The following is a 122,763-nucleotide window of genomic DNA, read 5'->3' as shown; positions in this document are numbered from 1 at the left end:
TAACCTAAATGAAGAGCGATTTGAGGTAACTGGAGCTGGTCGTCGTGAGTTAATAATTTAAGAGCATAAACTACATTTTGTTCACATGTAGAAGTGAGGGCGTCTTTTTATCAATTAACATGCACTTAGAGTCGTGATATTTTGTATTTGTACTCTTGAATGTTACGCTGTATGATACCTACTTTTTTTGCCTGGGGGGGTTAAATCGTCGTGGGAAAGGAGGGGGACATTTGTCTGAGCAATTACGTGCCCTGTCAGAGCTAAGAAGCTCGACATAAGAAACATGCCCGAACATAAGGCCTCTTTTTTTCGTGATTACTTCAAACTGCGGCAAGCAGCTGGGACATGTGGTAATATTGTGAAACGGGGCTACACAGCGGATGCAATGAACTAGTTAACAGAAAAAAAATGTTAAAAATGACATGTGTCCAGCCAAATAAGAATGGCTTAATATGGTGCTGATGGGGAATGTGGCTGGCTAGCTAAATGTACCTACTGTTGTCACGCACTTTTCTGAAATGATACATTTGATTACTGCACCATTTGTATTAGATAGTCAGTCAAGCATGTTTTAAGCAAGTAAAATTATTAATTGGGTCCACATTGTTTAATCTTTCGCCCCCTCTCTGTGTGCATGTGTCTGAGCACCCTCAGTGACAAAGTTAAACTAGAGCTGTGCGTTCTTCTTACCAGAGTTTTGTTATTGCTGAGTGACAGCCGTAATAACTAGCTAGTGATAGTCATACCAGTGGCATAACTTAACTTTCATGGTAGGATAATGTCAACAGAACAGTTTTTATATATTGCCATGCTTATTTTTCCTTTTTTTTCTCCCCCTCCACAGATCAGCATGGTGTTGGTGAACTGTTAAACAAGTTATGTCACAATTGGGTTTTGCATAGCTTTTTTTTAATTCCAAAAAGCTATATTTTTGGCAGGGGTCTTTCCCTTTCAGGATGATCCGATATTTATGTAGATAAGATACAAGAACGATAAGTGTTCATACAGGGGGGAATTATTCAATTTGGTTACAGTGCCTTCAGAAACATCTATTTTCAGTTCTCTCCAGAGATGGGTTCCATTCCGGGCTCTGGCTGGGCCACTCAAGGACATTGAGACTTGTCTCGATGCCACTCCTGCATTGTCTTGGCTGTGTGCTTAGGGTCATTGTTCTGTTGGAAGGGGAACCTTTGCCCCAGTCTGAGGTCAAGGAGCTCTGTACTTCGCTCAGTTCATCTTTGTCTCCATCCTGACTAGTCACTGAAAAACATCCCCACAGCATGATCCTGCCACCACCGTGCTTCACCGTAGGGATGGTGCCAGGTTTGCTCCAGAGGTGATGCTTGGCATTCAGGTCAAAAAGTTGGTTTCATAAGACCAGAGAATCTTGTTTCTCATGGTCAATCTTTAGGTGCCTTTCCGCAAACTCCAAGCGGGCTGTCATGTGCCTTTTACTGAGTGGGCCACTCTACCATAAAGGCCTGATTGGTGGAGTGCTGCAGAGATGGTTGTCCTTCTGGAAGGTTCTCCCATCTCCACAGAGGAACTCTAGAGCTCTGTCAGTGACCATCCGGTTCTTGGTCACCAGAGCCTTGGTTTTTCCTGCTGTGTAACTTTCCAAATCATGTCCAATTAATTTAATTTACCACTGGTGGACTCCAATCCAGTTGTAGGAACATCAAGGAGGATCATTGGAAACAGGTTGCACCAGAGCTCAATTTCGAGTCTCATAGCAAAGGGTCTGAATACTTATGTAAATAAAGTATGCTCTTTATTTTTTATGGAATTTGCAAAAATGTCTAAACCCATTTTCGCTTTGTCATTATATGTGTAGATTGAAGACTTATTTAATACATTTTAGAAGAATAAGGCTAACGTAACAATGTGGTAAAACGTCAAGGGGTCTGAATCCTTTCTGAAATGCACTGTATGTACCCAGGAAACAGCCACCTTACCTTATGTCCAGGGCCAGCTCCTTGTTGATCTCTTGGTAAGCCAGTCTAAGCGGACTATTATTTGCTCAGATGATGACGAAACATAAATATGTAGAAAAGGGCATGCCCAAACAAAACCAACAGCTATTCCAGCTGGGACTGATGATCACCCTAATAGGCTGTAGCTGATGTGCTTATAAAGGCTAAGCTCAGCACCTAGATCCAGTTGCTGCCATCTGGGGATAGAGTGTGGAAGTGTATCCTGGATAGTGTCTTAACACGAACATCAAAAACTCATATTCACCACTATCTACTTTCTTGAATTTTCCTAACTTTTATATTTTTCCCCCCTATTTCTTTTCCATAAAACGTCCTTAACTGAAGAGACAAGATATGGACACTATAAGCACTAGTGATGTTACTTTTGATATTGGAGCTCCAAGGCATGCATCAAAACATTGAAGTAGTGTGGCGATGCGTGTATCACTTTATCAGAAGTATGTCTTTATTTTATATATATTTTTAAATGTAACCTTTGCAAGTCAATTAAGAACATATTCTTATTTACAATGACGGCCTACATCGGCCAAACCCGGACAACGCTGGGCCAATTGTGAGCCGCCCTATGGGACTCCCAATCACGCCCGGTTGTGATACAGCCTGGATTCGAACAAGGGTGTCTGTAGTGACACCTCTAGCACTGCGATACAGTGCCTTAGACCACTGCGCCACTCGGGAGCCCTCAATGATGTCCGAAGCTTTGTTTGATCACGTGCTTTTACAAATTGTGCGAGATCCCACTGGTTATGGTGCTTTCTTCGATTCCAAGCTGCTTTCAAACACCGACCTCTACTGGACACCGTACTTACAAATATGTGACTCACCACATGGATTCGGTCTTACGTAGCGAAATTAGAATTTCATTTTTTTACATTGGATAAAAGTAGAGACTCAGAGCTACAAAAGGGTATATCATACACTGCATTTGAGGTACAATTGGAACGTTATTCTGCTTTGAAAGTTGATAAACTTGTAAAATCACTTTTGAGAAAATGGCAATTTAGTGTTTTGGTGAGAGAGCACTTTTTTGTCTACACCCGTTCAACATTGTTCACACCCTCTTAAGCTTTAGCACCACCCATCTCCTTGCATTCAGAGCACACACTTGACTCTGGCCGATGATTTGTTTACCTCTGAATAACATGAAAACAGCTCTGCTGGCAACAATTTCATTATGCTTTTTTGCAGACTTTTACTGACACCGGCCATATTCAACGGGTGTTGTACACTTTAGCTTAAGACATGTAGCTAGCTACCTAGATAAACAATTAACCTAGCTAGGTAAACAACATGTAAGATCGCACACATCACGTCACGCCACCTAACGTTAGCTAGGGAGCCAGCCAGCTAACGCTAGCTAACAGTACACTTTAGCTTGACATGAAACCACTTTCTAAATAATGCCATATATTCCGTTTTTTTTTAAATGGTCAACTTCAAGGCAAAAAAGGGAAGAATGATGTAAGATGCAAACCTGGTATTCCAACTGATTATAGGCTACTAAAGCCAACAACTTACCGCTGCGCCATGGAGTTTTGCTGAAAAAGTGGAGAGAAAAAAATGTCTTATCTGATCAATTATTGCTTACCAGCAGATAATGAAGCTCTGAGTAATGAACCGTTTTTTGGCAGAATTTGGTGACAGCACTGAAGCCCTCAGAAAGCCTTGGTTTCCAATCACTAATAAACACTAGCGCTGCAGTTACACAACCTGACTACAGAAACACTCAACTCTGAGATAAAGCCATTCTGAAAAACCAAAACCATCAAATTCTACACTCAGGTAATTTGTTCCTGCCAAAAGTCTCTGACTTGAACAAACCAAGGGACAACCTGTAACCCCTCTGATTCTAAACAAAGAGCCTGACTTCCTTCACTAGGCCCATGGTCACAAGCAACAGGCTCCATCTGATATGTAAGCAACAATGTGAGACTTGGAGCAACCACCACCAGGGACAAGTGAATATCGACCACAACTTCAGCACACTCACTTGGAACACAATCCATGTTCCACTAACACCTCTTTGTTTCAGCCCTAAGCAGTCACTGGAGGGGCACAGTTAGCCATAGCTGCTTCACTTTGACTTTCAGAGAACCTAATGAGACCCATCTCACTTCCCCTGAGCCTCAGTGTTAATCACACCAGCATTACCAACAGGGAAAACACTAACCATACGCTCCTTAACTCTTAACCTCTCTAGGCTAGGGGGTGGTATTTTCACATCCGGATGAAAAGAGTGCCCAAAGTAAACTGCTATTCAGGCCCAGAAGCTAGGATATGCATATTATTGGTAGATTTGGATAGAAAACACTGTAGTTTCTAAAACTGTTTGAATGATGTCTGTGAGTATAACAGAACTTATTTGGCAGGCGAAACCCCGAGGACAAACCAACCAGGATTTTCTTTTTTTTGAGGTCACTCTCTTTTCAATGGCTTTTCAATGGGAATCTAGAATTCTAAGGCAGTTGCTTACAGTTCCTATCACTTCCACTGGATGTCAACAGTCTTTAGAAATTGGTTGATGTTTTTTTCTTTGAGAAATTAAGAAGTATACATAGACTTTTGATTGTCTTTATTAAGACATCCTCTAAATCAAATTTCAGCCATCCTGAACTGCCTGCCTGCCCTCCCGACCCCCACCAATCTTGTCAATAACTCAACTCACCCAACACAATTTCCTTCCCAGTTCACACCTTTAAAAAAGTCAATCCCAATGGAAAGGTTTGGAAACAAAAACAAAATCCCACTGACCTGTTCACTGGATGTGCTACCTTGTCCCAGTCCTGCTGTTTTGGACCCTCTCTACCGCACCTGCTGTCTCTAATGCTGAATGATCGGCTATGAAAAGCCAACTGACATTTACTCCTAAGGTGCTGACCTGCTGCACCCTCTACAACCACTGTGATTATTATTATCTGACCCTGCAGGTTACCTATGAACGTTTGAACATCTTGGTCCCATGTTCTGTTATAGTCTCCACCCGGCACAGCCAGAAGAGGACTGGCCACCCCTCCGAGCCTGGTTCCTCTCTAGGTTTCTTCCTAGGTTCTGGCCTTTCTAGGGAGTTTTTCCTAGCCACCGTACTTCTATATCTGCATTGCTTGCCGTTTGGGGTTTTAGGCTGGGTTTCTGTACAGCACTTTGTGACATCGGCTGATGTAAAAAGGGCTTTATGAATAAATTTGATTGATTTGATTGACTTACACCTCAAATATACATTAACATACAGAAACAGCAAATCCTCCATATAATTAATCTCATAGGACTAATAGTACTGTAGAGCTGTTTTAACTTGCACACAATACAGCTGGGTTGCCCCATACTGTCTCTAGGTGTCCACCACCCTGCAGCACCCCACTCAGCTTTAGGATCTTAATGAAGCATTTATTATTGGTTTCGGTGTGTTAGGCCAAGGCCAGAGTGACAACCCACAGGAGAGAAGACCCCCAGGGCCAGGACTGAGTAGCCAGGGACTCCCTAAATGGGTATCTCCCTTGACGTGGGCATGTTTTCAATACACTCCTTTCTTTAGTTGTACTGTATTCCATATAAGGCATCCATACCTTATGAAAGTTGCAGAGTACACCTTTAATCTTGTAATAAATCAAATCTAGTGATACATAACATATAAATTAGCATTTTGCTACACCCACAATAACATCTGCTAAATATGTGTATGCAACCAATAACATTTGATTTGATTTATCTGAAACAAGTTAATTTGATGGAAACACATTTGTATGAAAGTCTGTCGCCAACTGGATGGAAACCTAGCTACTGATGTATAAAAAAAACTGTTTGTTTAGATGCACCATGATGGATAAAATGTATAGTACACCGGATGTATAGCCTACACTGGACAGAACACCTATAATTACCAAATCTAAATCAGTCATTTACTCTTCATAGCTCGGTTTTTGTAACAAGTAAAGGGGTAGGCAAATCAGAGGTACAAATGGCAACAATTGGAAAATGCAACAATGTTTTGACAATGACAAAATAATAGAATTGAGGGTCAAGGACCGGAATGTTCGGTAGTGGAAAGACGTAGGAAGAAGAAAGATCATGATACAGAAAGTGTCTAGTAAAGAAAGTCAAAGTAGGAAGCAAGAGTATTTGGAGTGGAAAGTGGTGATAGTGTTGGATGAGACCACACCCTATCCGACTAACTAATGCAGTAGAGAAAGAGGTAGGTGAAGTGAAATGGTAGAGTGTTAATATTGTGTGGTAGCCAGGCTCAGCAAGATAAGATTTCTAAAAATGGAAAAGCTTAATGGGAAGACGATTAAAAGCCATGTCCCCGGTGCTTATGCTAGATTGAGGGGAGTCATCACTGGGGTCCCGATATCTATGTCCACAGATGATATTAAAGAAAATGTGATGGGAGGGAGAGTGAGTGATTGAGGCCAAAAGGTTGATCAAAAAGAGGTAAAGAGGGTTAAACAAGTGAAAGCTTATCAGTGATGCAGAAGTTTGAGAAAGTCTTGCCAGGAAAAGTTTGGGATTTATTTGGTTTTGAATTTTATTTTCATGGAAGTACAGAAATTGGCTGATCATGATTGATCGTACATTCCAGCACAGTAGGTGGCGGCATGCACTTTAAACGTTTGTTTGCAGACCGCCATGATATCATAGAAGAAGACGTAAACGTAGATGTTTAAGTGAACACGTGTGGGGGAAAGGAAGGGATCCACGCTTGCGGAGTTGTCACACGTAAGTAGGTAAAGTTCTTGTTATTTACATTATCCGATATGTCGAAAAGATCTGGTGACTATTTAAACGTAGGTATATAGCTATAGTTTGTATGGGTACTAGCCAGTGATACTGGATTTTCTTAAAACGTTAGTTAGCAAACGTTACTCAATTTGAGGCAACTTCCAGCTAGCCCCTCGGCTAGCTAGCTAAACGAATGTATCGCTTCGTAATATATTGCAAGGAAACATGGTAGTTGTCATGTTTGTATGTGCCATTGTAGTGATACAGCCATCGAAAGCCACAATCTTATAAGAATATAATTTGTCAGTCTGGGCTAACTGATGCCTAGCTCGCTTGGCTAGTACTAATAGCTAGGCTTGACTAGCAGTAACTTGTTAAGTGCGTAATCTTCACATCCATTGTATTTTGTTTAAGAAACGTACTGCCTCAACTGTAAAACTTCAACATGGCTGTCAGGGCATCTTTCGAGAAGAACAACGAAATAGGCTGCTTCGCCAAATTAACAAACACATACTGCCTAGTTGCAATTGGCGGGTCAGAGAACTTCTACAGGTAAGATCTCTTATCGAGACGAGCATCTACGTGCGGTCGACCATGAACGTTAGCTACGTTGGTATCCCGTCGCGGAACGCTATATTTCAGTACCCCGTTACCAGGCCTTTAACGTTTTTGCAACGAAAACTAGTTTTATATTGGACCGATTTAGATAGGCCCCTCTCGGTTTGGTTCTTAGACAGATTCAGTTACAAGATGTAGTGAATAAGTGTTTCCGAAAAAAGCTTCCTGTCACCGAATCCGAAACGCTTTACCTCCCAATACGGGTTGTAAAATGTGTGAACCACTACAAATAAACGTTTATATCTACATTTTCCAAAGCTCACTCCCTAGTAGATACTCTCGGTGGTAGTTGCCAAGCGGGATTACCGCGTGATCCGAGATGGTGATGGAGTTCGTTGAGCTCTGGAAAAGTTGTATTTCAATGTTTGTTCATTTTAGTGGTTAACACATTTAACCTCTACTGACTGGGAAAGCATTCCGGATTATGCACATGGTTTTCACGGGAAACGATTTTTTGAAACAGGTAAACCAGTGGGCTGGTGTGTGTTTTGTGGGGTATTTTATATAACCTTTATTTAAATGGGGGATATAGCGTTCAGCGACGGGAAACTAATAATGGTCTACCAGGCATTGAGGCTAATCGAGACTACATTTTGAGCATATTTATGACAAGTAAAATGGAGGACTGGAGTTATGTAATGCCACAAGTGTTCCTGGTGTGATTGTATGACACTAACAAAGTGGGGACTGTACTGGCAACTAGAGGGCTGCTGATGTCAGATCCCAGGTGCTATTGTCTACCATTGCGCCCTTGAGTAAGGCACTTAAACCCCATAAATAGCTGCACTGTGTCTAACCCATTATTCTTCTCACTGTCTGTCTAATTGGGGACTGAGAACAGAGCATATGAGTCATTTCCATTAATGGACAAGTAAAGTTGTATTGAAAGCTTACATACAGTAATGTCAGCCTTCTCTGGGGAGTGTTTTAAATATTTTAAATCAGCATTGTTGTCATGGTAACATGCAATTTATGATTAGTGTCTTCGAAGGCGAGTTGTCCGAAACCATCCCGGTTGTACATGCCTCAATAGCAGGATGTCGGATAATTGGAAGAATGTGTGTGGGTGAGTATGGCTCTGTAATTGATCAACATTGTACGTCAAACAGCTATCCTCTGCAAGTGCACAAAGAAACTTCATCGGTTCAACAGGAGAATGGAATACTTAATTCACGTGTGTGTTCCAAATATCTGGAACGGTCGCCCAAGCGTGAGGGTTTTTTTTCTGCTTGTGATGACAATGCACTCAACTGTTCCAAAATGTGATTGTTAACGCAGTAGGACAGTTTACCTGTGCTGCCCTCAAAACAAGGCACACTGCCTGCTAATTATCTATAGGCTGTTTCAATTTCAAATATTTTAACTTTGAGTTGAGGTGTGTTCTGCCTCATTAATTCACATAAGAAGTAGCCCACTGTTGCGGACAACTTGTTTGAGACTTTAATTCTCTTTGACAAGAGCCCATGCACTTACCCAGTGTTTCCCTGGATCAAGTGTGAAGACATTGCACATCTCTAGTCAGAACAGGCCTTCCAAACTTTCCCCCCTGCTGCATGGTTTTCTTTACAAATAACGAATGGTTATGCTTGTGTTCCTATCAAAGTGCCTTATTTTCAGTATATCGTGTTGTCTTATCTACTGTCGTATACCGTATGTATGGACCATAATGTATTTAATGTTTACCAGTAAGTACTGGTGACAAATCATGCATTCCAATTCTTGTATAGATTGTAATAGTGTGTGATACTTTTTAGAAGGCTGTACTGACTATGACAAACTAAGCTGTGTGGCGCATGTTTGACATCATACAATGCGTTCTGGTTGTCACGTAAGCATCTGTCAGACCAAATGAGCTTAAGGGATAGTTCACTTGACTGACTTATTCAAGACAACTGGGAACATTGAAAAATATGAGGCTTGTATTTGGGGTGATGATCTGTGGGGTGGTTTGAAAAATTAAGAGCCTCACACTCTAGGTGCTCAGATGTAATAATTTAATAATAATGTTTCGACAGACAAGCGGTCTTCATATAGCTTGTCTGACTTAACTTTGGTTATTAGGTTAAGTTATTGCATCTGAGCTCTGAGTGTGTGGTTCAGTGTGAGTGGATGATGAATTTCACATTTTTTTTTACAATAAAAGGTGAAATTGAGGAATAAAGTTGAGGACCTCAGAACATTGTTTAGATGCTTTTCAGGTGTGAATGTTGCTTCATACGTTCCAATCACATATTTGCGATGGTACGCTGCAGGGACCACTTAACAATGATCACAAATATGTGACCGTATGCGTCAAAGCGTTAATTATGCTTTATTTAATAGATTAATACTGTACTTGATATTTTATAAATGATTTAGGTAAATGACTTGTGATAAATTAATGTACAGCTAATGACTACTTTTACCTTGTAACTTTGCTCACCAGGGAATCGTCATGGGCTTCTGGTGCCCAACAACACCACGGACCAAGAGCTGCAGCACATTAGGAATTGTCTCCCAGACGCAGTGAAGATCCAGAGGGTAGAGGAGAGGCTCTCAGCACTGGGGAATGTCATTGCCTGTAATGACTATGTGGCTCTGGTGCATCCTGATCTGGACAGGGTGAGGGGCAACAATGAGACTGTCTAAATATTGTTTTGGGCTAATAAAAGTTATGAGTGGATAAACAGTATGACTAGCTGCTATATACCTTATATTTCCCTTGTTTGTATTTGATTACAATGAGCACTCCACTTTCAAAAGCAAATATAGCAGGTTAAATTTATACAAAAAAATGTATAGTGTAAATGTTACATTTTGAGTTTTAGCAGAACAACCATTCATTGGAGAATACTGCAAACGTTGCCTTATCCAGCCACATTTAAAACCTTAACATTAGAGTCCTTAATCATTTTCATGATTACTCAAACCGAAATGATTTCAAATGCCCATCCCTAGGACATTGTCTGATGTAGGGGATGTTAACGCATTTCCCATCTTGGTTTAGGAGACAGAGGAGATCCTGGCAGACAGTCTGAAGGTGGAGGTGTTTCGTCAGACAGTAGCAGAGCAAGTTCTAGTGGGGAGCTACTGTGCCTTCAGCAATCAGGGGGGACTGGTACACCCCAAGACCTCCATAGAAGACCAGGATGAGCTCTCCTCCCTACTCCAAGTGCCTCTGGTGGTTAGTGTTCATGGTGCTGCTTAAGCTCATTTCTACTTAGTCTCTATCCCATAATATTTAAGTAGATCTAAATACATCTGATACATATAAGCAAGGTAGTAATACAGCTACCTTGCCCCCTGATTGGTTATTCTCAGATCTACTGAAGTGCACGGGGGGGGGGGGCGGCACATTGCATCAAGTTGGTGATAAGTGCTTGAGTAATTCCCAACTCTCCGTACTCCACAGGCAGGAACGGTGAACCGTGGTAGCGAGGTCATCGCTGCGGGGATGGTGGTAAACGACTGGTGTGCCTTCACTGGGCTGGACACCACCAGCACAGAGCTGTCTGTCATCGAGAGTGTGTTCAGATTGAGTGAGTCTCAGCCTAGCGCCATCGCTACCACAATGAGAGACTCTCTAATTGACAGGTGAGTGATCACTTCTGACATCATGGAACTCAGTTATTATAGGCTCCGTCCAGGAGGTGCCTTCTCCAGGTAAATAAAATAATTTATCAGATGACAAGAGGTGCAAAGCTATTGGCTGACAGCCACAGTAGATGAGCTTGCAAGGTGTTTTTTGAAAAAACGATGCATGGCCATTTGTTTATCAATAGAAAAAAATGTAGCCAGCTACATTTCCTCATGTTTTGCTTAAATTAATCTTAAATTTTAACTGAGAAAAAAGCTACATCAGTCATAGCACTGGCTGCTGATAGAATTTCTGTTTGTCAATTCTCATCAAAGTGGAGAAGCACAAAATTAGTCTGAATTAGTCTAACTGGATGAATAAGGTGGTGGGGGTATCGTACGGTTTGTGCAGTGTTTGAGAAGTTAAGGCCCTTTGAAGGAGTTCTGCACAGCTGCCACTTGATTTCCTTGCCTTTTTTCTCCATTCTCTGCCGTCTGCTCCTTCCTCCTCTCAGAGCATACAGGCCTGTTGCCCGAGCGTTGTACACATGCTGCTTCAGAGCAGACAAGCACGTCAACTCTTGTTCCATTCGCTTGTAAATGATCTAAACTCAACAAAAGTTACATTTGGTAGCTCCTACATAGGCAATCCAGCTCAGTTGTATATCTTAGCAATTCATTTATTTTCATTTGTGCTCATTAGTATATTTAGCTAGCAGCCTCACTGGAAATTTGCTTTTAATTGTGCTAATTTTATTAGCATTCTGGTAAGGTGCCCAATGGTCTTCACATTTTGGCGCCCCCTTGTATACTAAACTGGTAATCCCATAAATGGGAGGACGGTATGAAAATCTGGAAACTGCCCAACCCTATGAAATACTGTTGAGTGATTTTATGGAAGACTAATAGACCCAAATTGAGTAAACATTGGCAGTTTATTACATCACTTTTTTCACATGGTCTTGAGCCTAAAGTTTGGGAACCCCTGTCCTACAGAAGTTACGGGCAATGACATAGCAAATCACCTTTGTAAACCCTTTCTTTTGGGGTGGTTATTTTTTTAATGCGCAGAAAAATCTAAAGCCATTTTGCTCAACATTACTGTATTTATAGTTAACTTGATCCTGTTGAAAAACTTTTTTTACAACACATTAAGATGTTCATGGAGATTTACTGGAGCCTTTGACATACAATACTTGTGGGCCCATTTTATAATATTTCATTTTATTTTCCAGCCTCGCATAAGATGCCATTCTACCTTGAAAGGAGGTACAAACTGCTGCAGAATGCAAGAAGCTGGACATTTCTCCCGATATGGTTAAACCTTCAATGTTTATTGGAATTTTGTATGGTATATCAATGCTAGACTTCATAATTCCTTAAATCTACTTATGTTCTGGCAATATTAAATCAAGAGTTTACTGTAAACAGTGACCATGTTAGTTTTAATGTTCCGTATGTGAAGCAGGATATGTACATTACAGTAAAGCCACGCATGGCAAACTGTTGATGTGGGGATTTTTGGAATGTACAATAAATGGATTACCCTTTAACACGTTGCATTTGTCACAATCTGTTTCTAATCATCAAATTGTTCGTACCTACTTTGTATATACGTGACACCTGTAAACCAAATTGCATTCATGGCTCAAGGAATCTTTATTGGCAAAAGGTTTATTTGTAGGGATGCTGCTTGAATTTATACACAATTGATGCTTTTACCCACAGTTTCAAACCATTAACATTTTAAACTTCACGTTATCTATTGTGTAAAGTCAAAACATGTTAGGTATGTAGTGCGTCAAAGCCCTTCATTTCAAAAGTCAATTTACCAAAGGCATAAGGAGACTGTCATTGTTAAATTCAACGCTTAGTCTTGTATAAATTTGTGCTTAGCTTGTTTCCACTCCTAAATTACTAGCCTTTATTACAATTTAACTAGGCAAGTCTTATTTACACCGCCCTATGGGACTCCCAATCATGGCCGAATGTGATACTGGCTGTTATGAATGTTCATCTTGCCCATGGAACCAGTCAGCTACCCTAGACTTGTGATTCAAAAGGTGACACACTACTGAATAAGCCTTCATCAATTATTTTTGATTAAAACAGTACTTTTACAATAGAGGGAAGAACCTAAAAACAGCCATTGCTCGATTAGCCTATGGTAGCATTCCTTGTGTAGTTTGCCAACGGTGCAATTTAATTAAATGTCCATAAGCTGTATCAAGAGGAACACTCAAGATCACTATTGTTTTAGGCAAGAACTATGTGAGTAAAAATTTAATATTTAGCTTGTCCTTATTGATTTCTATTAACCTTTAATTAGGCAAGTCTAAAAAAAACTCTACATGTCACAGGTTGGCATTTGAGATGACTCTTACTGGATGCAGTGGTCACTAGCTGGCACAGCCACCACGCCGCTAACCTTTAAGACAAAAGCTGTTTTCAATCATTTTGACTCTGCAGCTGGCCCATCTAGCGATAACTGCTCAGTTCTGACTTCAGGGCAAAACTCATGACTAATGTGAAACTGCTCCAGAGATAAAATAGGGGCCAAGATACTAAAGAAAAAAATAATCCTAATGTACCTCCAATTTTACTAAGTTTTAATTAGGAGGGGAAGGGTGATGTTGCACATGCATTCCTATTTATTAGTGTCATGAAAAGATGCAGTTATGGTGTTTGTTTTAATGACCCTTAAGTGGAACTCAAACCATCCATGGAGAGGGGCAAAAGAGAACACATAGCTGGGCAAGACCTACCTCTACCCAACCTCACCTCCCTCTTGCTCACCCCTTCCTCTGCCGAGACTTCCCTCTCTCCCTAGCAGCCGAAGGTCTCCTGAGAGGCGTAGACCAGTAGAGAAAGCCATCCTCGTCGCACTCCTGCACGTAGATCTCAGATGAGTGTGGAGACACTCACCATGCTGTGCTGGTTGACCAGGAGGAAGGTGGCCTGTGTGAAGTTGAGCTGTGCCTGTATGGGTATACAGGGGGGGGTCAGGGCTGGTCACTACACCATATTTGCATTCATTAGGGCACAATAGTAAAACATTTTAACTGAAAATTAACAATGTTCAGGTAGTCCACCCAGTGCCTGAATATGACTCATCTTTTAAATTTAACCAACTGGAGGTGTTGCAGGGTTTTGGGTTTTGTATTCTGAAGCAAGCATAAAGCAGACATACACTGAACAAAAATATAAAACTCAACACCTAAAGTGCTGGTCCCATGTTTCATATGCACAAAAAGCTTCTCTCATTTGGCTCCCAAGTGGATGTGTTTGTCTGGAAGCAAGATGGCGTCAGTGATGTGGCTGGTTTTCTTTTTGTAGTCGGTGATTGTAGATAGACCCTGCCACATATGTCTGAGCCGTTGAACTGCGCTCTATACTAACATTTCGCTCGTTTGATTGCCTTGGAGGGAATAACTACACTTTGTATTCTGCCATATTCCCAGTCAACTTTACATGGTTAAATGCGTTGGTTTGCGCATTCAGTTTTGCGCAAATGCCGCCATCTATCCATGGGTTCTGGTTAGGATAGGTTTTAATAGTCACAGTGGGTACACCATCTTCTATGCATTTCCATAAACTCAGTCACCGAATCGGCGTATAAAATGAATATTATTCCGAGGCTACCCGGAACATGTCTCAGTCCTCATGATCAAAACAATGTTGAAGCATGGATTCCGATAGGTCAGACCAGCGTTGAAATGTCCTTGTCACGGGTACTACCTGTTTGAGTTTCTGCCTATAGGAAGGGAGGAGTAAAATGGAGTCATGGTTGGATTTGCCAAAGGGAGGGCGGGGGAGGACCTTGTATGCGTCGCAGAAGTTAGAGTAGCAGTGATCCAGCGTTTTGCCAGCACGAGTACTACAATCAATATGCTGATAGAATTTAGGTAGCCTTTTTCTCAAATTTGCCATGTTGTTATTCTTTGCTAGTTAGCAAATTATTTGCCCAGTTATTCTTTGCTAGTTAGCAAATTATTTGCCCAGTTATGAGTATAGGTCAGGAATAGGGAGTTACTGCTTCCTACAAGAGCACAAAACGTGTAGGCTCGAAGTCTCTTCAGGTTCACAGCCCCCCGTGACGTGTTTGGGATTCCCCTTCTGTCTGTGCTTTTACACCTGCTACATTTTAGGCTAGATACATTCCTCGCCTATGCTGTCAGTGTGTACACAACACATGAGATGAATATGGCAAATTCGTGTAATTATGCCTTATCTCCCTTGAAGAACTAGTCAAATGATTTACTCAGACAGCATGCTTACCCAGGCTAGCTAAATAGAATATATATATTTTTGTACCTTTATTTAACTAGGCAAGTCAGTTAAGAACAAATTCTTATTTACAATGACGGCCTACCAAAACACAAAAGGCCTCCTGCAGGGACAGGAGCTGGGATTAAAAACGGTGGAAAAAATGTAATATAGGACAACAAAAAAACACATCACGACGAGACACCACAACACTACATAAAAGATAGACTAAGACAACATAGCATGGCAGCAACACAGGATGACAAGACAGTATGGGGAGCACAGAGATAACATTGTCTGGGTGGCTGCTACAGCCTGACTAGAGATGAGATGACTTTAAGGAATGAAAAATCAAATCTAAGTAATATACACTTTTGAAATAGTATAATTTCATAGTAATTTCATATTTGTCTACCCAATGTGGGCCTGACAAGAGACAAATGGGATATTTTCAATGTTTTTGCAATTTATTGTTCACTCTTCTGGGCTTTAAAATGCGCACAAATCATATTAAAATGCCATTATTTCAATATATATACATTTTTCTTTTACCGAAACGACCTAAAAAATCCCTACTCGCTCAGCACTAGCTTTTACTTTTATAGGCCTGATTGTAAATGACATATCCTATCAGCAGTCCCTACTGGATTTCGACATTTTTTGTGATTTCTGCGGCCAAAAATGCTCCCCCCGTTAATTTCATAAAGCAATCAAAAGTAAAGTTCTCGGTTTTAAGACTATTTTAAACAGAATACAAAAAAAACATTAGAAACATCTAAAAGTGCTCAATGTTGTTTATTTTCCATAACAGAAAACTGTCATAATCCACTCAAGACCTCTCCATTCAGGCTTGGGGCTTGCTATCAACACGAGATGCAGCTCTCGCAAAAAAAAATCTGAAAGGGTCTTTGGGTATTGTGGTTATGTACTATTCCAATTCTAAAAAAAATAAATCCTGTGCTTTCGTGATCCGTATTAAATTGTAGAGTTTAAAAGGCAAAGTTGCACTCAGTGCTTTGAGCAGCGCTCTCCATAGGGTGGTCGGCACTCTGCTCTAAGGCCAAGGTTACCTTTCAGTTCAGGAATACCTAGGATAGGATAAAGTAATCCTTCTCACCCCCCTTAAAAGATTTAGATGCACTATTGTAAAGTGGCTGTTCCACTGGATGTCTTAAGGTGAACGCACCAATTTGTAAGTCGCTCTGGATAAGAGCGTCTGCTAAATGACTTAAATGTAAATGTTAGCCGAGTAAAAGTTTGAGTAAAAAAAACGCCACTCACCTTGATTCTTTCAGCGCTTGCCAGTCTTCCCTGCTACCACTTCAGTCATGGTGATTTTCCGCTGCTGTGGGAACTGTTCAGACATTTTCATATGATTTGCTGATTCGAAGGGACTGTTGATTGTCGACTTTCTCTAGTTTCGAAAAACATTTGGAAATTGTTTCGCAGTCGTTAGCCGTCATTTTTGTTGACAAATTTGTGATTTCTGTTCATTGTACTGCCTGTCCAGCCATCAACTATCACCCATCTTCGCACGTGAATACACTGACAGGGCAGGCGGGAAACACTTTGTTGACGTGAGGTTAGATTGGGCCATTTTCCACGGTAACAGTGCAGTAATTGGTCAAAATTACGAACCCGCTTTTGATTGGACCCTTTTATTCGCTAAACGTGCAGCGATTAGTCAAAATTGCGAGCTCTCGCATAATATGCGCTGATTGGTTGATTTTTGCATTTAATTATGCAATTGCGGAAGTTCTTAGTGTATGAGAAATACAATTATTTAGTGGACTGCAGGAATGTGTACTCCCAATAATTAAAGGCCTCTAGACTAAGAAGTCCTGTGATATGCATGGAGGAGAACGAAGAAATCCTGGGTGATGGAAAAGTACATCTTTGTGGAAGGGAGGGGGTGAGAGCTTAGGATATAAGTGGACACTGCATTGATTTATTCAGCTGTACATCTTTGCTGAATAAACATTTGAAATGTCACCGAGTTTAGGCTCTTTTGTATGATAAATGTTTATTGTATAGATCTTATCCTTACAAGGTACCAACATGAAATGATGAAGCAGATGATGCTCAATGTTTACAAAGAATATTGTTAAAACCTATTGGATTCAAAAAATAAATAAGTGAAAGTTTCAAATGGTTTAAGGACTTTGCCCCAAAATTACAGTCAACGATCCTTCAATAAGGTTATGTGCCAATAAAGAGTGTTTCAGACAGGGGAGATGGAATTGCAATGATCAAACATGAACATACATATATCAACCCACCCATTATGATATGAATCAAGCTCCCAAAAGCTTATTGTACAACTTAGCATTTTGCTAAAACAATAGAATAAACATTTGGCCATTAAATAGAAAAAACTAATACAGCAAAGAGATGGTGTAGGTGATCCTCTCAGTCTGAAGGGTTCTGAATGACAATGAGGAAATAGTCTTTATCTGTAGGGGAAAGCAAAAGGAGTATTATTCTAAACAAATATACACTGAACAAAAATAGAAAACGCAACATGCAACAATTTCAAAGATTTTACTGACTTAAAGTTCATATAAGTAAATAAGTCAGGCCCTAATCTATGGATTTCACATGACTGAACACAGATATGGAGCAACTTCGCACAGCCGTTGAGTGGGACAACATTCCACAGGCCACAATCAAATGCTTGATCAACTCCTTGCGAAGGAGATGTGTCGCACTGCATGAGGCAAATGGTGGTCACACCAGACACTTACTGGTTTTCTGATCCATGCAACTACCTTTTTTTAAAGTTACTGTATTCTGTTACTGTAGTTACTGTATTCTGTGACCAACATACTATCTGTATTCCCATATATTTCAATTGACTGATTTCCCTATATAATCTGTAATTCAGAAAAATCTTTGATATGGTTGCATGTTGTGTTAATTATTATTTTATATCAACCCTTTTTTTTCAATTTTGATATTGACACTGCACTGTTGAGGAAGAGCTTGCAAGTAAGAATGTCACTGTACTGTTTACACCTGCTGTATCCTGTGCACGTGACAAATAAAAGTTTATTTGAAAACCCTAATCTTAACTTTCTACAGATTCTAATCATGCATGTAGTGTCAGTGTCCTCTACAACAAATTACTACTACTGCAACATTGCATTTGACAAAATTCAACATCCAAGCGAAATGTGGGGGTAATGCAACTACAGGGGACACCGATGTGCAAAAGCCATGCTATGTGACAATCATTGTAAGTTACCTGGAGCAATCATAATCTCATTCTTCTTGGAGCGGACCCTGAGGAAGGTGAGGTCATTCTGGGGGTCAATGTCCCTAACTGTGCTACGTGCCTTCATCACTAACTGGTGAATGAGTCCAGCATACTGCACTGTGCTGGAGTTGTCAAGGGTGGTCTTGATAGGGATGCCTGGAGAATGTCAGAGGGGAATGCAGAGGGAACCATTGTGCATTGAGTCTGTGGGAGATCATTGCGGTCTTAAATATATTTGAAAGAAACTTAATTGTGCCATGATTTACCATAATAAAGGATATTGTTAATGGAATAGCTAACCAGTTTAAACTATGGTAATCATTGCATTAGGCTTACCTTCAGCATTGACAATTATGATTCCTTGCACCCCTTTTTGACCCTGAATTCGCTTGAGGGTTTCCTCTACTTCAGCCTAAAAGACAGCAGTTATTTTAAATATAATTTTAAAAAAATCACACTTCCCTTAAGTTAAAAGCATTTATCATCAAGATTGCAACAAGACAGGAAGGAAGAGAAGAAAGAAAGAAAGAAAAAAAGAAAAAAAACTGTAGCTAGCTAGCCAGTGACTAGTTGGCTAATGTTAGCAGAACAACAACTTCAAAGTGACAAAGTATTAGACTGGAGTGGTTTCTAAGCAGTTAATCTACTGTTTGTAGGGTTAGTTAGCTAAGTTAAAATGATTTCCCTTCATGAAATCGAACCAAACCAGAATGTTATTAGCCAACTTGGCTAGCCAGCGGCCTGCAAAATTTCCTTTCAACAATAATAATAACACATTTGTTGGGTGCTTATAATTGTCCTATGAAGTAAGGTCCAGCCAACCTTCTTACACAGGATGCAGTGATGAGTATTAAAACTGTCACCTATAATAAAGCAAAGGACCCAATGGTAGAAGGCATCCAAAGGTTTAAGAGTAGTGGCTGCTGCATTCAGGTAAATTGTGTCACCATATGGCCAAAAACTAGCAGGAAAGTTGACTGTGCAATCTGATTCCTGCTGTTCGTGGAGGCAATAATAAAAAATAAGCCCACTTTAAATCTTTGCTTTTTAAGTAGCTCATCAGTATGTTTTTAAACATTATTTATCAATCAAAATGCCCAGATATGTATACCTGGGAACCTACTCGACGAGAGAACCATTCAATGAGTGAATATGTAGCCTATCTGAGACATTTTGCCGTGAATTAAAGAACATATTTACGTTTGAATTCAACAAGGTCTTTCTGTAATGTAACAAAATCAGATTGCAGCTAACATAGCTTGGTCAACAGTCCTTGCAATGGCATATATAACCGTATCGTCAGCATACAGATGAATATTACAGGATTTAATACACACATACTAGAGGTCGACCGATTATGATTTTTCAACGCCGATACAGATTGGAGGACCAAAAAAAGCCGATACCGATTAAATCGGACGATTTTATATATTTGTAATAATGACAATTACAACAATACTAAATTAACACTTATTTTAACTTAATAGAATACATAAATAAAATCAATTTAGTCTCGAATAATGAAATTAATGTTCAATTTGGTTTAAATAATGCAAAAACACTGCGTTGGAGAAGTAAAAGTGCCATATGTGCCATGTAAAAAAGTTTACGTTTAAGTTCCTTACTCAGAACATATGAAAGCTGGTGGTTCCTTTAATTAACATCTTCAATATTCCCAGTTAAGAAGTTTTAGGTTGTAGTTATAGGAATTATAGGACTATTTCTCTCTATACCATTTGTATTTCATTTACCTTTGACTATTGGATGTTCTTATAGGCACTATAGTATTACCAGCCTAATCTCAGGAGTTGATAGGCTTGAAGTCATAAACAGCACTGTGCTTCAAGCATTGCGAAGAGCTGCTGGCAAACGCAGGAAAGTGCTGTTTGAATGAATGCTTACGAGCCTGCTGCTGCCTACCACCGCTCAGACTGCTCTATCACAGACAATTATAATATAATAAACACAGAGAAATACGAGCCTTACACAGAACCCAAACCGGCTGCGTGCGTGCTCCATCATGCATACATTTATTTTGTCCCCCCACACCAAATGTGATCACGACACGCAGGTTAAAATATCAAAACAAACTCTGAACCAATTATATTAATTTGGGGACAGGTCGAAAAGCATTAAACATTTATGGCAATTTAGCTAGCTAGCTAATTTATCCTATTTAGCTAGCTTGCTGTCGCTAGCTAATTTTTCCTGGGATATAAACATTGAGTTGTTATTTTTTACCTGAAATGCACAAGGTCCTCTACTCCGCCAATTAATCCACGCATGAAAACGGTCAACCAAATCGTTTCTAGTCATCCCTCTTCCTTCCAGGCCTTTTCTTCTCGACTTTATGTTGCGATTGGCAACTTTCATAAATTAGGTGCATTACCGCCACTGACATCGTTCGTCTTTCAGTCACTCACGTGGGTATAACCAATGAGGAGATGGCACATGGGTACCTGCTTCTATAAACCAATGAGGAGATGGGAGAGGCAGGACTTGATTTCTAAATTCATTTTGCAACGCTCGTGCATGCGACGCAAGCGGTGTAGTCAGCCTGTTAGGAGATACATAATATGGTCAAATCCGGAAACAAAACATTTATTCTTTCAGTGAAATACGGAACTGTTCCGTATTTTATAGAAAGGGTGGCATCCCTAAGTTTAAATATTGCTGTTACAATGCACAACCTTCAATGTCATGTCACAATTATGTAAAATTCTGGCAAATTAATTACGGTCTTTGTTAGAAAGAAATGTTCTTCACACAGTTCGCAACGAGCCAGGTGGTCCAAACTGCTGCATATACCCTGACTCTGCTTGCACAGAACGCAAGAGAAGTGACAATTTCCCTGGTTAATATTGCCTGCTAACATTAGTGTATTGATTTTAAGGAAGGCATTGATGTTTATGGTTAGGTACATTGGTGCAACGACAGTGCTTTTTTTTTCACTAATGCGCTTGTTAAATCATCGCGCGTAGGCTGTGATTCGATGATAAATTAACTGGCACCGCATTGATTATATTCAACGCAGGACAAGCTAGTTAAACTATTAATATCAACCATGTGTAGTTAACTAGTGATTATGTTAAGATAGTTGCTAACTAGCATTAAACTTACATTGGCTCCTTGCTGCACTCGCGTAACAGGTGGTCAGCCTACCACACAGTCTCCTCGTGGAGTGCAATGTAATCGGCGTCCAAAAACACAGATGAACAATTGTTATGAAAACAGACCTAATTAATTGGCCATGCCGATTAATCGGTCGACCTCTAATACCAGTATTGATGCGTGGACCAGTTTGGGTTTTGACTTTACCTTCTATAACAGCATTTGAATGTTTGGTTTGTTAAATGTGATACGCCGTGTTTAATGTCCATTTTTATAGTTTACTTCGCTACTTTTTTATCCTTTATTTAACTAGGCAAGTCAGTTAAGAACAAATTCTTATTCTCAATGACGGCCTAGGAACAGTGGGTTAACTGCCTGTTCAGGGGCAGAACGACAGATTTGTACCTTGTCAGTTCGGGGGTTTGAACTTGCAACCTTCCGGTTACTAGTCCACCGCTAACCACTAGGCTACCCTTGCCGCCCCAACACTTGAGTCATCTCTCTCCGCTCTCTCTCTCTCTCTCCATGCAGCTTTACATCATCTGGGCCGACAGTCAAAGGCACTTGCTTGCTCAACTTTTGAGGAAGTATGTCTGGAGTAAAAAGGGCTCTATAAATACATTTGATTGATTGGAGTAAGTTCCTGTCATTCTGGACCCTATTGTCCTCACTCAATTGTGACAGACTGAGGCAACCTTTTCACCCAGTTGTCTCCCCTCACACACACACATACATACATAGGGTCATGTGTTTTGCAGATACTTGCATGGGGTAGCTTGACTACATAAATTAGAGGTCGATCGATTAATAGGAATGGCCGATTAATTAGGCCCAATTTTAAGTTTTCAGAACAATTGGTAATCGGCATTTTTGGACACCGATTATGGCCGATTACATTGCACTCCACGAGGAGACTGCTTGGCAGGCTGACTACCTGTTATGCGAGTGCAGCCAAGGTAAAGTGCTAGCTAGCATTAAACTTATCTTATAAAAAACAATCTTAACTATACATGGTCGATGATATTACTAGTGTATCTAGCTTGTCCTGCGTTGCATATAATTGATTCTGGTGCCTTTTAATTTATCATTGAATCACAGCCTACTTCGCCAAACGGGTGATTTAACAAGCGCATTCACGAAAAAAGCACTGTCGTTGCACCAATGTGTACCTAATCATAAACATCAAAGCCTTTCTTAAAATCAATACACAAGTATATATTTTTAAACCTGCATATTTAGTTAATATTGCCTGCTAACATGAATTTATTTTCACTAGGGAAATTGTGTCACTTATCTTGCGTTCATTGCACACAGAGTCAGGGTACATGCAACAGTTTGGGCCGCCTGGCTCGTTGCGAACTAATTTGCTAGAATTTTACATAATTATGACATAACATTAAAGGTTGTGCAATGGAACAGCAATATTTAGAATTAGGGTTGCCACCTGTTAGATAACATACAGAACGGTTCCGTATTTCACTGAAAGAATAAAACGTTTTGTTTTCGAAATTATAGTTTCCAGACTATATTAATTGACCTAAGGCTCGTATTTCTGTGTTATTATATAATAATTAGGTCTATGATTTGATAGCACCGCTCAGTCAGACTGCTCTAGGCAGCAGCAGGCTCGTAAGCATTCGTTCAAAAACCACTTTCCTGAATTTGCCAGCAGCTCTTCGCTGTGCTTCAAGCATTGAACTGTTTATGACTTCAAGCCTATCAACTCCCGAGATCGAGATTAGGCTGGCAAAACTAAAGTACCCATTAAAAACATCCAATAGTCAAAGATATGAAATACAAATGGTAGAGAGAGAAACAGTCCTATAATAACTACAACCTAAAACGTCTTACCTAGGAATATTGAAGACCCGTGTTAAAAGGAACCACCAGCTTTTCGCGATTACTTCAAAACTACGGCAGGCAGCTGAGACATATGGTAATATAATGGAACTGGGCTCCATGACGGATGCAATGAACTACTTATTAGAAAAAAATGTAGTTCATGTCATATGTCCAGCCTACGGAGGTGACAAACACTGCAGCTATGTAACAAGCCCTCTACAGCAACAAAGGTATTGAGATGAGGGAATATTATGGGTGTGTTCGTAAATTCAAGCTGTCGTGCCAGAGTGCGCTCTGAATGATCGTAAATTCAGAGCGTTGTCAGATTGGGAATTTGAAGAGAGGCCAAATCACGACGTCAGTTTTCAAATAAAAAAGTCGGAGCTATTGAAAAATACGAGTTTCCGACTTGGAATTCCGAAATTGTTGACCGTTCAAAACCTTCTCCCATTCGGAGTTAATTTTGCACAAGTTCCTAGTTGTTTTGAACGCGGCATTTGCCTTCTGCTATTCTCCGAAAATAATTTTTGACACCAGCGTCGAAGCCAAGCTAACTAGCTATGGCAACGCCCAGCATCATGTAGCCTATATAGCTAGCTAAATACTTAGCGTTATAAGATATGAACTATAAAAAGCATGTGAATGTCAAGGTATTCACATAATATACAATGCACTTGCCATTTTGGGGGCGAGGTTGTAACTTGCGTCCAAGAAATGTAGCTATTTAGCCAGAATTCAGCTAACTGCCAAACGGTAGAGGTTCGTGTCGTCAGACAACTCCACAACCGTTCATGCGCACTTTTCTACTGTTGTTTAGTTTTTTGTCACTAGGCATCCAACGTTATGGTGCAGCATTACCGCCACCTATTGCACTGGAGTGTGGGCCGCAGACAGGGTGGAAGTAAATCCCAGTACATGCCAGGCCCGTTTTTCTTAAAAATATACATTATTTGAGACTGTATCTAGTGTCCTACTCAGTATGCTCTTTCAACTCAATTCCTGTATCCCCTTCTCCCTCATACTGGATATGTCTCTCTCTTTCCCTATGATACTGCCCACCCTGTATCAGCACATGCACTGTCTCTCTTTCCTGGAAGTAATCAACCTTTCTGTTGGATGATTTCCTATCACATTTAATGTCTTATTCAACTGTCTGTGTCCCACCCTTATCCTTGTAAAGATGGCCTCCGCTCTTATATCTCTTCCTTCCATCCTCCCCGACTTTACTCTGTACTTCAAAAAGACACCTTACTTAATGTCTCTGTTCCCACTGCTCTTGCCATCTCTGCACCACCATTGTCCATATCATTTCCTTAGCCTACGCCTTGCTCATTGGCACATCCACCTCTCTCCTAAGGGCCTGTTTAGCTAGCATATCTACTCCTCCCCAACCCCACGGGCTGGGACCCAAGCAAAACTTATCTGGACATCTGTTTCACCTGGGCATGAATTTGGAGTACCTCATATAGCATGTACTGTCTTCTCCATGAACTAAAATATTTCAGACTCATCCATACAGCACATGAATCAGAACACACAACAACCCTGTCCGGCTTAATTTCGTTCACCCACTGCAAGGCCAACAGTACTACCATCAGCTACACTACATGACCAAAAGTATGTGTATGTGGACATCTGCTCGTCGAACACCTTATTCCAAAATCATGGGCATTAATATGGATTTCATCCCCCCTTTGTGGCCATAACAGCCTCCACTATTCTGGGAAGGCTTTCCACTAGATGTTGGAACATTGCTGCGGGAACTTGCTTCCATTCAGCCACGAGCATTAGTGAGGTTGGGCACTGATTAGGCCTGGCTCGCAGTTGGTGTTCCAATTCATCCCAAAGGTGTTCAGTTCTGTTGAGGTCAGGGCTCTGTGCAGGCCAGTCAAGTTTTTCCACACCGATCTCGACAAACCATTTGTGTATGGACCTCGCTTTGTCCACGGGGCATTGTTATGCTGAAACAGGAAAGGGCCTTCCTCAAACTGTTGCCACAAAGTTAGAAGCACCGAATAGTCTAAAATGTAATTGTATACTGTAGCATTAAGATTTCCATTCACTGGCCTAGTCCGAACCATGAAAAACAACCCCAGACCATTAATTCCTCCTCCACCAAACGTTACAGTTGTCACTATGCATTCGGTCAGGTAGCCTTCTCCTGGCATCCACCAAACCCAGATTTGTCACTCCAGAGAATGCGTTTCCACTGCTCCAGCGTCCAACAGTGGAGGCAATAGCATACATCATAGTATCATCTGCATATAGATGAAGTTTAGAATTTTTAACAGATTGACCAATGGTGTTTATATAAATAGTGAAGAGAACAGGTTCCACCTTTATGCACTTTAAGAAATTCAGACTTAACCCCATCAATCATGATGACCTTTGTTCCGTCACTAAGATAATCATGAAACCATTAACAGGTGTCAGAGATCAGGCCTATCGGGGACAACTTATTCAATAAAATAGCATGATCAACAGTATCAAATGCTTTTGACAACTCCATAAACAAAGCAGCACATTTCATTTGATTGTCTAAAGCATGAACAATTAAAGTGGTTGCTGTAATAGTGCTATGCCCAGGCCTAAACCCTGATTGGTTTACATTCAAAATACATTTCTCAGATTTAAAAAAAGCAAAGTAGTACATTTAGCAAGGATTCAAGAATCTTAGCTAGACAAGTAAGCCTTGAAATGGGGCAATAATTATTAAGATCACAACTATCCTCGCCCTTATGGAGTGGCAGCAGAAGACCTGATTTCCATACTTTTTGAATATTTCCTGATAACTATGTTAAATAAAGAATGCGGGTTGTTGAGCCAACAATGCTGGGGACTGCACACTTAAGCAGATCAGGATCCAATTGGTCGGCCCCTGTGGATTTCTTGTTGTCTATTGCTAGCAAAGAATCCAGGACTTCTTTTTCTTTAAATAGACTAAATGAAAAGTTTGGAATATAATTTCTCTGATCATTCAGCAAGTTTCCCCTATCAGTATCCAGCCCAGTATCATTGTGAATAGGCTTAGAAGTTATTTCTCAGAGATAGCCAGTTGAAATAAAATGGTGATTAAATGCATCAATGATGGCATTGTCTTAGGTAATGAGGCCAGTGTCTGAATTAGTTTGTTGTGGCAAAGAGGAGGAAGTAGAACTCTTCAGGGATATGACAGTTTTCCAGAATTTAGCCGGGTTCACATTACAATCAGAAGGAGTGCTTACATACAGTGCATTCGGAAAGTATTTAGACCCCTTCCCTTTTTCCAAATTTTGTTACATTACAGCCGTATTCTAAAATGTATTAAATAAAAAATAATTCCACATCAATGTACATACGATACCCAATAATGACTAAGCAAAAACAGTTTTTTGGATTTTTTTGTAAAAATCTATGTATTACATTTTTCTTTGGCATGAACACAATAAGATGTTTTCATCTTATTGTCAACAAATCACTTCAAAAAAGTAGGCTACCTGTGCATGTTCGTCCACTCCTAAATAATTCCAGCATCAAAAACGGTGATTGTGATTGGGTCTACATTCTTGTAGGCTGAATTAATTTACGTGTATTGCTGACAAAAGGACCTTTTTTGTAGAAAGAAAAGTTGGGACACCTGAAAAGGGGCTGAAAAACGGGACTGTACCGGGATGAGAAGCGCAGCCACTATTCCGCAACAAAGCCTCCTTCACTCACGCCGCCAAACTTACCCTAGTAAAACTGACTATCCTACCGATCCTCGACTTTGGCGATGTCATCTACAAAATTGCTTCCAACACTCTACTCAGCAAACTGGATGCAGTTTATCACAGTGCCATCCGTTTTGTCACTAAAGCACCTTATACCACCCACCACTGCGACTTGTATGCTCTAGTCGGCTGGCCCTCGCTACATATTCGTCGCCAGACCCACTGGCTCCAGGTCATCTACAAGTCCATGCTAGGTAAAGCCCCGCCTTATCTCAGTTCACTGGTCACGATGGCAACACCCATCCGTAGCACGCGCTCCAGCAGGTGTATCTCACTGATCATCCCTAAAGCCAACACCTCATTTGGCCGCCTTTCGTTCCAGTACTCTGCTGCCTGTGACTGGAACGAATTGCAAAAATCGCTGAAGTTGGAGACTTTTATCTCCCTCACCAACTTCAAACATCTGCTATCTGAGCAGCTAACCGATCGCTGCAGCTGTACATAGTCTATTGGTAAATAGCCCACCCATTTTCACCTACCTCATCCCCATACTGTTTTATTTATTTACTTTTCTGCTCTTTTGCACACCAATATCTCTACCTGTACATGACCATCTGATCATTTATCACTCCAGTGTTAATCTGCAAAATTGTAATTATTCGCCTACCTCATGCCTTTTGCACACATTGTATATAGACTCCTCCTTTTTTTTCTACTGTGTTATTGACTTGTTAATTGTTTACTCCATGTGTAACTCTGTGTTGTCTGTTCACACTGCTATGCTTTATCTTGGCCAGGTCGCAGTTGCAAATGAGAACTTGTTCTCAACTAGCCTACCTGGTTAAATAAAGGTGAAATTAAAAAATTTAATTAAAAAAAACACGGCTGCTAGAATCTTGACTAGAACCCAAAAATTTGATCATATTATTCCAGTGCTAGCCTGGAAGGCTATGGATGATTTCAAGGTTTTACTGCTAACAAAGTATTACATGGGCTTCCTCCTACTTATCTTTTCGGATTTGGTCCTGCCGTACATATCTACATGTACGCTACGGTCACAAGACGCAGGCCTCCTTATTGTCCCTAGCATTTCTAAGCAAACAGCTGGAGGCAGGGCTTTCTCCTGTAGAGGTAAATTTTTATGGAATGGTCTGCCTATCTATGTGAGAGACGCAAACTCGGTCTCAAAATTGAAGTCTTTATTGAAGACTCATCTCTTCAGTAGGTCCTATGTCTGAGTGTAGTCTGGCCCAGGGGTGTGAAGGTGAACTGAAAGGCACTGGAGCGACGAACCGCCCTTGCTGTCTCTGCCTGGGCGGTTCCCCTCTCTCCACTCGGATTCTCTGCCTCTAACCCTATTACAGGGGCTGAGTCATTGGCTTACTGGTGCTCTTCCATGCCGTCCCTAGGAGGGGTTGAGTCACTGATGTGATCTTCCTGTCTGGGTTGGTGCCCCCCTCGGGTTTGTGCCGTGGGGGAGATCTTCGTGGGCTATACTCGGCTTTGTCTTAGGGTAGTAAGTAAGTTGGTGGTTGAAGATATTCCTCTAGTGGAGTGGGGGCTGTGCTTTGGCAAAGTGGGTGGGGTTATATCCTGCCTGGTTGGCCCTGTCTGAGGGTATAGTCACAATGTCTCCTGACCTCTCCTGTCTCAGCCTCCAGTAATTATGCTGCAATATTTTATGTGTCGAGTGGCTAGGGTCAGTCTGTTATATCTGGAGTATTTTTCCTGTCTTACCTGGTGTCCTGTGTGAATTTAAGTATGCTCCCTCTAATTTTCTTTCTCTTTCTCCCTCTCTTCTCTCAGAGGACCTGAGTCTTAGGACCATGCCTCAGGACTACCTGGCCTGATGACTCATTGTTGTCCCCAGTCCACCTGGTCGTGCTGCTGCTCCAGTTTCAACTGTTCTGCCTGCAGCTATGGAACCCTGACCTGTTCACCGCACCTGCTGTCTCTAACTCTGAATGATTGGCTATGAAAAGCCAACTGACATTTACTCCTGAGGTGCTGACCTGTTGCACCCTCTACAACCACTGTGATTATTATTATTTGACCCTGCTGGTCATCTATGAACGTTTGAACATCTTGGCCATGTACTGTTATAATCTCCACCCGGCACAGCCAGAAGAGGACTGACCACCCTTTAGAGCCTGGTTGCTCTCTAGGTTTCTTCCTAGGTTCCTGTATCCTAGATTTCCTAGCCACCATGCTTCTACATCTGCATTGCTTGCTGTTTGGGGTTTTAGGCTGGGTTTCTGTATAGCACGTTGTGACATCGACTGATGTAAAATTGGCTTTATAAATATATTTGATTGATAAAAAAAAGTTCTGCATGGCCAGCTGAAGGGTCTGTAAGAGAGGAAGATATAAAAGCCTTAGAGAAACACAACGCAGATACAAAAAGGCTCCACATCTCTGGACTACTTATTAGTAGATACATTCTGTGCAAAATGTGAACAAAATAAACGCCAGCGTAGGGAAGATAAACTGAGACAGGAACTAAACCCAGAGAAAAAGAAAGACGCTGAGCCAAAAATGTGTCAGGCTGTCAGCCTCCCCCCCACACAGCACCCCTGGGAATTCTCTCCCAGCAACAGAGGATCTTATTGCAAGCCAGAGATCTCATTCCAATAGGAATCCGTTTCTACATCAAGCTCAGCTCCAGACCCATGAGGCAGTAGGAGGAGAGGAAATCCAATCAGTCTACCCAAACCTAGATCTACTGAAAGATTCCCAGCCAAACTATGAGGACATTCAGAACTCATATGAACAACTCAAAGAACAACTCAAAGAACATCTGGAAGAAGTTAAAACACAAATAGGTAGCACTAAAAACACACCTAGACCATATAATACTAGATCTAGCCAATCCTCAGACAAGGAAAAACTGTCTCAACACCCACAGCGAATAGTGCCAGTTGTCACAGCTGTCCGGCAAGCAGATGGAACTTATATAGACAAAGATACTCATGAGAGAGACGTTATCACCGTCCTAACTGAAGTATTGAATAATGGTCACAACGCCTCCGAAAAGAAGTTACAGCTGTGCCATAAAACCGTCTCATACCTCGGACACCACATCTCGCTGGGTGAGAGGCGACTCACACCTGAGAGAGCTAGAGCATAGTAGAGATTGTAGAGGGAAAGAAGTGTTAGAGTGGACGAGAGATGTAAGTGATGGTGATTGAGGGGTTTCTTGTTGGAAAGTGATGGAAGAGTCGGAGTTGAAGTAAACAGATATATAGACGAGTGAAAGTGAGAAAGAAATTAAATGGAAAGTTAAATATAATGTTAAAATGGAATGTACCATTTATTTATTTAATTTTACTTTTAGGACTGATTAATGTTTTGCATAGTGAAAACTAAGAATGTTTATTTCATTTTCCAGTAGAGGATGGGGTGTCACCTGCCAAGTATTCTGATGAGTTGATCAATGATTCTGTATCTCTACCTTTGAAATACTTCCTGAGGATGGTGCCTTTGGAGAGCGGATAGTGACATTCTGCAGTTCTATAAAGTATAAAGGTACCTGGATCCGGCTGTTAAGGGAGCTCCCGATTAAGTACAGCCTGGCCATTTGTTAGTTTTTGCCCCTATGTTTTACCACACACACACACAACCCAACCATTAGGAATATTTGTTAATAATTGTCACGTTCTGACCATCGTTCGTGTGTGTTTTCCTTGTTTTAGTGTTGGTCAGGACGTGAGCTGGGTGGGCATTCTATGTTGTGTGTCTGTTTTGTCTATTTCTATGTTTTGCCTGATATGGTTCTCAATCAGAGGCAGGTGTTAGTCATTGTCTCTGATTGGGAACCATATTTAGGCAGCCTGTTTTGTGGGTGATTGTTCCTGTCTTTGTGTTTGTGGCACCAGATAGAACTGTTTCGGTTTTTTCACGTTTCTTGTTTTGTAGATTGTTGTATTTAACCTAACTAACCACGCTGAATTTTGGTCCGCCTCTCTTTCCCCAGAAGAAAACCGTTACAATAATGTTATACGGTTCCTGATTTATTGGGTGTGGTTTACTATTATTTGGGGGGGGGGGGTTAGTATGTTCTTCACGGGTGAGAAAGGATGCACCTTAAAGGGCACACAAATTAAATGTTCTGAAGTACAATATCTATCTACAGAATTTTGGGTGCATACCGTGCATGTCAGTTCTCCTGATGAAAAAGGTACTGAAAAACAATGTAAACCTGGTACAGAAAATGTTTTAAATGTTTTAAAACAATGAGTCTGAAGCAAAGGGAAAGAAGTATTGTTGTTTTTGTATGTTTGTATTTGCTTCCTCATTTTTTAATTGTGTTTTTACCCTTTATAATTGATCAATAGTTCTACGGGCAAGAAGGAGACAGAGCGCTGCCCCTGAATTGTTAAGAAAGTACAACAGAAGGGGCGGGTAAGCTACTGACACAAAACAAGCGCATGAGTGATGTGAAAGAAACCTGTCTCTAGTCTATTCCTTAAATCCCCGTATGGGTTACAATAATGTCCTTTTGAATTTATCAGGGGTTGTAAATTCTACTTTGTTTGTTATTGTGATTGGGGTTTTATTTTAATTTGTCATTTTATTCGATTTTTCTTTCCGAAGAAATATTGAGTTTCACTGCCAAGGGGGGAGATGTAGGGGAGTGGTAGAGAAAAACGACTCCTACACATTCCTGTGCCCTCATTCATATTTTGTGGAGAGGTGTCATATGATTTCACACTGGAAATGTCATCCTGCAGGTGGTTTCTGAAACAAATTACTTTTTTTTGTTGTAGGAATCTCTTGAGCTCAGTGGTTAGGGAGGGTTTCCTCCCAAGATTGAAAGAGAAGGCATTGTTGTGTACTCCAGCCGATAACAAGCTACTCTGGATTAGTGGCTACTGGTTGATTACTGTAACCAATTATTGCAAGTTCATACTCTGTTGGATACATATGGGTAGGGTTTTACTGAAGAAGGTACAACCTTTGAACGATTAGCTACCAGTAATGTTGGGTTATCTTGGACGCATGTATCACAGTGTGAGTCATATGTCCAAAGGAGGAATGGTCAGTACAAGTCAAAAATGTACTATCTCAGCATAAGGTGTGCACAATGTTTAATTGCCAACAACATAATGTAGCAAAACAAATAACCACTTAAATATTCCGATTGATTTTGTACGTACAGTCTCCTACGTGCCAGAAAAGAAAATACATATTAGTTGTAGTAGACACCTATTCTAAATGGGTGGAACCGTTTCCCTCTAGCAATGAGGAACCAAAGAGCTTGGGAATTGTTCAAAGTGAAGTGGGTTTATGCTCTTCCCCTTGTGCTGTGGTCTATGCGATCCACACCAAAGGAAAAGACTGGACTAAGCCCCCACGAGATTCTCATTGGAAGACCTATGAGAACACCTGCATCTCCACCTCCCTCACACATTGAGTTACACTGGGTGGATGAGAACATGATGAAATACTGCAAAGCACTAACTGACTGTATTCGAGCTGTCCACTCACAGGTATTAGCAGCCCAGACCCCTCCAGGAGACCAGCCACACCATTCCTTGGAACCTGTTGATTGGGTCTTGATCAAGCAGCATGTTTGAGACAGGGCCTTGGATCCCAGGTGGTAGGGATTGTTACAGATCCTGCTGACCACCCAGACTGCAGTGAAGTGCCAAAATGCTTGGATCAATTCCTCCCAATGCAAGAGAGTCCCAGAGCCGTAGGAACCAGAGACGACTGCTGCTGGAAAGTGGCAAAGGCACTGCAGTAATTTTGGGCCTGGAATCATGCCTGCCCCTGTTTATATTACTAGTGTCCAGCGAAGCAGGGCCGGGAGGGGCTGGAACTGTAGTCTTAGCCACTCCGCCGGGAAATCGTGTGCTCCCCAGGGAAGGGAGCTCAGGAGAAGGCGATTATGTACCCATCCCCACAGCTACACATTAATTTAGTGACTCCCTTAGCCCAACCCCAATTGCAAAACCTTTCCCAACCTCATCCCACACTTACACTGATACTCCTTTTTCTCCACCCATCCAAAACAGTTCACAAGAGAGACAGAGCAAGCACCGCAGAAGAAGAGACCTGGATGTCCCTTTCTTTAAAATAATCTGTAAATCAGTCATCCTGTTGGGCATGAACACACATTAATTTCACTACAAAAGGCGGAATATCTTTAAGTGTTGTATCTTTTGTCAACGTAGATTATTTGGATGTTCCTAAATGCTCCATAAATGCTTATGGTGTAGAAAGAGGTTTTCCAAGTGATTGTGCCCTTTGTCAAAGGAATGATTGTCCCCTTTGCAAAGGTAAACTCTGTACTACCTTATATCCTTGTTTATTATTTTCATTGTTAGTAATGCAAGATTCTGAAGCCTCTCTGTTTAGGCACTAAGAACATAACTTTTCTCTTTGATTGATTTGTATTTGTATTTATATTTATTATAGATCCCCGTTAGCTGCCACGGCAGCAGCTACTCTTCCTGAGGTCCGGCAAAATGAAGGCAGTTACACAATTTAAAAAAATATTACAATACATTCATTAGAGAATTCATAACACACTAAGTGTGTGCCCTCAGGCCCATACTCCACTACAACATATCTACAACGCAAAATCCATGTGTACGTGTGTGCATAGTGCGTATGTTATTGTGGGTGTTTGTATGCATGTGGCTGTGCCTATGTTTATGTTACTTCACAGTCCCCGCTGTTCCAGAAGGTGTACTTTTACCTGCTTTTTAAATCTGATTCTACTGCTTGCATCAGTTACCTGATTTGGAATAGAGTTCCATGTAGTCATGGCTCTATGTAGTACTGTGCGCCTCCCATAGTCTGTTCAGGACTTGGGGACTGTAAAGAGAACCTCCTGTGGCATGTCTTGTGGGGTATGCGTGGGTGTCTGAGATGTGTGCTAGTCGTTTGAACAGACAGCTCGGTGCTTTCAATCATGTCAATACCTCTCACAAATACAAGCAGTGATGATGTCAGTCTCTCCTCTACTTTGAGTCAGGAGAGATTGACATGCATATTATTAATGTTTGCTCTCTGTGTACATCCAAGGGCCAGCCGTGCTGCCCTGTTCTAAGCCAATTGCAATTTTCCTAAGTCCCTCTTTGTGGCAACTGACCACAAGACTGAACAGTAGTCCAGGTGTGACAAAACTAGAGCCTGTAGGACCTGCCTTGTTGATAGTGTTATTAAGAAGGTAGACTAGTGCTTTATTATTGATAGTCTTCTCCCCATCTTAGCTACTGTTGTATCAATATGCTTTGACCAGTGACAGTTTACAATCCAGGGTAACTCCAAGCAGTTTAGTCACAACTTGTCAATTTCCACATTATTTATTGCAAGATTTAGTTGAGGTTTAGGATTTAGTGAACCATGTGTCCCAAATACAATGCTTTCAGTTTTTGAAATATTTAGGACCAACTTATTCCTTGCTACGCATTCTGAAACTAACTGCAGCTCTTTGTTAAGTGTTGCAGTTATTTCAGTTAGTAAAGATTGAAAAAAGTAAGGGGGCTAGTCAGCTGCCCTGGGGAATTCCTGGTTCTACCTAGATTTTGTTGGAGAGGCTTCCATTAAAGAACACCCTCTGTGTTCTGTTAGACAGGTAACTATTTTTCCACAATATAGCAAGGGGTGTAAAGCCATAACACATACGTTTTTCCAGCAGCAGACTATGATCGATAATGTCAAAAGCTGCACTAAAGTCTAACAAAACAGCCACCCAATCCTTTTATCATCAATTTCTCTCAGCCAATCATCAGTCATTTGAATGTCCTTCCATATAAGCGTTCTGAAAGTCCGTTGTCAATTTGTTTACTGTAAAATAGCCTTGTATCTGGTCAAACCATTTTTTCCAAAACTTTACTAAGGGTTGGTAAGAGGTTGATTGCTTGGCTATTCTTAGGTAGCGGAATGACTAGTAGACTAAAATTGAAGATATGGCAAATAGGAGTGGCAATATTGTCTGCTATTATCCTCAGTAAGTTTCCATCCAAGTTGTCATATCCTACTGTCTTGTCATTGTTGATAGACAACAATACTTTTCTCACCTCTTCCACACTCACTTTACAGAATTCAAAATTACAATTCTTGTCTGTCATAATTTGATCAGATATACTTGGATGTGTAGTGTAAGTGTTTGTTGCTGGCATGTCATGCCAAAGTTTGCTAATCTTGCCAATTAAAAAAGTAGTTGGCAATATCAGTCGGTTTGGTAATGAATGAGTCATCAAAATCAATGAAAGATGGAGTTGAGTTTGCCTTTTCTCCCAAAATGTCATTGAAGGTGCTCCAAAGCTTTTTACTATCATTCTTTATGTAATTTGTTTCATAGTATAGTTTCTTCTTTTTATTCAGTTTAGTCATTGTTAGAGGAAATTATAAGTTGAGATGATTAATTATGTATACATTATTGATTAGAACCATTTATTCTAATACTATTATGTTATGATATGAAAAGTATGAGTTTTTGGTTGAGCTGTTACTGAAAATGTAAGCAGAACGAATTAATTGTCTGTGCCTCCTGGGAAGTTAAAGGAGGAGGAATAAGAGTTTTTCAAGCAGATAAGAATGTTTTGGTTGGATTCCATTAGTGGAGAGAAGTATATCTTTTAGACAGGTTGGAATATAGTTTATGAGGGGAGTAAAAAAATCTATAGGACTGAATACTACGCCATTGTAAGGCTGGGAGAGGGTGTGAAACTGATGACGTCATTTTATGTTCTCTTTCTTTAAAATGTAATGTTCTTTGTATTTTGGGTGAGTACTCTCTTGTAATAAACGCTGTTACTTTTGGCTTTTAAGACTGGTCTCATTCTACTTCATGCATAATTAATGAACTTACAATTCATTAATGAATTAGAAATGAGTGCGAATTGGTTTTGGCAATTAAAGCATAAAGGAATTTAGAATTCCTCTATCAGTCATATGATTTCTCAGTTTGCAGTACGTTTGCCAATCGGTTGTGCAGCCAGACTTATTTTCCATTCATTTGCCTCATCCCTCTCAACCATACAATTTTCAATTCCTCACAATCCACTGGGATTTATCAGTTTTTACAGTAATTTTCTTAATGGTTGCATACTTATTAGTAACTGTGATAAGCAATTTATTTTGTAAATGTGTCAAGTGCAGCATCTGTTTGCTCCTCATTACACACCACAGACCAACACATATTTACATCAACAACATAGGAATCACTACAAAACGTATTGTATGATCTCTTATACTCTATGTTAGGCCCAGCCTTTGGATGTTCGTTTTTCTTAGATATGCCTGCTATATTGTGATCACGACATCCGATGGATTTGGATACTGCGTTCAAGCACATTTCTTCAGCATTAGTAAAGATGTGATCAATACATGTTGATGATTTCATTCCTGTGCTGTTTGTAACTACCCTGGTAGGTTGACTGATAACCTGAACCAGTTTGCAGGCACTGGTTACAGTTTGAAGCTTTTTCTTGAAAGGGCAGCTTGATGAATGCCAATGAATATTTAAATCACCCAGAAAATATACATCTCAGTTGATATCACATACATTATCAAGCATTTCACACATGTTATCCAGATACTGACTGTTAGCACTTGGTGGTCTATAGCAGCTTCCCACAAGAATGGGCTTTAGATGAGGCAGATGAACCTGTAGCCATATTACTTCAACAGTATTTAACATTAGATTGTCTCTAAGCTTTACAGCAATGTGGTTCTGAATATAAACAACATTGCTGGTGTAGTTGTGCTTATGGAAGTCTCCATGGCACAAAAGGAAAATTCATTAAGATGAATGACAATTGTGTTAGACAACTGTACTGTGTGCTTTAAAGCTATTGTCCAAGTTAAAGGGGAGTATGAAACGAGGCAATCCCACATGTGTTATACATTGAAGGGGGGGGGGTTCTTCCAGTACATAGTAGTTAAGCTTACCAAGAAAAATCAGTTAGAGAGGAGTGTGCTGATCTGATGTTCCTTGCCTATATAAGCTAAAATGTATTTGTGTCTAAGAGAGTCCAATGTTGGCTGCGTCCAGAAAAGTTCTCCCCTGCGCAGGTCACTATTGAATAAAGTCATATTACTTCAACAATATTTCACATGAGATCCTCTCGAAGATTTACTGGAATACGTGTCATGCCCTGACCTTAGTTTTCTTAGTTTTCTTTATTATTTTGGTTAGGTCAGGGTGTGATGAAGGTGGTTTGTTAAGTTTTTGTATTGTCTAGGGTTTTTTGTGTGTCTAGGGGTTTTGGTATAGGTGTTTATATGTCTATGGTTTCCTAGATTGGTTCTCAATCAGAGGCAGCCATTTATCGTTGTCTCTGATTGGGGACCATATTTAGGTAGCCATATTTCTTGGGTAGTTTGTGGGTTGTTATTCTATGTTTAGTTGCCTGTTTGCACTAGTCATATAGCGTCACGTTTTTTTGTATTTTTTTTGTATAGTTTTGGTCAGTGTTCGTTCTTTCATTAAAAGAGTTATGTACGCTTACCACGCTGCGCCTTGGTCTCCTCCATACAACGAACGTGACAATATGGCTCTGAATATAGACCGCAACACCACCTCCTTTGCTATTTCAGTCTCTTCTCTAGATGTTATAGCCATATTGATACCACTATATCATCAAAGGAATTATCTAAGTGAGTTTCAGAGATAATCAGTATATGAATGTCGTCTGTTACTAGCAAGTTATCGATTTCATGAACCTTGTTTCTTGGGATACATATGTTAGTGTGGGCTATTTTTTTGCACTTTTCTGGGATGCTTGATTGTTTTGATTGTTTTACTGAGCGGCTTATCAGAAATAGACATGACAGTGATATTTATGTTTGAGCTGATATTGCCGGGTGAGCTGCACACAGCGAACTTCCTACCAGGACACTGCCTCAGTGCTAACAGTATAACTCTGGTTCATATACACACTAGCTATAGGATCGACAGAGGCATCCAGGGACTTAGAGAGGGACCTAAAATTAGGTTACTTACATTATGACTTCCAACACTCCGGGGACAATGTACATTTGCTGCAGCACTATGACAACTCAATGACACAATGGTAGGGATTATCTGAGAGGGCTTGGGTCATTGATAAGTCATTGCCTGTTAGAGGAATTCAAAATTCCTCTGTATTTTTCCCAATCAGAATTAAATACTCTGTCAATGCATTCTAAAGGGATTATAAGACCCAATATTTTTATAAGAATGTAAGGGAGATATGAGTCTCCAGCTTCAGTGATTTTTGCAGTTTGTTCCAGTCATTGGCAGCAGAGAACTGGAAGGAAAGGAATTGGCCAAAGGAGGAATTGGCTTTGGGGGGGGGTGACCAGTGAAATATACCTGCTGGAGCGTGTGCTATGGATGGGTGCTGCTATGGTGACCAGTGAGCTGAGATAAGGCGGGGCTTTAACTAGCAAAGACTTATAGATGACCTGGAGCCAGTGGGTTTGGTGATGAATATGAAGCGAGGGCCAGCCAACGAGAGCATACAGGTCACAGAGGTGGGTAGTGTATGGGGCTTTGGTGACAAAACGGATGGCACTGTGATAGACTACATTCAATTTGCTGAGTAGAGTGTTGGAGGCTATTTTGTAAATGACATCACCAAAGTCTAGGATAGTCAGTTTTACGAGGGTATGTTTGGCAGTATGAGTGAAGGATGCTTGGTTGTAGAATCGGCTTCCTTTTTCACATTTAATTTTGGATTGGAGATGCTTAATGTGAGTCTGGAAGGAGAGTTTACGTCTAACCAGACACCCCCACTCCAATTTGCATACCGCCCCAACAGATCCACAGATGATGGAATCTCTATTGCACTCCACACCACCCTTTCCCACCAGGACAAAAGGAACATTATGTGAGTATGTTATTCATTGACTACAGCTCAGCGTTCAACACCATAGGGCCCTCAAAGCTCATCAATAAGCTAAGGACCCTGGGACTAAACACCTCCCTCTGCAACTGTATCCTGGACTTCCTGATAGGCCGCCCCCAGGTGGTAAGGGTAGGCAACAACATCTGCCACGCTGATCTTCAAGATGGGGGCCCTTCAGGGTGCGTGCTTAGTCCCCTCCTGTACTCCCTGTTCACTCACGACTGCGTGGCCAAGCACTACTCCAACACCATCATTAAGTTTGCTGACGACACAACAGCGGTAGACCTGATCACCAACAATGACGAGACAGCCTATAGGGCGGAGGTCAGAGACCTGGCCGTGTAGTGCCAGGACAACAACCTCTCCCTCAATCTGATCAAGGCAAAGGAGATGATTGTGTCCACATCACCAACAAACTAACATGGTCCAAGCACACCAAGACCGTCGTGAAGAGGGCATGACACAACCTATTGCCCCTCAGCAAACTGAAAAGATTTGGTATGGGTCCTCAGAACCTCAAAAGGTTCTACAGCTGCAAAATCGAGAGCAGCCTGACTGATTGCATCACTGCCTGGTATGGCAACTGCTCGGCCTCCGACCGCAAGGCACTACAGAGGGTAGTGCCTACTGCCCAGTACATCACTGTGGCCAAGCACCTCTATATCAGGCAGTGTCAGACGAAGGCCCTAAAAATTGTCAAAGACTCCAGACACCCTAGTCATAGACTGTTCTCTCTGCTACCACACGGCAAGTGGTACCGGAGCGCCAAGTCTAGGTCCAAGAGGCTTCTAAAACAGCTTCTACCCCCAAGCCATAAGACTCCTGAACATCTAATCAAATGGTTTCCCAGACTATTTGCATTGCCCACCCCACCCCCTTTTTACGCCACTGCTAGTCTCTGTTATTATCTATGCATAGTCACTTTAATAACTCTACCTACATGTACATATTACCTCCATCATAAAGTTATGAGAAAGCACACGTCATCAGACATAATTTTCATCAGTGAGTAACAGGAACAGGACAAAAAACAGGACATGATTTCCCAAAAATGTAATACAAACCTGTGTACCCCAAACTGTATAGCATGGTACTTCATTACAGAGAAGATCTACTGGTCAGACATGGCCTGGTGTACTTCTCTATGCAGTTACATTAACCCAACAGTCCTTTTATCTTCCCATTTAGCATCAAGCTAATTCATTTTGGGTAACCCATGCACTCAGAACAGACTGCATGGCTTGTAACGACCCCATTCCATTTAACTGAATGTTATCTGGGCACCGCACAAGCCAGACACAGGAAGGAAGCCAAGCAAAGAGATAACCTAATTGTGCCTATGTCCTTTGCATGCTGGTTTATAGCTCAATATTTCCAGTAACCTGATGGGCCCATCCTACAGTATGGCCGTGTGACCTCAGAACCATATGGAGAAGGCATGTCAAGAATGTATTGCACTTTGACTGACAACTGAATAGGTTAGGAAATTACCTCAGGCTCTACGGTTCTAAATTCTGAAACCAAACTGGGGCAGATATATCCAAAGAAAGTTCAATGATATTGTAGTGAACAGAGGGAGTGGGAAGCAAACCCGGGTTTCTGGTGGGAAAGGCAAACCCCCTACACATTGTGCCAATAGGGTTAACACAATTGATGGGAATTGTAACGTGACTCTTACAGCGAGAAGCGCTTCACTGCCCCCTCCACATGCTTTAACTGACCTCAGCCCCTCACACATCAAAGCGTTCCGATGGCCTCACAGCCACCATTCCACTTTTAACACCAATGAAGCAAACGGGCTCCCGAGTGGTGCAGTGGTCTAAGGCACTGCATCTCAGGCTGTATCACAACCGGCCGGGTTAGGGTTTGGTTGTGGTAGGCCGTCATATTAAATAAGAATTAGTTCTTAACTAACTTGCCTAGTTAAATAAAGGTTACATTTAAAAATATATATATATGGCAGTGGTGGAAAAATAACCCAATTGTCATATGAGTAAAGGTAAAGATACCTTAATAGAAAATGACTCAAGTAAAAGTGAAAGTCACCAAGTACAATTCTACTTGAGTAAAAGTCTAAAAGTATTTGGTTTTAAATATACTTAAGTATCAAAAGTAAAAGTATGAATCACTTCAAATTGCTTATATTAAGAAAACCAGACAGCAGAATTGTATTTTACATTTTTTATGTAAGGATAGCCAGGGTCACACTACAACATGCAGACATAATTTACTAGCGAAACATGTATGTTTAGTGAGTGCCAGATCAGCGACAGTAGGGATGACCAGGGATGTTCTCTTGATATTTGCGTGAAATTGGACCATTTTCCTGTCCTGCTAAGCATTCAAAATGTAACAAGTACTTTTGGGTGTCAGGGAAAATGTATGGAGTAAAAAAGTACCTAATTTTATTTTGGAATGTAGTGAAGTAAAAGTAAGTTGTCAAAAATATAAATAGTAAAGTGCAGATACCTTCAAAAACTACTTAATTGGTACTTTTAAGTATTTTACACCACTGGCAAATGGAGAGAGCAGGAAGAAAACCCTTGTCTCTGGATTGAAAGACAAATGCCCTATGTTTCACACCAATAGTGTTAACCACTTGGTCGGAATGGTAATGAGGCTCATGTAGCGAGGATCGCTAAAATATACTGTATGTTGTGGAGGTCCTTCACTGTGCGGACTAAATTCTTTTTAAAATGAATTATTAACATTTTCTGTAGATGGTTAAATGACAAGTTTGGTGTTTTTATATTTCTTATTTTACCTTGAAATTAGTCTACAGACCTCAATAAACTGTAACCCACTGTTTGAATTTGTTCCAATAGCCACTGCTAACTTTAGCCAAGTATCTATTCTCCATGATGATTCATCCACGAGTTGAGTGGAGACTAGAGTTTTTGGAGTGAACCTCCAACTCCTTTGAGTTGCTGTGCAGTTGATACTTCTTAAACACTTACCGTGTTCCTATGCTTGTCCTCTGTAGCTGCGTGACTTTCTTTGTTAGCTGAAATCCAAACTTTTTAATAAAATATTAATCAAATACAGCCACCGACTGTTTCCTCATTGCTGTTGCCTTAAAGGGGAACAGCACCTGCTGATTTGGCCTGATTTTTTGGCTTGCTCCTCAAGAAATGCTGTCGGCTATGACCGAAGCCAAATGTGAGTTGGCTTTGGGGTGTGGTTTGATGTGGGTGTGTCCTTGCCACCACCAAGACACACCCATCTGTCAGAACCTTGTCCACAGCTGTTTCCCCCCACTCAAACACAACAAACTAACCTCCTGCAAGTCAAGTTCAATAACTACAGGCAGATGTATGGTGAGATGCCAGAGGAAGCTTTGAATATGTTATTAGCCTACAAAGGATTATGAGAATAATGCAATTGCTGAATGTATGTAGATATTCTAAACTAAGTGTTTTGATAACTTTCAAATGTAGTATGTGTATTTCTTATGGATCCCCATTAGCTTCTGCCAAGGCAGCAGCTACTCTTCCTGGGATCCGGCAAAATTAAGGCAGTTATGCAATTTTAAAAACATTGCAATACATTCATTACAGAATTCATAACACACTAAGTGTGTGCCCTCAGGCCTATACTCCACTACCACATATCTACAACGCAAAATTAATGTGTACATGTGTGTTAGTGCGTATGTTATCATGTGTTTGTATGCATGTATCTGTGCCTATGTTTATGTTACACAGACCCCGCTGTTCCATCAATCAATCAATCAATCAAATGTATTTATAAAGCCCTTCTTACATCAGCTAATGTCACAAAGTACAGAAACCCAGCCTAAAACCCCAAACAGCAAGCAATGCAGGTGTAGAAGCATGGTGGCTAGGAAAAACTCCCTAGAAAGGCCGAAACCTAGGAAGAAACCTAGAGAGGAACCAGGCTATGGGGGGTGGCCAGACCTCTCCTGGCTGTGCCGGGTGGAGATTATAACAGAAAATGGCCAAGATTTTCAAATGTTCATAGATTATCAGCAGGATCAAATAAAAAATAATCACAGTGGTTGTAGAGGGTGCAACAGGTCAGCACCTCAGGAGTAAATGTCAGTTGGCTTTTCATAGCCGATCATTCAGAGTATCTTTACAGCTCCTGCTGTCTCTAGAGAGTTGAAAACAGCAGGTCTGGGACAGGTAGCTTGTCTGGTGAACAGGTCGAGGTTCCATAGCCGCAGGCAGAACAGTTGAAGCTGGAGCAGCAGCACGAACAGGTGGACTGGGGAGAGCAAGGAGTCATCAGGCCATGCAGTCCTGAGGCATGGTCATAGGGCTCAGGTCCTCAAAGAGAGAGAAAAAGAGAGAGAGAATTAGAGAGAGCATACTTAAATTCACACAGGACACTGGATAAGACAGGAGAAATTCTCCAGATATAACAGACTGACCCTAGCCACCCGACACATACAAACTATTGCAGCATAAATACTGGAGGCTGAGAGAGGAGGGTTCGGGAGACATAAGGTGTTCCATAAGATGTATTTTTACCTGCTTTTTAAATCTGATTCTACTTCTTGCATCAGTTACCTGATGTGGAATAGAGTTCCATGTAGTCATGGCTCTATGTAGTACTGTGCGCCTCCCATAGTCTGAACTTGGGGACTGTGAAGAGACCTCTGGTGGCATGTCTTGAGGGGTATGCATGGGTGTCCGAGCTGTGTGCTAGTATTTTAAACAGACAGCTCGGTACCTTCAGCTTGTCAACACCTCTTACAGAAACAAGTAATGAGGAAGTCAATCTCAGTTCCACTTTGAGCCAGGAGAGATTGACATGCATGTCATTAATGTTATCTCTCCGTGTGCTTTTAAGGGCAAGCCGTGCTGCCCTGTTCTGAGCAAATTGCAATTTTTCCAAGTCCCTCTTTGTGGCACCAGACGACACGACTGAACAGTAGTCAAGGTGCGACAAAATCTTGTTGATAGTGTTAAGAAGGCAGAGCAGCGCTTTATGATGGACAGACTTTTCCCCATCTTAGCTACTGTTGTATCAATATGTTTTGACCATGACAGTTTACAATCCAGGGTTACTCCAAGCAGTTTAGTCACCTCAATTTGCTCAATTTCCACATTATTCATTACAAGATGTAGTTGAGATTTAGGGATTAGTGAATGATTTGGTCCAAACACAATGCTTTTAGTTTCGGAAATATTTAGGACTAACTTATTCCTTGCTACCCATTCCGGTGGTGTTTAAGTATTTTCAGTTGCTGTATTAGCTGACGTGTATAGTGTTGAGTCATCCGCATACATAGACACACTGGCCTTACTCAAAGCCAGTGGCATGTCGTTAGTAAAGATTGAAAAAAAGCAAGGGGCCTAAACAGCTACCCTGGGGAATTCCTGCTTCTACCTGGATTATGTTTGAGTGGCTTCCATTAAATAACATTCTGTTAGACAAGTAACTCTTTATCCACATTATAGCAGGGGGTGTAAAGCTATAACACATACGTTTTCCAGCAGCAGACTATGATCGATAATGTCAAAAGCTGCACTAAAGTCTAACAAGACAGCCCCCACAATCATTTTATCATCAATTTCTCTCAGCCAATCATCAGTCATTTGTGTAACTGTTGTGTTTGTTGAGTGTCCTTCCCTATATGTGTGCTGAAAGTCTGTCAATTTGTTTACTGTGAAATAGCATTGTATCCGGTTAAACACAATTTTTTGTAACAGGTCCATGTAGAATAAAGGGTTAACCCTAACCTTTACATAACACCATAAAAACATTGTTCTGCTAATTTAAACATTTGGAACTTTCACCTTCATTGTCATTCCCAGACGATACAAATGCTGTGCCTATGGGCATTTTTTGGGGTGGTAATAGGGCCACCTTGGCAAACATGTCAGAGGTCAGTATTAAGCCTGTATGTCGGTCAGGATTCCATCACATCGTCTTGCAAGTCTCCAACCGATGGCTCCATAGATGCATCTGTGAACACACACACCGTCACTGTTCTATTACCAATGGCAGTTAAGATAGCTGATACCTGACAAACAAACATATACTATGTTGAAGTTTGAACAGGTCAGACTAAACCTACCTAATTCTGGTCTCCCCAGTGACTACCATTGGTGAGTAGGCAAGAGGTGAGGCAGTCGATGAGGTGTTTGCCAGCGCCCCATTGATGGGCATGGCAACGTAGTTATGATTAGCACAGTGGAACCAACCTGATTGCTGCATTCACCTTTCTATTTCACTTCAGATATCATGATATGTGAAGTGAAATAGAATGGCAAACATAGTGATCAGGCTGGTTCCACCAGGCTAGTTTATGAAGGTGAGTTGGGGCAAAACTCAAAACTGTTTTGACCTTTGACCAGGTCAGATGCCACCCTGTTCCATTTATATGAATGCTCACAGCGAGGGCATGTCTGCGTGATCAAATCAAATCAAACTTTATTTATACAGCACATTTCAGACTTGGAATGCAATGCGCTTTACAATAAATTTAAAAAACTGACCCCTCCTGTCTGAGCCTCCAATATTTATGCTGCAGTAGTTTATGTGTCGGGGGGCTATGGTCAGTTTGTTATATCTGGAGTACTTCTCCTGTCCTATTCGGTGTCCTGTATGAATCTAAGTGTGCGTTCTCTAATTCTCTCCTTCTCTCTTTCTTTCTCTCTCTTGGAGGACCTGAGCCCTAGGACCATGCCCCAGGACTACCTGACATGATGACTCCTTGCTGTCCCCAGTCCACCTGGCCGTGCTGCTGCTCCAGTTTCAACTGTTCTGCCTTATTATTATTCGACCATGCTGGTCATTTATGAACATTTGAACATCTTGGTCATGTTCTGTTATAATCTCCACCCGGCACAGCCAGAAGAGGACTGGCCACCCCACATATGCTCTCTCTAATTCTCTCTTTCTTTCTCTCTCTCGGAGGACCTGAGCCCTAGGACCATGCCCCAGGACTACCTGACATGATGACTCCTTGCTGTCCCCAGTCCACCTGACCGTGCTGCTGCTCCAGTTTCAACTGTTCTGCCTTATTATTATTCGACCATGCTGGTCATTTATGAACATTTGAACATCTTGGCCATGTTCTGTTATAATCTCCACCCGGCACAGCCAGAAGAGGACTGGCCACCCCACATAGCCTGGTTCCTCTCTAGGTTTCTTCCTAGGTTTTGGCCTTTCTAGGGAGTTTTTCCTAGCCACCGTGCTTCTACACCTGCATTGCTTGCTGTTTGGGGTTTTTAGGCTGGGTTTCTGTACAGCACTTTGAGATATCAGCTGATGTACGAAGGGCTATATAAATAAATTTGATTTGATTTTGATTTGATACTACACAACAAACATATGATAAAAACCCATTGTTGGTCTTCTCTATGCTGCATGTTCAGCTGTAAACTGGACATCTCTCAAACAACTGCAGAAGGAAATCCTCATAAGCAATGTACTTCCTCATCTTATGAGGTGATGTTGACTGTGAGGGCCTGTGACAGGGTGATACAATAGACAACCACGTTGTAAATTGTATCTTGTTATAAAGAAAGGACAAAGATTTTTTATAATGCACTTTACAACTATCTGCTTGGCTGGGTAATTAACCTACTAGTTTATCAAACCGGGTATTTTTTTATACAACTTTTCACATAACACATATTACTATTGTTGATAAAGCCATCTGTGTCATTAGGGCAGTAACTTGGGTCAAGCTAATTCTAGGTCGTCATTAATTACCACAGCCATAAAGTTATTAAAAAAACACCTATTTCTAAAATTTCTCCTCTTAAAATATGATTTTAAACCTAACCTAAACCACATTTCTAACCTTAAGCCTAACCTTAAATTAATACCAAAAAGCAAATTTTTGTTTACATTTATTTTTTACAACATTTGTACAATTCTGACTTTGTGGCTGTGGTAACTAGTGGAACCCCTAATTCTATGCTTAACAGATGTAGACTGACTGTAGCTCCAGATTGGATTATATTTAGACTGGTGACACCATTAGCGTTTGTTGCTCCTAGTTCACTGTATTAGTCAGACTCAGACATGAGTTAGCTACCACCGTAGCTGCATCAATTATTTATTTTGCTCTAGACAATACAGAATACACTTGTAGGAGCTACGAACTAACTTCCAAATCTGACTTGTAGGCGAACGTTAGCTAGCAAGCCTGTCTTGCTAGCATTATCAAATGATAATTTTACATAACCAGCCGTATCTAGACAATACACAATAAAAGTATGAGCTACGACCTAACTAAGTTATAACGAGGTAGCTAGCTACGCTAACGTTAGCTAAAACGATAGCTAGCCTGCCTCGCTAGCTAATGTTAGCTAGCCTGCCTTGCTTTATCAAAAGATGGCTGACTACATAACCAGTAATAATGTTATCTAACATTGCTAGCTAAATTATACCAGAGAGGTGAATATATTCCAGTATCTCTGGTTATACTCACCACCACCGGTCACTGCACACCAAGCTAGCGTTACTGGTGCAGACTTGGGGACCGACGAACTCCAAACACCTATTCCGACCACACACTAGCTCTAGGGTCCTTCGGCAGGATCTTTGGCTGTGGAGGCATCGTCAATCCGTGTAGGGCCCGTGATCCTTTGAACACGTTGGGGGCGATGAAGCCCCATTCAATGAAGTGAAGCGAAGGGGGCAGAGGGGTGATTTGCACATAGAGCTTAGCAAAAGTGGCCATGATTTGTTGACATAATTATGACACAGTGGGAGCGAGGTTTGTGGAGAGAATGGATCCTTGCATTTTGGCTGATCCATATGTGGTGTCAGGTTGGGTGGACAAGAGGTTGGGGGGGACTGTTGAGTTGGTGAGAGTAACTCAGAGTGGATTAGTGATGATTTATTGTGTTTCTTCAGTCCAGAGGGAAAGGGCACTCTGGACCACATGATTAGGGACAAGAAATGTGACTTGCTTTGGCTCTCCGGAGCAGGGCGCCATTGAAAGGAGTAACAACGAGGGTTGCATTAAGTGGGGCGGCAGGGTTGCCTAGTGGTTAGAGTGTTGGACTAGTAACTGGAAGGTTGCAAGTTCAAAGCCCCGAGCTAACAAGGTACAAATCTGTCGTTCTGCCCCTGAACAGGCAGTTAACCCACTGTTCCTAGGCCGTCATTGAAAATAAGAATTTGTTCTTAACTGACTTGCCTAGTTAAATAAAGGTAAAAAAAAAAAAATTAAGTGTTGAGGAGGATCAGTATAAATGGAAGATTCCCGGTGTCTGTGATGCCTGCCGTTTGGTGCGACACAGATCCGTTGGAGAGGGTGGGGAAACGGAGAAGAGAATGTCTGTCCTGCTGAGTTTTGATGATTTTGAGTCTTTGCCGGACAAGGACAAGTAAGGAAGTGTAAGTTATTCCTTGAGAGCTTTTGTTCCGAAAATACTACAGTGTTTTAGCTGTCAAGTTTATGGGCATGTTACAGCAGTGTAGGAGGGAGATTCCTAGATGTGAGAAGTGTGCAAGGAGGCATGAGACGAAGGAATGTGCAGTATTGTTGGAGAAAGTTGTTTGTGATAGATGTGGGAGTGCCCATGTGGCTGGAGCTCCGTGGTGTCCGGTGAGAGAAAGTCAGGTTGAGGTTGCAAGAGTAGTACAGAAAGTGTTGTATGACAAAGCATTGAAGAGAGAGGTAGAGGAAGATGGGGGCAGGGTGAGGGATACTGAGAGTATTCCTGTGGATAGGCAGCGACCAAGAGAGAGTGATGGGAAGATCATGTCCTTCATTAATGTAGGCTTTTTAGCATTCATAGAGAAGTACTTGGGATTGTGAGGATTTACTGCAGAACAGTAGCAGGGGGGGTTGAGTGGTAGTGTTCTGTCCTCTCAGACCATTGGTCTGGAGTAGGATTAGATAGGGTTAAATAGTGGAATGCAGTGATGTTTTTTTAGAGAGGGTTAATAGTTAGGAGGGCAATTTTCCTTTTTTCCCAATATTCTATTACTGTATCAAGAATTTAATGTAGGTAGGCCGTGAATGACCTCACACAGTCATAGTTCAGTAGGTGGCGGTGTATGACCTCACACAGTCATAGTTCAGAAGGTAGGCTGTGAATGACCTCACACAGTCATAGTTCAGTCGGTGGCGGAGTATGACCTCACACAGTCATAGTTCAGTAGGTGGCGGTGTATGCACCTAAAAGTTGGATGCGATCTGCCAAGTGAGAGAGGAGCATGGAGGATGGAAGGAGTGGAATAAGAGACCAGCTAGCTATCAAGGGCTGTGTATGAAAGCTCTGTTTCAGGAGGCTTGGTGGGAAGATGGTAGAAGTGAATGCGGAGTTTGAAACAAGCAGCGCGTCGAGCAAATTTGGCGAAGACGAATGTCCTCAATGAACAACAGTAGTACTGGAACTGTTGGAGTGGAGGATATGTGTGTGAGTGATAATGAATCGCTTCTTGATGGGATGGGTTCGTTGAGTAAGGATGCATTTGTGGGAAACCCGTTTGAGGTGTTGAAAATGGTGAAGTATGCGCTTGGAAAAGTGGAGTCTGTCCGAGTGACTTTATTTTGATTAATTGTATTTCTTAAGAGTAGAGGAAGATTGCAGTGTGCCTCAAAAAACCACAGAAGTGTTGTGTTTTAAACTTCAGAGTGGAGCACCCGTCAAAGGAGTCATCTCAGTGGTGACGACAGATACTCAGGTTGAATACCTGAATAGAATTCCTGGTGGGGTTAGTGCCCGGCGTCTGACCTGCTGGGTGAATATTGTTCTTTGATAAAGAGCAAATACCTACACATTTTTTATTTTTTTATTTCACCTTTATTTAACCAGGTAGGCTAGTTGAGAACAAGTTCTCATTTGCAACTGCGACCTGGCCAAGATAAAGCATAGCAGTGTGAACAGACAACAACACAGAGTTACACATGGAGTAAACAATTAACAAGTCAATAACACAGTAGAGAAAAAAAAGAGTCTATATACATTGTGTGCAAAAGGCATGAGGAGGTAGGCGAATAATTACAATTTTGCAGATTAACACTGGAGTGATAAATGATCAGATGGTCATGTACAGGTAGAGATATTGGTGTGCAAAAGAGCAGAAAAGTAAATAAATATAAACAGTATGGGGAAGAGGTAGGTAAAATTGGGTGGGCTATTTACCGATATTTACCGACTATGTACAGCTGCAGCGATCGGTTAGCTGCTCAGATAGCAGATGTTTGAAGTTGGTGAGGGAGATAAAAGTCTCCAGCTTCAGCGATTTTTGCAATTCGTTCCAGTCACAGGCAGCAGAGAACTGGAACGAAAGGCGGCCAAATTAGATGTTGGCTTTAGGGATGATCAGTGAGATACACCTGCTGGAGCGCGTGCTACGGGTGGGTGTTGCCATCGTGACCAGTGAACTGAGATAAGGCGGAGCTTTACCTAGCATGGACTTGTAGATGACCTGGAGCCAGTGGGTCTGGCGACGAATATGTAGCGAGGGCCAGCTGACTAGAGCATACAGTTCACATGTGAAGCTTGGTTCTGTAAGATACGCTGTAAGAGATTTAGTCCCCTAACCAATGCAGTGTAAGAATTATAAAAGATTTGGCCATGTTTCAAGTGTGTGCAGATGAACAGTGTATACTGAAGAACGGTGTGTAGAAGGATGACGGTGTTGCAATTGTGGTGGGGATAATGATCCTGAGTTCTTGGAGTGCCCTGTAAGGGTGAAGGAGATTGCCCGCTCTAACTTTTGCCACCTCAATCGAATCTCCTATGCAAAAGCGATTAAAAGAATTGAGAAAACAAGTGATGCTAGTGAAGATATGGTAATGGATACACCATAGCCTGTAGTAAATGTTTGCTGCCAGACAAAAGATACCCTGTGTTAAAAATTTGGATTTTGTTGTGTTCATTGCCACAGTTATAAACTGTATTTTTTTGTGAGACTCATGGAAAAGTTACTTAAATAACCTAACTCAGACGTTAGGCTACCAAGGGAAAATGAGTCAGTCGTAAAACCATGATAAACATTTTGCGTTTCTCAATGGCTATTTCTGAAACATCCACGCACGCGTGAGCGCTCGCACACGAAATTGGAGGCAGGGCAAATAAGCACCCCGACCTCATGTACCTTCTGGTCATGCTTTACCAAAAACAGTTAGGCTGCTGAGCTGTCGTCCCGCACTATGTAAGTATGTCTCCTTTTCGTGTGACTATTTGCCTTTGTAGAAATGACTCAAAAACGGGGAAGACGTGGTATCGAATGTGTTGTGTAGCCATCATACAAAGGGTAGAACGTTTTCATACAAAGTTACAATGTATCAACTTTGAGAAGTCACGTAGTTTACTTACTATATACGATTTCGGAAGAAAAAAAATGATTATAGTAAGTAAACTATAGGTATATTCGTTTCATATTAGTTTCATTCGAATTTTCAAAATGTATCCGCCCTATGAACGCTATGGGAGATAGTCAACTGCATAGAAGTTACGAGAAACCCGCTATGTGAATGACGTGTTCATAAAAGTTTTCTTCGAGGATCTTGTAAAGAAAGATTGGATGGCCCCGTTAACGAACGTTGTGAAAATTGTTGCAAAGCTATACGACATTGTGCTGTATTGGAAAAAACTATATTTTGTGTAATCCCCTCCGTTTTTTAGTTGTACGCAAAAAACGAACAGCACCACCGAGGTATCTATTTTGAAGTGAAATGAGATTAGCACATGACTCATGAACAAACTACTACAATGGAATAATCTGTGTTAAATAGAGCCGTTTTTATTACGAGTTACTAACGTAGTATGAGGCGTCGCCATCCTGTTTTTTTGTCAGTAATGCGTTTATGCCCTTCTAGCACTTCTTCCTACACAAAAGAAGAACGCTGCACTATAAAAAAGGAACAGACCCGTGGCTTGAATCTACACAAGTTATGGTTCTCAAATCCATTCACTCCTCATTAGCAATGAATGCAAGGTAGCTGGTTTTAGCAAGTAAAGCCATAGTATTTAATCTCTCCACACCCACTATGGCCCATTGTGGAGAATCCATATGTTCTGTGCTCATGTAACATATAGTGACTTGTCATAACAACAATGTGAGGATGTGAATGGTATTGTGCCTATTGTTTATACATTTACAACCAGAGCGTCCTTTTACTATGGACTAATAAGCACATCACAAAGTAACAGCTGTTACATGTTACAAAATAAGAATTTGTTCTTTAACTGACTTGCCTAGTGAAATAAAGGTAAACATTCCTGTAGTCATGCAATGTTGGGCTGGTGATGGTTGGTTGCATGCATATTTCCAATTTGAGTGGAGTGGGCTTTCCTGTATTTGGAAGGTGAAGGCCCACTCTGTCTTTTGTGTGTGGTCTATACAGACGCAACTGCTGGAAACCAAGACCTATGTTGCTACTGCCCTACCCGCCCAAAAGATAACAATCCTCTCCGTCACCCTCTTGAAGCTCTCTCCTAAATTCCGACATACACCACCCTGCATGCCACAGGAAATAACAGGCCCTTGCATTTGAGTATTATTTACTCAGCTCCGCTTCTAGTCTAAATCTTCTACTTTTTCTCAACCCTAAGTTGCCAGTTTGACTTGTATGAAATTAAGAGACTCCTTTTACAGAACTCACAAAGCTCACTTATCTATATTTTGCTGTTAAAAAGTGAGTTGTAATGCAAAGTCAGACAGGTTCCCCCCTCCTGAATTGAATATGAATTTGCTTGGCTAAGACCCCGGTTAACCAATGCAACTTAATATTGTTGGTAGAGCACAGTTGTGGGTTTCTGGTTTCAGTAATGTGAAAGTCAGAAACTTTTTCTATAGGCTCCAGGCTTTGTCCAGTAGCGGCACTGTATAGGGCTGGGCGGTATACCGTATTTTATGATATACCGGTATTGATGCAGGGACCGGTTTGGGTTTTTACTTTACCTTCTATACCGGTATTTGAATGTTTGGTTGTTAAATGTGATACGTCAGGTGTAATGTCAATTGTTCTAGTTTACTTCACTACTTGAGTCATCTCTCTCCGCTCTTTCTCTCTGTGCCACTTTCCACACAGACCTAGCCACACCCCGTGTCACATGAGCGCATTTGATGTTCCTCAACCACAGATACTTGCGTTCAGTCTGAAAGGTCAATGCAGCACATGCAACAATGTTGATGAGGACAATGCTGTTTCACTTTGCTTCTTAATATAAATCCACTAGCATTCTATAATGACACTATTGGTCTGTTTCTTATGTAACAGTATTGCTTCAGTCCCTCTCCTTGCCCCTACTTGGGCTCAAACCAGGCACCCTCTGCACACATACACAACTGACACCCACGAAGCATCGTTACCCATCGCCCCACGGCCCTTGCAGAGCAAGGGGAACAACTACTTCAGGTCTCAGAGCGAGTGACGTCACCCGATTGAAACGCTATTAGCGCGCACCACCGCTAACTAGCTAGACATTTCACATCGGTTACACTCACCCCCCTTTCAACCTCTTCCTTTTCCGCAACAACCAGTAATCCGGGTCAACAGCATCAATGTAACAGTATAGCTTCCGTCCCTCTCCTCGCCCCTACCTGGGCTCGAACCAGGGACCCTCTGCACACATCGAGAACAGCCACCCTCGAAGCATCGTTACCCATCGCTCCACAAAAGCCAAGGCCCTCTGCAAGGGGAACAACTACTTCAGGTCTCAGAGCGAGTGACGTCACCCGATTGAAACACTATTAGCGCGCACCACCACTAACTAGCTAGCCATATCACATCGGTTACACTTACATCAGCAAACAGCTAGTTTGTATTTTCTTAGCAAGTTGCCCTAAATCTTGTGAGATGCTAATTGTTAGCCGCTAATGCTAATAGCTAGCTAGCTAGATAGCAAATAAATGTACTGAGTAAGAGCAAACGTAGCTAGCTAATACATCCTGATAATACCAGGGATGGTGGAGACCTAAATCAGCATGTTGTTTGTGCAACAGTATCTTCTAAATCAAAGAGGACTATGCAAAGCAAGAATATGTTAGCTACATGAAGTAGCTAAGAGAACATGCAATGTAGCCAAAGTTTATAGGATCCCCTATGAAACACTATCAGCACTTTATTTCCTACCCTGTCACAATAACTCCTCCCTGGCATTTTAATTCCTTGTCATCTCAAACACTGTATTCAAAGTGCCCACTATTATAGTCTTAACTATAGAATTAGAATAGTCATACTATTTCCATGATTCCAACAGTTTTGCTTTAATTCTAATTTGCAAGTCAAATTTCAATTGCAACATTTGGTTAAAAATAAGTCCTAGATTATTTGCCCATATCGTGCAGCCTTACGTGGCAGTGTGGAAATGATCTCAATTGAGCAATGGTGTAAAAATACTTTCAAGTACTACTTACGTTTTTTTTTTTTGGTATCTGTACTTTACATTACTATTTTTTTTTTTTGACAACTTTTACTTCACTACATTCCTTTAACAAAATACTGTACTTTTGTTAAATGAATTCTATTCCTATATGTTTAACAACCAATTCAATTAAAACACTCTGCCCATTTCTAAGAATTTGTAAGATACTTATTTGCATAAAATGGACAGAGACCAGTCTCAAAATCAATCAATAGCGTTTATTCTCGACAGTACTGATCATAGTACAATTTACATCAGGTTTTATACTAAAAATTACGTCACAGGTTTTATTCTGTCCTTCCTCCACTCCGATATAATGGCAGTATAGTTCACAAGCCTTTCCACATTGTCCACCACCTGTTAAATAATCTACTACTAGCCCAAGGTCTCTCTTCTCCCTGTGTAGAGACAGGATGTCCTGTAAGGAACACAGCATTCCAGCCAGTCTGACAATAGCTCCATTCGTTTCTAACAAGGAACAGACAGTCCTTCTAATTCTGGATGAAAACTACACACATTACATTCAGTATTATGATTATAATAAGATTCATACATCCATACAGTAACATAGTAGTATTCTGTTTAGTCATAGTTCTGATTGAAATGTATACATAATTTAGTCATTATTCATAAAAATCCCATAACAACTTTTTACTCCATACATTTTCTCTTACACCTAAAAGTACTCGTTACATTTTGAATGCTTAGCAGGACAGGAAAATGGTCCAATTCACACACTTGTCAAGAGAACATCCCTGGTCATCTCTGATCTGGAGAACTCACTAAACACAAATGCTTTGTTTGTAAATTATGTCTGAGTGTTGGAGTGTGCCCCCGGCTATCCATCATTAAAAAAAAACAAGAAAATGGTGCCATCTGGTTTGCTTAATCTAAGGAATTTGAAATTATTTATACTTTTACTTTTGATACTTAAGTATATTTAAAACCAAATACTTTTAGACTTTTACTCAAGTAGTATTTTACTGGGTGACTTTTACTTGAGTCATTTTCTATTAACGTATTTTTACTTTTACTCAAATATGACAATTGGGTACTTTTTCCACCACTGCAATTGAGTGCAGGAAATGCAGAAATGATAAAAGTGCTGAAATTTGTTTTGGTTAAAATCGAATTTAACAGTATAATACAATCAGAATGGAGAAAGACTCATTGATATCACTTAGAATGTATGTGTTGCCACCCTAGGATCACTCACTGCTCATAAAGCAAATGTAGAACTTGTATTATTCCAAAATTAAAAATACAGTAAAATACCATTACCGTCCAATTAAAAAAAATACATAATATAAAATATATAATATTTTGGCAATATCGCCCAGCCCTAGCGGCACTTGGGTAAAAATCACTGATTTAGGCTTGGGCGGTGTACCGTATACCGGGGTATTTGGAAATAGCCACGGGATGGTTTTTCAATACCGTTGAAACTATTACGTTATTCAATAAATGTCTATATTTGTTGCTGCCTGCAGTAAACTTTGCAATACATTAGGAGATAAAGCAGATTGCGTTCTTCTTTTCACCTGTCACATTATTTTACTTTATGAAGCCTACCGTAGTTGCCCAGAACAGTTGAGCCAGCCGTGTGTTTGTAAATAGGAGAAAGTGGAGCAGGAGAGTCCAGATGTTTATTGAAAGGGTCACATTTTATATTGAAAGCTAAGTTGTTGTTTTTTTGCCTCAGTAGAGTGATCAGGGACATGCAACTATAGGTTTCCTTCACAGAAATACATTACTGCAAAAAATTTGGCAGACAATAGCTTCCTTTTCATCAGATGACAACATAAATGCAATTCTATTTGGCTGGCAGCCACAGAAGTAAATTAACTTACAATGAAAAAGCAAGGTCTTTGTGGCAAAAATGAGGCATGGCGATCAAATTTCTAATGTTTATCGTAGAAAGAATGTAACATTTCCTAATGTTTTGCTTAAAGTTAATCTAGCATTTTACCCAAGAAAAGTAGACTGGCCACACTGAGAACCCAGTGGGCAAAACCTGGTTGAAAAGACATCAGTATGACATCTTATTCTGGTTGAAAAAGGACATTTTTTTTTCTTTTTACTGGCCAGAATATGACATATTTTTCAGACCACTATACGACCAGCTGGTCATAATTCTGACCACTATCTTATGTGCTATATTATGTAGCCTACTGGTCATAGTTAAAGACCTCATCATAACCTGGTAATGACCACAGCTTATTACCTACCTACTGTAAAAAGTATTGCAGAGGAAAAATGTGGATATTGAAAACATTACTCATGAGCTTTATATTTGTTTCTGTAGTCACCAATATAAAGTTTATATCTACAACATATTCTTAAATGATTATTTTATGTATTTTTTCAACCAGTTTTCTCCCCAGTTTCGTGGTATCCAATTGGTCAGTCTTGTCTTATCACTGCAACTCCCGTACGGAGAGGCGTGTGTCCTCCGAAACACAACCCAGCCACCCTGCTTCTTGACACAATGCCCACTTAACCCGTAAGCACCAATGTGTTGGAGGAAACACGGGCCGGGCACAGTGCGTGCTAACCAAGGTTGCCAGGTACATAGTGTTTCCTCTGACACATTGGTGCGGCTGGCTTCCGGGTGTTAAGAAGCAGTGCGGCTTGGTTGGGTTGTGTATTGGAGGACACGTGACTTTCAACCTTCGTCTCTCCCGAGCCCGTACGGGAGTTGTAGCGATGAGACAAGATAGTAGCTACTAAAAACAATTGGATACCATGAAATTGGGGAGAAAAGGGTTTTTAAAAAAAGAAATGTGCTTGTTTGTGAAATAAATGCAATTTTTTTGGTCCATTAAAATAGCAACAAATTGATCAGAAATAGTGTAGACATTGTTCATGTTGTAAATGACTATTGTCGCTGGAACCGGCAGATTTTTTAAATGGAATATCTACATAGGCGTACAGAGGCCCATTATCAGCAACCATCACTCCTGTGTTCCAATGGCACGTTGTGTTAGCTAATCCAAGTTCATCTTTTTAAAAGGTGAATTGATCATTAGAAAACCCTTTTGCGATTATGTTAGTACAGCTGAAAACTGTTGTCCTGATTAAAGAAGCAATAAAACTGGCCTTTAGACTAGTTGAGTATCTGGAGCATCAGCATTTGTGGGTTCGATTACAGACTCAGAATTGACAAACAAAGACCTTCTGAAACTCGTCAGTCTATTCTTGTTCTGAGAAATGAAGGCTATTCCATGTGAGAAATTGCCAAGAAACTGAAAATCTCGTACAATACTGTGTACTACTTCACAGAACAGCGCAAACTGGCTCTAACCAGAATAGAACGAGGAGTGGGAGGCACGGGTGCACAACTGAGCAAGAGGACAAGTACATCAGTGTCTAGTTTGAGAAACAGATGCCTCAAAAGTCTTCAACTGGCAGCTTCATTAAACAGTACATGCAAAACACCGGTCTCAACATCAACAGTGAAAAGACGACTCCGGGATCCTGGCCTTCTAAGCAGAGTTGCAAAGAAAAAGCCATATATCAGACTGGCCAATAAAAATCAAATATTAAGATGGGCAAAAGAACAGACACTGGACAGAGGAAGATTGGAAAAAGGTGTTATGGACAGACAAATCTAAGTTTGAGGTGTTCGGATCACAAAGAAGACACATTTGTGAGATGCAGAAGAAGAAAACAGATACTGGAGGAGTGCTTGACGCTATCTGTCAAGCATGGTGTGATGATCTGGGGGTGCTTTGGTGGTGGTAAAAGTGGGAGATTTGTACAGGATAAAAGGGATCTTGAAGAAGGAAGGTTATCACTCCATTTTGCAACGCCATGCCATACCCTGTGGAAGGTGCTTAATTGGAGTGACCCAAAGCACAATGACCCAAAGCACAGCTCCAAACTATGCATAAACAATTTAGGGAAGAAGCAGTCAGCTGGTATTCTGTCTATAATGGAGTGGCCAGCACAGTCACCGGACCTCAACCCTATTGAGCTGTTGTGGGAGCAGCTTGACAGTATGATACGTAAGAAATGCAGATCAAGCCAATCCAACTTGTGGGAGGTGCTTCAGGAAGCATGGGATGAAATCTCTTCAGATTACCTCAACAAATTGATAACTAGAATGCCAAAGGTCTGCATGGCTGTAATTGCTGCAAATGGAGGATTCTTTGACGAAAGCAAAGTTTGAAGGACACAATTATTATTGAATTAAAAATCATTATTTATAACCTTGTCAACATCTTGACTTGAATTTCCTATTCATTTTGCAACTAACTTCCTGTTTGTTTTCATGGGAAACAAGGGACATTTCTAAGTGACCCCAAACTTATGAACGGTTGTGTATGTGTAATCATTAACCATCTCTCTCACACACATACAGTAGCTAGCATGACACAATGTTGACATGGTCACAATCTTTTCTAGAAGCTATGATCATCCCTCTCACACACACACACACACACACAGAAAGAGAGAAACACATATTTACTGTCATTAACTAAACAGATCAAAATGTCAATAAGTTACAACAGGTAAAAATGAAAACTTAACAAGTCCATGGAGGATTTGCCAGAGAGCTAACGTTAGCTATCTAAAATTAGCCAGCTAGCAAAACTTTCCTTGATGCTCTTCTCCCCAACAAACTGGCACTTTACTTACAAAAATGAAACAAGAATGCTGGAGAACAGAGACTACCATTTAGCAGTCAAATCTATAAAAACCCAACAACATACATTTCAAGAAACTGTGTTGTTTTCCAGCAGTGTTGTGTAGCTTACTCGGTGCTTTGTCCCGACATGCTGTATGGAATGTTGATAAAAGCAGGCTGCTTGCGACAAAGAACTATTGTTGTGCGAGGAACAGATTCCAATACAAGTTTTAGCTGGAACTGATATACCTACCTCCTTATTTAGCTACTGAATGTAAAATATAATTACTGCACGCATTGTTAATTCATTAAAATCTTTAAGGGAAAATATAATTGTCATTCTCGGGGTCAAATTTGGGTGCAATGATTTTGTACAAATTATTGATGGAAATAAATGGAATGGAAATGGAAATTCTGGTGGATTGTAGTATGATATTGAAATAAAAGACAGGCCTACGTATAATTTAAAAAAAAACAGAAAACAAATGTAGTTGGACATAATAGAACATCAAAATTGCATTCAGTGGAACAGAAGAAAATGTGCAACACAATAAACTGAGAAATTAACATCAACGAAAGATGGTCATTGGAAGCCAACACACACAGCAATTTACCAGATATCATTAATTAAACAAACATTATTTAATTGTACTGCAGTTTTACTGCATTTTAACAGCGGTGAATTTTTGTAAGGGAATCCTGTATTATTGTGCATGATTATTTTACAGGCTGGTAGCCTAGAACAAATGTAATGGAAGTGAATGTGCACTTTTCAATTGTGGTGGACTGCAACAACAGAAACCATTGCCATAGCCTGTAGTAAAAGCATAGATTCGGAGATTCTCTAAATTAGAGACCATCTCTGATAGCGATATGACTGCAGAGACAGTCACAAATTATAGCTTTTAATTACCTATCAAAATCTGACTTGGAGGTGAAATATCAAAATTCTTAGTTTTTTAAATTGGTATTTCATGACCTGCCGAATAAAAACATAAAATGGCCCTACTCCTGAAAAGTTAATCTGACATTACCTGAAGTGACCTCGGCCTGAGTACCATTAGCCGGATCCCGGAGTAATATGATTCTGCCAGACTTGGCCCGCAAGAAGCCCCCCAAATCAGAGTCCCCCGAGTCTCAAACGGAATAGGCCGGAGACCAGAGTGTTGACTGGGTACAATATGCTACGAGACCCTAACGCAATTTGTTGTGCTCTGCCAGCTGTTGTTTGCCAAGTGTGCTAAGTGGGCTGAATCATGCAGCCCCTGCTGAAAAAGAACATTCATTTAATTGTAATGGTTCTAATGTTTTCTATGCAATGCATGTAGGGCCCACAAACACTATGCACATGTTTATATAGATTGGTGTCTATTAATTGAGTAGCTTTTAGATAACTGGTCAGTAGTTCAATCAGATTTCAACCAAAAAACAGATATATTTTTCATGACGTCAAAAAGTTATCTGAGGGATTGTGAGGAGCTATACAAATTTGAGAGTCAAAAGATGTGGACTTCAAATAGGCCTATGGCACATCATGGAAACTGAACTCTGGACACTGACTAAATATGCATCCAAGCCAAACTGAAATCTTTTCAGATGTTGGGTCGTTTTCACAGCATTCTATTTCCTTACAACCGATCAAATTGTCATGCACAGAACATCTTTCTTAAAAAAAAAAGGTTTTAATTGCATTTTCTCCCCGGTCCCAAACGTCTTTGCTCCATAAAAGAAGCATGGATGACATAACTTTACAGATGTTAACTAGATTGAAGCATTCATTCTATCAATTTATGACATTCAAGGTGAGCAAGGGTTTTAGTCTTCTAGGATTCTGGCCCATGTTGACTCCAATGCTTCCCACAGTTGTGTCAAGTTTGCTAGGTGTCCTTTGGGTGGTGGACCATTCTTGATACACACAGGAAACTGTTGAGCGTGAAAAACCCAGCAGCGTTGCAGTTCTTTTCACAAACCGTTGCACCTACTACCATACCCTGTTCAAAGGCACTTAAATCTGCCCTCCTTTAACCTGTCTCCTCCCCTTCATCTACATGGATTGAAGTGGATTTAACAGGTGACATCAATATGGGATCATAGCTTTCACCTGGATTCACCTGGTCTGTGTGTCATGGAAAGTGCAGGTGTCCTTAATTTTTTCTACACTCAGTGTATAATAGAAGAAGAGAAGCTGCATGTGTCTAATTATAGACAAGTTGACTAACAAATGACGGAAATTATAAGGGAGTGAACGTTTTTAATAATAAGGGTTACATGGAGAATATCGGACCTTTTCTGAAATGAAATGGATGGACCTCCCTTCAGCTAAATATATTTTACCTAAATCCTCCCTGAACACCCTCTCCTATACCCAAAATAATAATTAAAACAAAGTGGATAGCAGAGAACATGTCTACCATTTACCCTCACTCCTTGGACAGGCTAGAGCCTTAGATATGCCGTTTAGAAACTCTTATTGGTCTTGTAAGCATTACATGGCAATGCAGGAATTTTTATGGCGCCCAGACGGTTGTGGGTTCACAAGCCAACGTGGACAAAAGTAGGGGAGGATCTCCTTAAAACCTGTAATGGCTGCATCCCTTTGTTCTCAATTTCCGCCTGAAGACATACCCTAATCTAACTGCCTGTAGCTCAGCCCCAGAGGCAAGGATATGCATATTCTTGGTATCATTTGAATGGAAACATTCTGAAGTTTGTGGAAATGTTAATTGACTGTAAGAATATAACACAGTAGATCTGGTGGAAGAAAAGAGAAAGAAAGAGCATACGTTTTCTGTTTTGTATTGTTGTAGCATCATCTTTCACATGTACTAGAATAGCCACACAGTCAGATAGGATGCTGGCGATAATTTTGATGGATAACACAAGAGGGCAACTGTAGGTGTGCAATGTTTCAAACTGATAACTTCAGGAACGGGCGAGCTACATGACATTTAGCATGAAGTCACCCAGGTGTTCCACACAAGTTGCCCAAATGTGGTCCCTTTATTTTTTTGAGCAGTGTATGTATATATATATATATATACACATACACACATACATATATATGCACACACACCCAAACAAACCAACAAACACACACACACACAAACCACACATCTCATTGCAAATTGCAAAATACAGTATATATATATAATCATAACACTCAAAGATTCCTCAAACAAAAAATCTGTCTCACTTTCCAGATCAATCTCTTCTATAATCTGGTGCAAATCTGTATACTTAGACTTTGACTTCACTTTTCCTGATTTATTCGCCATGATATCTTCAATGAAATCGTTGAAAATACAACTTTACAAAATACTGCAATGCGTAACAAGCATCACAGTAACTCCTCTGATAGTCAAGGCGAGAATGGAGTTCGTTACGTGTGCATTTACAAACAAGGAATGGTGGTCCAACCCAAAACCATTACATACTGGCGTTTACCTCAGCTCATTAGCTATCTACCCATCTAGATTTCAAGTAGATCAGTGGTCATTGGGCAGAAATACAGTCAATCAACAAAGCTTGGCTAAAATTATTGGTGCGCAAGGTAGTCATTGCTCGTTGTCCTCAAAAAAAACTATGAAGTTTGCCTGTGTTGCAAACATCCAGAGGAATGCACTGAAACCAACCATGATTACCGTAATTGCTGGACTATTAAGCGCACCTGAATATAAACCGCACCCACTGAATTATTAAAAAATATGTATTTTGTACATAAATAAGCCGTACTTGTCTATAAACCGCAGGTGCCTACCGGTACATTGAAACAAATGAACTTTACACAGCCTTTAAACAAAACACGGCTTGTAACAAAAATAAATAGGCTTTAACGAAACACGGCTTGTAACAAAAATAAATAGGCTTTAACGAAACACGGATTGTAACAAAAATAAATAGGCTTTAACGAAACACGGCTTTAATTTTTGTTACAACAGTAGCCTACCAAGAAAGTCATTGGTCACTATCTTCCTCCTCCTGTGCACTGAAACCACTGAAGTCATCTCCTTCGGTGTCGGAGTTGAATAGCCTCAGAATTGCTTCATCCGATGTTGGATCGCTGCCCTCTTCAACACGCAGCAGTCCAGCCTTTCGAAACCTGTTGATGATAGTGGATTTTTTGACAATGCTCCACACTGTCAGCAGCTCTATTTCCTTTTCCAACAGCCAGATCGATCGCCTTCAACTTGAAAGCTGCATCATATGCATTTCTCCGTGTCTTTGCCATGATGAGGGTGACAAAATGACTACCGTAATCAGAATGATGGGAAGTTTGAGCGCGCTCGATTTACGTCACATTATGTGACGGTGCTCAGTTTTTTGGCGGCATGAATCTTGTGAAAGCGGGAAAAATCCATAAATTAGCCGCGTCATTGTATAAACCGCGAGGTTCAACGCATGGGAAAAAAGTAGTGGCTTATAGTCCGGAAATTACGGTAGATAAACCATGGTTTACTGTTTGTAATTACGTCGAATGCTCCGTATAAAATTGATAGAAATGGAATTCACGGCACAAACGGGTTACAAAATGTTTCGATTTCGGCTATAAAAATAGATTTTATCAAAGAAAACGGCACTTCATTTGATCACTGGGACCCTCAGGAAGAGAAATAAGAGCAAGATATCATAATGTATGTAACGGTCTGAGTGTAGTGGGTGAGGAGTCAGGCGCAGGAAGCAGAGAGTTCAGGGGAGTGCTATTTTAATGCACTGAGAAACGCTGAACATAAGCCAACCCTCACAAAACACAGGGCGTACTGAACGAACAAATGCCCCAAACAGGGGGGCTAAACTGTCCAGGAAAAACCCACAAAATGGGAAAACACAAAACCCATAGACGTGCAAACAAGTACACCAAACAGACGATCACAATAATTAATCCCGCACAAGGAACCCTGCGGGCCGGCTGACTAATAAAGCCTTACTACCTAACTCAAAACAGGTGCACTCAATCAACACATAAGGAGGGGGAGGAAATAATCAGTAGAAGCTAGTAGGCCGGCGACGACGACCGCCGAGCGCCACCCGAACGGGAAGGGGAGTGTCCTTCGGTCGGAGTCGTGACAATGTACGTCATAATTTTACCTTCAAATGTGAATGTGTTAAAACTGTCATGGCGGAAAATGTTTCTGTTGTTGATTGCTCTTCTTAAACAAAAGCATGGTATCTATGTTCTCTGTAATAGCTATTTTAAATCTGAAAACGTAGTTTGATTACCAAGATCCTAATCTTTTGAAGGATGTAAGACACTTGCATTTTCAAGAATGTTTAATGTTACGACGTTGTATTTCTAGTTGTCACTCTGAAATTTCCCCTGATGTTGATCCCTGTACGGGGATTGCAGCCATTCTTACCCTGCCAAGTTGAGTGTTAAACTAATGGGTGCACTTGAATGGGAACTGCTATCTATAGATTATATTTCTATGGTTGGTTGTGGCTGTCTGTTTGCCTTTTTCAAATGTCAAAATACAAAATACAATCGTGGGAAAACGTAGAGTTTGGAAAGCAAATGCCTACTGCTGGAAAGAGAAGACTGTAGAACCAATAGAATTCTTTCTTCTCAACTCTCAATTTTTTTCCGAACAGCAGCACTGTTTGTCAAAGTAGCTCGCTCATCTTGAGATACGCTCCACTTGCTATAATAGCCTATTGGCCATCACCGTGAGTAGTAGCCTATGTCTTCATCATTAGGTGAGTCAGTGTGCCACTGGAAATTGTATTTAGTAGCCTATTGTAGTCTATAATATCAGTTTATTGTAGACCTATTTTATTTATTTTTTTCCAATCCAAGCATATATTCTGCCTATTGATTCCCGCTGTTCAGTTTTGGCTGCATGAGGAAAACATTGAAACCTTCAGATAGGAAATGACTGAGGAGGTGTTTTTGTTGTAACACATTATAGGTATACAATGCTACAGTATATGCTATTATATTCAGTTATGTAAAATAACAATAAATTGTGATCTTGCGAGACATTGATTCAGCTTTAATCTAACTTTACTAAACAAGCAACATTGTGAGAAGTGATAATCTTCTATTTGTATTAATAAAAATAATACACATACAGTGCATTCGGAAAGTATTCAGACCCCTTCACTTTTTCCAAATTTTGTCATGTTACAGCCTTATTCTAAAATTATTTAAATAGTTTTTCCCCCTCATCAAGCTTCACACAACACCCCATAATGACAAAGTAAAAACAGGTTTTTAGATTTTTTTCCCCAAATGTATTTCAATACTGACCTGAAATGTCACATTTACATAAGTATTCAGATCCTTTACTCAGTACTTTGTTGAAGCACATTTGGCAGCGATTACAGCCTCAAGTCTTCTTGGGTATGACGCTACAAGCTTGGCACACCTGTATTTGAGGAGTTTCTCCCATTCTCTTCTGCAGATGCTCTCAGTGTGGATGGGGAGCGTCACTACACAGCTATTTTCAGCTATTTTTACTACCGGTGGACTCCAAGTTGTAGAAACATCTCAAGGATGATCAATGGAAACAGAATTCACCTGGCTCAATTAAGTGTCTCATAGCAAAGGGTTTGAATACTTATGTAAATAAGATATATATTCCCAAGATATTTTATTTTTCAGAAATTAGCAAACATTTCTAAAAAGCTGTTTTCACCGTGTCATTGTGTGTAGATTGATGAGGGAAAAAATGTATTTAATACATTTTAGAATGAGGCTGTAACACACCAAAATGGGGAAGAAGTGAAGGTGTGAGTAGTCCAGGTACTTTCCGAATGCAGTGTATATGTATTACAACCTAATATAGCCTCTCGCCAAGGCAGCAGCTACTCTTCCTGGGGTTCAGCAAAATTAAGGTAGTTATGCTGTATACAATTTAAAACATTACATGACATTAAATTTCATTACACTTTTCACAACACATTAAGCGTGTTCCCTCAGGCCACTACTCTAGTACCACATATCTACAATACAAAATCCAGGTGTAAGTATGTGTAGAGTGCGTGTCTTATCATGTGTATGTGTGTCTGTGCCTGTGTGTGTTTTTCTCTTCAGTCTCGCTGTTCCATAAGGTGTATGTTTTATAAATATGATTCTACTGCTTGCATCAGTTACCTTATGTGGAATAGAGTTCCATGTAGACATGGCTCTATGTAGTACTGTGCGCCTCCCATAGTCTGTTCTTGACTTAGGGATTGTGAAAAGACCTTTGGTGGCATCAAGCATGGTCAAATAATAATAATCACAGGCAGAACAGTTGAAACTGGAGGTGGACTGGGGACAGCAAGGAGTCATCATCTCAGGTATGTCAGGCTCTCTCTCCTCAGAGAGAGAGAATTAGAGAGAGCATATTTAAATTCACACAGGACACCAGATAGGACAGGAGAAGTACTCCAGATATAACAAACTGACCCTAGCCCCCCGACACATAAACTACTGCAGCATGAATACTGGAGGCTGAGACAGGAGGGGTCAGGAGACACTGGGACCCCATCCAATGACACATCCGGACAGGGCCAAACAGGAAGGATATAACCCCACCCACTTTGCCAAAGCACAGCCCCCACACCACTAGAGGGTATCTTCAACCACCAACTTACCATCCTGAGACAAGGCCGAGTATAGCCCACAAAGATCTCTGCCACTGCACAACCCAAGGGGGGGCGCCAACCCATGTCTTGTGGAGTATGCATGTGTGTCCGAGCTGTCTTAGTAGTTTAAACAGACACTGTGGTGCATTCAGCAAGTCAACGCTTCTTACAAAAACAAGTAGTGATGAAGTCAGTCTCTTTTATAATTTTATCAATGTTAGCTCTCCGTGTACATTTAAGGGCCAGCCGGGGTGCCCTGTTCTGAGCCAATTGTAAACGTCCTGGGGTCCAGCAAAATTAAGGCAGTTATACAATCTTAGTAGTCCAGGTGCGACAAAACTAGGGCCTGTAGGACCTGCCTTGTTGATAGTGTTGTTAAGAAGGTAGAAACTAGGGCCTGTAGGACCTGCCTTGTTGATAGTGTTGTTAAGAAGGTAGAAACTACGGCCTGTAGGACCTGCCTTGTTGATAGTGTTGTTAAGAAGGTAGAAACTAGGGCCTGTAGGACCTGCCTTGTTGATAGTGTTGTTAAATTACAGACAAACTTCTCTGCATCTTAGCTACTGTTGTATCAACATGTTTTTACCATGTTTTGACAGTTTACTTTGAGCCAGGAGAGGTTGACATGCATATTATTAATGTTTGCTCTCTGTGTACATCCAAGGGCCAGCCGTGCTGCCCTGTTCTGAGCCAATTGCAATTTTCATAAGTCCCTCTTTGTGGCAACTGACCACAAGACTGAACAGTAGTCCAGGTGCGACAAAGCTAGAGCCTGTAGGACCTGCCTTGTTGATAGTGTTGTTAAGAAGGTAGACCAGCGCTTTATTATTGATAGTCTTCTCCCCATCTTAGCTACTGTTGTATCAATATGTTTTGACTATGACAGTTTACAATCCAGGGTTACTCCAAGCAGTTTAGTCACCTCAACTTGCTCAATTTCCACATTATTTATTACAAGATTTAGTTGAGGTTTAGGGTTTAGTGAATGATTTGTTCCAAATACAATGCTTTTAGTTTCTGAAATATTTAGGACCAACTTATTCCTTGCCACCCATTGTGAAACTAACTGCAGGTCTTTGTTTAGTGTTGCAGTCATTTCACTCGCTGTAGTAGCTGACGTGTATAGTGTTGAGTCATCCGCATACATAGACATAATGGCTTTACACAAATTGGTAAATTTGGTAAAGATTCAAATGTAAGGGGACTAGACTGCTGCCCTGGGGAATTCCTGATTCTACCTGGATTATCTAGGAGAGGCTTCAATTAAAGAACACCCTCTGTGTTCTGTTACAGGTAACTCTTTATCCATAATATAGCAGGGGGTGTAAAGCCATAACACATATGTTTTTCCATCAGCAGACTATGATTGATAATGTCAAAAACCTCACTGAACTCTAACAAAACATTTCTCTCTCAGCCAATCATCAGTCATTTGTGTAAGTGCCGTCCGTGCTTGTTGAATGTCCTTCCCTATAAGCATGCTGAAAGTCTGTTGTCAATTTGTTTAAGTAAAATTGCATTGTATCTGGTCTAAAAGTTTAGTAAGGGTTGGTAACAGGCTGATTTGTTGGCTTTTTGAGCAAGCAAATGGGCCTTTACTATTCTTGGGTAGCAGAATAACTTCTGCTTCCCTCTATGCCTGAGGGCACACACATTCTAGTAGGCTTAGATTGAAGATATGGCAAATAAGAGTGGCTTGTGATTGTTCATAGACACATTTTTCACCTCTTCCACACTCACTTTACGGAATTCAAAATTACAGTGCTTGTCTTTCATGATTTGATCAGTTATACTTGGATGTGTAGAGTCAGCGTTTGTTGCTGGCATGTCATGCCTAAATTTGCTAATCTTGCCAATGAAAAAATCATTAAAGTACTTGGTAATATCAGTGGGTTTTGGGATGAATGAGCCATCTGATTCAATGAATGCTGGAGCTGAGTTTGTCTTTTTGCCCAACATGTCATTTAACCTCTTCAGTCGACCCTCTACTTTTTTGAACATTCTGTTAAAAATCGCGCAACATTTCAGCGCCCTGCTACTCATGCCAGGAATATAGTATATGCATTTGCTTAGTCTGTGTGGATAGAAAACACTCAGACGTTTAAAAAACTGGTTAAATCACTGCTGTGGCTTTACCAGAACGGCATTTACATCGAAAAGCACAGGAAAAACTGATCACTGAAAATGGGGAAAATATATCCATGCGCTACTTGAACCCATTGATAAACGTGAACCACAATTAATTGACTGAGGTTGCAGTACCTACAGCTTCCACAGGGTGTCTAGAGTCTTGTCATTTCCCTTCGAGTTTTTTCTTGGTCAAACACATACAGGACACCGTATCTAATCCGGTCTAGGACCGGATATTTTCGTTGAGTTTCTAGCCGGACATTTTTCCAGACGGACAGCTAATGATCTTTACATCGCCTCCTGATGAATTTTATCGCTTATTAACGTTTACTAATACCTAAAGTTGCATTACAAACGTATTTCGAAGTGTTTTGTGAAAGTTTATCGTCGACTTTTTGAATTTTAAAAAAATGACGTTACGTTTTGAAACAATGTTTTTTTCGTTTATCACACAGTCTACATATAACGATATCTAGGCTTTATATGGACCGATTTAATCGAAATAAAGACCCAAATAGTGTTTATGGGACATCTAGGAGTGCCAACAAAGAAGATGGTGAAAGGTAATGAATGTTTTCTATTTTATTGTGCGGTTTGTGTAACGCCGAAATGCTAATTATTTTGTTTACGTCCCCTGTGGGTCTTTTGGGGTGTTGCATGCTATCAGATAATAGCTTCTCATGCTTTCGCCGAAAAGCATTTTAAAAATCTGACTTGTTGCCTGGATTCACAACGAGTGTAGCTTTAATTCGATACCCTGCATGTGTATTTTAATGAACTTTTGAGTTTTAACTAATACTATTAGCATTTAGCGTAGCGCATTTGCATTTCCAGAGCTCTAGTTGGGACGCAAGCGTCCCGAGTAGAAGCAACAGGTTAAGGTGCTCCAAAGCTTTTTACTGTCAATCTTTATAGAATGTATCTTTGTTTCATAGTATAGTTTCTTCTTCTTTTTATTCAGTTTAGTCAAATGATTTCTCAATTTGCAGTACGTTTGCCAATCGGTTGTACAGACAGACTTATTTGCCATTCCTTTTGCCTCATCCCTTTCATGGTGATGAGGCAAACCATGGGGATTGATGAGGAATTTTTCTTAATGGGTGCATGCTTATTAGTAACTGGAATCATTTTCATAAATGTGTCAAGTGCAGCATCTGGTTGGTCATTACACACCACAGACCAACAAATATTCTTTATATCAACAACATAGGAATCACTACAAAACTTATTGTATGACCCATCCTTTGGAACTTTGGTTTTCCTAGATATAGCTACCAAATTGTGATCACTACATCTGATGGATTTGGATACTGATTTAAAGCAAATTGCTGCAGCATTACTGAAAATGTGATCAATATAGGTTGATGATTTCACTCCTGTGCAGTTTGTAATTACCCTGGTAGTTTGACTGATCAGGTTACCCTGGTAGGTTGACTGATCAACCTGAATCAGGTTGCAGGCACGGGTTACAGTTCGAAGCTTTTTCTTGAGTGGGCAGCTTGATGAAAGCCAGTCAATATTTGAATCACCCAGAATGAAGACCTCTCTGTTGATATCGCATACATTATCAAGCATTTTACACAAGTCTTAGGACTTGGTGATCTATAGCAGCTTCCCACAAGAATGTGTTTCATTGGCATGGGCAATAGCTAAGAGTGTGTTTGAATTCAAGATCAGCTTGATCTCAGTTCGTCACTGTCAAAATGTTGGTCATTTGTGATATTAAAAAAGATTCGGCTAATGTCTTCTTTCATGTAGAATTGCATGAAATGTTTTTTTAAAGGCAAAAAAAAATATCGGACCATGCTAACAAATGTTCCCCATGTGTGGAAATCATAAAATCGCCTCTGCCCAACTGTAGCCTTTGCCACATGGCAAATGTTATTATGGCTTTATTATAAAGGCCCTTTTTCTTCAACAGTAACTTGACCATCCATCGAGTTGCATCTTGGTGTACAGATTTGTTTACAGAAAATGGTGTGCCGGGAAGGGCCTATGATTTCTTAATCCTGCCCTGGTAACAACTGCAAAAGAAGCCTAGATTAAGGTTTGCAGATCTGTACTGTTGATAACTAAGCACCAGACACATGTTACCCTACACTGGGAACTTAGTGCTTAGTTATCACCAGCATTGTTAGACTGAGAGAAAACGTTCCCCATATCTGCTTTTCTGTGGAACAGATCAAATTACAAAACACAAATTTGTATGATAGCTGCCACTCCAACATAGTCTGCAAAATAAGCACACTTTTGCAGATTAGGGATAATCAGAATTGTATATACAGTATTTTTTTATATCCTATAATCTTGTAGTAGCTACTGCTTTTAAGCATAAGTGTATATTCCAGGGCACATAGATAGCAGACTGCTGTGATGCCCTGTGTATCCCCATGTGGGTGTTTTCTCTTGCCCTGGCCCTGTAATTCAGGGCTTCCTGCCTTCATTTGATTGCATAATGAATGTGAAGTACAGGAGGCTGCTGAAGGGAGAAAGGCTCATAATAATGTCCGGAATGGAGCAAATGGAATGGCATCAAACACCTGAAAACCATTTGTTTGATGTATTTGTTACAATTTCACTCCAGTCATTACCACTAGCCCATTCTCCCCAATTAAGGTGCCACCAAACTCCTGTGAAGTGTGTGGGCCTGGGCCTGCTGGTTTGCTGACTGGGTTACTTTTGCTGCGCTCTTCTGAGGATAAGATCTTGAGTTTGGTCTCCAGCAGGACCAGAGAGGACAGACATAAACCGATATGATCTCATCTAACAGAACTCTTCCACTGCATCAGCTGAGGATCAGCTGATCTCTGCGAATTATCCCTGCAACCCCACTTTAGCCTGGCAGCCAGAGGCTAGGTGGGGAGCAGGGATGTAGTGCATCAGTAGCACGGGGGAGCAGCGCTCCCTCAATTTGTTCAATTAGAGAATACACAGAGCTGGTAAAATATTTCTGGAAAATGTATTCTTATACATCTTAAATTTGATTTAATTACCACAAAAATGTCATAAAAACAGTAGAATGAAAAACAAAGTAAATATGTAGGCTATAGTAGCCTATAGGTAGGGAAGAAACCACCTTTTACTTGTCTTCTCTCTCTCTGTTGGTGCCATGAATGATGTAGGCATGTGCAGAGGCCCGTTGACTTTGAGCGGTCCAAATCCGACGTAGCAAGAACTGCCACAGACGGAACTCCCAGGGGCTGCTAAAAACGGCTGTCCTCAAAACAGTTTGTTGTGGACTTGGGACTCATGTACGACACACTTGAACTCGCCCAATTGTCCGAGTACTTAGCTTACAGAAACATAACACCTCCTATTGCGTATGCAGACAAACATCCACCGCATGAACCTTATCACACCAATGCGATCTAGGATACAAATTCACAGTGTCTGCCTTGATGTTCATAAAGGTCTATGGACCCCCTCTTGTGCAGTGGAACCCAGAACGATTGTGTTTCCTCCTTTAAAAGTTGCGTCGTACTTCTGTTGCACGTTATTTGTCAGCCATGTTTTCTGTTAATGCAAGTTAGTGCTAGTTTGACCACCAGAGGGCATCTGATAGTCTTCCATATTGGCATTACCAGAGAATTTAAAACCTTTTTTGTAATAACATAGTATATGGGATTAATTCTTAAGAAATGTGGCTAAATTAATTAGATTAATATTATGGTGTTTCTAATTTTAGAAAAACGATATACGAAACCCTCAGGGTTTCCGTTAGGATGGAATGGAAAATATGGCGCTGTACAATGTGACGGTCAGAAGTGGGCTACAGCATAAGAGGATTGGAGGATTCTAAATTGTTTGCCTCCATTAGACAATATTTCTGTAAATCAGTGACATTTATTCCCATAGTAATTTGTTATGATTCCATAACTAAATCAACATCTGCATTTTGAAAGAGTATTTGTATCATTATTTTATTAAAAAAGCATAAAGATGCTGATGAAGAAATACAGTACTGTACAGTATATGCTTTTAAGATATAAGGAGATATAAGATATAAGCCACCTGCATTTGTTTATTAGGCTACTGTGCAGTCTGACAAGTAAACATAGACTACAATACATACTGTAGTAAACATGGGAAAGTTCCATGTATAATAGTTGTATTTTCATCAACATTTTTTATGGGTATTTCTGTGAATTCATGTGGCTCTCTGCAATAACACTGCATGTTTTGGAACTAGCGGAGAGCTACCTCTCAAATGAAAGCGCGTGACTGAGAACGAGGCTGTAGGCAGACCCCTTAGTCAAACAGCTCCCATCCGGCCCCCCTTCACATGAGCTGCCTGAAACAATGATCTAAAGACGGTTGACATCTAGTGGAAGCCTTAGGAAGTGCAAAATAACCCATATCCCACTGTGTATTCGATAGGGGTGAGTTCAAAAACGACAAACCTCCGATTTCTCATTTCCTGTTTGGATTTTTTCTCAGGTTTTTGCCTGCCATATGAGTTCTGTTATACTCACAGATATCATTCAAACAGTTTTAGAAACTTCAGAGTGTTTTCTATCCAATACTAATTAGAGGTCGACCGATTATGATTTTTCAACGCCGATACTGATTTATTGGAGGACCAAAAAAAAGCCGATACCGATTAATCGGCTGATTTTTATTTATTTATTTGTAATAATGACAATTACAACAATACTGAATGAACACTTATTTTAACTTAATATAATACATCAATAAAAATCTATTTAGCCTCAAATAAATAATGAAACATGTTCAATTTGGTTTAAATAATGCAAAAACAAAATGTTGGAGAAGTAAAAGTGCAATATGTGCCATGTAAAAAAGCTAGCGTTTGAGTTCCTTGCTCAAGAACATGAGAACATATGAAAGTTGGTGGTTCCTTTTAACATGAGACTTCAATATTCCAAGGTAAGAGGTTTTAGGTTGTAGTTAATATAGTATTTATAGGACTATTTCTCTCTACAATTTGTATTTCATATACCTTTGACTATTGGATGTTCTTTTAGGCACTATAGTATTGCCAGTGTAACAGTATAGCTTCTGTTCCTCTCCTCGCCCCTACCTGGGCTCGAACCAGGTACACATCGACAACAGCCACACTTGAAGCAGCGTTACCCATCGCTCCACAAAAGCCACGGCCCTTGCAGAGCAAGGGGAATAACTACTCCAATTCTCAGAGCGAGTGATGTTTGAAACGCTATTAGTGCGCACCCCGCTAACTAGCTAGCCATTTCACATCGGTTACACCAGCCATTAGGTTGATAGGCTTGAAGTCATATACAGCGCTGTGCTTGCGAAGAGCTGCTGGCAAAACGCACGAAAGTGCTGTTTGAATGAATGCTTATGAGCCTGATGCTGCCTACCATCACTCAGTCAGACTGCTCTATCAAATCATAGACTTAATTATAACATAACACACAGAAATACGAGCCTTAGGTCATTAATATGGTCGAATCCGGAAACTATCATTTCGAAAACAAAACGTTTATTATTTCAGTGAAATACAGAACCCTTCGGTATTTTATCTAACAGGTGGCATCCCTAAGTCTAAATATTCTTGTTACATTGCACAACCTTCAATGTTATGTCATAAATACATAATGTTCTGGCAAATTAGTTCACCATTTTTTACTTTTATTTAGTTAATTAAGAACAAATTCTTATTTTCAATGACGGCCTAGGAAGAGTAACTGCCTGTTCAGGGGTAGAACAACAGATTTGTACCTTGTCAGCTCGGGGATTTGAACTTGCAACCTTCCGATCACTAGTCCAACGCTCTAACCACTAGGCTACCCTGCCCAAACTGTTGCATATACCCTGACTCTGCGTGCAATGAACGCAAGAGAAGTGACACAATTTCAACTGGTTAATATTGCCTGCTAACCTGGATTTCTTTTAGCTAAATATGCAGGTTTAAAAATATATACTTCTGTGTATTGATTTTAAGAAAGGCATTGGTGTTTATGGTTAGGTACAGTCGTCCAACGATTGTGCTTTTTTCGCAAAAGCGCTTTTGTTAAATCATCCCCCAGCGTTGCATCGATTATATGCAACGCAGGACACGCTAGATAAACTAGTAATATCATCAACCATGTGTAGTTATAACTAGTGATTATGATTGATTGTTTTTTATAAGATAAGTTTAATGCTGGCTAGCAACTTACCTTGGCTTCTACTGCATTCAACGAGAGGCAGGTGGTTATAGCGTTGGACTAGTTAACAGTAAGGTTGCAAGATTGGATCCCCTGAGCTGACAAGGTGAACATCTGTCGTTCTGCCCCTGAACAAGGCAGTTAACCCACCGTTCCTAGGCCGTCATTGAGAATAAGAATGTGTTCTTAACTGACTTGCCTAGTTAAATAAAGGTATATAAAAAAAAATGTTGTGAAGACTTGAAATCGGCCCTAATTAATCGGCCATTCCGATGAATTGGTCGACCTCTAATACTAATAATATTATGCATATATTAGCATCTGGGACTGAGTAGGAGGCAGTTCACTCTGGGCACGCTATTCGTCCAAAAGTGAAAATGCTGCCCCCTATCCCACACAAGTTAATAATATCAAGGAATAATAATAATTGAACATTTTTCATGCTTGTCTCAGAGCAGCGCGAAACGGTGCTGAAATGGACGTAATCAGCTGGAAGGCTATATAAAACTATATTTTGGAGGTTATTTTGTTTTAAAAAACAGTGAGTGATTGTAATCTGAATAAAGGCCAAAAATAATATTTATAAAGGCCAAAATATAGCTCTGCTAATAGCCATAATGGCACTGTACAATGTGACCCTGTGTTTGAAAGAGTATTTTCCAATAAGCAACAATTTGTTTCCAATATTTCTGTCATTCAGTGATATTTATTCCCATAGTTATTTGTTATGAATCCATAACTAAATAAACATCAGCATTTTGAATGAGTATTTTTACTTTATTAATGAAAGCATAGATGCTGAAAAAATACTGTACAGTATATGCTTTTACATTTGAATAATAAAGTATTTAAAGGATTTTGAAGATATAAGCCGCATTAGTTTTAGGCTACTGTGCAGTCAGACAAGTAAACATAGCTTACAGTACATACTGTAGTAAACATGGGAAAGTGCCTAATTCCTTACATAAGGGAGAGCAGGCCATGTCCAGACTTTCTCAGTGACCTCAAGCACTCATTAACTCTGTCTTTAATGCTTTTTCGGGTTGCATCAGTCATGGACAGAAACTTCTGAGACACAATATTAATGATGAACATATGGAGGTTCACTGGTAAGCCACATTTGCCTCAGGATCCATCCTAGTTTGTATTCTGTGCCCATTCGTGTTATCTCTTTGGTTACACGTCCTTGGAATGGCAGAACAGCATAATGGTCCGGGCGGCCCTTGCTGTGCCTGGTGAGCAGTTGGTCTGTTGTCAGAAGAGGAATGGAAATGTCAGGGTGAACCGACGACCTGACGAACCCGCCACGTATGTTGACTCTGCCTGTCGGAGGTGAAGTTCCAGAGCTCACAGGGGGGCCTGGCATGGATTGTGAGCATCTCATTCCTCGCCCATTTCAATGTGTCATTCTCCACCTGGCTCTCCTCCAATGCCGCCTGACTCTCCACAAATGCTGCTCATCTCAGCAAGGTTTTACATGTGGAAGTGCGACTAAAATGTAGTTTAAATAAACATCCGCATTTGAATGTCTTTTTTGTCGTTATTTTATTAACAAAAGTATAAAGATGTTGATTAAGAAATACTGTACTGCTGTTTTGAGTTAGAAATGTAACACTTTAGAGTTCTTGCGCATCGAATACATTGCAAGTTGAGGGATTTTCACTACTGTAGCCGGGCTATAAAAAGTCTATTGTCCTGCTAATAGGAAACATTTGCATGATGGGCTACACATGTGAAAAACAAGTCTTTGTAATCCTGTTTTAAAAATTCCTCCAGTTGTCCATCGCTACTGTAAATAAAAACACAGCATCTTGTTTACATTCTTTCTTGTAACCACAATGTCACAAATAATTTGTATCTACCTTTCCAATTACTTTTAGAGTTTGGGATTTACCAATGTGCACTTTTCATTATTAGTTACATTGTTTTAGTTCGAACGTGCAGACTTTTTTTCTTTAAATTATTGTTGCAATTGTAAGTAGGCCTAATAAAAAAAATCATACTTCTATTAGGCTACCTCAGCCAGTTAAGTTATTTTATATTGGTCTAGGCTCCGAAGAGCCTTGTATGTAAAGTCAAATTAAAATGAAGATTATTGTTGAAACTAATTGCTCGGCTGGTGTAGGTTTTCTCCATATGTTGGTGTGCAACACTTGCATAACAAGTTAGCTACATTTTCAGCACCAGCCACTGTTCGCCTCCTAATGATTGCGCTGCATTTCCATCAGTTGTTTTTAAATTGAACCTTTATTTAACTAGGCAAGTCAGGTAAGAACAATTTCTTATTTACAATCACGGCCTATCTCGGCCAAACCGGATGACGCTGGGCCGATTGTGCACCGCCCTATGGCACTCCCAATCAGGGTCAGATGTGATACAGCCTGTATTCGAACCAGGGACTGTAGTAATGCCTCTTGCATTGAGATGCAGTGACTTAGACCGAGTGGATACTCGGGAGCCATGACCAAATATATATTTATTTATTTTTCTCCCCAGAACATTAACCGTGTGTAGGTAGATGTGGAAAGGTAGATACATTTGAAGTCGGAAGTTTACATACACCTTAACCAAATACATTTAAACTCAGTTTTTCACAATTCCTGACATTTAATCCTAGTAAAAACTCCCTGTCTTAGGTCAATTAGGATCACCACTTTATTTTAAGAATGTGAAATATGTTTCATCACATTCCCAGTGGGTCAGAAGTTTACGTATACTCAATTAGTATTTGGTAGCATTGCCTTTAAATTGTTTAACTTGGGTCAAACGTTTTGGGTATCCTTCCACAAGCTTCCCACAGTAATTTGGGTGAATGTTGGCCCATTCCTCCAGACAGAGCTGGTGTAACTGAGTCAGGTTTGTAGGCCTCCTTGCTCGCACACACTTTTTCAGTTCTGCCCACACATTTTCTATGGGATTGAGGCCAGGGCTTTGTGATTTCCACTCCAATACCTTGACGTTGCTGTCCTTCAGCCATTTTGCCACAACTTTGGAAGTATGCTTGGGGTCATTGTCCATTTGGAAGTCCCATTTGCGACCATGCTTTAACTTCCTGACTGATGTCTTGAGATGTTGCTTCAATATATCCACATAATTCTCCTTCCTCATGAAGCCATCTATTTTGTGAAGTTCACTAGTCCCTCCTGCAGCAAAGCACCCCACAACATGACGCTGCCCCCCCTGTGCTTCATGGTTTGGATGGTGTTCTTCAAATTGCAAGCCTCCCCCTTTTTACTCCAAACATACCGATGGTCATTATGGCCAAACAGTTCTATTTTTGTTTCATCAGACCAGAGGACATTTCTCCAAAAAGTATGATATTTGTCCCCATGTGTAGTTGCAAACCGTAGTCTGGCTTTTTTTTAATGGTGGTTTTGGACCAGTGGCTTCTTCCTTGCTGAGCGGCCTTTCAGGCTGTGTCGATATAGGACTCGTTTTACTGTGGATATAGATACTGTTGTACCTGTTTCCTCCAGTATCTTCACAAGGTCCTTTTGCTGTTCTGGGATTGATTTTCTCCTTTCGCACCATAGTACATTCATCTCTAGGAGACAGAACGTGTCTTCTTCCTGAGCTCTATGACGGCTGCATGGTCCAATGGTGTTTATACTTGCGTACTATTGCTTGTACAGATGAACCTGGTACCTTCAGGCAGTTGGAAATTGCTCCCAAGGATGAATTAGACTTGTGGAGGTCTACCATTTTTTCTTCTGAAGACTTGGCTGATTTCTTTTGATTTTCCCATGATGTCAAGCAAAGAGGCACTGAGTTTGAAGGTAGACCGTGAAATACATCCACAGGTACATTTCCAATTGACTCAAATTATGTCAATTAGCCTGCAGAAGCTTCTAAAGCCATGACATAATTTTCTGGAATTTTCCAAGCTGTTTAAAGGCACAGTCAACTTTGTGTATGTAATCTTCTGACCCACTGGAATTGTGATACAGTGAAATAATCTGTCTGTAAACAATTGTTGAAAAAATGTCTTGTTATGCACAAAGTAGATGTCCTAACCGACTTGCCAAAACTATAGTTTGTTAACAAGACATTTGTGGAGTGGTTGAAAAACTAGTTTTAATGACTCCAACCTAAATGTATGTAAACTTCTGACTTCAACTGTACAAATGATTTGTTGCAACTTGGGGAGGGGGGGGGGTTCACACCTAGCTCAAGTTGGGGGGGTTCACACCTAGCTCGGCTATTAGACAATTTTTTAGTAAAGGTTGAATAGTCTATTGTTCAGCTAATAGCCCATCCTAGAAACATTGATAAAGATTACAATTGATAGTATTTTTAGCCACAATCGGCCCCAACCCCAATTAATACATTTGGACACAGTCGATTGCGTGCCGGTCTTTGGGCTAGAATGTTGAGGGTTCGAAACCTGCTCCCTGCTTGTTTCATTACATTGTTATGCCGGTCTCAGAGCAAATAGCCTGGATTGTTATTCCCATCTCGTTCCTCGCCCTCTTCCATACATCATTCTCCATCTGAGTGGCTCGCTTGTGGGTGTGCTGACAGGATATGGTAGCACCTTCGGTTGTACGTCAATAATTCAGCATAGCAAGTTTGTTGGAAGGTCTGGTTATTCACAGGCAAATAGTAATATGCTCTAAACCACTGGGGTGACAAACAAAGTTTGCTGCCCTGTTTTCAATCGTCCACGTGGCTGGGAGACCCTCCTCAGATTAATGCAGATGGAGTTAGATATGCATAGGAAGTGTAGTGTACTGTTTTTTTCTGTATATATGAATTACAAATCAGCCTTTACTTAAATCATGGTTCTAGTCTATTGCGTAGTTACAATGTGTAATCATTGATGTGTGGTAGTGGTAAACACTGTTTAAGTGTTTAATTGTAATACATACATGCAGACACAGCATAGTTCAAAGAATGGAGTTTGATACACCTGGTATTGGATATGACTGAAAAAATACTTGCTAAATAGCCATTTTCACAAGTTAACTTTTTGACAAAAAAATATGCACAATAGTTTCTCTACACTCACTAACATATTCCTCTCAATTGTACATGTTCTGCTTGACTCGTTATGAATTTATAATTACTTACATTTGCTTGTCAGATATCTTTGCTGAAGAAAGTCAACAGCGACGGGTGGCATAACGTCAAATTCGTCATTGGAACCACTCAATATGATTGGTTATATAAAAACCTTGGGACCCAAATGCATAATGAGTGCTCTAACTCCCCCCTGCTGTGGTCTGGCGCAATGAAGCCATGACGCTGGGTACCTCTAAGTCCCGCGGCATAAGCTCGCAACTTTTAAAGGCGGAACCACTGTATGTGATCACTTGGTTATGGTGCTGTCCTTTCAGCACCACGAAGGGCGCTCAAATCGCTTAAAATAACCCTCATCATCAAGATCTGTGGCCTGCACCTAATACTCCTACTCATCACATTATTATTATTATTAAAAGTGGAAGATTATCACTTCTCACAATGGTGCTTGTTTAGTAAAGTTAGATTAAAGCTGAATCAATGTCTAGCAAGATCACAATGATGAATTAGTATTTTACCTAACAAAACCTGATATAATAGCATATACTCTACCATAGGCCTCTAATATGTTACACCAAAGAATCCTCAGTCATTTCTTATCTGAAGCTGTCAATGTTTTTCTCATGCGGCCAAAACTGAACAGTGCTCACCAATAGGCGGGATATATGCGATGATTGAAACAAAGTAGGCTTACAAAGAAAGGCTTATAGTGTAACACAATCTGCATTTATTCACTCACGAAACAGTAATTTAAGATCTAAATGCATATTCCCATGCAACTGATTGAGATCAAATGATTGACATGGACATTTCACTGGTAAAACGTGAAGAATTATAATTTATGATGGCCTGTTTTGAAATGAGATATTCCTAAACCACTAAGCATTTACCGACGGCAGCAACTTTTTTTGGTCCGGACCAGCCATTTATTTTTGGTACAGTCCACACCGGCATTGATTTTCAACGTCCACAGACATCCGGTCCAGATCGGCCTATATTTGTCCCAAACATGGACGTCTATATGGTTTGGTTTAGATTTGCACAGTACAGTCGAGCACAGCAGAGTAAAGTACATTAGAGTACACAGTAGAATAAGGAAATGTACATTAGTGTACTGTATTGTACCCTACTTTACTCTAATGTACTGTATTCCACTGAATTTAACTATACTGTTTCGTACTGTACTCTTCTCTATTGAATAATACTACTGTCCTGTACTGTGCTAAACTGCCATAATGTGATGTTCAAACTTGTGAAACAATCTAGACGTCTATGAGTATTGGAGAAAGCTGCTGACGCTTCTGGCACAGGCTGCCCAGGCAAAGTCAACTTCCAGAGCAGGCTCAGAACTTGGTCTGACTCCAGAGGCACCAGCAGCCCAGTGATGGAAGTCAGCAGGCTGGCTTATTGTAATGCAAGTGATTCTGCATCCCTGGTACCACTGAGTCTGGCCCCAAAGGGGGGGGGGCTCAGTATTGATTCAAAGCCACTGGAAGGGAGCCACGGGAGTTGGTATGTTTGACTAGCATCAATTTGAAAGCCTTGCTCAATGGTTAATGGTCTCTTTACAAAGGCAAGAAGGTTTCTATTTGTATTTCCTGACAGCTGTAGCTACAGTTTATGCAGGTATCTGTAGGAGTGGCATTAATGCAGAGCCAGCGTGTGACTTTATTCATGAACGTGTGTGCAGAGCGGACACTCCGGCTTAGTCATTGTGTTTCTACTGCCTGCGGAGAGGCAAGTTGTTCTGGCTTTCTTCTCCATAGATGATCGTGTTGTGCTCTGAGAATTCAATGTGAAGAAAGAGGCTTCATCTTTCTGTGCCACAACAGGAGAAAGGTTCTAACAACAGAAGGCTCACACAGTATGGCCATCCACACAGTATGAGTTTGATTGATGTTTTCAAGATTATGTATTGAGCCCTGCATGGATGGGGAGTTTAATCAAAGGCTGCGGTGACTGTTCAGTATGTGATTGTTGGAGTAATTGATTTCTCTCCCCGTTTTATTTATTTCCTAAGCATCTTGGTTTTACTTTTTTTTTCAGATGCTGATAATATCTGTATGTGTTTGTCTTCTAGGAGCAGGAAGCTGTGCAGTGCATTCTCTGGAGAGAAACATGAGGTTTAACCAATGAGGGGCCGCCTTTGGTCTGGACAGGGTGTTTGGAAACCGAAGGCTCTATTTTTAACCTTCCTCTTTTTAATTTCCTCGCCGATTGCCTTGAGCAGGGCAAGGCAGTGTCTCTTCTTAAGCGGCAGACAAAAGTATTCGGTCAAGTCTTTTACTCAAACTCACTCTCCTCTTCCTGTGGCAGACCAGCATGGCCAAATAGGACACATTAGGCCAAGGTCACAATCCAGCAAACCCCCTCTTTCCTTTATAAACTCTGGTATCAACTAATTATTCTGCATGTTTGTTACATGTATAACTTGCCAGTAATTTTAAGAAGTGTACCTTCCGGTTCTTACCCTCGACTCCACTGACAAAGTATATTCACAGAGCAGTGGTGCCAAGAAATCAACACTGCTTCCTGCTTTAATTTGAGGTTGTCTAGGTTGCCTTTTACCCAGGGCACTGGCTCAAACAGTCCAGTCATGCTCTCCAAAAGGAAGTTGTGCCTGTTTGCTCTGTTTGGTGGGATCCTCTTTGTCATGATTGCCACCCACACCATTCAGAAGAACAACATCCTGTCTTTGACTTTGATGGAGACCCATGCCACCTCCAGGACTGTGCATGGGCACGCTGTTAACCGAACATGGGCTCCACCGAGTGCCACGGTGCCCAGCCCGGACAGGATATGTGGGTGTCCGTCCTGCATAGCAGACATGGAGGTCTCGGAGTGGTTCGCTCAGCACTATGACCCCCAGCAGCAGCCCTTTCTCACAGACGGAGACAACAACATGGACCCCCTGGCCCTGAAGTGGTGGCTGGTAAGACGTTTATTATTGATGAGAGGGGCCAAATAGTGTGGTTATATACTGTATGTGGCCAAAAACGGTCAACCAATTGTTAAAGGTGTAGGATTATACAGCAAAAAGTTATATGACAAATGAAGCAAAAAATGAATCTGTCACTTTCCCAAACAATATCTGTCCAGTACATTAATATTAGTACATCAGTACAATGTAATACATTTGTATCACTATTTATGGGTCACTCAGTCGTGTCGTTGTCTTTGTTATCAACGTTCTAAAGATGCCGCAGCCATATTGATGCTCTAATGTGGAACGGGGGCTAATGACTTTAAACAGGGCTAATGACTGTTTAGTCTAAATTACATTATAGGGGCTTGGGAATACTATGACATTGCTAAAGTAGGCACATATTTCGTAGGAAACAACTTTACCAGCATCATCATGTCAAATTTACTTTAGACAGATGGCAATGTTGTCATTAGCTAGCAAAGTTAATCAAAAATAGCAAGATATGCTAATGTTAGCTAGCTAAAATCTGGAGGTCTCCCCTCAATCTTAGCTAGCTAGCTAATGTTATACTGCAACTAAAGTCAGTCTGGTGATGACAAAATGGTAAGATGGTATCCAACCGAGTGTGTTTTTTTGTTACATTTACATTTACATTTAAGTCATTTAGCAGACGCTCTTATTCAGAGCGACTTACAAATTGGTGCGTTCACCTTAAGACATCCAGTGGAACAGCCACTTTACAATAGTGCATCTAAATCTTTTAAGGGGGGGTGAGAAGGATTACTTTATCCTATCCTAGGTATTCCTGAAAGAGGTGGGGTTTCAGGTGTCTCGGAAGGTGGTGATTGACTCCGCTGTCCTGGCGTCGTGAGGGGAGTTTGTTCCACCATTGGGGGCCAGAGCAGCGAACAGTTTTGACTGGGCTGAGCGGGAACTGTACTTCCTCAGTGGTAGGGAGGCGAGCAGGCCAGAGGTGGATGAACGCAGTGCCCTTGTTTGGGTGTAGGGCCTGATCAGAGCCTGGAGGTACTGAGGTGCCGTTCCCTCACAGCTCCGTAGGCAAGCACCATGGTCTTGTAGCGGATGCGAGCTTCAACTGGAAGCCAGTGGAGAGAGCGGAGGAGCGGGGTGACGTGAGAGAACTTGGGAAGGTTGAACACCAGACGGGCTGCGGCGTTCTGGATGAGTTGTAGGGGTTTAATGGCACAGGCAGGGAGCCCAGCCAACAGCGAGTTGCAGTAATCCAGACGGGAGATGACAAGTGCCTGGATTAGGACCTGCGCTGCTTCCTGTGTGAGACAGGGTCGTACTCTGCGGATGTTGTAGAGCATGAACCTACAAGAACGGGCCACCGCCTTGATGTTAGTTGAGAACGACAGGGTGTTGTCCAGGATCACGCCAAGGTTCTTAGCGCTCTGGGAGGAGGACACAATGGAGTTGTCAACCGTGATGGCGAGATCATGGAATGGGCAGTCCTTCCCCGGGAGGAAGAGCAGCTCTGTCTTGCCGAGGTTCAGCTTGAGGTGGTGATCCGTCATCCACACTGATATGTCTGCCAGACATGCAGAGATGCGGTCGCCACCTGGTCATCAGAAGGGGGAAAGGAGAAGATTAATTGTGTGTCGTCTGCATAACAATGATAGGAGAGACTATGTGAGGTTATGACAGAGCCAAGTGACTTGGTGTATAGCGAGAATAGGAGAGGGCCTAGAACAGAGCCCTGGGGGACGCCAGTGGTGAGAGCGCGTGGTGAGGAGACAGATTCTCGCCACGCCACCTGGTAGGAGCGACCTGTCAGGTAGGACGCAATCCAAGCGTGGGCCGCGCCGGAGATGCCCAACTCGGAGAGGGTGGAGAGGAGGATCTGATGGTTCACAGTATCGAAGGCAGCCGATAGGTCTAGAAGGATGAGAGCAGAGGAGAGAGAGTTAGCTTTAGCAGTGCGGAGGGCCTCCGTGATACAGAGAAGAGCAGTCTCAGTTGAATGACTAGTCTTGAAACCTGACTGATTTGGATCAAGAAGGTCATTCTGAGAGAGATAGCGGGAGAGCTGGCCAAGGACGGCACGTTCAAGAGTTTTGGAGAGAAAAGAAAGAAGGGATACTGGTCTGTAGTTGTTGACATCGGAGGGATCGAGTGTAGGTTTTTTCAGAAGAGGTGCAACTCTCGCTCTCTTGAAGACAGAAGGGACGTAGCCAGCGGTCAGGGATGAGTTGATGAGCGAGGTGAGGTAAGGGAGAAGGTCTCCGGAAATGGTCTGGAGAAGAGAGGAGGGAATAGGGTCAAGCGGGCAGGTTGTTGGGCGGCCGGCCGTCACAAGACGCGAGATTTCATCTGGAGAGAGAGGGGAGAAAGAGGTCAGAGCACAGGGTAGGGCAGTGTGAGCAGAACCAGCGGTGTTAGTTTATTTGCGTTGTTTGTAAATAAATAAAAAATACCTATTTTGTACATAATGTTGTCACTACTGTCTCTTATGCCTGGAAATAATTTCTGGACATCAGGACTGCAATTACTCTCCACGGACTGGCAGAATCCTTTTTTTCCTTTAACGAGTCTGACGAGGCCGACGTGAACGATATACTGCTTTCTCCGGAACAGGCCCACATCCCTATGATTTGCGGAAAGAGGAGGTGGAGAAAAAGGGTCCGGAGGGCGGGCTGCCTTCTGAGAATTCGTAAGCGATCGAATAAACCCTCAATTCATTCCATTCTGCTAGTTATCGTGCAATCTTGGACAATAAAATAGATGACTTACGTGGAAGATTAAACTACCAACGGGACATTCAATACTAATATCTTATGCTTCACGGAGACAAGACGACAATATCAACATACAGCTGGCTGGTTATACACTGCACCGGCAGGATGAGTGATGGTGAGACAAGGGGTTGCGGACTATGTATTTTTGTAAATAACAGCTAGTGCACGATATCTAAGGAAGTTTCGAGCTATTGCTCGCCTGAGGTAGAGTATCTCAAGATAAGCTGTAGACCACACTACCTACCTAGAGAGTTTTAATCTGTATTCTTTGTATCTGTTTACATACCACCACAGTCAGAGGATGGCACTAAGACAGCATAGAATGAGATGTATTCCGCCAATAAGCAAAAAAGAAAACGCTCACCCAGAGGCGGCACTCCTAGTAGCCGTGAACTTTAATGCAGGGAAACTTAAATCCATTTTACCAAATTTCTATCAGCATGTTAAATATGTAACTAGAGGGGGGGGGAAACACCTTTACTCCACACACAGAGACACATACAAAGCTCTCCCTCGTCCTCCATTTGTCAAATCTGACCAGAATTCTATCCTCCTGATTCATGCATACAAGCAAAAATTAAAACAGGAAGCACCCGTGACTAGATCAATAAAAAGTGGTCTGTTAAAGCAGATGCTAAGCTACAGGACTGTTTTGCTAGCACAGATTGGAATATGTTCCCAGGATTCCTCCGATGGCATTGAGGAGTACACCACATCTGTCATTTGCTTCATCAAATGTGCATCGATGACGTCGTCCCCACAGTGACACAGTACATACCCCAACCAGAAGCTATGGATTATAGGCAACATCCACACCGAGCTAAAGGCAATAGCTGCCGCTTTCAAAGAGTGGGAAGCACAGCCGAGAGCGGCGCAGTCACACGAGCCTACTAGACGAGCTGAAATACTTCTATGCTCACTTCGAGGAAATTTACACTGAAACATGCATGAGAGCATCAGCTGTTCTAGAAGACTGTATGATCACGCTCTCTGCAGCCGATGTGAGTAAGACCTGTAAACAGCTCAACATTCACAAGGCCGCAGGGCCAGATGGATTACCAGGACATGCGCTGACCAACTGGCAAGTGTCTTCACTGACATTTTCAACCTCTCCCTCTCCGAGTCTGTAATACCAACATGTTTTAAGCAGACCACCATAGTGCCTGTGCCCATGAACACTAAGGTAACCTTCCTAAACCACTACCGACCTGTAGCACTTACATCTGTAGCCACAAAGTGCTTTGAAAGGCTGGACATGGCTCACATCAACACCATTATCCCAGAGACACAAGACCCAGTCCAATTTGCATACCGCCCCAACAGATCCACAGATGATGCAATCTTTATTGCACTCCACACTGCCCTTTCCCACCTGGACAAAAGGAACACCTGTGTGAGAATGCTATTCATTAACTACAGCTCAGCGTTCAACACCATAGTGCCCTCAAAGCGCATCAATAAGCTAAGGACCGCCCTCTGCAACTGAATCCTGGACTTCCTGACGGGCCGCTCCCAGGTGGTAAGGGTAGGTCACAACACATTCACCACGCTGATCCTCAACACAGGGGCCCCTCAGGGGTGCATGCTCAGTCCCCTCCTGTACTCCCTGTTCACTCATGACTGCACGGCCAGGCACGACTCCAACACCATCATTAAGTTTGCAGATGATCACCGACAACGATGAGAGCCTATAGGGAGGAGGTCAGAGACCGGGCCATGTGGTGCCAGGACAACAACCTCTCCCTCAACGTGATCAAGACAAAGGAGAGGATTGTGGACTACAGGAAAAGGAGTACAGAGCACACCCCCATTCTCATTGATGGGGCTTCAAGTTCCTTGGTGTCCACATCACCAACAAACTAACGTGGTCCCAGCACACCAAGACAGTCGTGAAGAGTGCATGACAAAACCTATTCCCCCTCAGGAGACTGAAAAGATTTGGCATGGGTCCTCAGATCCTCAAAAGGTTCTACAGCTGCGCACCATCGAGAGCAGCCTGACTGATTGCATCACTGCCTGGTATGGCAACTGCTCGGCCTCCGACCGCAAGGCACTACAGAGGGTAATGCGTACGGCCCAGTACATCACTGGGGCCAAGCTTCCTGCCATCCAGGACCTCTATACCATGCGGTGTCAGAGGAAGGCCCTAAAAATTGTCAAAGACTCCAGCCACCCTAGTCATAGACTGTTCTCTCTGCTACTGCATGACAAGCGGTACCGGAGCGCCAAGTCTAGGTCCAAGAGGCTTGTAAACAGCTTCTACCCCAAGCCATAAAACTCCTGAACACCTAATCAAATGGCTACCCAGACTATTTGCTATGCCCCTCCCCCCCCCCGACACTGCTGCTACCCTCTAGAAATTAGATCATGGGAACACGAATGAACAAATAACACAATACATTTATTTAATACACAGTGTTATGCATCACCCAAGATCCGGTGTGAAAAAATAATTGCCCCCTTTACACTCAACTGGTTGTACCACCTTTAGCTGCAATGACTGCAACCAAACGCTTCCTGTAGTTGTTGATCAGTCCCGCACATCGCTGTGGATGAAATTGGTGGTGGAAGTGTGATGGTTTGGGAATGCTTTGCTGCCTCAGGAACATCGTTGAAGGAACCATGAATTCTGAACCATGTATTCGTTGAAGGAACCATGAATTCTGCTCTGTATCAAATAATTTACAGGAGAATGTCAGGCCATCCGTTCATGAGCTGAAGTGCCAGTGGCGATTTTAGCATGTAAATCTTGGTGGTGCAAACAAACAAAAAATGCGGGATGCATGCCAGCAAAGCCACTACACGACACTAAACAATACATTAATTGCACGATAACGGTGACAAATGGTGCCCACAAACTGTAGGGCCTACATAAAACTGTCCCAACAGCAGTCTCAACAGCTTACCACTGCTACACCTGGCTTTCATCTGAGCCTTGTCTGGCATCGACACAGTTAATTCAGCCTAATTTAATGCCTTTAAAAAAAACATAGCTGAAATGACAGACTTGCTTAAACAAATGTGGTTTCTACTGACAATTGAGATGTACAAACTATGGCATAAGGGGACGTTAATCAAAAATCCGTCATTTCGATTTAAGACAATGAGCAAGCGACGACGGACATAATCAATAACTATTTGTTCAGCACTTTTGAAATGTACAGCGACAGAATTCAGAACATGGGCCGTTCTTACAGTTTACTCCCTGTACAAGTTAGAACCGTAGGATAAATAAATGGGACATATAAACAGACAGTGAAAGCTCTTACAATATTCAATGATTACATTTCTCTAAACAGGTTATAGGTGATTTGTGCACCACCAAGTTAGAACAGTAGGTGAAATTTAAGAGGTGAAAATAGACCAAATTATTAGGGTGAGGTACATTGAACGCCGTTTGGGTCTTTGCGTGTCAAAAAAGATACACGTCATATAACACTATTTGACACGTTAAATACGCTTTTAATTTGACACATCAAATAACACAATTATATTATAGAATGTTGTGCATGCTGAATTTGCACTTGCAAGCCAAGCACCACCAATACTATTAGTAGCACTGTCAAAGCTGTAGCCAAACAAGCACAAACCGGGCCACGAACGATGTGTTTACAATACCGCGTTGGTGAAAATAGACCAAATTATTAGGGTGAGGCACATGGGCTACTAACAGCTTACAACACAATATATACTTAGTATTACTTTCTTAGCTACAGAATAGATTTCTCCCTTGCATATTACATAATTTATGGAGCAACATACAATACATTTTTGGACTCACCTTGTGAAGGTGGCGCAGCGGTCCTTTGTGCGCAAATTTTGTTATCAAAGTCTGGCATTCTCTGAATTTATGGTGGAAACTTGGGGTGGGGGGAACACAACCACTCCATTGAATAGCAGGCTAATGTTAGTGGTTTCTTTGTAACGCTTTCAGTTAGCCACGGATTCATTTACATTTACATTACATTTAAGTCATTTAGCAGACGCTCTTATCCAGAGCGACTTACAAATTGGTGCATTCACCTTATGACATCCAGTGGAACAGCCACTTTACAATAGTGCATCTAAATATTTTAAGGGGGGGGGTGAGAAGGATTACTTTATCCTATCCTAGGTATTCCTTAAAGAGGTGGGGTTTCAGGTGTCTCCGGAAGGTGGTGATTGACTCCGCTGTCCTGGCGTCGTGAGGGAGTTTGTTCCACCATTGGGGGGCCAGAGCAGCGAACAGTTTTGACTGGGCTGAGCGGGAACTGTACTTCCTCAGTGGTAGGGAGGCGAGCAGGCCAGAGGTGGATGAACGCAGTGCCCTTGTTTGGGTGTAGGGCCTGATCAGAGCCTGGAGGTACTGAGGTGCCGTTCCCCTCACAGCTCCGTAGGCAAGCACCATGGTCTTGTAGCGGATGCGAGCTTCAACTGGAAGCCAGTGGAGAGAGCGGAGGAGCGGGGTGACGTGAGAGAACTTGGGAAGGTTGAACACCAGACGGGCTGCGGCGTTCTGGATGAGTTGTAGGGGCTTAATGGCACAGGCAGGGAGCCCAGCCAACAGCGAGTTGCAGTAATCCAGACGGGAGATGACAAGTGCCTGGATTAGGACCTGCGCCGCTTCCTGTGTGAGGCAGGGTCGTACTCTGCGGATGTTGTAGAGCATGAAACCTACAGGAACGGGCCACCGCCTTGATGTTAGTTGAGAACGACAGGGTGTTGTCCAGGATCACGCCAAGGTTCTTAGCGCTCTGGGAGGAGGACACAATGGAGTTGTCAACCGTGATGGCGAGATCATGGAACGGGCAGTCCTTCCCCGGGAGGAAGAGCAGCTCCGTCTTGCCGAGGTTCAGCTTGAGGTGGTGATCCGTCATCCACACTGATATGTCTGCCAGACATGCAGAGATGCGATTCGCCACCTGGTCATCAGAAGGGGGAAACGGCTCATTGTTGAATTTGCGATTGCCAACTTGTTGTGTAATCTTTATGTACAATGGCCAATGAGCACCGATACGTTTTATCTATAATTTCTCTTCATTATTTCTCTTCATATGACAAGGATTTCAAAAGGATTTGCCAGTAGATTGTCAACTTGATGACTGATGATGACTGCTAGCTAAGACTTTGAAAGTAAATGTTGACATGATCAGTCCAATCAAAGCTACTGTAAATATAATGTGATTTGATGTAATTCTGTGGCCAATGACTTTGAGCCTTCTTGGATGGGCACAATTTTTTTTACCCCTTTTTTCTCCCCAATTTTCGTGGGATCCAGTTGGCAGTTAGTCTTGTCTCATCGCTGCATCTCCCGTACGGACTCAGGAGTGGCGAGGGTCGAGAGCCGTGCGTCCTCCGAAACACAACTCAGCCAAGCCGCATTTCTTCTTGGCACAGTGCCCACTTAACCCGGAAGCCAGCTGCACCAATGTGTTGGAGGAAACACTGTACACCTGGCGACCGTGTCAGTGTTATTAACTCAATTATTATTATTTCTTTTTTTACCTAAAAGTGTGTTGCTCAAAACAGCACTGAATGACGGGTCGCCACTGTGAAGTGCAGTTGGGTCATGCAGCAAGACAATGATCCAAAACACACAAGTGCGTCTACAGAAAGCCTGAAAAGCAATTTTACGTTTTGGAATGAACTAGTCAGTCCAGACCTAAACCCGATTGAGATGTTGTGGCAGGACCTGAAACGAGCTGTTCATGCTCGAAAACCCACAAATGTCGCTGAGTGGGCAAAATTTCTTCCACAGCGATGTGAAAGACTGATCAACAACTACAGGAAGCGTTTCGTTACAGTCATTGCAGCTAAAGGTGGTACAACCAGTTATTGAGAGTAAGGGGGCTATAGAGACCAACAGTGGAGGTGTCATAATACCCATTAAACCTAGCGGTCAAACAGGGAAATGGTTCCAATCGTTTTTCCACCATTCATTTTTCCCATAGGGAATTTTAGAAACTGTTTTTTTTATGTATGTTTACGTATGTTTATGTATGTTTTATGTATCTGTCTCAGACAAGGTGACTTTTATCAATGTGCTCTAATAATCATCAAAGTTAGACATCATGCAAGACCACAAATCCCTGCAAACTCCTGCACGTCATCTTTCGCTGACACCTTTGCTAACAGGTTTTGTGTCAATTTAAAACTTGCACAATACAGTTCACAGCATTTTCAATTTAAAGAAATGTAGCTAATTTATTCATTGTTTGACCGCTAAGTTTTATGGGTATTATGACACATGCTGTGGTACTCTCTTACTTTTCGCACAGGGACATTTGGTGTTGTTTATTAAATGAATGAAATAAGCATCAACATTTTGTTATTTGTTCACTCAGTTTCCCTTTATTTAATATTAGGTTTTGGTTGAAGATCTGATTTAAATTCAGTATAAAAAAATATACAAGACTAGAGAAAATCTGAAAGGGGGTAAATACTTTTTTTTTTGCACTTGTAACAGTATAACTTTAGACCGTCCCCTCGCCCATACCCGGGCGCACACATTAACAACAGTCACCCGCGGCCCTTGCAGAGCAAGGGGAACCACTACTTCAAGGTCTCAGAGCAAGTGACGTCACCGATTGAAACGCTATTTAGCACGCACCACCGCTAACTTAGCTAGCCGTTTCACATCTGTTACACACTGCATGTCCTGTTCACCACCATTCAATAATCAGTCATTTGAAAAAATCAAGACATGCATGAGAAATGTGTGTATTCCCAGACATAATCATCTGTTATCATTTTATTACTATGAGGGACTTAGGAGTCCTACTCTTATCTCTCAAGCATGCTGCAAATATCAATGTTTGAAGTCAACATTTTCTTCCGTGGCAAACGTCCAGTACATCTGGAAAAGACAGCCTCTGTGCTGCACAGTGAAAACTAAATGTGCTCTGTTACTACCATCATTCCATGGCCAAATGTCATTAAAACCTACTGTGGTGGATTCCATGCACTGTAATCGTCAGGGTGATTACTTTCCTAAAGAAACTCCCTGAAGGGACTGAGCAAAGAAAGGAGAACTCGCCATCCTTAAGCCGTTCACCAGTCTGAGCATGTTTCAATATGTTTTATTTAAAGATAATTTGAGGCATTCAAGGTTTCGAAAGTAACACTAAAATAAGCTTGGCATTGTGATGGCTCCCGTGGCATTGAAAAGCAGTGGTCAGGACATACATACACTGTGTTGCCATAGTTGGTCTGATAAGAATGCCATGCCAGTGTACAGTTGAAGTCGGAAGTTTACATACACCTTAGCCAAATACATATAAACTCAGTTTTTCACAATTCCTAACATTTAATCCAAGTAAAAATTCCCTGTCTTAGGTCAGTTAGGTTCACCACTTTATTTTAAGAATGTGAAATGTCTAATGTCTGAATAATAGCAGAGAGAATGATTTATTTCAGCTTTAATTTCTTTCACCACAGTGGGTCAGAAGTTTACATACACTCAATTATCATTTGGTAGCATTGCCTTTAAATTGTTTAACTTGAGTCAAACATTTCGGGTAGCCTTCCACAACCTTCCCACAATAAGTTGGGTGAATTTTGGCCCATTCCTCTTGACAGAGCTGGTGTTATGGAGTCAGGTTTGTAGGCCTCCTTGCTCGCACACGCTTTTTCAGTTCTGCCCACACATTTTCTATAGGATTGAGGTCAAGGCTTTGTGATGGCCACTCCAATACCTTGACTTTGTTCTCCTTAAGCCATTTTGCCACAACTTTGGAAGGATTCTTGGGGTCATTGTCCATGTGGAAGACCCATTTTAACTTTAACTTCCTGACTGATGTCTTAAGATGTTGCTTCAATATATCCACATCATTTTTCCATCCTCATGATGCGATCTATTTTGTGAAGTTCACCAATCCCTTCTGCAGCAAAGCATCCCACAACATGATGCTGCCACCCCCTAGCTTCACGGTTTTACCTTGTGTTCTTCGGCTTGCAAGCCTCCCCCTTTTTCCTCCAAACATAACGACGGCCATTATGGCCAAACAGTTCTATTTTTGTTTCATCAGACCAGAGGACATTTCTCCAAAAAGTACGATCTTTGTCCCCATGTGCAGTTGCAAACCGTAGTCTGGCTTTTTTATGGCGGTTTTGGAGCAGTGGCTTCTTCCTTGCTGATCAGCCTTTCAGGTTATGTCGATATAGGACTCGTTTTACTGTGGATATAGATACTGTTGTACCTGTTTCCCCCAGCATCTTCACAAGGTCCTTTGCTGTTATTTTGGGATTTATTTGCACATTTCGCACCATAGTACGTTCATCTCTAGGAGACCGAAAGCGTCACCTTCCTAAGTGGTATAACGCCTACGTGGTCCCATGGTGTTTATACTTGCATACTATTGTTTGTACAGATGAACACGGTACCTTCAGGCATTTGGAAATTGCTCCAAAGGATGAACCAGACTTGTGGAGGTCTACAATTTTTGGAGGTCTTGGCTGATTTCTTTTGATTTTCCCATGATGTCAAGCAAAGAGGCACTGAGTTTGAAGGTAGGCCTTGAAATACATCCACAGTTACATTTCCAATTGACTCAAATGGTGTCAATTAGCCTATCAGAAGCTTCTAAAGCCATGACATCATTTTCTGGAATTTTCCAAGCTGTTTTAAAGGCAGAGTCAACTTAGTGTATGACCCATATGATTTGTGATACAGTGAATTCTAAGTGAAATAATCCGTCTTAACAATTGTTGGAAAAATTACTTGTGTCATGCACAAAGTAGATGTCCTAACCGACTTGCCAAAACTATAGTTTACTTTATTATTTATTTATTTTTACCCCCTTTTCTCCCCAAATTCGTGGTATCCAATTGTTAGTAGCTACTATCTTGTCTCGGGAGAGACGAAGGTCGAAAGCCATGCATCCTCCGAAACACTACGCAACCAAGCCGCACTGCTTCTTAACACAGCGCGCATCCAACCCAGAAGCCAGCCGCACCAATGTGTCAGATGAACACCGTGCACCTGGCGACCTGGTTTGCGCGCACTGCGGCCAGCCCGCCACAGGGGTCGCTATTGCGCGATGAGACAAGGATATCCCTACCGGCCTAACCCGGACGACGCAAGGCCAATTGTGCGTCGCCTCACGGACCTCCCCGTCACGGCCGGCTGCGACAGAGCCTTGGCGCGAACCCAGAGTCTCTGGTGGCACAGCTAGCACTGCTATGCAGTGCCCTAGGCCACTGCGCCACCCGGGAGGCGCAAACTATAGTTTGTTAACAAGAATTTTGTGGAGCAAAACTAGTTTTAATGACTCCAACCTAAGTGTATGTGAACTTCCAACTTCAACTGTATATATTGCCCTGTTTTTTTTGTTTGCCAAATGTGACCTCAGGCTTTAATCCTGTGAGATATCATTGTCACCCCACACCTAAAGTGAATTTTAAACATTCCCATCAGGCTTTGCAGCGGTCCACCGATGAGCGGACGATATATGACGTGATCCAGAAGATGTTCCAGGTCATCGCTCCCCCTGCCGTGGATGTCCAACCCAAACAAGCTCAGTGCAGGAAGTGTGCAGTGGTGGGGAACTCAGGAAACCTGCTCGGCTCTCAATACGGCTCCTTGATAGACTCACATAACCGTGTCATAAGGTATGACCTAACTAGTGTTTTCACGATACTGTAATTTTGACTTCTATACTGATGCCAGGTTTAGTATCCCGATACTTGATACCATCACAATACTCGATACCACGGGAAAAAAAGAAGGCACATCCTGGCACTTGAGCCAGACAGAAACTCTGCTACTGCTCTGTTCAATCGTTGGGCATGTTTTGAGTTCAACAACATTACATTCAAAAAGATGTATGTAAAACATTTTCAGAGACAGCAATGTATGCATGCATTAATTAATCATTTATACAATCATACAATTAATTTGACTTTCGTAAAAACAATAACTACATAACGGTAATCATTTAATTGAATGATACATCTCTTGATAAACAGGGTAAATCGTGATGTAGCCTAGGTCTATTCACAATACAGGTGAATGCATATTCAATAGGAGTGTGCATGCATTGAACTAATTTTGGCTGATTTCATGGGGGAACAGTTGACAAGCAATCTGTTTGCCTTCTATTTGGGACTTAATTTATTGTACTGATCAACAGCATTTGCATAGAAGTAGCTTATTTTAAAGAAGTGTGCACTGTCTCTATAACCAGTAATGACATCATTCATGAGGCAATAGGGGGGGCGGCCCATCAGAGCCCTACACACACCGTTTCAGTTCGCTGAGGGAATAGATAGTCTTTTGGAGAGAAGTTAGAGACCAAGTGAATGAATAACGTTTTGGTAGCGATCAGCTTTGAAATCCAACATTTTGCGTTATGGTTTGCACACAAAGTACTAGGGTAGTGAATTGACGTTACAGTAGCTTCAGCTGTAAGCTAGCAAGAAAAGTTGGCCTAACAGAGCTGGAAGCTACCGGTATCTTGCATTGTAAAGTGTTCTAGCCTATATGGACATTGTTTTATAAACAGTAGTTAACAGTTTTAAGATGCCGTGTCGCATTATTGAAGTGTATTAACTTCGGTTCAGCATGAGTGAGAAGCTACCATGATACAGCCTAGACTCCCAGTGCAGGCTAGTTGCGCTGTAGACAGACTTGATCCGTGAGACACATTTGACAGAAGTACCTAAAGTAACACAAATTTTAGTACCAAACCGGTTTTCATGTTCTAGTATGAAAAAGCACCGACGTATCGGTATACCGTGCAACATTAGACCCAACACAACCAATCCATCAGTCAAAACAACCATTAAATAACCTTAACTACTTCTATGCAAATACATAGTCCAAACGAGCATGATTATCACATCATGGCCATTACCACAGTAAAATGGCCTAACACCAATAGTCTAAAAGGCGTGGAGGTGGCATTACACAACCCCATCATGATCCAAACAACCCACAACCATTCACCTTGGCAGGATTAGGCCATACTGAGCCTGAGGAACCAGTGACCAGGCTTCAGTTCCAGACACTCGTCAAACCACCTGACCCAATTACCATATTCATATTCAATTAAGACTATACTTAGTTAAATCAGGTGGTTGACTGACTGTCTGGAATGAATTCACACATACACTACAGTCCAGTAGCTGCAGGGCTACCATGTTAAATCTAATTCAGTGTCTGATTGTTGCCTCGCACGCCACATCGGCACAGATTGGTTCATGACCTGCCTGTGAACTGAAACAATGGTTCTCTCTTCGCTGTAAAGGATGAATAAAGCCACCACAGCAGGGTTTGAAGCCGACGTGGGCAACAGAACGACGCACCACTTCATGTACCCTGAGAGTGCAGTGGACATCGCCCCTGGGGTCCACCTAGTTCTGCTGCCCTTTAAACTCCGCGATCTACAGTGGGTGGCCAGTGCCCTTTCGACGGGAGAGATCAAAACGTAGGTCCACTCTTTGCCAATCCCAAGCTTTTCACTGTCACTCCCAAATGTACAACTACTGACGACAACCACACATCTACCGACCACAACAACACTTGTCAAAGCACTCAACTGACTAATGCATTGTATGGGTCTGACTGACTACAACAGATGGCGTAATTCATTGTTGAGCTTTTTGACCTTGTCGTAGTCTGTTTTTGATGTGACTGTTGTCTTTGTCTATACATTGACATTTTAGCCATTTAGCAGATGCTCTTATCCACAGCAGCTTACAGTTTTAGTGCATTCATCTTAAGATAGCTAGGTGGGACAACCACATATCACAGTGTGAGTGGGAGCTTTCCTCCCGAAGGGGTGGAAGGGCCAAGAGACCACCTCTGGGTGGCAGAACGAAGTACTCGGATTGGGGTGTAGGTTTTAAGCAGAGACTGAATGTAGGGAGGGGCATTTCCTCTTGCTGCTCCGTAGGCAAGTACAATGGTCTTTTAGTCTATATTTAGAATGTTCATGTTTTTATGGTGACAATGTTTTGCCTCTTGGCTAGGCCGTCATTATAAACGAGAACTGGTTCTCAACTGACCCACCTTGTTTAATAAAGGTCAAATAAAATAGTTGTCTTCCCTGCATGTTTCTTCAGGACATACATGAGGGTGAAAGGTCGGGTACAGGCTGACAAGGACAGGGTAAGGCTTATCATGGTGGGCAAAACTATTGAAGTTGATTAGTTTTGTGTGTTAAAGCTAATCACCCTCTCGTTTGCAGGTTATAGTGGTGAATCCAGCGTTCTTTAAGTACACCCACGACCGGTGGACAGAGCGCCATGGCAGATACCCTTCCACGGGCATGCTGGCAGTTATATTTGCCCTTCACATCTGCGATGAGGTGAGTATCCTTTGACATCAATAGGGGTTTTTCCATAGCAGCATCAGTGTCTCGCCAGTGATTATGTTAATGTAAGCTCTAGTGTCATTTTTGGGGGGAACTGTGTTTCCATAACCAGGGCTGACACTGAGGACTTGTGAAGAGTAGAATCAACAACCTTTGCAATATCAACACAGTTACTTTGTGAGATGGTGTTAACCGTGGAAGGTGATTAGCTCCTCTGGTCAAAAAAAAAAGATGCCCCAGTGATTGGGAACATTGCCTTTGTGTAACCCAGGTGTCCTGGCTAAATTCCCAATTTGGCCCTCATAACATCATGACCACCTAATCATCCCCAGCTTCCAATTGGCTCATTCATCCACCCTCCTCTCCCCTGTAACTATTCCCCAGGTCGTTGCTGTAACTGTGAATGTGTTCTCAGTCAACTTAACCTGGTAAAATAAAATTAAAAAGCTCACACTAAGCCATTGTTATGTAAATGCAAGCTGAAAAGTATATTTAGCCTCGCCTTGTCAGAACAGGTCCACTGAGGCCATAGCCCAGTGAATCACTTGAGCTGCGACATAGATGTGGAAACGGTCTGATTTTTTTGGGGGGGTAAATTCTCAGTGGAAATGGACTTCTCTTTAGTATCAGCCTGGCTGAAAGTAAACAGAATGCTAATAACACTAGTAATGCTAAACATTGCCGTCCTTCTCCAGGTGTCTGTGTTTGGCTATGGAGCTGACCAACAGGGGAACTGGCACCACTACTGGGAGGACAACCAGTACGCTGGTGCGTTTAGGAAAACTGGGGTGCACAATGCTGATTTTGAGACGGAGGTTATCCAAAAGCTGGACACAGAGGGCAAAATTAAGCTGCACAAGAGATGAGAATGAGCTAGGGTGGACGAAGCCATTAGTGTTGGGTGTGGTGGTCAGAGACCGTCAAAGAGGGACATGAAACCTGTGATGCGCCCTGGTCTCTGAAACTAGCACTGTGAGCTACACATACAACCAAAACCACAAACAGAAGTCCTCAGACCAAAACAAGAACTTGAATCATGTCATTTGAGCATGCACTGCAGGTCAACAGCATAATAAATGGCTGAAAATACATTTTAACAGGGCCGGATAACCTCCACACATGCACATTTTAGACAGATCATTAAAACGAACATAGAAAGTATGCGGAGCGGCTTACGCTGAGCCAGCTTATTTAGTTTCTTCCCTGTTCTGTACGTGTCGGCATGCTGCACCGAACTAGCCTTATACTGAAGAACCCTTCAAGAACCTGAGAGCCTTTGACTGAAGGGGTAAACCACAGAATCCGCATTAAGGACAGAAGCCCTGTGTTGCAAGGGTGTAAAAACCACATCTGTGTGTATTTTTCATTGTGAGGATGGAAAACGTTACAGTTAGAGTCAAATTTATTCAAGAATTTATACTGCATTGGAACTATAAGGATTGGTTTAATGTCTCTGTAGAAACAGTTTTGAGCTGCCATAGTAGTCAATGAAACCTTTCACACCCAATTATGTTGCCTATTATTATGTTGCTCTGAACTTGATCTAATAACATGTTTTAGATTACGGAAATGTCACTTGTGTTGCCATCCCAAGGAATACAAATATTGAACGCTGTGTATGGAGGGAACACACAATGTGGTCATTAACAGTCTGCTTAATGTTGCACTATGATACCACATTCTTGTTTGGGGGGAATGCGGGGCGGGCTAGCCAGATGTCTGATTAATTTCTAAAAAAGAACACTTCAATAAGAGCGATTCCAGTGATGTGCCTTCTGAGCCAGTTTAACAGGGAGTTTTGATAACTTTTTTTTAATACGGATGTATGAACCTTTGTGTCAAAGACTGAGTCCCGCTGTTATTAGAGTTATGATCTATGACCACTGATAAGACAGTTGTGACCCGATGAGTAAAAATGAACACCTTCAATTAAAACCAGAAACAATGAATGCAACTTTAATATCATCATTAACTAAACATTAAGTTTGTTTGTTTCAAAGTCGGCTCCTATTTTAAATAAAATCTCAAAACCATTTAGGATTTTTAAAACAAAAGTAGATTGGTACCCAATACAATACTTTTAATAAAACATAAGAAACCATACCTTTTTTGTATTTGTGAGTATGTGTGTGATTGACTATGATGAAGCTGTGGTGTCTTTAAAAACATTAAATAAAAGCATACTGAACAATCACCACACCGCCTCCCTTTTTAATTTTGAAACGGATTGAATCCTGGCCTACGTTTTTATAACAACGTGAAATGCTTGTGTAGGTAAATACAGTGACCCCTTTGACTGGCAGTGTAGTTTGACACAATATCTTAGGGCAAAACTTGACTTGTTACGAAGGCTGTGTAGTGTGTGCAACTACTATCCCCCCCACGTTGGGTTTCTGGGATAGCTTTATCACATGATATCCTGTACAAAAGGGAATCTTTAGGTTGGACTAGACCCGCAATACTTGTCTGTCCATCTTTCTTTCCATTGTTTTCTTTCCTAAGTAACTTTGCTCTCCCTCACTCGTTCACTGTGCTCATACTCTTATCTACCTCTCTCTTTCTCTCTCCCTGCTGCTCTACATCTTGTGCGATTTACGTCTTGGCCAGGGCCTGCCGAGGGATATTGTCGAGGGTAAAAACCTAATCTGGAAAGCATGATCAGGGCCTGGTTGTGGGTGACTCATTGATGCAGATATGGAGACTGAATGGAACAAGGGCCAAGATTGAATCAGATCGAGCATATAGCAGATGTTTTGGAGGTGTTCGTTTTTTATGTTGGGGCCCTATTCAATCCATAGCGCTGAAGACCTGCTTTTATAGCGCGAAGACCTGCTTTTATTGACAATAAAAGGCAATGTTCCCACGGTCGCGGAGATTGCATTCACGGTAAATGCTGCATATGTCGGCTCAATCAGAAATTACCTTTACATTTTAACGCTGATCATCTGCGATACGGATTGAATCCAATCCATAATTTAGATGGGGGATTTATGGCCTATCAGCAGGTCTCTAAAGTGCAATGAAATATGTTTCTGTGTGCGACCAAGAGTTTTATTTCTGGAGCAGTGTGAGACTATGAAAACAAATCTCCCAGATAATAATTGTTTAAATGTTAAGGCTTCGCAGTAGCGTTGTTCCCGAGTGCCCTAGATAACAAAGTGAGTGCAGATTCGATAGCGTAATGGTTGCACCATTACCACAGTGAAAACTTGCTTCTGGCCCAACCAGTTTAAAAGATCTGACCCATATTATTACCGGTGCAACATTTTTATCTTCTTATAGTGGATTGCTGGGGCGCTCCTAACTGTTTTGAGTTGAGAGCACCAGTGCTACCAATTGTTTTATTTTATTTAGAGCCCAGCCTATCTGTCCAATTCGCAGTGGTGGATAAAGTGCCCAACTGTCATAATTGAGTAAAAGTTAAAATACCTTAATAGAAAATTAGTCAAGTAAAAGTCACCCAGTCAAATTTGAGTAGAACTTGAGTAAAATTCTAAAAGTATTTGGTTTAAAATATACTTAAGTATCAAAAGTATAAATCATTTCAAATTCCTTATATTAAACAAACCAGATAGCACCATTTTCTTTTTTTTCTTTTTATTGACGGATAGCCAGGGGCACACTCCAACATTCAGACATAATTTACAAACAAAGCATTTGTGTTTAGTGAGTCCGCCAGATCAGAGGCAATAGGGAGGACCAGGATGTTCGGTTGATAAGTGCATGAATTGTACTATTTTCCTGTCCTGCTAAGCATTCAAAATGTAACAAGTACTTTTGGGTGTCAAGGAAAATGTATGGAGTGAAAGACCCATATTACGGGTGCACATTTTTTATCTTCCTATAGTGAATCACCGGGACCACATTTGACATTCATAAACCAAGTTCAGCGTTATAGCGCAATACAAATTTAAAGGCAATGTTACCGCATTAGAAGAGACTGCATTCACGGTAAACGCTGCATTTGTCGGCTTAATCATAAATTACCTTTACATTTCAATCGCACTATAACGCTGAACTTCTGTGATCCAGATTTAATGAAGCCCTGAATCTAGCCCAAGGTCTGGTCGGAACCAATTCCAGCTGTCCCGCTGTCCAGACTGCTGCATGAACCATTGGGGAATAATCAGAATTGGTTGGTAACATAGGTAAGATGTTTTATATTCATCATATGTTTGTAAGTTACTTCTCATCAGAATGTTATTTTTGTATAATGGAGGATTTGTTTATGGTTCTGAGTTTGAGAAGAGAGCAAAGTTTAGGAGACAAAGCTGAACGATAAATTATGCCTATGCTGTCTGGCTATGTGTGTCTTTTGCTATTAAAGGATCTCAGTTGCAATGTGTAAGGGACTCTCAGAGAATTCATTGATAGACACTGAATTGATCTGAGAGTCACAGGGTTGTGATAGAGCTCATATAATTAAAGATGGACTTTGATAACTAACTCTGACTTGTGTGTGGTTTGCTCTCATGATTTGGTAAAGAGAGGAAATTTCCACGACACTTGTTTCGCAAACTGACAAGTTTCTATTTTGGATGGCCATCTCCTAACTCAATCAGGATATTATTCTGTTAATTATTACGCAGATACTCAAGCTAACAGGAAAAGAAAACGTATGATTTTGAACAGGAATTCCCGTGGGCCATCACATTTACTGTAAATCACATTAGTTGGAGACCATTTGGATTTTGACAGACAAGAGATTATGATTCTGGATGTAACAACAGTAAAAGTCTTTAAGGTCCCAGTGTATGGTACAGCTGTGACAGCGTGTTGGTTTCGAAACAACATTGACCCCCCTGGCTCTGTAATGGGGCATGTTGCTAGTTAACCCTGGGATTAGTTCACCGCATGGCAAGCGGTACCGGAGTGCCAAGTCTGGGACCAAAAGGCACCTGAACAGCTTCTACCCCCAAGCCATAAGACTGCTGAATAGTTATTCAAATGGCTACCTGGACAATTTATATTGACCCCCTTATTATTTATTTCTCTTAAAAAATTTGCCTGAAATGACATACCCATAATCTATCTGCCTGTAGGTCAGGACCTGAAGCAAGGATATGCATATTCTTGATACCATTTGAAAGGAAACACTTTGAAGTTTGTGGAAATGTGAAATTAATGTAGGAGAATATAACACATTAGAGCTGGTAAAAGATAATACAAAGAAAAAAAAGAAGATTTTTTTAACAATTTTTTAAAAATATTTTTGAAATGCAAGGAATGGTCACAATGTAATAATAAAGATGGCGCCGGAGAAGACAGCTGACGTTTTATGTGTCCCCAACCAAGTGTTTTTTTGTTCGTTTCTTTGCGTTGTTTGTAATTTATTTTTTAACTTATTTTGTACATATTGTTGCCGCTACCGTCTCTTATGGACATCAGGACTGCGATTACTCAACCCAGACTGGCAGAATACTTTTTTTCCTTTAACGAGTCTGACGAGCACGGCGTGAATTATATACTGCTCTCCCGGGAACAGGCCCAGATTCCCGTGATTTGCGTGGAGAAAAAGGGGCCAAAGGACGGGCTGCCTTCTGAGAATTCGTAGACAATCGAATAAACACGCACTTCCTTTCATTCTACTAGCAAACGTACAATCTTTGGAAAATAAAATAGATGAAGATTAAAGAAGATTAAACTACCAACGGGACATTCAAAACTGTATCTTATGCATCACGAGACATGGCTGAATGACGACACTATCAACATACAGCTGGCTGGTTATACGTTGCACCGGCAGGATAGAACAGCGGCGTCAGGTGAGACAAGGTGCGGCAAACTATTTATTTTTGTAAATATCAGCTGGTGCACAATATCTAAGGAAGTCTTAAGCTATTGCTCGCCTGAGGTAGAGTATCTCATGATAAGCTGTAGACTACACTATCTACCTAGAGAGTTTTCATCTGTATTTTTCGTAGCTGTTTTACATACCACCACAGACAGAGGCTAGCACTAAGACCGCATAGGATGAGCTGTATTCCGCCATAAGCAAACAAGAAAATGCTCACCCAGATGCAGCACTCTAAGTAGCCGGGGACCTTAATGCAAGGAAACTTAAATCCATTTGACCAAATTTCTATCAGCATGTTAAATTTTATTTGTATTTTTATTTCACCAGGTAGGCTAGTTGAGAACAAGTTCACATTTAGAACTGCGACCTGGCCAAGATAAAGCATAGCAGTGTGAACAGACAACAACACAGAGTTACACATGGAGTAAACAATAAACAAGTCAATAACACAGTAGAAAAAAAGACTATATACATTGTGTACAAAATGCATGAGGAGGTAGGCAAATAATTACAATTTTGAGTGATAAATGATCAGATGGTCATGTGCAGGTAGAGATACTGGTGTGCAAAAGAGCAGAAAAGTAAATAAATAAAAACAGTATGAGGATGAGGTAGGTAAATTGGGTGGGCTATTGTGCAACCAGAAGAAAAAAAACTCTGGACCACCTTTACTCCACACACAGAGACGCATACAAAGCTCTCCCTCGCCCTCCATTTGGCAAATCTGACCATAATTCTATCTTCCTGATTCCTGCTTACAAGCAAAAATTAAAGCAGGAAGCACCAGCAACTAGATCAATAAAAAAGTGGTCAGTTAAAGCAGATGCTAAGCTACAGGACTGTTTTGCTAGCACAGACTGGAATATGTTCCTGGCTTCCTCCGATGGCATTGAGGAGTACACCACATCTGTCATTTGCTTCATCAATAAGTGCATCGATGACGTCGTCCCCACAGTGACACAGTACATACCCCAACCAGAAGCTATGGATTATAGGCAACATCCACACCGAGCTAAAGGCAATAGCTGCCGCTTTCAAAGAGTGGGAAGCACAGTCGAGAGCTGCCCAGTGAGACGAGCCTACCAGATGAGCTAAACTACTTCTATGCTCGCTTTGAGGCAAATAATACTGAAACATGCATGAGAGCACCAGTTGTTCCGGAAGACTATGTGATCATACTCTCCGCAGCTGATGTGAGTAATACCTTTTAAACAGGTCAACATTCACAAGGCTGCAGGGCCAGATGAATTACCAGGACGTGTACTGCGAGCATGCGCTGACCAACTGGCAAGTGTCTTCACTGTCATCTTCAACTTCTCCCTGTCCGAGTCTGTAATACCAACATGTTTTAAGCAGACACCATAGTCCCTGTGCTTAAGAAAACTAAGATAACATGCCTAAATGACTACCGACCCTTAGTACTCACGTCTGTGACCATGAAGTGCTTTGAAAGGCTGGACATGGCTCACATCAACACCATTATCCCAGAAACCCTAGACCCAGTCCAATTTGCATACCGCCCCAACAGATCCACAGATGATGCAATCTCTATTACACTCCACACTGCCGTTTCCCGCCTGGACAAAAGGAACACCAATGTGAGAATGTTATTCATTGACTACAGCTCAGCGTTCAACACCATAGTGCCCTCAAAGCTCATCAATAAGCTAAGGACCAGGAATCCTGGACTTCCTGATGGGCCGCCTCCAGGTAGTAAGGGTAGGTAACAACACATCCGCCATGCTGATCCTCAACACATGGGCCCCTCAGGGGTGCATGCTCAGTCCCCTCCTGTACTCCCTGTTCACTCATGACTGCACGGCCAGGCATGACTCCAACGCCATCATTAAGTTTGCCGATGACACAAAAGTGATAGGTCTGATCACCGACAACGATGAGAAAGCCTATAGGGTGGAAGTCAGAGACCTGGCCATGTGGTGCTAGGACAACTCAAGGTGATCAAGACAAAGGTGATGATTGTGGACTACAGGAAAAGGAGGACAGAGCACACACCCATTCTCATCGACGGGGCTGTAGTGGAGCAGGTTGAGAGCTTCAAGTTCCTTGGTGTCCACATCACCAATAAACTAACATGGTCTAAGCACACCAAGACAGTCGTGAAGAGGACACAGCTGTTCTCTCTGCTACTGCACGGCAAGTGGTACCGGAGCACCAAGTCTAGGTCCAAGAGGCTTCTAAACAGCTTCTACCCCCAAGCCATAAGACTCCTGAACATCTAATCAAATGGCTACCCAGACTATTTGCATTGTCCCACCCCCCCCCACCCCTATTTTACACCGCTGCTACTCTCGGTTGTTATCTATGCATAGTTATTTTAATAACTCTACCTACATGTACCTACATAACCTCAACCGACTGGTGCCCCAGCACATTGACTCTGTACCTGTATCCCCCTATCTATCGTCTCGCTATTGTTATTTTACTGCTGCTTTTTAATTACTTGTTACATTTATTTGTTATTCTTATCCGTATTTTTTTTAAACTGCATTGTTTGTTAGGGTCTCTTAAGTAAGCGTTTCACTGTAAGGTCTACACTTGTTGCATTCACATGTGCGAAAAGTCAAATTTGATTTGAATGTATTATTCCAGGTTAGGCGGAATTTCGATTTGGGCCACTAGATGGAAGCAGGTTATGTGCAAAGTTTTAGACTGATCCATTGAACCATTGCATTTCTGTTCAAAATGTTGTATCAAGTCTGCCCAAATGTGTCTAATTGGATTATTGATACATTTTCAAGTTCATAACTGTGCACTCCTCAAACAATAGCATGGTATTCTTTCACTGTAATAGCTACTGTAAATGGGACAGTGCAGTTAGACTAACAAGAATGTAAGCTTTCCGCCCATATCAGTTATGTCAATGATTTTTTGCAGCTGGCCCATCTAGCGGAAATCCCTCAGTTCTGCCTCAAGGACAAGACTCATCCCAATAAACGTCAATCTAGCAAATAATTAAGAATATCTGTACAAATGGACCAATTAAGCAAGTGTTGTAATGTATTGTATTTTGCCACAGTGTGATCGTGAGAGCTTCATATTGTGGCTCTGCATGTGTGAAGTTTGTTTTCCAGACATTAGTGCCTGCTGTTTTGTTTTTGTTTCTCTCTCAGAGAACGAGGTGGGCAAGACAGGGCTGAACATAGCTTGGAGGTTAAATAACATACACCTGACAACACACCTGCCTACAGCTAGATGTCATTCTCTCACAGCTACACTGTTCTAGGACTGGACACTTAAAGTAATCAACTAAACCAATTCACTTGTCATTCATAGCCAGCAGCACCTCCTTGTCAGTATATTTTTTTGCTCCCTCGTCTGTGGACACCGAACTAAGCAGATTTATTTTGTAATGATAAATAGATTTCCATAGCGTAGACAAAAAATGAAAAGTGCTCAGTGCAGAAGCAGTGACGGTTCCAGTCCCAGTTCATGCTATCAACTATGATATATAGTATGCACTGTCTGTGTTTCTATACGTTTCTGTGTTTAGGGCGGTAGGTAACCTAGTGTTAAGAGCATTGGGCCAATAACCGAAAGGTTGCTGGATTGAATCCCAGAGCTGACAAGGTCAAAATCTGTTGTTCTGCCCCTGAAAAAAGGCAGTTAACCCACTGTTTCCCGGGTGCCGAAGACGTGGATGTCGATTATGGCAGCCCCCAACACCTCTCTGATTCAGAGGTTGGGTTAAATGCAGAAGACACATTTCAGTTGAATGCATTCAGTTGTGCAACTGACTAGGTATCTTCCTTTCCCTATATTGTATGATATATGATTATTGACACACTACAATTCTCCTGTTGTGTGTTGTGTACCAGATCAACCAGTCCCAGTTCAACATGCATGTGGAGTACAGCTGCATCAGGATGATCTGTACGAGAGTGATGACGACCTGGACGACAAGGTCAGCAACATTATGTTACATCTCGATCTTGTTCATTAGGCACCAAATGGAAGAACACCGATTAAGCTGTCCATGTGTATTCTTGTCATCAGTTTGTGTGTGTGGCCTGGTACATGGAGAAAGTGCTGCATCAGTTTTGGGGTTGGTACTGGGAGGCAGGGAGGTCTCCCCCTAGTTGCTTGATAGTGGAAGCTTCAGAGGGGTCTTTAGAGAGGTCCATCAGCAGCGGTCTTGGTCCATCAGGACCTTTACTGTTAGTCTAGAGATGTATTCCAACAGATAATTCAGGCACAGAAACTAACTGAAACTGCTTTTCCTTCACTCTACGGTCCAACTGATTACGAACCATCTTAATTGGGTTGAGGTTTGGTGATCGTGGAGGCCGGGTCATCTGATGTAGCACTCCATCACTCTCCTTCTTGGTCAAATAGCCCTTACACAGCCTGGAGGTATGTTGGGTCATTGTTCTGTTGAAAAACAAATGATGGTCCCACTAAGTCCAAACCAGATGGAATGGCGTATCGCTGCAGAATGCTGTGGTAGCCATGCTGGTTAAGTGTGCCTTGATTTCTAAATAAATCACTAACGCTGTCATCTCACAGATCTAAAATTTGGACTCCAGACCAAAGGACAGATTTCCACTGGTCTAATGTCCATTGCTCGTGTTTCTTGGCCAAAGCAAGTCTCTCCTATTATTGGTGTCCTTTATTTAGTATTGATTTATTTGTAGCAATTTGACCATGAAGGCCTGATTCACGCAGTCTCCTTTGAACAGTTAATGTTGAGATGTGTCTGTTACTTACACTCTGTGAAGCATTTATTTGGGCTTCAATTTCTGAGGCTGGTAACTCTGAAGAACTTATCCTCTGCAGCAGAGGTAACTCTGGGTCTTCCTTTCTTGTGGCGGTCCTCATGAGAGCCAGTTTCATCATAGCGCTTGATGTTTTTTGCGACTGCACTTGAAGAAACTTTAAAAAGTTCTTGAAATTTGACTGACTTAAAGTAATGCACTGTCGTTCCTCTTTGCTTATTTGTGCTGTTATTTGTGCTGGTCTTTTACCAAATAGAAAAGACATCTTCTGTATACCACTCCTACCTTGTCACAACACAACTGATTGGCTCAAATGCATTAAGAAGGAAAGAAATTCCACAAATGAACTTTTAACAAGGCACGCCTGTTAATTGACATGCATTCCACGTGACTACCTCATAAAGCTGGTTGAGAGAATGCCAAGAGTATGCAAAGCTGTCAAGGCAAAGGGTGGATACTTTGAAGAATCTCAAATATAAAATGTATTTTGATTTGTTTAACACTTGTTTGGTTACTACATAATTCCATTTGTGTATTTCAGAGTTTTGATACCTTCACTATTATTGCACTCTCTAATGCCAAAAGCTTACACTTGCTTCCCAGCCGAAACAGTTCGCACATATATTATTACAAACGTTTTGGTTCGTTTTGGTTTTCAGCAGGTGTTTTTTCTTGAGGCAAGTAGCCGGAGTCTTAAGCAAGATATCAGAATGTAAGTCATAATTTTACCTTCAGATGTGAATATCTAAAAACTGTCATGGCAGAAAATGTTTCTGTTCTTGATTGCGCTTCTCAAACAAAAGCATGGGATTTGTTCTCTGTAATAGCTATTTTAAATTGGAAAACGTAGTTTGATTACCAAGATTCTAATCTTTTGAAGGGTGTAAGACACTTGCATTTTCAAGAATGTTTAATGTTACGGAATTGTATTTTTAGTTGTCACTCTGAAATTTCGACCTGATGTTGATCCCTGTACAGGGACAGTAGCCATAACAGGATAAGCTCTATGTCTGGCTGGCATAGTGAAGGAATGGGATGAAATGAACATTGATCTAATGCTGTGCAGAGGGCCAACAGTGGCAGACCATTTTCATAGGTTTACTTTGCTCTGTAAACATGGCCTTACTACATTACTTCAATACAGGCCCACCATTATCACATGATCACCCCATTCAATTTGCCAAGCAGCTCCTCCTAAAAGGCTCTTCACAAAAAGTGACATCACACATCCCAACTTTCATTTTTTTTTTATTGGTTTAGAAGACAAAATAAGAGTGACAAAGTCATTTTTGCCTATTGAAACACAGAGCAGACACCTGAACCTTATTTTGATTTAGAATGTGTTCGGTTGTGTACATGTGAGGTGATTTGAATGGGGAGATCATGTGATGACAGTGGGCCTTTAAGCAGTTAGTTCAGATTAAATCTATAGAGTTCTTTACACAGCTAGATCCATTGATCCACCTATGCTGCTATGTCTTACCTGAACCACTTGTCAGCCATAGCTCTATTAAAATACATTGTTGACCTCTTTACCCTCCTAAATCCTCCCATCCCTGTGTTCATGGGGCTCTACCTGCCTCTAGGGATGTATATTATATCTGGGCTGACACAAAATAAATTTCTTGTTAGGTGACAAGTGACACAAGGTTCTAGATCATAAACTCAGCAAAATAAGAAGCGCCCCTTTTTTCAGGACCCTGTCTTTCAAAGATAATTCATAAAAATCCAAATAACTTCACAGATCTTCATTGTAAACAGTTTAAACACTGTTTCCCGTGCTTGTTCAATGAACCATAAACAATTCATGAACATGCACCTGTGGAACGGTCGTTAAGACACTAATAGCTTACAGACGGTAGGCAATTAAGGTCACGGTTATGAAAACTTAGGACACTAAAGAGGCCTTTCTACTGACTCTGAAGAATGCCAAAAGAAAGATGCCCATGGTCCCTGCTCATCTGCGTGAATGTGCCTTAGGCATGCTGCAAGGAGGCATGAGGACTGCAGATGTGGCCAGGCCAGGGCCAGTCCGTACTGTGAGACGCCTAAGACAGCGCTACAGGGAGACGGGACGGACAGCTGATCGTCCTTGCAGTGGCAGACCAAGTGTAACAACACCTGCACAGGATCAGTACATCCGAACATCACACCTGCGGGACAGGTACAGGATGGCAGCTACAACTAGCTGAATTACACCAGGAACGCACAATCCCTTCATCAGTGCTCAGACGGTCCGCAATAGGCTGAGAGAGGGTGGACTGAGGGCTTGTACGCCTGTTGTAAGGCAGGTCCTCACCTCATCAGACATCACCGGCAACAACGTTGCCTATGGGCACAAACCCACCGTCGCTGGACCAGACAGGACTGGCAAAAAGTGCTCGTCACTGACGTGTTGCGGTTTTGTCTCATCAGGGGTGATGGTCAGATTCGCGGTTATTGTCGAAGGAATGAGCGTTAAACTGAAGCCTGTACTCTGGAGTGGGATCAATTTGGAGGTGGAGAGTCCGTCATGGTCTGGGGCGGTGTGTCACGGCATCATCAGACTGAGCTTGTTGTCATTGTAGACAATCTCAACGCTGTGCGTTACAGGGAAGACATCCTCCCCCCTCATGTGGTACCCTTCCTGCAGGCTCATCCTGACATGACCCTCCAGCATGACAATGCCACCAGCCATACTGCTCGTTTTGTGCGTGATTTCCTGCAAAACAGGAATGTCACTGTCCTGCCATGGCCAGCGAAGAGCCCGGATCTCAATCCCATTGAGCACGTCTGGGACCTGTTGGATCGGAGGGTGAGGGCTAGGGCCATTCCCCCCAGAAATGTCCAGGAATGTGCAGGTGCATTGGTGGAAAAGTGGGGTAACATCTCACAGCAATAACTGGCAATTCTGGTGCAGTCCATGAGGAGATGCACAGAAGTAGTTAATGCAGCTGATGGCCACACCAGGTACTGACTGTTACTTTTGATTTTGACCCCCTTAGTCACATGTCTGTGGAACTTGTTCAGTTTGTTTACATTGCATCTTAACTCTTTAAAGCTGGAATCAGTAAGTTGTCTGCGACCCCCAGAATGCACTTATTTTGTTATTTAATTTGTAACAAAACCCAATACACCTATTTTTCTCACTTTTCTTTTTGGGTCGAGTTGATGAGGAGGCTTGTTCAGTCAAACATTTCTTAAAAACCATGCCCCTGCTACCACAACTGTTTATCTACAACTAGCTAGCAGCTGACTCTGCTGTTTACATTCCAGCTCCCTCATGCCCAACTAGGCAAGTCAGTTAAGAACACATTTTTATTTACAATGACGGCCTACCCTATCTACCTAATCTATGCGCTCTCCCACAACCATAGATTGTGTATATATAAACAACACAATAAGCGGGGGGAAGCCTGGGGACATGGACGACTCTCTGATTACCACTTTAAATATGTAATGGAGTTCATTTGTCCAGGGGTAGTTAAGTGTTTCATATCCCAGTTGAAAACTCCTCTGGAATATCGGTACCATAAACTAATAATTTCACGCCTGTCTTGTGTCTTTTTCACTGGACATCCCATGTCTCCTTGAATAGCAAGGCTTGAAGTGCATAGACCTGGCACAAGTCATTGGTGTTAACCGTTGTTTGAAGGGGGACATTTCAACCGTATAGTTGTGTCAATGGTAACCAATTTTCAATATAGACAAACGTCTAAAATGTGTAGAACTGTGTGTTTGAAACTTTATATGAAGTAAAAAACAAATTTGCAAAACAAACAAATTTCAAATGATTATTTATTTAAGCACACTTTCAGATGTATAAAACCATTAAAATCTTTGATATGACATGGTGTGCCCGGTAAGAAGATTTTTGATGTCCTGAAGATGCACCTGGAAAGTGTTTATGTGTGGAGAATGCAAACTGAGGGAGAGGTTGTGTTCTGTTCACAGCAAGTGACATGATGCCATCCTAATGTCATGCCAATAAGTGTCTGGCAACAGACACTCTTTGGACATAACACTAGTATGTCATCATGCCAAATGCTTTGAGAATCCTAGCGCCCAGGGTGGAACCCAGTGTACTCAGAATGGGGATCAGGGAAAGTGTCCCTGAGTCTCCAAACACAGCAACTGGGGATGACAACTCGGTTTCCTGCTCCAAGGGCACAAACTGTGTGTAGGCAGCATGCTGGTACTCCCGGGCATCATCTCCAGGCTCTGCTGCATCAGCCACTGCCAACACGTCAACCCTATGCCGCCTGTGCAAACGTAAATATCCATTGTCTAGGCAGTAATGGGCAAAATGTGGCAGCTGGCTTACGCAGAGGTCTGGTCCCTGACCGTAACACTTCCTCTCTCTGTCTGTAGGCATCTCCCTGCAGTTGCCACAGGTGCACCAAGGTGGTACATGTGCAGATGGTGGCCCACCATTCCGCCGCCGGTAAAAATCTCTAGGACATCAATAATCAACCCTGGCTCTCGCTGAAACATCAGTCTCACCCACCTCCCTGTTGTCTGCATCATCCAGCTCCCTGATGAAGAATTCCTGAATGAACAGATGCACACACAGCCTATTATCAGTAAGGCAGAATGTGATATTATACTCTCCACACCAAAGGTATTTTTCATATGTATGGTCAAGGTCTACGATTCATTCAAAGCCAATTCAAAGTACTTTCTATTGCACATTTAGGAAACTAGATCATGTTTGTATTGAAGTAGCATGTGTGGAAAAATACCAAAAACCAAAATGTATTTAGCCACCAATTATTATATTCAGAAATGAACTATTCACTTAAAAAAATACTAATTTTTGTTAAATATATAGGCATTTTCAACAAAATACATACCTTTGTGGCAGCCATTCTATCACGTCAGAGGGGCTTAAAGCCTCTCCTCATCCTAATTTCTGTCTCCCTGCTGCCTGCCCGTCCTCTGCCTCTGGCTCTCCCTCAAACCCTGCTAGTCGGACTGCCGTCAACAACATTGTCCGACGCAACCTGCACATACAATGAATGACGTTAGTTAGATATTGTATGTCCTGCTTGTAATATTCATGTGTAAACATACTGAATTGTAATTGGATGCATTTTACCGCCATATCATACTGTGCTATGATTGGTTAAGACCACCCAAATGGTAAGGTCATGGTCAGTTTGATCCTGGTTGGCGATATGTGAACATGCCAGTTATAGCTAGCTAATAAAGAGCTACGTTAAGAAATATCCTGTAGTACTGCATTTTATTATTTTGTACAAAGTGTGAAAAACAAGACACTGCTATGTGAAATACTTTCTTACATACATTGGCTATTACAAAACAATTTCACAACTTTGAAACAATTGCAGCTAGCTGTAGTTTCAATTGTGTCAAACTAGTTTTGGTTTAGCAAACGTTAGCAAGGGAACCGATAGAACACATCACGAAAACTTGCACAACGTTTCCATATAGGATTACAATGCAAATACTTTTTGGAGTTTAACGTTATATTTCATCTCATCACTCGACATTATGTGTCCAGTGGTTAGCTAGTAGACTGCTGCTGTAGCTGTATGAAATGGCTGGCTGGCTAGCTAGCTATGCCGGTGTAAACAAATCCACACGTTTCAGAATGAAAGGGGGAGTCACGCTAGGCTTGTTGAGAAATGGCGCTGGGGTGGAGAGGGGGGGAGGTTGTTTGAAAAAAGCCTAACACCATGCCCAAACCGGACGCGCGCAAATAGATTTTGGCCCCCCCACACCAAACGCGATCACGACATGCAGGTTGAAATATCAAAACAATCTCTGGGCCAATTATATGAATTTGGGGACAGGTTGAAAAGCGTTAAACATTTATGGCAATTTAGCTAGTTCCTAGCTAATTTGTCCTATTTAGATAGCTATTTATTTTTATTTTTTATTTCACCTTTATTTAACCAGGTAGGCTAGTTGAGAACAAGTTCTCATTTGCATCTGCGACCTGGCCAAGATAAAGCATAGCAGTGTGAACAGACAACACAGAGTTACACATGGAGTAAACAATTAACAAGTCAATAACACAGTAGAAAAAAAGGGAGTCTATATACATTGTGTGCAAAAGGCTCGAGGAGGTAGGCGAATAATTACAATTTTGCAGATTAACCTCTTGCTTCTACTTGAGACGCTTGCGTCCCATTTAGAGCTCTGGAAATGCAAATGCGCTACGCTAAATGCTAATAGTATTAGTTAAAACTCAAACGTTCATTAAAATACACATGCAGGGTATTGAATTAAAGCTACACTCGTTGTGAATCCAGGCAACAAGTCAGATTTTTAAAATGCTTTTCGGCGAAAGCATGAGAAGCTATTATCTGATAGCATATGTAACACCACAAAAGACCCGCAGGGAACGTAAACAAAATAATTAGCATATTCGGCGCTACACAAACCGCACAATAAAATAGAAAACATTCATTACCTTTGACCATCTTCTTTGTTGGCACCATATATAGCCTAGATATCGTTATATGTAGACTGTGTGATCAACGAAAAAAAACAGCGTTTCATAACGTAACGTCATTTTTTTAAATTCAAAAAGTCGACGATAAACTTTCACAAAACACTTCGAAATACTTTTGTAATGCAACTTTAGGTATTAGTACACGTTAATAAGCGATAAAATTCATCAGGAAGGCGATGTAAAATCCTTAGCTGTCGTCTGGCAAAAAATGTCCACAAAAGGCTCCACAAAAAGAGCTGGGCGGAGACTTGGGGGAAGTGGTTCCCTTGATTCGGTTCAACCAAGAATCAAAGCTGAATCAAATGACAAGACTCTAGACAACGTGTGTTAGCTGTAGGCGTTGAAATCTCGGTCTTATGTAATTCGGTTCACTTTGAACAATTGCTGGAAGTGGCGCAAGGATATTTATTTCCATTTTCTGTGATCAGGTTTTCCTGCGCTTTTCGATGGAACTGCCGTTCTCGGAAAGCCACAGCAGTGATTTAACCAGTTTTATAAACGTCTGAGTGTTTTCTATCCACACATACTAAGCATATGCATATACTATATTCCTGGCATGAGTAGCAGGGCGCTGAAATGTTGCGCGATTTTTAACAGAATGTTCAAAAAAGTAGAGGGTAGAAGTAAGAGGTTATTAACACTGGAGTGATAAATGATCAGATGGTCATGTACAGGTAGAGACATTGGTGTGCAAAAGAGCAGAAAAGTAAATACATAAAAACACTATGGGGATGAGGTAGGTAAAAATGGGTGGGCTATTTACCGATAGACTATGTACAGATGCAGCGATCGGTTAGCTGCTCAGATAGCAGATACCAACTTCAGCGATTTTTGCAATTCGTTCCAGTCACAGGCAGCAGAGAACTGGAACGAAAGGCGGCCAAATGAGGTGTTGGCTTTAGGGATGATCAGTGAGATACACCTGCTGGAGCGCGTGCTACGGATGGGTGTTGCCATCGTGACCAGTGAACTGAGATAAGGCGGAGCTTTACCTAGCATGGACTTGTAGATGACCTGGAGCCAGTGGGTTTGGCGACGAATATGTAGCGAGGGCCAGCTGACTAGAGCATACAGGTCGCAGTGGTGGGTGGCATAAGGTGCTTTAGTGACAAAACAGATGGCACTGTGATAAACTGCATCCAGCTTGCTGAGTAGAGTGTTGGAAGCAATTTTGTAGATGACATCGCCGAAGTCGAGGATCGGTAGGATAGTCAGTTTTACTAGGGTAAGTTTGGCGGCGTGAGTGAAGGAGGCTTTGTTGCGGAATAGAAAGCCGACTCTAGATTTGATTTTCGATTGGAGATGTTTGATATGAGTCTGGAAGAGAGTTTACAGTCTAGCCAGACACCTAGGTACTTATAGATGTCCACATATTCAAGGTCGGAACCATCCAGGGTGGTGATGCTAGTCAGGCGTGCGGGTGCAGGCAGCGAACGGTTGAAAAGCATGCATTTGGTTTTACTAGCGTTTAAGAGCAGTTGGAGGCCACGGAAGGAGTGTTGTATGGCATTGAAGCTCGTTTGGAGGTTAGATAGCACAGTGTCCAAGTACGGGCCGGAAGTATATAGAATGGTGTCGTCTGCGTAGAGGTGGATCAGGGAATCGCCCGCAGCAAGAGCAACATCATTGATATATACAGAGAAAAGAGTCGGCCCGAGAATTGAACCCTGTGGCACCCCCATAGAGACTGCCAGAGGACCGGACAACATGCCCTTCGATTTGACACACTGAACTCTGTCTGCAAAGTAGTTGGTGAACCAGGCAAGGCAGTCATCAGAAAAACCGAGGCTACTGAGTCTGCCGATAAGAATATGGTGATTGACAGAGTCGAAAGCCTTGGCAAGGTCGATGACGGCTGCACAGTACTGTCTTTTATCGATGGCAGTTATGATATCGTTTAGTACCTTGAGCGTGGCTGAGGTGCACCCGTGACCGGCTCGGAAACCAGATTGCACAGCGGAGAAGGTACGGTGGGATTCGAGATGGTCAGTGACCTGTTTGTTGACTTGGCTTTCGAAGACCTTAGATAGGCAGGGCAGGATGGATATAGGTCTGTAACAGTTTGGGTCCAGGGTGTCTCCCCCTTTGAAGAGGGGATGACTGCGGCAGCTTTCAATCCTTGGGGATCTCAGACAATATGAAAGAGAGGTTGAACAGGCTGGTAATAGGGGTTGCGACAATGGCGGCGGATAGTTTCAGAAATAGAGGGTCCAGATTGTCAAGCCCAGCTGATTTGTACAGGTCCAGGTTTTGCAGCACTTTCAGAACATCTGCAATCTGGATTTGGGTAAAGGAGAACCTGGAGAGGCTTGGGCGAGTAGCTGCGGGGGGTGGAGCTGTTGGCCGAGGTTTGGAGTAGCCAGGCGGAAGGCATGGCCAGCCGTTGAGAAATGCTTGTTGAAGTTTTCGATAATCATGGATTTATCGGTGGTGACCGTGTTACCTAGCCTCAGTGCAGTGTGCAGCTGGGAGGAGGTGCTCTTGTTCTCCATGGACTTCACAGTGTCCCAGAACTTTTTGGAGTTGGAGCTACAGGATGCAAACTTTCCTGACTGACTGCGTGTATTGGTTCCTGACTTCCCTAGCAAGCTAGCTTGCTGTTGCTATATAATTTGTCCTGGGATATACACATTGAGTAGTTATTTTACCTGAAATGCACAAGGTCCTCTACTCCTACAATTAATCCACACATGAACCGGTCAACCGAATCGTTTCTAGTCATCTCTCCTTCTTCCAGGCTTTTTCTTCTTTGGACTTAATATGGCGATTGGCAACAAACTTTCAAAATAAGGTGTATTACCATAACAACCTCAGTTCATCTTTCAATCACCCACTTGGGTATAACCAATGAGGAGATGGCACATGGGTATATGCTTCTAAAAGCCAATGTTGAGTTGGGAGAGGCAGGATTTGCAGCAGGTTCTGCACCACAAATAGAATCAACTTCTATTTTAACGCCTGGCAATGCAGACGTTCGTTGGTGTGCACGAGCAGTGTGGGTGCAATGATTGAATAACATGTATGTGTACATTTATTTTGCAACGCATGAGACGCAACCGGTCAGCATGTAACTGTTGTTGTAATATGCCAAGCTTCCATGACATAGGAGAAAAATAGGGATATCTCCTTTGAGGTTAGGTTTCAGATTGAATGACTTTGTTGTTGTGCCAGTTAGTGACCACTTTGCAGAGCTGCCTCCAGAACAAGATTCATAATGAAAAACGCTAACCTGCACGGCGGTAGATACTATATATGTATATGATATCCCCCAGGCAGCTCAGAGATTTAAACCGGCAACCCTACGGTTACCAGCCGCCTATCTATGGTTGGTACTTTTGCGGTCACGTATGTTTGCAAGCAGAAGATCACTAGTTTGAGCCCGGTATGGGACAAGGACAGTGGAGGAAGCTATACTGTTTGCAGCACTGGTGCTGTGAAGATCCGGATCCACAGTTGGGCACAGCTCAACGGCCGGGGTTGCTCGCTTTGTAGCTAGTTTAAAAGGGATGAGTGCAACAGGGTTAAGAACCTGGCATAAACTCACCCAACAGTTAGCTTGAAATGTAGCCGATGGAGCTATCGTATTAGATTTTTTTCTATAGGTTAAACGGTTGGTAAATTGTCAAGAAGGGCGTTCAGGTGTGTTTGCAAGTAGAGGATCACAGGGACAGTGTTAGCAGCACACTGATGTCAGTTACGCAGGCATGTCTGATCTCAAAAGATGGCCATTAAGGGGGAAGCCCTGTTCTTTACAGGTCTCTCCTGGTCTGAGAGTCTTTTAGGTGCCTTTTGGCAAACTCCAAGCGGGCTGTCGTGTGCCTTTTACTGAGGACTGGCTTCCATCTGGCCATTCTATCACAAAGGTCTGATTGGTGGAGTGCTGCAGAGATGGTTGTCTTTCTGGAAGGTTCTCCCATCTCCACAGAGGAACTCTGCAGCACTGTCCGAGTGACCATCGGGTTCTTGGTCACCTCCCTGATGAAAGCCCTTCTCCCTTGATTGCTGAGTTTGGCTGGGTGGCCAGCTCTGGGAAGAGCCTTGGTGGTTCCAAACTTCTTCCATTTAAGAATGATGGAGGCCACTGTGTTCTTGGGGACCTTCAATGCTGATGAAATGTTTTGGTACCCTTCCCCAGATCTGTGCCTCGAAACAATCCTGTCTCGGACATCTGAGGACAATTCTTTCGACTTCATGGGCTGCAGTCTAAACACTTAAAAGACACACCCTATCCCCTCAGCCCTCAAATTAAGTGGACACTTCTGATGACATATCATGGCGAGTATACACTTGCAGGGCAAGGGTCGAGGGAGGAAGGAATGATTTTTAAATAGACCGCCCTTGCCTGGAATTTTGTCATTCGTTCATCCCACGATGATTGTGTTTTCAGCCACCGGTAGCTTGTGGGTGCTTTATACAGTGGTTCCTCCTTTAAAAGTTGCGTCATACTGCATGTTATTTAATTGTCAGCCATTTTTTCTGTTAACGCAAGTTAGTGCTAGTTTGACCACCAGAGGGCATCTTTGAGAAGCATTTGATAGTCTTCCATATTGGCATTACCAAATAATTACATTTTTATTTGTAATAACATAGTATATGGGATTGATTTAAAGAAATTTGGCTTAATTCATTTTATTAATATTATGGTGTTTCTATTCTGAGAAAAACGAAACCCACAACTTTGTTCCAATATTTCTGTAATTCAGTGATATTTATTCCCATAGTAATTCGTTATGGATCCATAACTAAATAAACATCAGCATTTTGAAAGAGTATTTTCATCATTATTTTATTAACGAAAGCATGAAGATGCTGATGAAGAAATACAGTACTGTACAGTATATGCTTTTACATTTGGATAATAAAGCATTTAGAAGATATAAGCCACCTGCATGTGTTTATTAGGCTACTGTTCAGTCTGACAAGTAAACATAGCCTAGAGTACATACTTTAGTAAACATGGGAAAGTGCCTAATTCCTTACATAAGGGAGAGCAGGCCATGTCCAGACTTTCTCAGTGACCTCAAGCACTCATTAACCTCTTACAGTTACCCCCCTACCTTTTTCAATTTCCACCTGAATACATACCCAAATCTAACTGCCTGTAGCTCAGGCCCAGAACCAAGGATATACATATTCTTGGTTTCATTTGAAAGAAAACACCGAAGTTTGTGTAAATGTGAATTGAATGTAGGAGAATATAACACAATAGATCTGGTTTAGATAATACAATGACAAAACCATAAGTTTTTTCATTTTTATTATTGTATCATCATCTTTAAAGATAGACTTCTCCTTAATGCAACCGCTGTGTCAGATTTAAAAAAAACTTTACGGAAAAAGCATAATCTGAGAACGGCGCTCAGAACCCAAAACAGCCAGAGGAATATCCACCATTTTGAAGTCAACAGAAGCTGGAAATAACACCATAAATATTCACTTTACCTTTGATGATCTTCATCAGAAGGCACTCCCAGGAATCCCAGTTCGACAATAAATGACTGATTTGTTCCATAAAGTTCCATCATTTATGTCCAAATAGCCACTTGCTGTTAGCGTGTTCAGCCCAGTAATCCATCTTCATAAGGCACAGGCACTTCATCCAGACAAAAACTCTAAAAGTTCCGTTACAATCTCTTTAGAAACATGTCAAAAATGTATGGAATCAATCGTTAGGATGTTTTTAACATAAAACATCAATAATGTTCCAACCGGAGAATTCCTTTGTCTGAAGAAAAGCACTGGAACGAGAGGTAACTCTGTCGGAAGCGCGCATCACGAGACTGAGACACTCTGCCAGACCACTGACTCAAAGAGGTCTCATGAGCCCCTCCTTTAGAGTAGAATCCTCATTCAAGTTTCTAAAGACGGTTGACATCTAGTGGAAACCGTAGGAAGTGCAACTTTATTTATTAATTAATTATTTTCTGTTACGCCCCCCCCTAGGAAGAAGTAAACATTTTGTGCCCCCCAACTCTCCGCCGCGACTGTAAATAGTATAATTTGTCTATAAAATTGTTACAAGTACACCTCTGCATAACATTGTATCCTTATTAACATTAAAGAAAACAAAAAAAGAAAGAAATATAGATCAACTTAAAGAATAACTTTATTAACATTGTTTTTTAGTCTGTAACAGAAAAGACTTCAAGTGCATGAATTTGCCTGAAATTAAAAAATAAAAATAAACCCTTAAACTGTCATTTTCTTTCACCATTTGATACTGAAAAATAAAATATAATCAATAAATAATAATACATTCAAATTGATCAGCAACATTAACTCAGGAGCACAATATATGAAACACTTTGACCTATAAAACAAAAATGAATTTAAAAAATTGTGCTGATTTAAAAAAAATCAAAATGAGGAAGTCAGGATTAATGGCAAACAATGAGCACGTTTTGCAGAGCACAACGGGGTTTGAAGCATGATACTGCAACTCTCAGCTCCAGCTAAATGTTTAGCTGGGACCTGTACTTGGTCTTCAGTGCAGCAACAGCAGAGAAGCCAGTCTCACAAAGATAAGATGTTGCAAAAGGAAGATGAATGCCCATGGCCCTCTGCCCTAAGAGTGGATACTGCCTCTCTACTTACACTCAGCCAGAATTCACTCCGTGTCTGTGATGTGAACCTCAGTCTCAATGTGGAGTCAAACGTCATATCAATGAACTGGTCCTCCTCTGCAGAGCTGAAACCAGTTGGAGCTGGTGCATTGAAAGGATCACTCACCCAGTCATATTGGGAACTGTTTTCAGGGAAGTACTTTTTAAAGAATCCCATCAGTGATGAAATATGCTCCTTAATATATGGAATTACTGAGATAGCATCATAGTCAGTAGTGTCAACAAATTCATGCAGGTTCTCAAATTAATCAGTATTTCCTTCATCAAGTCGCCTGCCCCAAATTGCAAGCTTTCGAGTGAAAGAGCTGATCTGGTCTGTGACCTGAGGGAGGTGTTTATCTTTCCCTTGAAGCTGTAGATTTAGTTCATTTAGCTTTCCAAATATGTCACTCAGGTAGGCCAGTTTTGCCAGGAAGTTCTCATCACAACATTTTTCTGCGAGGTCATACTTGTGCTCCTGCTCCGAAAACATTCTTATCTGCTCTCTTGAGCTCAAAAACTCGGGACAAGACTTTTCCTCGTGACAGCCACCTTGCTTCACTGTGAAACAGCACCGCTTGATGTTCAGCTCCCATCTCCTCACAGATAGCAGAGAAGACTCTTGTTTTTAGTGGTCTGGTCTTTATAAAATTGACTACACCTACAATGTCAGTCATAACCTCACTTAATTCAGAGGAAAGGTGCTTTGATGACAGTGCTTCACTGTGTATAACACAGTGTGTCCACTCAGCATTAGGTGAGGCCTTCTTGATGAGTGCCCGAAGTCCTTTTCTCATCCTTGCCATGGTCTGTGCACCATCACTGCAAACACCAATGCAGTTCTCCCACTTTAGCCCATTCTCAGTCAGGAAGCAGTCCAGCATTTTGAATAGCTCTTCAGCTGTGGCTCTGTCTCTGACATATTTACAAAAAAGTAGATCCTCACAGTTTGTCATGTCAAAACGCACATAAGCGATAAACAAACAGTCTTTGTTGCTGTCAGTTGCTTCATCGAACTGTAAGGCAAAACGTTTGTCTGAGTTTATCTTCCAGCTGTTCTTTAAGATCGTTAGCAATGTCATTTATACGTCTGGCGACTGTCATTGGACAGAGGGATAGTTTTTATTTTTGCAGCACTTACGTCATCCAGCATGACGGAGACCAATGTCTAATGCTGCAGGCAGTGTCAGCTCCTCTGCTATGGAGTGTTTTTTTTTGCACTGAGCAATTTGGTACGCCACCTTATATGATGCTAACAGTGCTCGCTGGTTTACTGAAGTAGCATTCACAAAGCGGGACGATTGTTGGCAATATTCGGCACGTTTTCGCTGAAAAAACTCATGCGGCTTATCAGCGTGATTGGGGTGTAATGTCTTTATATGACGCCTTAATTTATTTGGCTTCATGCTGTCCGCTGCCAACATTTTTAGACACAGTAAACATACCGGTCTTTCCTCGTCTCCCACCGTAGTCACAGTGAAGCCAAGCGCTACATACGCTTCCTCAT

General features: G+C 41.5%; 3 protein-coding genes and 1 long non-coding RNA gene across 6 annotated transcripts; 3 read left to right on the top strand and 1 right to left on the bottom strand.

Moving 5' to 3' along the window:
- Positions 1-6,603: 6,603 nt before the first annotated feature.
- Positions 6,604-12,436, top strand: LOC115142886 (eukaryotic translation initiation factor 6). 3 transcript variants are annotated; one of them, XM_029682703.2, is made up of 7 exons: positions 6,604-6,707; positions 7,125-7,262; positions 8,309-8,394; positions 9,754-9,929; positions 10,315-10,491; positions 10,720-10,901; positions 12,119-12,436. In XM_029682703.2, exons 2-7 carry the CDS (start codon positions 7,156-7,158, stop codon positions 12,126-12,128), a joined length of 738 nt encoding a protein of 245 aa, XP_029538563.1. In that variant the 5' UTR covers positions 6,604-6,707; positions 7,125-7,155; the 3' UTR covers positions 12,129-12,436. The 3 variants fall into 3 exon arrangements, with proteins under 3 accessions (XP_029538563.1, XP_029538562.1, XP_029538564.1); XM_029682702.2 differs by having other exon boundaries at positions 6,609-6,715; XM_029682704.2 differs by having other exon boundaries at positions 6,615-6,711.
- A 4,716-nt stretch (positions 12,437-17,152) lies between these two features.
- Positions 17,153-24,153, bottom strand: dynlrb1 (dynein, light chain, roadblock-type 1). Its single transcript, XM_029682701.2, has 4 exons — positions 24,037-24,153; positions 18,742-18,817; positions 18,394-18,561; positions 17,153-17,602 (listed from the first exon to the last, which is right to left on the bottom strand). The coding sequence occupies exons 1-4, from the start codon at positions 24,037-24,039 to the stop codon at positions 17,559-17,561; spliced, it is 291 nt and encodes a 96-aa protein (XP_029538561.1). The 5' UTR covers positions 24,040-24,153; the 3' UTR covers positions 17,153-17,558.
- Positions 24,154-50,889: 26,736 nt separating this feature from the next.
- On the top strand, positions 50,890-99,858 carry LOC115142884 (CMP-N-acetylneuraminate-beta-galactosamide-alpha-2,3-sialyltransferase 2-like). Its single transcript, XM_029682699.2, has 7 exons — positions 50,890-50,992; positions 81,767-82,618; positions 94,766-94,959; positions 96,597-96,776; positions 97,414-97,459; positions 97,539-97,658; positions 98,360-99,858. The coding sequence occupies exons 2-7, from the start codon at positions 82,283-82,285 to the stop codon at positions 98,528-98,530; spliced, it is 1,047 nt and encodes a 348-aa protein (XP_029538559.1). The 5' UTR covers positions 50,890-50,992; positions 81,767-82,282; the 3' UTR covers positions 98,531-99,858.
- A 7,425-nt stretch (positions 99,859-107,283) lies between these two features.
- LOC135559917 (uncharacterized) lies at positions 107,284-113,399 on the top strand. Its single transcript, XR_010458605.1, has 2 exons — positions 107,284-107,383; positions 112,545-113,399. It is a non-coding gene; the product is annotated as an uncharacterized LOC135559917 (long non-coding RNA).
- Positions 113,400-122,763: the final 9,364 nt, after the last annotated feature.

The sequence above is a fragment of the Oncorhynchus nerka genome, linkage group LG15, assembly GCF_034236695.1.
Source record: "Oncorhynchus nerka isolate Pitt River linkage group LG15, Oner_Uvic_2.0, whole genome shotgun sequence".
Taxonomy (NCBI): Eukaryota; Metazoa; Chordata; class Actinopteri; order Salmoniformes; family Salmonidae; genus Oncorhynchus; species Oncorhynchus nerka.
The sequence above is the reverse complement of the archived record's forward strand: the minus strand, read 5'-3'. Positions and strand labels throughout refer to the sequence as shown.

Coding starts and splice junctions, on each gene's coding strand:
- LOC115142884 (XM_029682699.2), top strand. CDS start 82,283: ATGCTCTCCAAAAGGAAGTTGTGCCTGTTTGCTCTGTTTGGTGGGATC. Junction 82,619..94,765: donor TGGCCCTGAAGTGGTGGCTG/GTAAGACGTTTA, acceptor CATTCCCATCAG/GCTTTGCAGCGGTCCACCGA. Junction 96,777..97,413: donor TCGACGGGAGAGATCAAAAC/GTAGGTCCACTC, acceptor ATGTTTCTTCAG/GACATACATGAGGGTGAAAG.
- dynlrb1 (XM_029682701.2), bottom strand. Junction 18,562..18,741: donor CATAATTGTCAATGCTGAAG/GTAAGCCTAATG, acceptor GACATTCTCCAG/GCATCCCTATCAAGACCACC. Junction 17,603..18,393: donor TGAGATTATGATTGCTCCAG/GTAACTTACAAT, acceptor TTTCCCCTACAG/ATAAAGACTATTTCCTCATT.
- LOC115142886 (XM_029682703.2), top strand. CDS start 7,156: ATGGCTGTCAGGGCATCTTTCGAGAAGAACAACGAAATAGGCTGCTTC. Junction 8,395..9,753: donor AATTGGAAGAATGTGTGTGG/GTGAGTATGGCT, acceptor TTTGCTCACCAG/GGAATCGTCATGGGCTTCTG. Junction 9,930..10,314: donor TGCATCCTGATCTGGACAGG/GTGAGGGGCAAC, acceptor ATCTTGGTTTAG/GAGACAGAGGAGATCCTGGC.